Consider the following 144,179-nt stretch of genomic DNA (forward strand, 5'->3'; position numbering starts at 1 on the left):
CCTGTATTATAAAGGGCTGGTTCTGCCCTGAAAGTAGTACTAAATAGGGAAAACAGAGTTTATTACCTCATTCGGTATACATGAATGACTTACCATCTGGAAAGAATACTGTGATTGGGGGTGACTGTAAAAATAACCGAGGATGACAGATATTAGTGTCTAATCTTTATTTTTTCAATGTGGCGAGATGAACACCAGGACTCAATGCCCTCAATCAAGTTCAGCCCGATAGAACGGGGGGACAGAGAGGAAGGTGACTTGTAAAAATGTCAAAAATGTTGGGCAATGTAATTGAAGCAGCTATCTTAAAAGGAAAGGGATACTGATTGCAGTTTTTATCACAAATACCATTTTTCCAACGGATCTAGCTTTAACTTCAAGAGATTGCAATTTCCAGTGAGACTTGTGTTCTTAATCACGATCAACAAGGCACAAGGACAGTCTATTAAGTGCTGTGGAGTGGATTTGAGATTGTCATGTTTTTCCCACAGACAACTTTATGTTGCTTGCTCAAGGGTGGTTTCACACAAGAATTTATTTACTCTTGCTCCTGATGGTGAAACTAAAAATGTTGTTTACAATCAAGTTTTGTGTGAAAGTAGTATATATTATAGTTAATTTGTGAAAGATTTTACTTTATAATTTGTATACTGTACTGTATTTAAAAACCTATAAATAAAAATTCTTCGATATTACACTATTAATAGATCTGATTCCTTTTTCTGTCTAATGGAAAGTTGGGATAAATAAATATCCAGGTGTGTTCTACATTTTGGGCGTGTTCTATGCTTTCGGTGTATTCTATGGTCTGGGTGTGTTCTACACTTTGAGTTTTACCATGCAACACTGGGTACGTCAACTAGTAACAACATAAAAAGGAAAAGGGGCACAGTAAAATGTGGAAACTATCGAGGAATAGGACTGTTTGAGCAGACTATGAAAATACTGGCAAAAATGCTAGAAAAAAGACAGAGAAATGTTTCGTGCTCACTTTGAGCTTCATCTGGCACAGCTAAACCTTTGATTATCAGACACTCAGCAGCCTTGATGAGGCCTGATAGTTCTGTCTGGAGGACATTCACTTCTCCAACATACATGTACCTCAAAAGTGCTTCCAAGTCCTCATGTCTAATATCTTTTAACACAATCACCGGAGTTTTACACATAGGACGTGTCCTTTCAAAGATCTGTTCAAAATAATCACTATATGTGGCAAGTACTATCTTATGTACTGGGTAAAATTCCCCATCACAAGCAAAGGTTACATCACAGCATGACTCCTGAAATGGAAAATTTTAACTAAGTTTGTAAATGGGATAAAGCAAAACAAAGAAAACTTAATTACCTTGCACCCCAGCAATAAAGAATAAATAAAAAAAAACTTTACAAGCCAAAACAGAATTACAATATAAAACATTTCAAAGAATGACACTATGATGTCAATAAAAGATCTGTAAATATAAGGACATTTCCCATTTCACTGATCTTTTCATTTATTTAATACTATAACAGTTTGCACATAAAATTAAACTCAGTACTGCAATCCTTCTACATTACAACAACTCAAGCCCCCATTAAACTGTTTCAAAATCATCAATGTATAAATGTTAAACATGAATAAAAAGAAAATGTATAAAAATTAAACAAGAATAAAAAGACAAACTTATAAAAGAAAAAGTGTCCAAACAAGCATTAATACATAACATATACTGTGCACTACTTACAGGTAAGGAAAAATTCAAATTCTCAACTTGGAGATTATAAAGTTTTTTATTTTAAGCATTTAATACAATATCTGTTTCAGGGCAGGCTGCAACCATCAATTACCCAGATGAAATACTGTACTCTCTTCATAATCAAATAACAATAATCATCAAAGAAATTATATAATGAGGCAACATGAGACAAATTCCCCATATAATCCAAAAACAACTTGGGTTTTCTGCAATGCAAACTTTGACAGGCTAAGAAAAACTTGATAAAGCACCTGTCTATACTCTAGTGAATACCACATAGATAAACAGGTCACTTCTATTCTATTTAATCAAACAGGGCATGAGCTAATGCCTTACCTTTTTCCTAACAGTAGAGAGAACATGGAAAAACGTTGAGCGGTGATTGTTCCATTTAAGAGACAAAAGACCACCTTCCATGACAAAATCATTACACTTAGGCCATCAATCTGTGAAAGAATATTACATTTCAAAATGAATACATATAGACTAACAAATGGAATAATTTACATTATTTTTTCAAATAATAACATATATAGGCCATAAACCACAAAACCACAAATATTTCACAATAATGAAAACATCATAAAAATGATCTCAATAATAAAAACAAATATATAAAACAAGCCTGGTAATAACAAAAACAAATAAATATGGGTGACACTTTACAAGATGAAATGTGATCAAGCTGACAGAAAACTACGGACTGACAACACTGAGAGATTCATATTCATAATTTCCATATTCATAATCTGAAAATAAGTGATAAACTGTCAAAAAATAATTCGGTGTTCTAAAAAACCACTGCAATTACAACTCATTTGTTTGTTTCAGATTTGCTGAGTAAGGCTGACAAAGATGAAAAAAAAAAAGTACTATGCCAGTCTTTTTCTTTATGCCATAGTTATATTTTTACATTTACATACAGCAGTTATATTTTTACATTTTGTTAAAGTGGTGATCTTGATATGTTTACATATACTGTATAATAACTTAGTATATATTAGTATATATATTGACCAAATTTGAACTTCACATGTACAAATTTTACTGCTATTAATCTGTTACAGGCAGTCCCTGGTTTACGACGGTGGTTCCATTCTTATGTCACGTCGTAAGCCGAGACATCATCGGAAATCGTAAGAAAACCTTACTTTTAATCCTTCGGATGTCTTGAAAACGATGTAACCTGCATTTTTATTGAGTTTTTCATAAAAGAAACTCCGAATTTATATTATTCTGCCGTTTTGGAGCCATATTTCTTTTGTTGGATTAGCGTCGTAAGCTTTGTTCAGAGGGAACATGCGTCGTAAACCAGGAAATGATTTCTGATGAATATATTTGAAAAGCGTTGTAAGCTCGGAATGTCGTAAGCCAAACTAGACATAAACTGGAGACTACTTGTACTTAGTTCTTCTTGATTTTGGGTTAGAATGATGTGAATCTCATGAAGGGTTTACTGGCTGAGTTGTCATAAAAAGTAGATTTAGACAAGCAACACCTGATGTTTCATCTCAATGACAGTAAAAGTAATAAATGACCTTTATGAGGGTAAACTGTCAAGTATAGCACATGTGTCCTGGTAGTAAATAATGTAAAATCAGTGAATCCTGCTCATGTTTTGCAAAAGGTCTTTTCAGCTACGTAAAATAAGTTACAACTGCACTGCATTAAAAGATGAGTAATTCTAAGGAAGAGCTCAGCATGAAGGTATTGTTTATTGTTGAAACTTTACTAAATATAGAAAAGGGTGCACATAATATAGCACAAGAAAGATCATTTGAGAAATCAACCAAGATATTGAGAAATTTACCATCTTTTGCTTATATTTTTACTTTCATACTCAAGGGGCTGGTACTAAGCACAGTGTTCCACTGAGCTTCCACCATGTTTTGTACAAGCCCCTAAGAGATTAAAATAAAAAACATTGACAAAAGCATTAAATATTTCATTATCTGGGTATATTTCTCAGATTATTTGACCTTACTACTATATATACAACTTTTTATATATTATCCAATAAAAAATTTTTAAAAACAATAGACTACCTCCAAGCAGAGCTACTGTATTCCTTAGAATTACCAAAAGATGGTGTGCACCCTAATTAACAGCTACCATAATATAATAAGGTACAAATGTTTGAAACTCCAATATCAAAAATGGCATTACAGAAAAATAATAGTAAAGATCTCGTTATTTACCTTCAATGTTCTATGGTTGGCAGAAGGGCTCCCAAGCCAGGTCATAGCTCAGCATCCTACGTTAGGTTTGATTAAGGTTAGGATGGCATGTTTTCATGCACTACACCTACTATTGATGTTCATGAATGAGGCCTAAGCAGTTCCTTAACTGGTTTCCCTAAAGGTCCCCCAAAATTGTTGGATATGTGGAAAACAAAATCGAATGGGGGTAAAGCTGGTAATACCAGCCCATTGGGGATTAATGTAGAAAAAAAAAATAAACAAAAGAGTGCAAACATTACAAACACAAATAATAGGCATAAATATAATTAACAAAATAAGCAAATGGCAGTAAATATTACGGTTGCTGACTGGCAGGAACCACGCCGCAGTAGCCTAATTTGCCCTATGTTAGGTAAGGTTTGGGAAAGTAAGGTTAAGATGCATCATTATTCTTTATTATGTTTCCTGACTGAAATTGATTATAGATATGAACTATGTATTTTTATGACAGTTTTTCATCTTATTTAAGCATTTTAGAACATTCCTATTTGTGCTATTCACTACTTTTTGGTCTTCCCCACCATGAAATCCAAATTTTCCTATTTGGATCCCTCTTAATAATTATGTCACTTATAAAGTTTGAAAAAAAAAAAAAGGTGGGGTGTTTGCATAAACAAAGGGTCAGAAATGCAAAAAACCTCCGGATGATTAGCCAGAAATATATCTGGTTCCTCTATTTGGCAAGAAATTAAAGTACACTATAAATAAAACTGATATGTCTGAGTAGCTTACAGAAAAATTAACTCTAGTAGCCTAAGTTGCAAACTTGTTAGTTATATCAATCTCTGAAAGGCTAGGAGCGCCTATAGTTTAGTTAGCCAAGGCTTTCGTGTAGGTTCTGACTAGGAAACTGGCGGATGAATACAAACAAGACAAACTTTTCCTATGTTGCCAGGTCCTGACCTAACCAGATGTAACCAACCTAACCTAACGTAGGGCGGCATGCCCTAACCAGGCCCCCAGAAAGCGTGGGGTCGCCGGGTCGCGAGCAGGGTCGGGTTGTGGAGCTACTTACCTTGGTGGAGTGATTGTAGTCCAGGCAGAAGGTGTTGCGCGGCCTGGCCAACTAAACTGTAAACTACCCAAGGGATAATGCCCTCTGGTCAGGCCACTGTCTTAAGATGTCAGATGAGGTTAGGGAAATTTATAGCAAAGCTCAGGAGAACTCAAGGCCTAAATATGATATTAAATAAAGCAATCATCGGGTAAAGCCTCTATAAAGGTCACATATTGTAGGTTACTTCAGGATGCAGAGTATTAACTGCAATGTACATTTACAAGAGTTTTCAGTTTTCCTTTGGGAGGATTCATCGGGTGAGACCTGTCACAATCACAAAAAACCAGCAAGACGGCACTTCCTCCAAGACCATGGTCTAGTCTACCTCAACTATCTCAATCAAACATTACATAAAATGTTGAACAACAAAAATCACGTACCTACAAAGCAAATCAGGGCAGGTATATCAGTCAGATGTTAGGTCTCATTACCTGTTGAAACAATCACGACTAAAAATACAATAATTATTTGTTACATGAACACAAAAAGGTGGCCCGAGGTAAGCTTAAACTTGTATGTTTACGTTTTCCAAAGGCAAGAAAAAGCTCTTCCACAGTACTCACTTTATTGGCTACAATTAATACGGTTGTGAACAGAGGTGGAAATTCGTGGAATCTCAGTATCGCCACAGAGTTCTGTAGAGAAAGGTTCGCTATAATTCGTCAGCGTAAGGAAAGTAACCCATGCAAGTACCGCTTTCAAATTTTCATTATGTGCTTCCAAGATAATTCAGTGATCCATGGCTTATTGAGTGAATCGTCGGTTTTTGCTTTTAGTCGTATAATGAATTATCCAGAGGTTCCAAGTAAGAGGTAAGACGGTCCTACTGCTAGTTTTAAGGTGCCTGGGAATTCTTTCTAATTTCGAACACACCTAAACATGCATAGCTTATTGAGCTGGTTTTGTGCACCGTATGCCTTTTTTTCCTCATATGATCAGCCTTTAAAATGCAATTGTGCTGTGGCTGATTACTTACACAGACAACCTAAGGTATCATTGTATGGAAATGTCTGTGATTATTTGCTTATTATCGCATTGATTGTTAATGCTGCGTTGCATCCATTGTTTATCAGACTACCTTCGTCAGATTTTCCAAACTGGATCTGCATCCAGTTATCTCATCATTGTAATAGGTCTACTCACGAAGGTCTCATTAGTCTTATTAGAATATTTTGTTAGGCATTTAGTTTTATGACAAGTTTTGAGATAACAACTTCTTTCCTTAAAAGCTCAGTGCCTTGATAGTATATATATATATATATATATATATATATATATATATATATATATATATATATACACACACACACACACACACACACACACAGTAAAATCATTGTTAAGTCTAATGTGGGAATTATGACTTAGGCCCGTGCCTTTGGATGATAATAGGATGAGGTAAGAGGTGTCACAGCAACTGAAGCAAGAGAAATAGCATGCTATGTGCATAAGATAGTGAGGAAATTAAATGTCTGTGAGAGTCAAGGTTGGGTGCTGAATGCAAATAAAAGGAAGATTGTGGAAGCTGTAGGGATAATAGTTGTCAACACAGTATCTGTTATGAAAAGAACTAGAGTGGTGAGAAATGTGTATATATAGGCATGAGTAGTATAAGGGTAGGCACAGGTAAAAAAAAAAAATAAATCAGTGTGTTTTGAGGTAGTTAAAGAAGTGGAAGTGATGGATGATGAGATGCCAGTTAAAAAAGAATGTACAGTTTGGAAGTGTCAGGAGGAGGTGGGGGAAAGAGAGACCTAGATACATATGGATAGATAGAGTGAAAGATGTACTGAAACAGTTTAATGTTTATTATATATATATATATATATATATATATATATATATATATATATATATATATATATATGTATATATATATATATATATATATATATATATATATATATATATATATATATATATAGAGATAGAGAGAGAGAGAGAGAGAGAGAGAGAGAGAGAGAGAGAGAGAGAGAGAGAATATATATAACAGTTTAAATGTATCTTTACTCTGATGGAATGTACAATAGCTACTATTTTTAGTAGTTAATATGATCTCTGAAGCTATACAGGAGGTAAACACACACACACACTATACTTTAACAAAACAATTTATCATCCGAGAGCAGGTGTAATACATGCTCATTATTGGGTCTTACTGTTTCAGTATGTATGCATAATTTTAAAAAAATAGTGTTATAATATGTACTGAGATTTTCATGTAATTGTCATTTGTACTGTCATACTTTTGTCCTTTCGTTATTGCTTGTTATCATACTTAAGGTTTGTTTACTACATGGATTGGCGGAACCATCCACTCAGCACAGCAGGTAAGATTCCTCCCTTTTATTTGTGTATTAGACTGTACAGGAAGTGTATGTATAGGCTATTACCACTTTGTATATTTATAAGTTGCAAAGCCATGCACTTTTTGGGGGAAACAAGTCAATTTTATATATTTTGCAATAGTTTGAGCTGAATAAAGCTTGGGTAGCAGCAGCCAAGCCTTTTATTGTCACAACAAGTAGAAGTATATTTTTCATATAAAAGAGAAAAGACCATACTTTCCATTAAACTCGTCTTCCTTTATTATTCTATCCATTTGTCAAAACTTCAGCTTTTCAGCATTTCCCGTTAAGATATAAAAAGTAACTACTATATGGACTAAGCAACAATATATGAAAGAAATATGATAGTGTTTCTGACCTCCTAAACCCATACCACTTGATGCTGCCTTTCTTCTGTTAGGCCACTCGCCTTCAAATCATTCCAGATATGGTTCATCGGTCTCCCTTTCTTTCCTCTCCCCAGAACCTCTGTCTCCGTCATTCTCCTTCTAGAAAAGTCCCCATACATACTTGTAACATGATCATACCACTTCAGTCTTGCTTCCTTTACTTTTGCCTGACATTCCATAATTTTTGTTCGTCTCAGGCGTGTCCAACTTTTTTCCTCCTGTGATTTTTTAATCCCCTATTCTCTGCTTCTACCCCGTAGGGGGTTAATACCGTCATTGCACCTCACACGTGCACTTTAGGCATTACTTAAGGTTATTTTTAGCATCCCTTTGACCCCTAGCTGCAACCCCTTTCATCCCTTTTACTATAACTCTGTTCCTATTCCCTTTCTTTTATCTTTCTTTCCACCCTCTCCTAACGATTGTTTTATTGTGCAACTGCGAGGGTTTCCTCCTAAAGCTTTTTCACTCTTAATTTCCCTTTCAGCTCTGAATGACCTCATAGGTACCAGTGCTTGGCCTTCGGCCTAAATTTTATATTCGATTCCATTCACTGTCTCCAATTTTTACCACCTATCCGAACTCTGCATGGCGTTCCTGTACCTGATTCACAATAGTCTGTCAATGTTGATCAGAACTGTCTGGATTTATCTAAGCTCTCCAGCTTCTCTCTCTCACTCCAAAGCAAGTGTTCAGAGGTGATCACTGATGCAGTCCATTAACCTAGGAAAGCTTGTTTGTTGGGTCCACGCTACTCCTAAATGCATTTTTACTCCCTTGTGTATATTTTGATAATTCTCACACACCTTTCTAATATTCTCCGTTCTCTAGTGCATCTCTAGACCCCTTGGCAAGGTGTAACTCTCTAACTCTCTTACGCCTTTCCTTCATTCATCAGAGCCACATTTAACCCTCTGCTTCTTTTGACTTTACAATCATTCGTCCACATGCAAATATCTACTTTGTCCTTCATCTTCCCAAAGTAATACCAAATTGTTCGTCTCTTACAGTTTTTTTTTATGTGAGTTTTTTTTTATTCGAAACCTTTCCTTTTCTTCATTGCATGATAAAATTCATTTCATGCCTCTTGAATTTCCCCTTTTCTCCTAGCAAATGGGTAAATGGGTACACTGGGGCTACTTCTCCACTCTTTTGACATGTGCTCATGGACCTTTTGCATTTAACCCAACAGAATGTTTGTCACTTCATCAACTTGTGTCTTCTACCTCTGTTGAGATCCCCTTGAGGTAAATCACTTCCCAGTTAAGACTCATCAGTGCCATTTTTACCTCCATGCATTGTTGGTGTTATTTCATTCTTAGAACACAACCCTTGGAGTTTTGTCAATCAGCATTCATTCAAATTATACGAAATATGTGTTCCTTCTATTCCTTATCTTATCTCCGTCACCAGCTTGAGCAGAATGAAATCCCAAGTGATAGTAATAGCCTCTGGCTATTCTGTGTATCTTTCATCTTGTTTGTTTCTATTTATTTACATCCATAGTGTAATGCACATGCAATTGCTCTTGTTATGATTTCCTCCCCATTTTCATACTTACCTGATTTTTTTTCTCTTCTCTCCTTCTCTCGGGTTCCTTATTGCCTGTAAATCTTCGTAAATTGTATACAAGAACAATGCTCAGTGACCTGTAGTATCCTGTTTTCTTATGTAAACGCTGATCAAGAGGAGAAGCAGCACCACTGGCAGGATTACCAATAATACAAGTTACTTTTAATTCAGTCTTGTTTAAAAGTTACACATGGAATAAACAAAGCAGATTATCAGAAGCAACATTTCAAAGCCTCGATGATAGGGGAATATAAAGAAGTATAGCTAGAAACAAAACACAATAACTTTTTGCAACAGTTTTAACCATTAGAACATTGTCTACCCTCCAAGATAAGTCTGGAGTAACATTAACATCTATAATAAATTAAATAAACTTGAATTTCGTTTTTGTCAACAAGATATCAGAACTGGACTAGAAAACAATGTTATGGTCCTATATAGAATAGTTCCCCAGGATATTTTCATTGTAAGTTTGAATTTCATGTCTGTCAGTATAGCTATAATATTGTAGTTTATTCTTTTAACTTTGCTATTTGTCGTATACCAACATTATAAATAAGGGCTGAACATGAGTTTTGACTAAAATTTCTGTCGAAATACATTAATGTGGAGATTTTTCATTTTCGTTTTGCGCGCCACTGACAGTATTGCAAATGCTGCTATTTTTCTGGCTATATAACCGTGAGTAATGTTTGTATTGGCAAATATTAGCTATTTTCCGGGAAAACCTTCATTTAGCTCAGAAATCAGTCTTTTTTTTTTTTTTTGTTTAAATTGCGATCTTTAACTGAACAATGTTATCATAGGTATTTTAGTAAAGACTTGACATAGAGTAATGAATTAACTGAATAAGTAAGTAAAAGGCTTCTAGGTTATCAAGACATTTGTTGTATTCCTTATCTTCAGTGCTAACCAGTTTTATGCAGGGCCATGGAGTTGAGAAAAGTAACATAAAATATATCCATTCCATTGATTGATGGAAATATTCTGTCCAGTGGGATGAAGACAATATCCTTGCACGATTATGTGCACTTTGACAATTCAAAATAAATTATATGGGAGAAAAACATTCATAAATAGAGAACTCTTATATCTCTTGATAGAATAGGTTCGATATTATTTTAAGAACCTTATTTTTTTATAGGTTAAGGCTCTAGACTATTTCTGATCAATTATTTGTTTGCTAATTTTAAAAGTCGTGAATTTTAACGAAGTCCTTCGTTATACGTTTTCTGTAATTGTAATGGCCATGAATGAAAATGGAAATATTTCTAGAATTATGACATTTAGTAATCATTCGATATTCTGCAAAGAGTCGTTGTATCTTCGGGTAATTATCATTTGAATTTTTATATGCAAAGCAGATATGCATTACAATGATGAAAGAATGATAGCCTATAAATTAACAAACATTTGTTGCTAAATTTATATAATGTTGTTAGAAGACATTCATAGGTGTCTCCGTGGGCAAGTTATTTAACCAGGAGGTATCTATTCCACACTATCCACAGTCCTTGTTTGTCCAGGTTAGTTGTTGGTCTGGTTGCAAAGGTGAATAACGAACCTTTTGGCCTTTGCTGCAGCTAATCTTGATGGACCTGGTAAAGTGAGGTAGAAGGCAATGGAGTCTTTGTGTTGATTGTTATGGTAAATATTGTGTTTTGTGAATATTGTAAATGTATTTTTGGTGCTATAGAAATTGGGAATGGAAATTAAAGGTATACTTTTCAGAACACAGGAGGTGCCTGTTAGTTAGCCAACGCTTTTCATAGTAGGTTACCCTATTCCTTGTGTCGTTCCTTTTAATTAACATAGGCTATAATTTGTTAAGTTATCCCAGGTAACACAAGTTGTATTATTTTCTTCACAAGTGACAGTAATGTAGATCAGTGGTGTCTGATCATTCAGCAAACTCAAGTGTGCAGGCTTTAGCCAAGCTTACTTCAAAGCAGCCGGCAGATTCATCTAGGCTACTCCAAAGGCACTTAGGCCTTGCATATTGGTAAAGAATAGTTAACTTTGATAATAAATTCTTTTATTTTATTGTTTAGGTGCATAGCAAAGGCTGCTAAACAACATTGATGCATTTATTTTAAAGCAAAAATATCAAAATATTGCATTTAAAGTTAAGCAGACGTAGGCTAGGCTCAAAGCAGGCTAATCATACTTGGCCATTTTTGAGATCAAGGCCATAAGAGATGCGGTAGCCAGCTACAACATAGGTAAGCAACAGACTTGGAATATGCTATTGATAATTTAAATGTCCATCCTTTATCCAGTGGAATATGAACATGTATAGGCCTGAACATTAGTGAACTTCCTTTTAGGTGGAAATGTAATTATTTTGTAATTTAGGAGAAAACATTTACTTTGAATTGTAGAAATGCTTTTATGCTGTGTTGAGAGGACACATGCTTCAAATGATGGTAGTGGTTCATTCAAATGCATCGCTGGAAGTGTGATGGAGCGCGGCGGACTTTACGAGTCATCACCTAATTTCTTACGCTATGGGAAAATTGGATGTGTGATAATTAAATGAAAATGTATGTTAGATTTCATTTGGAATCAACTATTTTGATTTGTGATAGTGCGAGCTGGAAATGACCAATGAAAGTGGGTAAGAAGGTGGTTATTTACCAATAGGCTGGTAAGCTGAGCAAACCCTGACCCCACCCCCACCATTGGTTGGCTGAGGAAGGCTTTGCTGTGCAGTGACTGACAAAACTGAAACTAATCTTTTATTAAACATGCGTGGAAAAAAAGTTTAGCATGAGTTTTGAACATGAAAAGTGAACAACAAAGGTGTGAAGGACATAAGTGTTTGGCTTTATATAGGCTACTAGGTGGTAGTGTAACCAGTTTTGTTGTCCTGTGAGAAATGTGCTGTCTGGTCACCTTCACAGTGGAGAGGTTGGCAGAAGTGGATGAAGGCCTAATGATGATTGATGGTTACTTCAAATACTGCTGAATATTTTGGGTTCCTTCCTCCTGGAGTGTCCCATCTCCCCTACCATCTGTTTGTTCCCTTAAGGGAGGTCACACTCTTGTTCTCTGACAGTGCCAACTTGGGTGTGAGTGCCAAGCTTTCCCAGGTGGGACTGTGGCACATTTGTGGTTCATTTAACGTGTTGCTGTTGTACAAACCACAGGTTATCATGACTGTATGCATGTGATTTTGTTTACTCTCATTGTGTTCCTTGTTCTTTCAGAGCTTGAGATGGATGCATGTGCAATTCCTCAATCGTATGCATAATAATAATAATAATAATAATAATAATAATAATAATAATAATAATTGATGATTAATAAATAATAATGATTAATAATGATTCATGATTAAGAAATAATAATGATTAATAAATAATTATTAATGATTAATAAATAATAATGATTAATACTGATTAATGATTAATTAATGATAACTATAATAATAATAATAATAATAATAATAATAATGATAATAATAATAGCCTGGATTGTCCAGAGCACCCAGTACATGCCTGCATGATCCTCAGGTTGTGTTTAAACAGAGGATTTATGCATAATATTGCAGAGTATCTTGGTGAGCCAAGTGTACATGATCATGCAAGCACTGTGTGTTCTGGTTCATCCAAGATTTCTGATGTGTGCATACGCATTAGTGCACATGAGTTTGTTCCTGTTCTTTTCCAGTTTAGTTTCACCTGGAATGTGGACCACAATTTTGATCGGTTTGAAATCAACCTTGGCACAAGGTTTGGAGTGGATCTGCCAGGTCTGATAGTCATGGTCCTGAGAACACTTTTAACTAAGGCAGACTGGTGTTTGAGCCTCTCTTTTGGGAGAGGTTCCAATTATACTTTGGGGAATCTGTTAGGGTCATTCCTCTTCAGAGCCCCTTTGTTTAGGGCCAGGATGTTTTTTCAAGGAATTGTTGAACTCGTTTGTGAGCTTAATAATCTTGATAGCAATCACTGCTCTTTGTTACTTTTTTGCACATTTAAAGGTGTCTTTTTAATGGAAGGTCAAAAATATTCTAGACCCATTTACCATAAGATATTTGAGTTGGTCTTAGATTAAATTTGTTCACCACTTTAAAAAAAAATTGAATTACTGAGTAAAAGCTAATCTGGAGTCATTTGAGTTTTTGATGGGGGGGAGGTTAAAGGTGGTTTGGCAAGCAAAGCGAGCCTAATCACCTGGCGGTTTTTTGATTTTGAGCTATTTTATGTGCTTTTTGAAGCGCATAAAATAGAAAGATATAACCTAATGTGATGACACATTTGAATTTCAGTAGGAATAATGGAAAACCAGCTGCTGTTACTTCTTGAGGCTTCAAATTTGTTGCATCATTTAAAAGGCTGGGGGGATCTTGAGTCTTGGGGAGCAGTTTAAATGACACCCCTGTAATCTAGTAGGATAAATACAAAGACAGTATAATTGAACAATTTAATTTTTGTTCTAAATTATACAGTATGCTACCTGTTGGGTGATACCCAATTTAGTTATTGTTTTTACCTAGTTATATTTCAGGATACAGTATTCAAAACAGTATTGTATAAACATATCTTTGGACAGTTGAAGCTTGTTATTGAATGTTCTTTGTGGATTGATTAAACACATCAGGATTATCAGGTATGAATTATTTTAATGGCATCAGTGATTTTAATGGCATTTACAGGAAACTTAGTCATGTATCAGTGGGTTGGTGATATAGATAGTTATTCTGATGTTTTGTAGGGAGGATTATAATACAATTGTAACAAGGTGGGTTTGTCAAGAAAAGATTAATTTGCACACTGTGTGGAGTTATGTACTTCAAAAATACTAATTTTGAGCAGTAGTTGATTGTATGCATTATCAGAGAAAAGGAAAGTTTTAATGGTATACTGTATTTGGTTTAGATTGGAAGTCTCGTTGAAATTTGATGTTGTTAAAGTATTTTTATGTTTTTGTAGATAAAGCCTATTTGTATGTCTGCTCATAGAATGATCTCACATTTCTAAGTGTGTTTTTAAATAGTTAGTAATTGAACATCTCTTTTATTCCAGAATATGTTGGGGCAGTTGAAATGAAGTCCAGAATGTAGAGTTCATGAAGACAAGCTCCACTTGCCCAGCAAAATTGGCAAAATACATCTAGAATGGTGGATATTCTGGAGCTCCTGCCCATTGCAATAGGACTGAAGGCTTTGTGTTGCATTCATTAGTCAATGCTGATTTATATGGTAATAGCAGAACTGTAGCCATGAAGGGAACTTGTATTTATTTTAGTGTGATGTATAATACTCTTAACCCATGTAACTTAAGTAAGTTACTTTAATGGTAAATGTAAGTTGACCGTTGAATTGGCCATACCATATTAAGAGGGGATGCGTTTGCTTGAAATCAGAATAATAGATTATTAACCTTCAGAAAAGCATTAATGTATCAGAACTGAGCATTGTATGGAATTTGGTGCAAGTCTCGTGTTCTAAACCATGAATATCAGTTGGCCTTCTGGGAGGTTTAAGGGTCCAGAAATGTGAAGATGAAAATCTATAAACCCTTGTATCATGCACTGTACTGCAGCTCTGTACTGTATACCTTTAACAAAAGTTAAGCCATCACTAAATTGGTGTCCCTCAAGGGCAGCTGAACATTTGTTATATATCGGCTGTCATAAAGTAATCCTTTTCCACCCCTTTTTTTACATTTTATTTATTGGCTATTGTAAAGTCATCATTTTCCACTACCCTTTATTTTATATTCTTCAAGTTTTTTGCCTTTGCCTAATTTTTACTGTTTGCAATACACCATATAGTCTTATTGCTTTATTTTTGATGTTAGTGGGATCATGAGAGACTGAATCCTTGTTAAATATAAGTTTAGCAGCCATATCATTTTAATTCAAGCAGAATTTCGTCATGTTTGTGATGGGTATTTAATTACTCAATATTTTCTAGTTAGGCTAGTCAGTTTCTTGATATTGAGCATTGCATGTGAGACAGAGTACCGTTATGCCCATCAAAGTTAGTTCTTGGAAAAAAACAAATGCATATTTTTATATTATATGGCAATTCTAGACCTCAAAAACTTACTTATAGCTATATTTGATCATATTTGAGAAGGGGAACTCGAATGGGAATTTGGTCTTATATAAGAACTTAAACTTTTGCTTTTGTGTAGATGTGCTTCAGTACTAGCAGGTTTGGTCATTGAAGTTTTTAACGGTAATTTAGTAGTTTCAGGTAGGCAAAAGGTGTCACTTTCATCCTGGAGATCAGTTAATTTGTTTTCATTTGTCCATATTAAGGTTACTTAATTTGCTAATTGAACTTTCCTTTCATTCTAGAGTATACCGAATATTGATTTCACAAAGCTGCTGCTGTCCAGCAAATTGTTTGTATAAAGTCATCCATTGGTTGTGGATATTTGGGAGGTACTGCCAATTTCAAGAGGAGCCAAGCAGATTTTGCATCTATAGCATAGGTAATTTTTCATGGGAACAGCAAAGCTGTATTACATAAAAGGCATATGTGTAAGTATTTGTTATAATTGACATGACATGCTAGTTTAAAGATATTTTCAGTTCCCCCTCTTTATTACAATATATTGTAGTGCAGTAATTTACATATTTAATTATCAGTTCAAGAGTTTTAACTTTTAGATTGGCAAAGTTTGTTCCTGTGGGTTTACAAACTCAATACTTTTCATGTGTGGAGTATCCTGTAGTGCACATGGCCTTTTTATTTGAGGTAAATTTTGTTGTGGTTGTAATAAGTACCACTACATTTAAGTTTTTCATTAAAGCCAATTGGTTTCTTTGTTGTTTATAATGTTTACTCATACAAGCCATGTTCTGGCGTTTGCTGTATCTCCTGATGCCCTGCCAGAAGCCTAGGTTGCAACAGGCTGTTCTTTGTTTATACTACTGTATCTAAATTATTCTTGCATAACAGTTGGTTAGGCTAATTCATGCCTAACAGTAACTTGCATGGCCTTATTTTATTTAAACTTGTGAATGCAATGTTTTGAGCTGAGGCTGTTTTTATTTGTGCACTTATCCCCATCTGTTCTGGAAATATATATAAGCTCTGTGCTCCAGTTTTGGTTAGCATGGTTTAATTTGATAGTGTTATTTATGTTTAGATCTGTTTATTATTTACATTCTATGTGTCCATGTTTCTCCTTGTTTCATGTTTTGACCTGGATTGGTGATCCCAGCTGAGCTTTGACCCTTCATGTTTTAATCTCCACACTTTTAGTTCCATGCTAGCAATCGCTTGGAGATTGGGGTGAGAGAGATGGACCCAGGCATTATCACATTGTGTTTTTGTCGGCCTTGCTATATGTTTGATGCCGCCATCTGTTTGGCTGCTTTGACATGAATGTGGATCAACTTTGCCAAATTTGCTTATTAGAGCTGCTTTGTTGTTGAGTTAGCAAACCATACAACATTGTGACACTTATGAATTCTCTAAGGGTGCAAGATCTTTTTGGGCTACATCCAATCCATGTTATAAAGGCCACCAAGAAAATTGAGGACCCAAGCATTTCATGTTGCAAAGTTCCTCAAGCCAGTTTCCCTCACATCCCATGTTTGAAGGTAATGGTGTTCATGGCTGAAGTGAGCCAACTCTTGCATCTACTAAAGATAATGTGGGACAGTGGTCCATGGATTCCATCTTGGTGTAAGATAAGTCTTATCTGACTGGAGCTGACAGACACTCACTTCTTCTTCAGAGAGGACTAGAGAGTTTTTGCTCCCTGAAGATATAGTCTCTCTAATCATGTGGGGGCTACAGAGTACTCATTAGGGTTGTCAACCCCTCAACCTAAGCTGCCAGTGTTGGCTTTCTTATGGTAGTTGTTTTACCACCTGCGTGAATCCTGTAGTCTCTTTGCTAACATCTTCCTGTAGTGTTCTTGACCCTCCTAAGATTTCTTGACTTTTCAAATTGTCACTGAAGGGGAAGGTTGAGAACCATATACTGTACTGTACATAGTACAGACTTTCTCACCCTCTTTGACTGGGATAATTGGTGGTAAAAAAATTCGTTAAAAGTTATCACAGTAGGTTTTTGTTAAAATGCTGTTTGTTTGAGGATTATTTTTGTTTCCTTGTTTTCATCATACATGCTTTGAAGGACTGATTGTTAAACTTTCCTCACCATTATTATAAACATTAATTGTAATAACACATTGGTCTCCCTCATAAAATTACCCAAACATACCAGTGTTTAATGCAAATCTTCAGACTGTAGAACTTGTACTAACTTCGACTTACAAACATTTTGACAGCTTGCAGCTTTAGGGACAGTGTAACAGTGGTTAATATTCTTAGAATGGGAGGATCAGCTAGGTTGGCCATGCAGAATGATTTGACTGTCTGTAGCAATTTCTGAAGAGTGTTCATTTCCTTGTAGATATCCAGAATGGGAATGCAAAATTTACTTTCATTAAACATATCGTCAGCATAGAAGATCCCTTAAAAGCTGCTTGAAAAATTTATACCATTGGTCATTGATGGTGAGAATTGTAGATTCTACTTATTTTATTCCTTAAAGAAATACTGCACCTTCACTTTCTTTTTTTTTTTGACAGTGTAAGGCTGTATGTTTAGGTCAAGTGACATCCCCTCAGGCTTCACATGATTATTGGCCCTAGTAGTTATTTAGGCTTATAAGCTGGGCATTAAGTTGGTGAAGTATCTGAATAACCAGATGGTAGTGCCCTTGAGCATCCAAGCTTCAGAACCATCTTCACTAGGGTCAAGTTGAATCCACTTCTATCAAAGGCAGCCTGTTAATTGGGCAAGGAAGTAGATACAGGTACTTAACATCTTTAGCATGACCTACTTTGGACAGGATTCAGAGGTTTCGTGTCCCACACCAGTTTCTCACTAATCCAGTTCCTCGAGCAAAGTAGTCATTGGATCAGTAACCACCTATTTCATCACCAAAGAAATTAGCTCCTCTTTTTTGCATCCATCTGTCATTCCACCTCCAGTCAGTTGCCTGTTGGACAGTATCCAGGCATTGACAGGACACTTGGGAGGTCTCAAAAATTTCAAGCGATGGCAAGATGCAGCCAGTCCTCAAGTGAGGTGCTGCAGTGCCAATTGCTCTCAAGCAGTTATTATTTTCAGAGATGTACGTTGAAAGACGGCTGGGGCACCCATTCACAGCATTAGATCGAATTTACCTACAGTACTTTTGTTAGTGATCAGCAGAGGTATTGGAAAGCCATAACTTGTTAGGGTTGAAGTCAGACATCCTGGACCCTAAGGCAGGAATGGTAGTGAAGTGTAAGACAATTTACCACATTGGTATATCATTGTAATGGAGGCAGAAGGTCACCCCCCCCCAATGCATCAGTTGGCAAAGATCTAACTTCAGGGACAAGAGCAGTGACAATCCCGAGGTTTGTCTCAGGGATGCACAATGTACTATATTAGTAGACCCCCAGTCAGAGTAGGTAAGTTTTACCATAAGAGTGGTTCTACACCTTGAGGAGTGCTGGATGTATGTGATTATTTGGGACTTGTTTGTTGCTAACATGAACAATCATTTTTCAAGTTGCTGTCCAGCATCTTGTGCCCAGCAGCATGGAAGATGTCTCTTTATAGTGTTCTGAGACTTGGGACAACCTGGAGGCTTATACCTTTCTCTTACATTAGGCCAGCATTGGAGAGGTTGCAGCCAGCCAACAACGCAACCACAGCAAGCCTGGTTTCCCACCTGGGACTTATTCCATCAAAACTGCAGCTGCCCAGTTACACATGTAGAGGGTATGAAGCTCTGCCCATCCTCCATGGTAGGATGATCAGCTGAAGCTGCAGTAGTAATTACTATTCCAGGAGACTCTGAAAGCAACTTTTCCCAAGGTAGCAAGCTTTCTACCTAATTTGAGGCTGTTTTTATTGTTTGCATGGTTAAATTTAATTTCTTAAAAGCATTATTTCCTTTTTGCTGAGGAAAATAGATTGTAATTGCATAGTCATCCACCTTTTAAGTTTGAAGCATCCAAACTAAAGGTCAAGGGTCAGGAGGCCAGGGATATAGCAGTTTCAGCTTATTTTAAAAGTAAAATCTTGTGCAAATGCCATTCTTATCATGGTAACTTGTAAGTCCCCTTTTATATATTCTAGATTTTACTTCCTAACTCAAATTTCCTATCAAGTTGGTCCTGTGGTGGGAGCAGGGCAAATTTTGTCTAGATCTGAAGGAAGGGAAGCTGTATTCATTCTTGTAAAGCATACCTTGACCTCAAGTTATGGGTATTGTGGGTATCCACTACTACTAAAAAAATATTACACTTACCAACCATTAGCCAGCTGGGTTCATTAGGCCATTGCTGATGGAACTTGAGGTGTCCTGTGCACTCTATCTGACCTAGCTGTTTTTGCTTGCAACACTAGGCAGGCTGCTGCTGTAGTGTCATTTTCTAGCATTACATTTATTACTAAATTTGCTACAACTACAATGTGGAGTTTGCCTGGCACATTTGTGGGATCTTCTGATTACAAATATTTAAGTGAGGAGCAAGTTCATTTCTGCTCTCTTGCTGACATCTCCTGAATCTTGTGTGTATCAGTTTTATTTTCTATTCCTTCATGTTTGTTGATTTATCACATTTTCCTATAACTTGTTAATCTGCAGACTGATTTCCCTTTAGAGCCTCCTTGAGTTTATAGCCAGTTGGCTATCCATAAGGGTTTTCACCTGAAGATTTAAAGAAAGGTGGGGTGGACTTACAAAGTAACTGCTCAGGCCAATGTAAGGCAATGAGTTTCTACTGCAATTTTTCCAGTTAAGGGGCAGCTAGTTAGGACTACGGAGAACAATTTTTTTCATCTTTTAGAGATGCTAGGGATCTGGATGAATATTCATAATGAAACTTCTGGGATGTCTGGAGCAAAGACTGCTGACCTCACAGATTACAATAATCAGTGGGGGTGTATTTGAAAAATTACATATGACATCTCTTGAATTTTAATTTGAGCATGTCCACCTGTTGCATATCTATGTATTTGGAAAGGAGCTATTACTATTACTTGGTGTTCCTTGCATGTTTAAAAACCTTTAAAATATTGGGCTTTTATGTTTTAATCTTAGCACGGATTAAAAGTGTTGGCTACAATACTCTTATGTTTGCACAAGTGTATGTAGATTTCTTTTCTCAGGCAGAGCTGGGATCTCTATCTGTGCTGTGTACTTAATGTGGGCCTATCACTCATTTGTGTTTTATGGAATAAATTGTGTTCCTAGTCATTGATCTAGAAATTCTTGTTTTTATGACATCACTACAGTTTCAGTTTATTGTGTATGTCCTATTGCTGAGTTATGCCGTTAGATTTAAAGCTTAGGTGAAAGTTTGGGAGTCAGAAAAAGGCTGTATGTCAGGAAACATCGCAAGTGCTATGTTTGCCAAGTTCATGGCTTACCTTGTGACATTGGTGTTAGTGATACAGAGTTCATGGCTTACCTTGTGACATTGGTGTTAATGATACTGAAAAATATCTACTGTATTTACTCCATTTTAGATTATTCAAATATAAAGCTAATATATAGTCTTGCTTACAGTTTCATTCCCAATTTAATATAAAGTGGTTGCGTTAGAGTGTTATTGTTTGTATTGTGTGGAAGAGGGAGTTTCTTTGCTGGAATAAAATTAGCTAAGGGAACATTGTAAAATTTATTGATGGCTTTGATATTTTAAGTTGAACAAGTTTTTTGCGCCTTGTATAGTCATAGGCAGAAGCAGTTTGCAACATTGAACCAATTAGTTTCATCATTTGCATTGTTTTTTTTTTTTTCCCATTCAAAATGTAAAGTGTACTGTTTACAGAGAAAATTTTCAAGTCTTCAGTCATTGTTCCTTACTGAATTTTATCAATATTTTATTGAGCGAATACCAATATATTAGTTTCTATAATTATTACTTATATAATTTTCTATGAATAAGAACTATAGAACATGTTTAGTAATAGTTTATTTTTCTTTCTTTTTTGTACAAAGTTAAATTTTAACATTTTTTTGAAAATTCCCATCTGTGTCGTCATTCTTGAAGGTGCTCTGCGTTAACACCCCCTCATTTTCAGCTGAAAGAAAATAGTGAATTTACGAGTGAATAATTTGCAGGATATCAGCTAAATCTAATGATATAAGGCATAGTGTTTATATTAAAATTGCTGAAACATTCTTTCATGCAAAATCAAATGGCTTTGGATGGAAAATTTTGCTGGAGAGAAGAAAAATAATTGACACAGACAAGCAGTTTACCAATGGGGGTTTATTTTAGGACTAGAGGTGAAGATTTTAGGAACTGCAAAGTGTGTGTGAAAACAAGACTATACTATAAACTCAGAACACCCTTCACCACCACACAAAATGAAGAAACTTCCCTTGAAGACATATGAACAGGGGCACAGAAGCCAGTGAGTCTATAAGCAAAATAGTCTCCTTTCAATCCTGGCTTCTATCTTAATTTTCTTGAGGGCACTGAGGACTTATGATTCCTCCAGCATCCTGAAGCCTTTGGTACATGGAAGAGATTACAGCAGAGATCAATTAACAGCAGTACTTCTTCAATGACACTTCACCAACAAGGAGACCACCTCATTCAAGCAAGACCTGAATCTACTTAAAGATAAAGGAGAACCAAAGATGGCTGCACCAGTTCACAATATCTCATGGAGAGTACCATTAGCTAAAAATGTTGATCCTTCAAAAATTCCTGTTTATTATTGCAACAAGCTTAAAATTTCATTTATAAAACAAAGATCAAACAGCACGACACTAGCCTAATGGTAGGGATAGCTTTGGCAATAGCCTCCATGGTAAATAATGAGCTGTTGGGCTTGAGATAAACAATTCTGAATCTTGTAAAACTTACTTCGGACGCTTGTGTGATGATGAAAAGTGGTGGTTCTACAACTCTTCAGCCATAAATTTCAACACTGATTAAATATTTTAGTGTAAAGTAATAAAGGTCTTGCTCATAAAATGAAGATGTCTACTGTGCATATTTCAAATATTTCATCATGGTCTTCCACAAGTAACACAATCCTTCAAGAATTCTAACAAAGACATGCCATTTTAACAGCATGCAAATTTTCCCCAAGTCTCTCTTCCGAGTCTCCCACCAGCAACATAATTTTAAGTTAAATCTCAGCCCACTACCAGATCGAGGGATTCAGCTACCCACTTGTTACTGGTAGAGCCAATTGATAGTGAGGATCTCAGAAGCTGCCCACTTGTTACTCATGCAGAGACCAATACAGAGTTGAGGGTGGTGATGAACGGAAGGCGAGGTCTGACAGCAGATACAAATTTGTTTCTGCTAACAGCAGTCAGGTCTACCATCTTACCTGTTGAGGAAAATTAAGGACCAAAAGCTGCATTTGTGACTCAAGCAGAAGTTTCCATGTTTTTGACAAACAGCAAGTTACAGGAGATGGCAGTGAAAACGAAGGAGAAACTGGAACTGAGACAAAGTACATCATCTTTCTAACCAATAATAGATATAACTGCCCATAAAAAGAACTGAAGATGGGTAGAACAGCAACAACCTAGAAGAACTGATGGAGATTGATGAGAAAAAGAGTACAGACCCAACTGTTTGCATGTATCACCAATGTTAAAAGGATGAAAATTAATTACAAAAATAACACAACCTCAAACTTTTGGAAGAGCGACACCAGTTGGACCAGAGGTCCTAATAAGTTTGTGTGGGTTATAGAGTTGTGAAAAATTTTAAACAACCACTGTTTCAACCCATAAACTTCTGGAAAAAGACATTTGGCCCTGGAAAAACTAGTTTACGTCAAACAATGATATTCTTAGCAGGAAGTTGGATGTGATGACATGGAACAGGAAAGGATAAAACTTGCTGTATTAATCTGCCAAGTAAGAAGAAAGTTATTACCTAAATACCACCCTAGCGCTGTCAGTACCCCTGAGCAGCCTTCCCAAGCAAAACACTTTTTTTTTTTTTTTTTCATCACAGATGGTATACCTAAAGCAGATGGTCCATGTGTGGCCCTGCAGTTGGTTCATGATGTCCACAATCACACCACTATACTAGGATGACTCAATGTCAAAACATTTCCTGACAACTAATGGAACAGGCAGGAATCTGCCCCCTGTCAAAACATTTCCTAACATTGCCCAACATCGCTGACATTACAAACCAGCTAGAAGGTGCCCAAGTATTCACAAAGATTGACCTGCTGCATGGGTACCACCAAGTCCCAGTACCAAAGGAAGACACAGAAAAAACAGCTATCTTAACCCCCTTCGGGACATACACCTTCAACTACAACTGCTTTGTCCTTTGAAATGTTGGTGCAACCTTCCAACACCTCACAGATGAGTTTTCTGGGAGAACTGCCCTGCTGCATTATTAATGTCAATGATATCCCGATTGATGTTCAGCCCAACTATAAACAACACAAGGGAGGTAAGGCAAGTCTGGAGAAGCTTGGAAACAATGGGCTAGTAGTGCAGGAAGATGAATGTGAATGGGCAAAAAGTACAATAGAATTTCTTGGCCATCCAATAATCCCCAAGGGAGTCTAACCCCTCCCTACGAAGGTCCAAGCTATCACTGATTTCCCAAAACCAAACACCATCAAAGCGATCCAGAATCTGCAGGCATGATCAACTATTAACGCCAATTCATACCCAACCTAGCTGAAATCATGTCCCCTTTATATGAATGCTTAAAAAGAAAACCAAAATCTTAACCATCTGACAAACATGAGACAGCTTTTCAATTACCCAAAAAAGCCCTGAGTTCTGCAGCAACACTAATGTTTCCTCTATAACCCCATTTCCTCTATCCCAGGTCCCTAACCCTGACAACCGTTTTCTTTATCCCATAGGTCCCTAGCTCTGACAACTGTTTCCTCTATCCCACAGGTCCCTAACCCTGACAACTGATGCAAGTAACACAGCGATGGGCGTGATACTCAAGCAGGATACAGATGAAAGTTGTCAGCTGTTAGCACTCTTTAGAAAAAAGCTATCTCCAGCGGGACAGAAATACTTCACGTTCGACAGAGTTGCTGGCAGTCCACTGCACTATACATGCTCGAGGGACAGCAGTTCGTGGCGCAAAAGAACCAACCCTTGGTCCAAGCCTTCACCAAAAATGGAGACTGTTGGTCAGCATGACAGCAGTGTCACCTATCTGCGATATCCGAGTTCTCCTGTACCTGAAGGGGGGTTCCAACAACATTGCAGACACTTTCCAGAAATACCATCAATGCAATCTAGATAGTGATATCATGTCCTGATGTCGCAGCAACCCAGAAGGATGACCTGGACCTGCAGCGACTTTAGCAGGAAAGTCCTGCCCTTACATGGAGGGATTTCACCATAGATGACAGAGAGACGGCCATCACCTGCGAAACGAGTAACGGATGCCGTTGGTTTTAAGGAGGAAGGCTTTCAGTCTCACCCATGACCTGTCACACCCGTCCAGCCGTTCCAATGCCTGTATCCTGTTGAAACTATATATCTGGTGGGCCATGAAGTTGGACATCAAGAAATGTTTCCCCTGCCAAACATCCAAGGTCATGAGGCATGCAGAGTCAGGGATAGGACAATTCAATAAAACTGAACGACACCTTGCCCACATTCACATCAACATTGTGGGACCCCTATCCCCTCCGAGGGGTACAGGTACCTCAATTGTGATCCAATCATCGACTGGAATACCAGATGGCCTGACATTACCTGTACCTCTTAAACAGCATTGTTGTGCAAGGGTTTTACTAAACTGGGTCAGTCGGCACTGAGTCCCTCAGTACATCAATAGGGGGACTAACTCCCTTGCCACCAGCCTCGGGACAAAAATAAAACACATGGCAGCATACAACCCAGAAGCAAATGGTATGACAGAGTGGTTCCACCACTCCCTGGAAGCAGCACTCACCGCCAGATGTCCAAAAGGGAGGTGGAGAAACAAGTTACTGTGGATTTTATTAGGACCGTAGAGCAGTGCCCACACAGTATTTTAACATGTCGCCAGCAGAAGCACTCTACAGACAGTCACTAGCAATACCAGAAGTTTTCCAAAACCCACCAACGCCAGCCACTCCCTCTGATGACTGTAAAGCATTAAGACAAATCATGCCAGAAAAAAGAACATAAGACGCAGCCAGAAAAGCATATGCCCCAAAGAACTGGGCCTAACAAAATAGTATGCGTTTATCAGAAGTGACGCACACCAGTGCCCCCTCCCCCGTCTACTCTGGACCTCACCGAATCCTGCACTGCAGAGACAGAAGATTGTCCATCTCCAAGAGTTTCTGTTGGGGAGGGGGGGGGTTGAGTAATGTAGAGTCCTGCTTGGGCCCTCTGTCTGGGCATCCGCCATCCAAAACAACTAACTTGACCTAAAGTAGAACATTGAGTTTCCCTAGAAAACACCAATCAAAGATGGAAGGCTGAAGCAGTGATTTTCATGTACAGTATTTGCAGGAACTACAGTATCTCGCATGTAAAACCAAAACCATATGTAAATGTTGAACACTTCAATCTTTCAAACCATATGTAATGGAGAACTTTCCTTATTTTGTACAAAGAATTGTTAACTGTTCTCCAGGTGTGAAAAACACACCTGACCGTAAAATTATGCCCGTCTCACTTTTGTTAGATGCTACCTTTCCGTTTGCGGAGGTTCACGTCGTCAGAAATTTGTGACATTAAATCAGAAAGTACCCAGACACTGCCTCTTACTCACCTCATCCCCATAACTGGAAAGGAGCACAAAGACTTGTTATTGCTTTGGCAAGGATGGGGGGTCAATCACAGTATTCCTGCACTTATTGGAGGGTAAAGTTGGTAAATAACTGGATACTGCTGCTTCTACTGGGTGTTTGCCCCCCATTATGATACTTGGAACTAGAACAATGACTGCTCATGATTGCCTGTCATGCACAAGTGTACTGATCATGATTGCCTGTCATGCACAAGTGTACTGCTCATGATTGCCTGTCATGCACAAGTGTTTGAGATTCTGCTTGCCTACCCAATGAACAAGCACAGTTTCCTAACATAAAATGAAAACTCCACTATCCCTGAAATACAGCTTGCTAACCCAATGAGCAAGCACACTTTCCGAACATAAAATTAAAAACCCACTATCCCTGAAATACAATGGCCAAGGGGGTTCAAAAATTTCTAAGGACTGGAAAAAAATCCATACTGGGAATTGATGGCTTGAGGTAAATTTTCAAGCAATGGTAGAAGGAAAACAATGATTAAGGGGCTTTGTAAAAAAAAAAAAATATCCTACTACATTCAGTCAAGTTAATTTTCCTGTTCAAAATGGAAGTTGAAAACCAGCTATTGGTATAAAGCTTTGTAACCTAGTTGGTGATTAACAATGAAAAAAACTGACAAAAGGTGCAGGCATAAACAGTTCACCACAACTGACAAAGGTGGAGGCTTAAACAGTTCGAAACAACTGACAAAAGATGCAGGCATAAACAGTTCACCACAACTGATAAAAGGTGCAGGCATAAACAGTTCACCGCAACTGACAAAGGTGGAGGCTTAAACAGTTCGAACAACTGACAAAAGATGCAGGGGCATAAACAGTTCACCACAACTGATAAAAGGTGCAGGCTTAAACAGTTCACCACAACGGACAAAGATGGGCCTAAACAGTTCACCACAAATGATAAAAGGTGCGGGCTTAAACAGTTCACCACAACTGACAAAAGATGCAGGCTTACACAGTTCACCAAAACTGGTAACAGGTGCAGGCTTAAACAGTTCACCACAACTGACAAAAGGTGCAGGCTTAAACAGTTCACCACAACTGACAAAAGGTGCAGGCTTAAACAGTTCACCACAACTGACAAAGGTGCAGGCCAAACAGTTCACCACAACTGACAAAAGGTGCAGGCTTAAACAGTTTCACCACAACAGATAAAAGGTGCATTTTTTAAACATTTCACCACAACTGACAAAAGGTGTAATAGCTTCCAAACAGTTCACCACAACTGATAAAAGGTGCAAACAGCAAAAATGTTCACCACAACTGACAAAAGATGCAGGCTAAACAGTTCACCACAACTGATAAAAGAATGAAGCGGGCTTAAAAGAAAAAATTCACCACAACTGACAAAAGAAACATGGCTTACAGTAGTTCATTACACAACTGCTTGTAAAAGGTGCAGGCTTAAACAGTTCACCACAACTGACAAAAGGTGCAGGAAGAAAAAGTTTCACCACAACTGACAAAAGGTGCAGGCTTAAACAGTTCACCACAACTGACAAAAGATTCCAGGCTTACACAGTTCACCATGCCAACTGGTGACAGGTGCAGGCATAAAAAAACAGTTCACCACAACTGAAAAAGGTGCAGGCTTATTAACAGAAAACCACAACTGACAAATTTGGTGCAGGCTTAAACAGTTCACCACAACTGACAAAAGGTGCAGGCTTTAAACAGTTCACCACAACTGAAACAAATACCTTAGGCTCAACCAGTTATTTACACTTCATGCAAAACATTTTTGAAAATTTTAATAACCAAAATCCTGATATATGCTTAACCAAACTTACATTTCACCTAAAGTGCAAACAGCATGAAATGTACAGAGGAATTTGTGACTTTACAAAAAAGTACGTGATCTGTTAAATGTTAACCATTACATAAATAAAAAGAATGAAGCAAATAAGAATGATCTTCAGTTAAAGAAAAATTAGCCAACAAAGCAAACTCAACAAGCAAAAGCAAACATGCTAAAACAACTGCTCTTTCTAGTTACTTCCATTGGCAAAATTGCTTAAAATTATATAAAATCTTTTATCATGATAAATGTTTAATAACCTATTAATATCACACTCCTGATACATTACTGAATATAAAAGTTATACCCAATAATATAGCAAGATTGTACAATAAATTTATGACATATTATCCCGTAAATTACTAACCAAGGAAAAATATTTGTAAATATTTTCCTTCAAAATAAAAATAACCTATGCCAAATAATGAATAATATGACATTCCAGTATATATCATTATCAGACATAAAAAAACTAATTACCTGGGCCTTGGTTTCACAAAGTATATAAAATTTCTTCAGCTGCTTATTAATGAAAACTCATGCTGGTGGTAGGTAAGTATCTGTATACTTATTCTTTTGCTGGTTGCACAAAAACATGTACACAATATCCCTATATAGTCCTTTGGATTAATGATTTGGCATTCAATATATATATACAGTTTCTGAAATGAAGATGAATTTTTCAGATCTAGAAAAAGGAATCATGATTGTCAAGACTAATGACATCGTGAGACATTATACTTGTATGATAATGGAGTAGTGAATGCCACTAATTAGTGATAAATCATTTTAGGCAGGAACAATTTTCCCATAAATTTTACTCAACTTGCCAAAACATCTTAGTATAATAAATTAAATATGGAGCAATTTGTTTCAGTAAATACAAAACTAAAGTTTGTACATATCTTAAAATGTTCCAAAGGTCTAAATGACATGATAAATCTAGACAGACATTAACATGAATCTACATAATTTTACCAAATATCGTTATTGCTATATCATTTAGTTAAAGATCATTCTTTACATATAATTATCAATCCCTCAACTTCACCCATTTAACAACCTAGGGAAATAAATGTCTTAATAGTTAGATGGTCTATAAACAAAATTCACTTTAAAAAAATTATATATTACATATATATATATTATATATATATATATATATATATATATATATATATATATATATATATATATATATATATATATATATATATACACATATATATTACATATATACATATATTATATACATATATATTACATATGTATATATATATATACATATATACATACATATATATATATACCTGTATACATATATATATATATATATACATGTGTGTATGTATGTATAAGTATATATACAATGGTCAAGGAGGTTAAAAAAATCTTAGCTACTGATTAAGTCTTGCCATATATTATAGGACTGAAAAAATCCATACACTATAATTGATAGCTTGAGTTAATTCTCATATACAATGGTATAAGTACAACAATGATTAATAGGGCTTTGTAAAAAAAAATATCCTACTACATTCAGTCAAGTTAATTTTCCTGTTGAAAATGGAAGTTGGTAAAAAGACTAGCTATTAGTATAAATTTTTAACCTACTATAACTTGGTGATTAACAATGAAAACTGACAAAATGGGTGCAGGCTTTAAACAGTTATACAACTGAAAAAAAGATGCAGGCTTAAACAGTTCATACACAACTGACAGAAGGTGCAGGCTTAAACAGTTCATATAACTGACAAAAGGTGGGTTTAAACAGTTCATACAACTGATAAAAGTGCAGGCTTAAACAGTTCACCACAAATGACAAAAGGTACATATATAAACAGTTCACCACAACTGATAAAAGGTGCAGGTTTAAACAGTTATACCATATATAAAAATCTATTAGGCTCAACCAGTTATTTACACTTCATGCAAAACATTTTGAAAGTTTTAATAACCAAAATCCTTGCAATGCCTTAACCCAAACTTACATTTCACCTAAAGTGCAAACAGCATGAAATGTACAGATGAACCTGTGACTTACAAAGTACGTGATCTGTTACATTAACCATTACATAAATAAAAAGATATGAAGCAAAATAAGAATGATCTTCAGAAGAAAATTAATATAACAAAGCAACCACAAGCAAAAGCAAACATGCTAAAAACAACTGCTCTTTCAGTACTTCCATTGGCACTGCTGCTTGTAAAAAATCTTTTATCGCTGATAAATGTTTAACTAACATATTAATATCACATATATACATTACAGAAGAAAAAGTTATACCCAATAATATAGCAAGATTGTGTACAATAAATTTGATAATTATCCACATAAATTAATAACCAGGAAGAATATTTGTAAAACAATATTTTAACTTCTGAAAAATAAATAAAATAACCTATGCCACATAATGAATAACTGACTGACAGTGCTTCATTATCGGACATAAAAAACTAATTACCTGGGCCTTGAGTTTCCACAAAGTATGAGACTTCCTTCAGCTGCTTATTAACGAAAACTCATGCTGATGGTAGGTAATTGGTATTTGATATGCTACTTATTCTTTTGCTGGTTGCATAAAAACATGTACACCCCCAATATCCCTGTAGTCCTCTGGATTAACGTGATTTGTGCATTCAATGCACAGTTTCCCAAATGAAGATGAATTTTTCAGATCATGAAAAAGGCTTCTTCTTTGATTTAAGACTAATGACATCGTGAGACATTATACTTGTATGATAATGGAGTAGTGAATGCCACTAATAACAGTGATAAATCATTTTAGGCAGGAACAATTTTCCATAAATTTTACTCAGGCTTGTCAAAACATCTTGGTGCTAAGTAGCTATTAAAATATGAGCAATTTGTTTTAATAAATACAAACTAAACATTGGTCGGACGCCATTGACACCTTAATATCTTTAAAAGATTCCCAAGAAACGCTAAATGACATGATAAATCAAACGGGAACTGAACAAAAACATGAATGGTCAATCTAATAATTTTACCAGAAAGGTCTTTATTGCTGGTCATTTATGTTTTTGTAAAGATCATTCTTCCAATAATTATCAATCCTCAACTTCCACCATTTAACAAGTGCCAGGGAAATAAATGTCTTACTAGTTAGATGGGCCTTATAAAACAAAATTGGTATTACAGGAAAAAATTATATATATATATATATATATATATATATATATATATAAAATATATATATATATATTATATATATATATATATATATATAATATATATATATATATATATATATATATATATATATGTATATATATATATATATGTATATATATATATATATATATATATATATGTATATATATATATATGTATATGTATATGTATATGTATATGTATATATATATATATATATATATATATATATATATATATATATATATATATATATATATATATGTTATGCTCATTATTGAAAAAATTGCCCGATTATTGAAAATCGTATATATATAGAAATGTATATTATTGAGAATGTGCAATGCAATTTATTATTATATAAAATGAGCAATTTTTCTTGCCTATATATTACAAAATACATATATGGGGTTTCAAAATATATGCAATACCATATTGCCGAATATTGATAAATCGACTACTATACCATCTGTAATTAATGACACTATTTTTAACTTTTAATGTTTTATCCTATTCTAATCATTTGTTAATGGCAGTTTGGCCATTTTATAATATATGTTTTAGTAGCCTAATTCTATGTACTATCACCAACAATTGTTATCAACTTGTAAATAGGAATGAAGGTGTGAAGTGAAACATAATGTACTCATGATAATTCTATACAAATACGTAGATTAGTAACGGAATTCTTTTCATTCTTTACAACAGTTCTATATACTATATATATAATATATATATGGCTTCAGCGATGGAAGTAAAAGAAAATTTCGTATATAAGGTTATATGGACCATCGTTGAATAATAAGGAAGAAACACAAGACATCCTCCTTGAAAAAGTGAAAGATATTATATCAAGGTTATCAAAGGATCTATAAAGTGATGCTATCACTATGTGATTATAACTATCGTTCCAAGATATGAGATATTTAAGGTTGGTAAACGGAATGTTTGATAAAGAAAAAGAACAGATGGGGAAAGAACATTATAAATACGTATATGCAGTTTGAGGAAGTGTATGGTGCAATAGAAAAGGTATACATAAAGATGTTGGTCATGGTGGCAAGAAGAAACTTTATTTGAAGTTAAAAAGAAATGGTCTAATATAACTATGGAATATTGTAACCTGTTTATATAACTTGTATATCTCATTTAAAAGAATATATACAATATAAAAGGTAATATTGTATGAAACCAACTGGAAGCCACTCATTTTTATCGAGGTGCCAAACTGATCTAATAAATTTTCAGTCATATATACCTGACGGGATTATAAATACATCCTAACTTTACGTTAATCATTTTACCAAATTTTGTGTGTTAAGCCCCCTTAAATCTAAAAGAGCAGAAGAAAGTGTAGCTCAGACACTTCTACCTGTATTTTTAACATTCGGTGCCCTGCAGTACATATATACAAAGTGACAACGGTAGGAATTTGTGAATTCTGTGATAACCGAATTATCAACAATTTACACAATTGCAGCTAGTGACAGGTCGGCCAAGGCATCCATATAGCCAAGGAGCATATACATATACTCAATGGTGTAATCCAGGATAAATATGAAGCTATGGATGCGAGAGAATAATTCCAAGAAATGGAGTATTGGCTTAAATTTGTTCATATGCGGCAAGTAAATATCTCAAGCATGAGACAACGAAACATACACCATTTAAGGCCACCTTTGAAGAACCGCCAGTTGGTCTTTCTTCAACAAATCTTCCTGAATCAGTTTTGGATGGCAAATGCTATAGAAAGAAGATCTTGACAAGGTAAATATTAAATAATTTATTAAAAAAGATAAACTGATAATGCACTTTGAAACTGAATTTTTCATACACTATTCTAATGGAGGCACTTAATCTTCTTCCTTCTCATTTCTCAAAATCATAAGTTGAAAGACCTATATTACTGTATTAACAAGTCTTTACATATTTTGTAATATTTCCATTTACCTGGCTTCAGGTTTTGAAAGCATAGTAATACTAAATTCTTTAAGTCATATGCCTAGTTACAATCAGAAAAGTATATGAGCTAACGATACATATTATTTTCAGGTCCTTCATATAGGACATATATTATGGCGAAAGGGAATATGATGAAAGTAGGAAACAGAACAGCAACTTGAAGATGAAGAGGTTCCAGAGCAACCTGAAAGTGAATAGGGTTTGAACATGTATTGAAGAAAGGGTTAATGCCATCATAGCTATTATATGGGAAAATGTCGACATTAGTCAGGCTCAATCCGCATCAAAGATGATCCGTAGGGGTATGAGGATGAGGAATCCATACAGGTAGAAGACAACGCTACTCTAAGAATTCCAGACGTTGATAAGGGGTCCTTCAGACCCATTCAAAAACTTACTAATAGTTGTGCTGACCAAGGGAAAATGCAACCATGTATAACGTTGACAGAAGGTGACAAAAGGCACCTTAAATTCAGGTTTTGCTTCACCACAACTGATAGAGCTGATTTCACCACAAATGATAAAATTGGTGACAAACTACTTAAAGTGGCTAACAGATACAACTACAAAAATCATCCACGTTACATTTTGAAAGTTTTAATAATCAAAATCCTTGTAACTCGATCCCAAATACATTTCACTGTGCAAACAGCATGGTTACAGAGGAACTGTGACTTGCAAATTAGATTGTATTTCATTACATAAATAAAAAGATGTAGCAAATAAGAATGAGAAAGAAATGAAGTGTAACTCTAGGTGCCATCAAGCAAAGCAAACAGCTAAAAGAATGTTTCAGTTTTCCATTTGTTTCTTTATATAAAATATTTATAGATTAGTTAAATTTTTAACGTCGGTGAATTATTTGCCAATTATTTGGTGAATTGATAAGAAAAGTATTCTAATAATATTGTTTGTGTACAAAATAAATTGTATTATCTGTGTTTTCAGTGTTTATTTGAATTTTCCAAATTAATTGCTTATGAAGAAAAAAACAGATGTTATAATGAATTAAAAATAGATGATGGCTGTTACATAAAAAATGAGTGTATCACAAAGTAAACATTCTTTAACTGTTATTAATGAAAACTCATTATGGTCTACATTAGTTTGCTTAGAGCTTAGAATGGACCTTCCAGCTGTCAAAATTGAATACTGGTTGTTTGAAACACTTAAAGTTACAATATTTCTCAATATTCGCAACGTTATCAATTTATTCAGATAAGAACGTGTTGCCTAATAATAAATGAGCAATATTTTGCTCAATTATTGGAAAAAATTTTCACTCAACTTGCCAAAAACATCTTGCTGATTATTAAAATAGGCAATTTTTTCAGTATTTACAATAAATTGTGGCAATTTTCAATAAAGGTGTAAATGACATATATAGAACAGACATTATATATATATAGGTCTTTATTATATATATATATATATATTTATATATATATATATATCCACCATTTAACAATAGGGATATAAATGTCTTATAGCTATATGGCCTATAAACAAAACATGTATATATATATATATGTATATGTATATACATACATATATATATGTATATATATATATACACATATACATACATATTACATATATGTATATATATACATATATACATATATATTTATGTATGTATAAGTATATATACAATGGTCAGGAGGTTAAAAATCTTAGCTACTGATTAAGTCTTGTTGAATTATTAAGGACTGAAAAATCCATACTGGGAATTGATAGCTTGAGTAAATTCTGGCAATGGTAGAAGTAAAACAATGATTAAGGGGCTTTGTAAAAAAAAAAATATCCTACTACATTCAGTGAAGTTAATTTTCCTGTTGAAAATGGAAGTTGGTAAAGACTAGCTATTGGTATAAAGTTTTGTAACCTACTATACCTTGGTGATTAACAATGAAAAAACTGACAAAAGGTGCAGGCTTAAACAGTTCACCATAACTGACAGAAGGTGCAGGCTTAAACAGTTCACCACAACTGACAAAAGGTGCAGGCTTGCAAACAGTTCACCACAACTGATAAAGGTGCAGGCTTCACCACAAAACAAAGGTTCTTAAACTCACCACAACTGATAAAAGGTGCAGGCTTAAACAGTTCACCACAAATGACAAAAGGTGCAGGCTTAAACAGTTCACCACAACTGATAAAAGGTGCAGGCTTAAACAGTTCACCACAACTACAGAAATCTTAGGCTCAACCAGTTATTTGCACTTCATGCAAAACATTTTTGAAGGTTTTAATAACCAAAGTCCTTACAATGCCTTAACCCAAACTTACATTTCACCTAAAGTGCAAACAGCATGAAATGTACAGAGGAACCTGTGACTTACAAAGTACGTGATCTGTTATATTAACCATTACATAAATAAAAAGAATGAAGCAAATAAGAATGATCTTCAGAAGAAAATTAGCCAACAAAGCAACCACAAGAAAAGCAAACAAACTTGCTAAAACGACTGCTCTTTCAGTACTTCCATTGACACTGCTGTTTGTAAAAAATCTTTTATTGCTGATAAATGTTTAACTAACCTACAGTATTAACATCACACTTGATAATTACAGAAGAAAAGTTATACCCAATAATATAGCAAGATTGTGTACAATAAATTTAGGACAAGTATCCATGTAAATATTAACCAAGGAAAATATTTGTAAACAATATTTTAACTTCAAAATAAAATAACCTATGCCACATAATGAAAAATTGACTTCAGTGCTCCATTACCAGACAAAAAAACTAATTACCTGGGCCTTGAGTTTGCCAAAGTATGAGAATTCCTTCAGCTGCTTATTAATGAAAACTCATGCTGATGGTAGGTATGTATTCATGCTACTTACTCTTTTGCTGGTTGCATAAAAATATATACAATATCCCCTGTAGTCCTTTGATTAATGATTTGGCATTCAACTTGAACAGTTTCTGAAATGAAGATGAATTTTCAGATCACGAAAAGGAATCATGGATTCTCAAGACTAGTGACCTCGTGAGACATTATACTGTACTTGTATGATTATGGGGTAATGAATGCCACTAATTAGTGATAAATCATTTAGCAGGAACAATTTTCCATAAATTTTACTCAACTTGCTAAAATATCTTTGTGTAATAAATTAAAATATAAGCAATTTGTTTCAGTAAATACAAACTAAAGTTGTGTACATATCTTAAATGTTCCAAAGGTGTAATTACAGTTATGATAAATCTAGAACAGACATTAACAAGAATCTGATCATTTTATCAAAGGTCTTTATTGCTGCTCATTTAGTTAAAAAATCATTCTTTCAATTATCAACTCAACCTCACACCATTTAACAAACCCAGGAAATAAATGTCTTACTAGCTAGATGGGCTATAAAACAAATTCACTTGTATCCTTTATATATATATATATATATATATATATATATATATATATATATATATATATATATATATATTATATTATATATATATATATATATATTATATATATATATATTATATATATATGTTATATATATATATATATATATATATATATATATATATATATATATATATATATATATATATATATATATATATATATATATATATATATATATATAATGTACAATAACTGAAAATGACAGAAATCTCCAATATATTCTAACAAATTGCATTTTGAAAATTAAGTAAATTTTTAATCAATATGTATTTTTCCCACATACAGTTATGGTCTTTACTTAGGAAAATTCTCACAGCTGGAAACTGCTAAAAAATTCAACGTAATACGATATCAAGGTAGCTTGAAACAACAGAAGATACCATACGCATTGTAGATTTGATAGAGAAACATTAATCAAGGCAGAAGAGATTTGCCAATCGTCGAAGAAAGAGCATGTAAAGAAAGAACAAGTGCATTTCGACAGAGAAAGACAAGGATTTAGAATGAGCAAAAGATGAAGAGACTGGTTAAACAATCGACTAAATAAACATAACAGTATAAACAAAACTCGCCACACATATTTTTAATAAAACTGCCAACTGTATACCTATACAATTAGTCCTATTGGTGCTATGCTCATACTTCTAGGTGCCGATGCTGGCAGAAGTCGCATATGTAGCGAGGATTAACGTTTACCAAAACAATCTTTCAGTTAACGCATTATACGAGACTATGATCGTGAAAAATGGAGGCAGCTGACGGAGGGCACAGAACCACATTGCCCCAAGAACCGACCCAGCTCCCTGGCAGCAGAATCTTTCAACTGTTGTAGGGCAGTCCTAGTGCTGCTGAAACTGATTTTTGTGATGGGATATATTGTCCTGTAAGTGCTTTAATGTAATTGGTTAGTGTTGTAAGTGCTCTACATTTGGTATCTACATTTTCATCGTGAAAACCCTTGAAAATGTTTCCTGTGTAAGTATGATTTAGATACAATCATGCAGCATAAGTCATCCAATACTAAACAATATATAATTAACTCTTATTATGAGGACACATCTATGCAATACACTTGTTATCCTTGAAAAGTGAGCATCATTACTGGTTACATTGCAATTCCTTCTTCTACTATGACAAATTCATCTTACTGCAGTCATGTAGCAGAGATCATTTTTAGTCCTAACAGGCAGTGTTATTCTTCTGTACTTGTAACACAAACACTATGAGACAACTTAGACAATCCATGCTGTAAAATAAGTGATTTGCTAGATTATGTACCATTAAAAATAAACCTTTTCACAATGAATAAACAGTATGACACCTTACAGACACATAGCCTATGCCTTTTAATGCTAGAAGAATTAACTTGTTGCCCAACTCAAAATTAGTCAGCTTGATCAAATTCCTACATACTGTGAATATCTCTTACATACAGCTGTTACAGTTACACAGCTGCTGTACAGGTTTGCATTAATTTTATCATTTATGTTCTTGATGTAAGACAAACAGGAGGCTTGTCTTGAGCCAACCTGCTAATTAAACTGCTCCATACAAAAACTACTGCTACCAATAACTGGCTTCTGGGACATAAACCAGAAATCAACTACTTTTGACCCCTTGATGTATCTAGTAACATCAGAACTGTGCCACACACCAATACTGTATTACCTGCATTCTGATTACTGCAGCTCTTGGTTGCTTCCTATAGCTACAAGCCATCCATCCTCGCAGTTTCATGACATCGACTGTGTAGATTTGGATCTGGAGATGTTTTGTATCCAAATATTTACCCAATGTTGGCTTGCAACTTCATCTGCTTACATCTAAAATTGTACTTGTAATGCAATGAATACTGAAGAATTTCTTTCAAATGCATAACAGTTTCAAAACTATTAAAAAAGTCACACAATTCAAAAACGTTATCTTCATTAATAACAAAATTATCTTTGCCAATAAGAATCCAATAACAACGTTCATTTTAACAGTGGAGCAGTTAACCTGGGAGCCCTGGTGACCTAGGTTTGATTATGCTGAAACCTATTATTTCAATCTAAAGTTCCATAAGTTGGGCTAGGTGGTGGTCTAGGGAGCAAGGGCTCCAGGCTGTATAGGGCCCTGGTGCCCTTGGCTAGATCAGGGTTAGGTTAGGTTAGGTCAGGTCACAACCCTCTAATTTAAAGTGAGTGTCCCAGGACTGTTAGGTTAGGTGGGGGGGGTGGTTTAGGGGTGCAAATTTCCCCAGCTAGGTAAGGCCCCAGCAACCTAGGTTCAGTTAGGTTAGGCCTGGTTGCAACCTTATCATTTTTAACTTACAGTGTCTTAAGTTAGGCCTAGGTGGGGGGGGGGTCCAACACCATGGTCCCCAAAATTGTAAGATAATTGTACAACCACTTACCAGCTAATGAAATGAACATCACACTAAAGCAAACGAAAATCATAGTTTCAACTCCAAAATGCCGTAACAGTTTAAAAGTTAAATTTGCCCCCCCAAAAATGTCCAACTGCCTAGCCTATTTCATTTTGGAAACTAAAAGCTACATCTTGCACCAGAATCTATGGGAATCATTTGCATCGTAGCCGTGCATTTACCTTCTTTAAGGGGTAAACAATTTTGTGGATTTGCCTAATATAGTCCTATGCAATAGCATAAATTTGTTGAGTCTCACTCATCAAATGAAACACCGGCTAGCCTAGTGGCCTATTTAACTTTTATACGAACTTCGTTGTAACAAAAACAATGTCATACGCTACGCCTCACCTTGAAGCTGATTAGCCTATTTGAAGATTTCGGTCCCAAAATGGGTTTAACTTCGAGTATAAGTTACACTGCTTTGCACTGTCGTTCATTTAGTGCTGCGTAAGACAAGACAGCCATATTTTTTCTTCCTGCCTACGTAAAATCACTAATAGCCTAAGTCTATATTGTAATAGTTTACCTGACTCAATGATGGGTTCAAAATATCCAAGTCGTAATTTGAAACAAAAATTTCGAGACCTGCGAGTCCTCCATGATAAAACTTAAAGCTGTAATAAATGAGCTTCTTTCACGTCCTCAAAAATTGTAGTTACTCCAGCCAATCAGAACACTACATGTAACCTCAACTCCTCCTTCGAATATATATTTTGGTATATTTTTTTCAGTGAGCAATTCCATTAACTAAACGATGAACAAAATATATTTTCCTACGTGGGCAATTAAACATGGAGCGAAAACTTTCCAAAAGCACCTTTTGAAACGAAATCATAGATGTAGAAACAATGGCCTTTTCAGGTATCACAGTTTTAGTTTTTTTTATACTTATTACCCATAATCTACTGATTTGATGCCCTTGTAAAAGTGGATCCCATCTAATCATTGAATGATTTCATACTTATTCTCATTTTTATGTATATAAAGTGAAATTACGTTGAGGAAAAATTAAGGAAACTAAGTATGACTTGGTGGTCTTATTTATCAATTTTCGCTTACTCTCATCACTTTCGGACATTTATCCCTTATACATGAACCTTGTATAGTTCAGAAACTGATTACACAGATATACGGTAAGGCTTTGATCTGTTTAATATATAAGATGAGAGCAAAATATGTGAGAAACTGTAATACTTTTATTGTGTTACATGAACATATTTTCATTGTCAGTGTTTTCGGACATTCACGAACTTACACCAATACAAATGATATCTGAGGTCATATCCACTTCTTACCTGACAGCGTTTGCAACACTGCCAATTTTTCCCATAATTATAGCAAACATTTTATGCGAGAGAGGGCCCGTGCTGGCATAGGGCCAGCTTAATCCAAACATAAGTGTTGTATACACCCCAGCCTCTAAGGTCATGATAATTTATGTTTAATTTTATTATTCTCTTCAGTAAATGAACGAACATTAAGATCTATTCATATTTTATATTCAGTCATCTGTGACAGCAATAGTAAATCATAGGAACCATGACCTATTTCACTATTATAAAAGGGTTATTCTAAATATGAATATAAACACGCCTACTGTGTATATTAAAAAATAAACTTTCGAAATCAGAATGTTTTTTCTTAGTTCTTAAGCGTTAAAGTATTTTCTTTAAATGTGACTATCGTCCAATAACTGCCAAAGAAGTAAAGGTTCAGGAAAATCCTCGTGGTTTAATGAAGAAATAAGTCTAGTTAAGAGGAACAGGCGGCTGACAAGACAACTGGAGGGAAAGGGAAAATCTGCAACTGAGAATGGTGCTTAATAGACAGTAAGGAGGTAACTGACCTAAGTACGAGTGTGAGGACACAGCAGATAGAGAAAGTACTTATATGAAAATCATTATTATTGGCATAATTGTTTAAATAAATATCAAAATAAAAAACTTGAAGAGTTGGATAATCAGATAATGACTTAAATCAAATGTGTACAAATGTACACAAAAACAACTTATATGGTTAAAAGACGTACGGAAACCATGAAATCTTGATAATAATATCAAATCAAAGAAGTGATGATAAATGATAATGGGCAGATAATGTATGAAGTGAAAACTGGTAACTGCCTTCCTAGAAATGTGATTTTATAAAGTTATATCTGGATTTGGATATGTTATAATTCTTGTAACATAACCATGCAATCACAAATTGATTGTAATCCTAGTAAATTGCTTACTAAAGAGGTTATGAGGCTTATTTGAAAAAACCTGCCACATTGCTGGTAAAAAAAATCCATGCATAATACGATTATTTCCATCCTAATTTAGCTCCACTATCTACCCGTTTAAAAATAATCAAATACAGTATAAGAAGTGTTTTTACTTTTATCGCAAAAAAAGAAAGATATGAATGGAACATGTCTCCTTAGAGTTTTTCAAACTATGGTAATGGGTTGCAAAATAAGTAAAATGGGTCACAACAAACAGAAACAATCAACAAGAAAAATTAAACAAGTGAAAGAAACAATCTCATCGCAATCATTACTCATTTATCCATATAAAAACCAAAGATAGAAAGAAGCTAAACACACACCCAATATGCATATTGCATTTTCCTTCTTGTGGTCCAAACTGGAATCAACTGCTTATGAAAAACACACATCCTCCTCATAAAACGATCAAAGGTATTGTTCAGTGTGCCCTTTTTGCTAGGCTTTTATGCACAATGTATCATTTTATTTTCAATATTTTCCTCCTAAAAATAAACATATGCCATTAGCTGAATAGGTTCTATCCATAACTATGTAATTATTATGTGTCACTCATACATAAAGGAACATAATCCGTACATTGCGTCTGATATATTACACATAGGCATACTGGGTTGCAGTACGAAATGCAGTTCTTGCTGGGGGTTACAGGAAGAAAAGTTTGAAAAACGCTGCCTTAGACCATATAGCCTACTATCGCATTATACGTTGCAATCCGTACAGGAACATGGATGAACAACGGTTAAATTAATGTCAAAACAAGACTACTTAACTCACGGAGCTTAGCCTAAACCACACAACAAAAAGTATACCTTGGTTTTACCAGAACACTGAGCTGATTAACAGCTCACCACACAATAAGCTGCCCAAGATACTAGAATAACAGAGGAACTCAATGAAAATCTGGATCTCTAAGATAAAACTAAAAATATATCTACGTAAAAGAAGAATTATACAGAATAGGTATTCAAGGAAGATACAAACTACATGACAAACAAAAAGGAAAGAGCCTTTCTTACCGGTAACAAATCCCTTTAGAGCAATTCACAAAATTCTAAGAGATAATTCCTTTTTCATTCAGTCTTCATGACATGCTCGGAAGACAGGTAACTAAAACAAGTTCGGTCTCTTTTTCGCTATAAAAATAACGGAACTGCGATATTAAACGTCACCATTTACACCGAGGTCTGTGGTAATACTGAGTCTGACAGCTGTGGCTGTCATAGCCAATGCAAACTTTCCGGAAAGGTAAAGTTACTTCAGGTCATGTTTTAATGTTTACATTTAAAATAAACAAGAATTTTTTTTTATTCTCTCTCCAGTTAATAAACTGTTCATATGTGTACTGATATGTTTTCTGAGTTGTGTAAATGAAGTGCATTACCTGTGTCAGATAACTGCTCCTAAAGTGAGGCAGTAAACTGGGTTTAGATAGATTAAATGTAGGCAAATCATAAAGACTGGCTGTGATGGATTTACCGTAGATATCCTACTGTGGAAGACGGACATATTCATTGTGTGATGCTGCGATCCTAATAATGTGAAATGGTTAGCCCTGAAGTGAAGGAAGTTTTGAGATTCGTTTCTATCCATAGACTTAAAAAAAGCCAAAACTTTTTACACGATTAGACTGCTAAATTTTTTTGTTACCCAGAGGGTATCCTAAACTAGGCTAGGCTAGATCTGTTAAGACACTAAACTAACCTGATCTATACTGAGTACATTTCGTGGTTAATGCACTTGATTGAAATTGAGTAGTGTACAAAATAGTACGGTAACATGGTTGTTACGATATGAGTTGTAATTAATTCGTCAGACACAAAATTACATGTTTTTCCTCCCAGTTTGACTTTTAGACATGTACTTCATGTTCTGAACCTCTATCTCTCTGTCCAACTATTTTAGGTCCCTCTTTTCAGTGTCATACTGTTAAATGGCCAAAAGCATCCCAACTTTATACACAAGTTTCCTAGTAAATACAGTTGCCAGTCAGTTGGGAAGTATCTAATATGACAAAGGAGTTGCGCTGCAAGGGTGGGTATGACCTCAAACTGAGGGACTTCTTATCCCCGATCTCTGTCATAGGGTCAACTCTTTGCCAAGTAAAAGGCATCTTGCTGATTGGTCTCTGTACCATTAATTTTTTTTCCTCACTCTCTCTCTCTCTCTCATGTAACACAAAATTACTAGTTTTCACATCTTCATACTTACACTTTAAATCCTGTTAAGTTGGCATCATTTAAGAATATGGTTGAATATAGTATTTAGGTTAAAGGCCAAGCACTGGGACCTATAAGGTCATTCAGCGCTGAAACGGAAATTGACAGCACTGGTAAAAGGTTTGAAAGGTGTAACAAGAGGAAACCTTGGAGAAGGTGGAAAGTCAAATGGAAGACAGAGGATATGAAAAGTCGAAAATAAGGAATGAAAGGGGCTGCAGCTAGGGGCCGAAGGCACACTTCAAAGAACCTTAAGAAATGCCTACAGTGCACTGACGGCACTAGCCCGCCCCGCTATGGGGGCCATCATTTAAGAAAGAGTTCAGTTTAGTTCGTTTTTCACTTTTAGAGCTCCTTCACATTATTGTCTTAAAAGCAACCTGTCACTACTGTATTTTGGGATATCACATAAGGTGCTTGTAATAAAGTTTTTAATTTTATGTGCCACTTTTATTCAGATGTTTTTGTAGAATATTTTAAAATTTCGCCTTTGTTTTTAAGCTCTAAAACTTAATTTTCCAGCCTTACTACTACTTAGTCTTTGGAACTTACCCCAGAAGGCTTATACAATCACACTGTGCCCAGTGATTAGTCAGTCATTTTACAGGTTTTCCAATACTGTATTCAAATCCCCACTATCACAAATGGTTCTCTGTATTAGGTATTATTCAACACTTAGTAGTTTTTGCTTATACAGTACCTCTAAACAGGGCATATGCACCCAGGTCTGCCTTCGTATAAAATTATGCTCAACAGCCCTTTTATTATACACAAGTGTTTGAATCTTATTTTTCTAATCTATAATTTCTTATAATATAAAAGTACCTTCAATTTAGCATGTACCATCCCAGAAACCATAGATCAGGTATGAATATGGATATCCTATTCTAAATCTGAGCCTGCAAAAGACTGAATACTAGATAACCATGTGACATTGCCATTACTCTGCAACATGCACACTATGCAGGTTTTATTTCTTTGAGGTTGGAATAATTTTTGTGGGAGGGGTAAAATTAATTTTCCTTGTAAATTGTGAGTCTTACAATGTGAATTGCATGAAGAATAACAGTAGTGAAGAATAGAAAGCACAATACAGCAACTTGACTAGAAAATCTTACTTACACACTGGTCTTTGTAGTAATGAATTATTGCACTTGACAAAGGTTAACAAACTTGGTAACAAAGAAAGTACGTACAATCAAAATAAACTCAGGGTCCCAATTATATACCAATCACATGGTGTATGTTAGTAGAGGGGAGCCAGTCCAGTACTCTAGTGTCTTCCTGTTAAATGCAAACATATTGGGTAAACTTACTGAAAAAAAAGACATATTAACTGGTAGTTGATTATTTGGCACCAAGATAAGCCTGCTAAGTCTGCTTTAAAAGGTAATTTCATGATTAATTTGCCACATCAAAATATTCTACTTTATTTCATGTACATAATATAATATTTTACAATATGGTGGGGTGGGTACAGCAAATGGTAGACGATAAATGATTGTACAATACATGGCATAGACAAAATTCAGATGTTCAAAAAAATGGAACCTTTTATCAACAAAATGCAGCTAATGAGAGTTCTACAATGTACATACCTATGCCACACCTTCACCTAAAGATCTAACACTTGAAAAAGACAACAGCATACATCAAAAAGACTTCCCCCAGCTAAAGTGACTAGTTGTCTGAGTGAAAAAGATGAAGAAAAAATATATATATATACATCATTCACACATTCACATGAACTATGTCTCTGGTAAGCTAGGAAATCATACATCAAACTGTATTCAACCTCACAAAACACATTCTCAAAATGTGTGTATATAAAGTAGTCAACATGTATTCCTACTTGAGCTAGTATTGGAAGATGACACTTCACAAGTACTATCAATCTCATTCATACAAAAAACTATAGAGGGCTTAAACAGGAAAACTGATTATTGTAATACCATCGTAATGCTTTTATCTTATATAAAAATTTCTTTCCTTTCAGGTTAACAATAAGATTACCTTGAATAAAGCACCCTAGACCTGTTGCATCAACGGCACTGCAAAACATTTCATCGGTCAGTCACTGGTCTAACAACGATACGTCTTCACAGAATACATTATGTATCACAAATATATACAAAGATCAGTCATTGATCTAAAATATACAAGTGAAGTTAAAATGAATGTTTGGAAAGGACCAATGGCTAAAATTCAAGTATTGTACAAAACTTAAATGCTGTCACCAAAATTCATCTGAAGAACCCACATTGGTACCTACAACTGCTCTTCTCTCCTACATCTCTCAAACGGAAATGGAATAAAGTTAAGGTTCTAAGAGCACAGCACCCTTTCTTGACACATTAACTGCATTCAGATGTCAGATGTCTCTCCCCACCCCCCAAAAAAGCTGTATAAATTTTGCTTGATATTCTGGGGTTCATTTTACGGCATGAAACTTTCAAGTATCTCAACTTATTCAGAAAAATTAACGGAGTTCATAAAAAATGTAATAACTTTTCTGAGCAATGTAATTCCAACTTCAGTATGGATTATCAAAGGCTTCCTTATCTTCTTGTAACTACACAAGTATTGGGAGAGGTGGTCTTCTGAAAAGAATCAGGGTAGCGATGATGACTGAAAGAATGCCCATGAGGTAGATGTCCCAGTCGAGACCAAGCTGTACATTTATACTACCCTTGCCAAAATGAATCCAGTCAAACTGAAAAAAGAGAAAAAACATACAAACAATGAAATCATTTTAGAATATTTTATTTTATAAATTACAAATACAGTCATTACTTCCACAAACACTGAAAAGAAATATTCAGCAATTCAGCATACTATACTGAACAGTTTGTCTTAAGTCGCTGAATACATGACCTGGAGTTAGATAAAAGACTGTTGTCACTTGAAGAACAACGAAAAGCCACAGCTGCCCAATGTAACATGTGCCTAAGGATGAAAGTTGCACAAATGCTCTAACATTCTTTGTTAATTTTGTCATGATAAATGGTAATAATCAATTAGATTTTGTCTAATTTGTCCGTTACAGTAATATATATTTTTGTTTGATGCCTAAATCAATCTGCTCAATGTTCCCTTCTCTATGATTTGGCCTCCCTTCTAATCGGCATCCAGCCACCATTTACCATTCTTCTTACTGCTTCCCCATTTATTACCTGTTCAAATCACCTCAATCTATTTTTCTGCCATTGATAACTACATCTCTGCTCCACACAGAAACAAGAACTTTATTCATGCACCATACATTTTTCCTGAGGTTAAGTAACAACTTCCCACTTAGCAAGGCAGTTGCTACTCTTTATCTTAATTCCCCTTCAATAAAACAAGTTTTATTAGTAAAACATTTTTTTACAGACCCAACTGATCATTATACAGCCTGAACTTCGATTTAGGAGGGCAGATGAAGCACACAAAACCAAGATAGGAAGACACAGTTGTGAGGAAAGAATGATGGGAGTGACAAAGGGCAAGACCAAAAAGAGCACATTCATGAGTAATGAGTCTGGAATAGAAGAATCTCCTGATGATGGGCTCTTACATAAGTAATAAGTCTACAGTAAAAGAAGAATTCAAAGGACACCCACCAAGTACAAGGGGCATAAGGCAGGTGCTACAGGAAATACATGCCTCCACTGAGCCAAACAACCGAGGTATGAATCAATAGGATGAGGAAGATTGCTGATTCAAGCCCATTCCCACTGAAGATACACAGCCCACTGCAACAGTGGATCCCAACCAAGAAGATAAAAACAAGTAAAAGTGTTGAGGAGAATTGGATCCCAACCAAGAAGATAAAAACAAGTAAAAGTGTTGAGAAGAGTCAAATGTTGTACTCAGAATGTCTACTCTCCAGTAGAGTTCTCATCTCATACTACTCCTGCTGTCTGCCTTCATAACACCTAACAGTCCTCCTTCTCCTACTCCACCTGCTAATGCTGGACCTTCTTCATTCACTTATGCTTCTTGACTTGCAGATGGCTTCTTGTCAGGATTTGGCCTCAAATAGCATCTAATCCTGCAACCATCAACTTATGCCATTCCAGCTTACATGTCTGATCCCATGACCTTGTGCATAGCTGTAAACTTGACCTCTTCATTTACCATCAACTTTTGTGGCCATCCACCTTATGTCTGATCTTCTGAACAAAAGTAAATTCATATTCACAGCCTTACTTGTGCTTCCCCTTCCCATGCCACTGTATTCTGCATTTTTTCCCATAATGCCTGACTTCCTTCCTTCCATACACCTACAGGATGTGTACTTTTGTGTCACCATTTGTGCGCTCTCCTGGATATGTTTCTGCTTATTTGGTGAGGCTGCACATTACAATTCTGAGCCCTTCGTTTTGGCCTGTGTACTTCAGGATTCTTGCTACTGCAGTCTTTAAAGAGCAAATTTGGGATTGTGTTTCTATGGATCAATGGTTGAGTCTGCTTATTTGGAGGAGGAATTGCAGAATCACCAGTAACCTCTTACGCACTGGTGTAGTCCACTTTTCAGACTGCACTTCTTTGCTTCCTTTCTGGTCACTATACTAATGACTTTGTTCATACTTTCGATCCTCTCTTCTCCACTCTGTTCCACAACCTTTGTGTCATTAGCGCATGGCCATTTGCATAAAGTCTCAATGATTCTCACCAAAAATGCTTGTCCTATGCCAGTTCCCTCTGGTCATTGCAACATTCTGTATTCCATTTCTCTTTTCTTTTTTTTCATCTGTCTTTCTTCACCTACCCCTCCCATGCCTTACTACTGCAGTCCATCTGGCATATCCTGCACCAGTCTTCTTTACTGTAAATACAGTCCTATTCACTTCCATCTGTAAGTTTCACAAATCAGTCAAATGATTTCACTCCATTTAATTCTCTTATCCACTCACTGGTTAGTCTATCCTGCCACTTCATCCCTAATATTCTTCTCAAGACCATTCTCAAATGCTGATAAATTCCTATCCCATGAGCAGTACAGAAATTGTTTGTGACTGAAATGTATGTACTGCACATATATTTCTGGTTTTGTAAACAACATAATAAAAATGACATAGTGAAAAACTGGCATAGAGAAAGCCCTAATTCATTAGATAGTACAGCTCACAAAATTGCTGCAACACAAACCTTTCATACTTGTTACCATTTTATTAATACTTGTTACCATTAAATAAAAATACAAAATAAGCTATAACCATATAAGCACCTCTAAAAGTATCTATTTCATACCCAAGGGATTAAATATCAAAATGATATTAAAAGCTTGATTTATTTTTTTGGTGGGGAGGTGTAGGGGGAAATTTTTAGCAACGGGAGGCATGGGATTATTATCAAAAGACAAGGGCCACTGCTATTGTGCATATAGAGGAAGCATACATAATTTGTGCCTTTCAATATCCAATCATATGGAAGCCTATTTCTCAGTAATTTTTCTAAACTTTGTAACACTATCCTTTTCTGAAAAAATGATCTCATATTAGTCAGAGTTCGAAAAATGCATTTCTGGTTTACTAGAATTTTTACTTGAGACATGATTCACATCTTACAGTGAATCTTACATTCACTATGCAACTTATTAAATCTGTCCCCACTGCAATATAACAACTAAAATTTGGCTACAACACACTTTTCACAAGTATCCATCCCACTAATCTGAGGAACAGCAGATGACAAATGATCAGATCTGTTATACCTTCTGTTAAAAAACAAAATGTCCTTGATCCAATTTACCATAAAGATAAGGGTTGAAGGTGTACAAATAAATTAAGGAACCAAGAAGCTCAAAAGCTTAGCCAAGCATAAATTCAATCAGCCAGCACAGATGTTCTCCAAGAGTTTCAGAACTTCAAAAACAGTGACTTTAATGAAATTATGGATAGACAAGAATATGTGTTTATTACTACTATCAAAATGGATTGGTCTTGGGTAATCAGCAGTTGTGGCTCAGAACAGTCACTTGATTATACATGAAATATCTCCTCCACATTCAAATTCCAGGTAACCTATAAGTAATTCAAGTTTTAATGTTCCAAATAATGTCCATATACTCTGTTTACATGCAAGAATATACCTACACTGAATAGGAATCTGAAAATAAAAATTTAATGCAAACACGACATCTAAAGTCAGAGGGCTGTTTTAGCAGAGCATAACTACATAAGACAAAAATATTTCTTAACCTTACAATAATGAAAATAAGACATTTAATGTACTGTACCATTCTAAACTAAGATACATAAAACAATGATTTAAAACTTACTTCTTCAAAGTATTTGAAAGAAAGTGAAGAGTAAAGGCTTCAACTTTATGACTAACGCAACAGAACCCTGGGCATCAGGGCACAACTATGCATGTCATAAACATTTAGTAAATTGCATGTCCTGTCGGTAAGCAAGCAATTATTGTATATTTCAGTAATGGGTAATTACTAAGCAACATAAGTCTAAAAGAATTTTCTGTTGCAAACTGTGCAAAAAAAAAAAAAACTTCTTAATATAGGCTACAACATGTTCACTGTATGAGAGTAGGTTACTGCTTCAAGACATTTCAGAAAGGGGAGAGAAGAGCAGCCCAGGCTTAAAATATTAATGCCAACAACAAATAAACCCCGTGTGTATTCCTTTTAACACATTATAACCAATGTTACTAAGTGAGAGAGAAAACTTGGCTTTTCTATCACGATTAAACCTCCGACATACCTGTTTAAGACCTAAGCCTTGCTCATGCATGTATCCCAGGTTAAACATGGCTTGAGCATTATGCTGTTGCTCAGATGCTAGCCTGTAGTGAGCAGCTGCTGTCTCATAGTCAACGGAGGTTCCATAACCATAATAATGGTAATCTCCTAATTTAACTCTTGCCACTGCATACCCCTGTAAAGAAAAGCCATAATCTTAAAATGAACACTAAATAATAATATATATGGTTGAAATATGATAAAGACTATAATTAATCTAATTAAAGATTCCTGCAACTATATTACCAAATGTAAGATCTCTGGTGTACTCTACACCTATAGTCACACTTAAAAATATCTCAGTTGTCATCAAGTGTCAAGAGTGCTGGTAAAGTTCAACTTGAAAACAAATATAACCATATCCCTCACCTGTGATGCTGCTCTACCCCAGTACATGAGGGCACGGGCAAAACTTTCTCCTTGCTTGAAAAGTTCAGTTTCATGGCGATCAAGCAAAAAGGCTGCATTACTCTGGGCAACTTCATACCCTAATTCGGCTAAAAGCATATAGGTTATGAGGGCCTGTGTATGCCTTGAATCCCAATATGCTGCATGGGCTTCCATCAACATCTCGCCCCAGCGTCCTCGCTCCGCAACATTTTTGAAGAGCTGAAGTATACAAGACAGTCATATACACAAGAATAAAAGTTCAAACGTTAAGAAATATCAACACAACAGGCAAAGACAAAACCACAATATAAATAAAATATGAAACATCTGTAAACTGTAAACAAGAAATACAAAGAAAACTAATGAAGTTGAAAGATGCACATTTTACTTAACATGGAACCTAACACAAATTGAATGCTTATATTCTCAAGGTCTTTGGTCATATAAAGAATCATCGTCAACTAGGTATCCTCATATATTTCATTTCTCTACCATAATAGTCAACTTTCCTACCTCAACGCTGGTGTGACAAGATCGAACCATTCCAGTTCCTGAAGCCTGCATCTGGGCCAAATTATAAAATGCTAAAACGTGCCCCGACTGCGAGGCCAAATTAAAGTTTTTGATAGCCATCTTATAATCTCGCCTCACACCCATTCCACCTAAAAGAAATATAAAAAAAGGGGACAGAATTAAGAATGTACACACCAATATAAATTTTTCCCTGTAAAATATGAGGGTGAAAGTTAAACTATTTATATATGTTAAGTCAATAAGACCATCAAGTACCACTGGTAAACCTCTGTAAGACTTGACTGAGGGTTTGGTTCTTCAACAAGATGGGAAAGTTGGAGTGAAAGAGATTACTACATGACTGTATTATTAATTATTTAAATCAGACCACTTAGTCCCATTTGTTTTCTAACAGGCTTGCCTTAGTGAAAAGTTTGTTCATAAACTTTGGGTTGACGATGGAGCATGACAAAATGAAAGAAGTTAGACAGATATGTGGGAACAGGAAACACTAGAACAGATGAAAGGTAAAAAGCTAAAAGCAGCATAGCTGAAGATATGCTGTATTGAACTTTTGGCACTGCTTATAGTGCATTTACCAACACATCCATCTTCACTAAATGGGAAGAGATTAGAGGGAACAAATGAACTGTGGCAGTGTAGGACTCAAGGAACACATAACCTCAGCAGGCTAAGTATTATGGTCTCCATAAAATTTTCAAAAATTTATTCCCAAAATTTTTACTTTATTTTCTTTGCTCCTAACAGGTGACTATGTAACAAGATCTTTAATCTTCCAAAAATCCTGTCATCATCCTTATAAACCTTTTATGTTAGCTTGTACCTTCATGGAGTTGGATGTAGAATTAGTTCTCTCCACTTTCTTCTGTCTCGTACTCTTTCTGCCTGAACTACTATTAGGTCTAGGTATGCCTATCAAGCTTCAAACCATTACTTATCAAATTTTTCTATACTTGCACTACCTACATGGACAAGATTTGAAAAGATACATAACTGCAACCAACCTAATGTCAACTGGTAAAATACAAAATTCATGGCTATACCTGAGTGAACAAACTTCGTATTAATACTAATAATGCATCACTCTGAAACTTTTAAATCTCATAACTTCATCATAAATATATTAAAAAAATCTTATAATACGAAAGCTTAACAGATGTAAATTTGGAAAATTTGGCGGCAATACAAATGTAAGTAAAGTGCTACTCTTTCTTTCATGCAAATGTGGCTGAAAAAAAAAAAAAGCTTCCCAACATATTCTCATTTCCCTGTATATAAAACAACAAAAGCCACCATTTCAAGCATATACCACTCTCTCCTAGCTACTGTACCATATGATGCCACATTTTTCTTTTCCAACAATGTCCACAAATACATATATATACTGTTCATCTAATCACTACTTTACTTGTCTCCACAACACACCAAATTTCAAAGGAAAGAAAACCTGTAGGGAGGAAGGGGTGGTAAGGCTGCTGGATTGTATTTTCTACACTACTGTGCAAAATTTCTAAAAGCAATATGACCTGCTTTTCACATATATTGCACTCACTGGTTTTTGCCTTTTACTTTTTAATCCATTTCCTATGGTCTTTCCATTGAGCTGTCTAACATCTTCAACTTTACCTTGTTTAATTTTCACTTTTCAATTAGGAGAAAGCCCAAAGGGGAGAGTAATAATTATAACAGCATCTCAGATAAGAGATAGCAATGAGGAGAAATGAAATCAGAATAAACTGAACAAGAAATAGCTACTCACAACATGAAAGTTATCATGTGATCATTGTTAAATAAAAGATAAGTAAATAATCTGGGTATCAAAGAGAACAAGAGCTAGGCCAGGTCAAGTGGCTTAATTGAAGAGTTCACCAAACTGAGTTCCAGCCCTAATGTTACAGCTAGATTCAGATGCTTGGATGCAGTACTGTTCAAGGCTTTCTTTTCCCAGGATGCGTAGACTGATTAAATGCCCCCCCACCTAAAATTAAACATAAATAACTATCTTGGAAAACTTACTGAAGTACATATTGCCAAGCTGCAGCTGACCATCAACCCAACCTTGATCAGCAGCCATAGTAAAGTACTTGAGTGCCAACTTGTAGTCTTGAGGTACACCACGGCCATGCAGATACATTAGTCCAAGGCCACTCTGACCAACAGGGTTATTTTGATCTGCTGCACGTTTAAAGTATTTCAAAGCAGTTTCATTACTTTGCTTTACAACAGAGCTGCCTTCTAAGTACATCTGTTTTAGTAAAGAAATAATAAAGAATAACCTTATTAGTCCTCGCAGGAAGTAACCAAGTTTTTAGTTTCAAAGGCAAGTACAATATAAAAGTGCACCTACTACAGATAAGCATACTTTTACATTCAAAACAGGCAGACACAGTTACCTTGCCAAGAAATGCCATAGCATTTGTATTGCCAGCTTCTGCTGCTTGTACAAAATAGTTGAGAGCTCGCTGATGGTCCTGCTCAACTCCACGACCACCTTGGTAGTGCAGCTGTCCAAGGCCAACCTAGAGGTAAGTAAAAAAGTATTAAATATGTGACATTCAAATACTTAAAAGATATGTAAATAACAGCATATAGTTCTGTTCATAATTAAATATATATATGTACAGTATACAGTATTATGCTTAAGATTTTCTCTGTCTTCAGCAATTTCCAAAACTCTCAAGACTGCTTTGTCACATGACTATTGGGTCCACAACCTATCAGATTGTAACAAACATGGTTGGACTTCTAACTATAAGAGGCTCTGTCTCTCACTGGACAAAGTTTAAGTAATCCACCTTTATTTCATCTGTATCTGTCATTACCATCCACAGGTAAAAGAATATTAAAACAATCATGTCCAACAAGATCCATCATGTCTGAATTCCAGAAATGAGAGCAAACAGCAGCCACAGAGGACCTCATAATAAAAAGCAATACCACTGACAGCAACTCTGGCTCCAATGTGCACCATCTTAAAATGGAAAAGTCTTAGCCACTGATGACTCCCTTGTGATTAAGAATTTAATCCCATCTCGACGGAGACAAGGACCACCACTGCTATATTTTCTGAAGCACCATGAATTCTAACAAAGATTCATGAAACACACCACAACCCTATCATTCTTTGAAATCACTACACGCTTCACAAACGAGAACTAGGGATTGCAACAGGAGATAAACATGAGAAAACAACCACTTGAATTGAGAGTAATGTCAATTAGAGAACCAACCTCAAAACTTCAACTCCACTGGTTATTCCACTGAAACATACTGATCACACTTTTCTCATGGAACCCTACACTGTACTACAAGTTCCTGTGCATATCCTCCTACTTGAATTTAGCTTTCTTTCGTCCTCTGAAAACAAAACGCTCCTTGCAAGGAAATATCTGCCATCAGGTATTTATAAATCTATATAATGCAAAGGCAAAATCTATAACTTTATGGTAACTGATAATTTATGGATAAGTCTTTCCCAGGGTCTCAGAAAAAGAATGACAATTTCTTGAAAAATAGTTTTATTCACAGCATAAATGGCAACGGTAAAGAAGAAAAACCAATTTTCTCCAATTCATTTGATTTAAGGAGCAAATTACAAACCCAAATGACATTGACTGAAGTAGGAAGCATAAATCTGTAAATAATGGCTTCTACTCTTGTACCTGAATTAATATAAAAAAAAAGTACTGTACTGTACAGAGAATCTGAGAATAAAAATACTTCCATAAAATTAGAGACAATTCATGTACAGTCTAAAGAAAAGTTCAACTTGCAACATTTAATCACCTACATGAATGTTTATGGAATACTATAATAGATTCTAATGAGAAATGTACTCTGGGTCACTCAAAACATTTTAATACATCGCTGCCTGTGTTTGGGCAGGCACAACGAATTCAATTTCTTTACAAAGATTATAGTTAAAATAACAAAGGTCCAATATACTTACTTGAGCTTGTACATCACCCTTTTCTGCTAAAAACTGATAATACTGAATGAGGTCATCATCGAGAAGAGCTGATGATGATCCTGGATTGTCAACTTCATCTAACAAACGGACTCTCTGCACTGCTCGATTTCCTGACAAGGAAACTTCGTCTGCCACTGAAATGTCAGATATTGTAAGTCAATACAAAACTCCTACCCATTAATTTATCTGCTACTGATTCATGCAAACTGCCTATTCCTCTATAAACAAAGCAGCAATGTACTGTAAAAACTGACATTGGCTCATATGTGTTGAGAAGGGAATTTCTTATTTCATTATGAGAAAAGGCTTGCAATGGATAAGAACTGAAGAGGATGTACTGGAATAATTGAAAACTTTTGAAGTTCTTCACATATGTATGTAACTGAAAAACTCAACTTACCTGTATGGGAAACCTTTCTATAATATGTAAGAGCAGTTTCACAGTTGGAAGCAACACTGATACCAGACCAGTACCTGTATGCTAGAGCCATTTGGGCCCACTGGCTACCACCAAGAGCGCCAAATGTATAATGAACTAACGCTTTGGCCTGGCTTGAATTTTTTCCAATTCCAGTGGCATACATGAAGCCTAAACCCTGGCAGAAAGTAATTAGAAATCCTTATCAATCATAAGAACACTACACAGAACATTTACAGATCTGATTACACAAATAGTATATTATCAACTTTCTTCATAAAATCTAAAATAAGCTTTAATTCATAATTTACCTGCAAAAGTTTCACTATTGGTACTTCTAGTGTATAACTACCACAGTACAGTACTGTTATTTCATGGGACAATATCACACCAAAAGTAATGTGGATTCACAGGATATTAGAGCATCTGACATGAAGAAGTACTATCTGGTCTACAGTATACTTAAAATTTACCCTTACGATTAATCTCCCTAAATGAGGAAAAACAAAGTAGCTTTTACAAGAAATCATGAAATGCAAATTCCTTTAAAACACCAGATTCTTACCATTTGTGCTTCTGCATTTCCCTTCAGAGCAAGCACCTCAAAAATTTCAGCTGCCTGCGTAATGTTTTGCTTCAGGTGTTTCCCTAACAGTCGAGCCCAGGCCAATTTTTGCAAAGCTTCTGTATGCCCTAACTCGGCAGCAGATACCAGCAGCTCATATGCATGATGCTCATCTTGCTTTGTATGATTCAAAATGCTCATTGCAGTTTCGTATAGTTCGTTTGCTGGGAGAAAACAAATCTATATTATAAAACAGGAAGTACTATAATTAAAACTGTAATATTCTTTCTAGCTACCTTTTCATACAAAGAGTTACATGTGTATACCCATAACATATCATAAACAAAAAAAGACTGAAAAACAGAGAAGCAAAAACTGTATTCTCCTATCACCACAAACAACTCAAACCCATGACAACTACTAAATCATGCCATATTGTTAAGTTAAGTATACCTTAGTTTAACCAGACCACTGAGCTGATTAACAGCTCTTCTAGGGCTGGCCCGAAGGATTAGACTTATTTTACGTGGCTAAGGACCAACTGGTTACCTAGCAATGGAACCTACAGCTTATTGTGGAATCCAAACCACAGAGCACATGATATAAGAATTTAAGGTGCAAAGCATATAAATATGGTATCTTACATTACTCAGTGATCACAGTATAGGTACAGGTAATCCAATCTAATCTAACAAATCAAAATAAGTCAGGGGATGCTGAGCAGACCAACTACCCCGTTGGCACAACAGCAGTCCTTAACTCTTAAGTGTTCTTTAAACATCAGTAAATGCAGTGATCATTGCCAAGTACTTAGGTGCATCTAAAATTATCCTGTACAGTTCTAAAAAATTGTCAGATCAGATATGAACAGAACTTTACTTTCAATTTTTGGAAAAAAACAAGTGACAATATTTTCATTGGAAAGAACTGCATTTGGTATTTGGTGACAATACATAATGAAGTAGTACATCTGGATAGACAACAGTACTACAAAATAGCAAATTTGAAAAGTAATTTGTATTTTTCCTGACATACAAACCTAAAGTTCTTTTTTTTTCTTGCGAAAGCAAGCTGGAATGGCCATTAAACTTGTTGGACAAGGTAGTTAGTTATCGATACGCAAGGGGAAGCCCTGCTCACCATTCGGTCTGCACTCCATTTTGCTTTTTGGTCCGGTACCAGATAAGAAGGGTGGCCGAGGTGGGCCATCCATGCCAAGAGCTTCAGAGTTGTATATGTTGAAAAATACAAATTACATTTCATATTTGCTATTTCTTCTTACACAAATACAATCCTTCGTTTGAATGTTAAGATACTTACTCAGAGGTGGGAGGAAATCAGGGAACTCTGAACCGACTGGTAGGTTAGCCCAACACGGGATGACACCTTTCAAGTACAACAGGAGCAGAAGAGGGTACACTGCACCTCTAGCGTACTCCACATATGGGATGTGGCAGTTGCTAAACTTCTGAATAATGGGTTTGTCTGCAATTATTCAACCAGGCTGTAAGAACCCAGACAGAAGTGTCAAAGACAACAAATAGGCAAAAATTATCAATGTCTATCTTTTTCTTCCCCTTGCCAAGAGAGGGGAACCTGCATCAGTTTATCACCATAGAAAAGACTGGTGCCCAGTCAGATAGCCAACCTGCACTCTCATCCATCTTTTATCAGAGAAGAAAGGAAGATAGAGGGAGGAGAACCAGTCACTCTTATCCCATCTCCAGCCGACTGGATACCTAGACGAGGTGCTACCTGTCCCAAAAGGAGTGGCCTAACTATCTACACCATGAGCAGCCACCACAGGCACAAAGAAATCATGTAAGTCACGCCCACAAATCGACCCCTAGAGCCAGGAAGACCGAGAGTTTACAAACTCCTTTCCTTGACTCAAAGAACTTACTGAAGACACTTAACATTCAACTATGAAATGTCATGACCTCTTTGGATAGCATGCAGCACAGTTTATCTCTGAAAAGCCAGAAGGGAGGTGGATGAAATGGACTTGAACCTACTGACATGACACACAGCTGTGGGTCTCGATTGTAATTTGCGACAATTCCGAACAAAATAGATCTCCATCATACCAAGAGCTAATCATGCGAGAGCCAGATGACAAGCTTGTACCTGCACCAATGTCTGGGCTAACAGTAACACAGTCTTTGTGCTCAGATCCAGCCTGGCCTTTGCCAAGACTCATACAAACTAAGCAGGAGCCACAACCCCACAAGGTCTGAATCCTGAGAGAGAAACAACTGCTAGAGTTTTCGAGGAATATAAGATCTTACAAATGAAGATCTACTCCTAAGATCATACCTGGCATAGGACTGAACCGTCTTTCAAAGATCAGGGTGAAAAAACCTTCTCACACTGAAGGTAAGTAAAAAATCACAGCTCGGTACCTGAAGGAAGAGTAGCTCTGATCAGAGTTACCTTGTCTCCAACATTACCCAGAGATACCAAATTATAAGCTGCTGAATGCAATGGTTCACCGAAGAGGAATATAGCTTGGGACCTCAGACAACACAGCTGGCAGGTCTGAATATTACTCGGCATGGACACATGGAAGCTACCAGACTCCGCCTGAGAAAATATGAAATAAACCTGCCATTGATTACCTACTAAAAGGTGGAATGGAGAAAAAGACGTAAGATTTGAGAATGCTCTCCAGAAATGGAAGTCTCCCTTCATTTTATACTGATCCAAACATGGAGAAGAAAGAACCCCAAAACTATCTATTGTGCTCCTTGGCAGCCAGGTGTAAGCCACAGTGATTAGAAGAATAAGACTAAATAGCCCACTTTTTCCAAGCAAACACAGGACAGACGTGACAATAGGATTACTTTAATCAAAGAAACTAAACTCTCACGGAACTTCCAAGCAGCCAAGTCTTCTGTACCTGCAAGTAAATATATTACAGAATTATCTATACTGGAGCATGACAGCTGTTGTGAACACTACCAAAAGCTGCTGTCTCCAATGAAAAGTACACTGGTAAGGAAAACTAATCCCAATTCCTTGCAATAATGCTTATTTGATCCATGGGTCTGAATCATACCAATGAAAACACAGTCAAGAACCAAAATGGAAAGGGAATACTCAAGTTTAATCATCAAAAATTCGAACAGCTAAAGTTGGACAGAGTCCTGAACTCGACAGTACCCAAAAGTAAAATGGAGTGCAGACCGAGAGGTGGGCGGGGCTTCCCCCTACCTGTTGACAGTTAACTACCTTGTCAATAATAATTAAACAACCTTTCCAGCTCATGTTTGGAAGCAAAATCCAATATGTAAAGACCAAAGGTTTGAGTTGGAACAAATCAAATGTTCAATTCTTCAACAACTAAGTCCACAAAGCTTAACGGTACTCATTTTATTATCAAGATTCATGTAAATAAGAACACATCTGGTCTTGTACAACCAATCCAGGGTGTAACACAGATGAAATAAAATAAAATCAAAATGAAGAACATGCTTTCACTGACAAAACACACAAACCCCTCAACAAAAGAAATAAAGAAATGACACTATCTCCTGTCTCCTTCAATGGTGCACAATAGAGTATTACAGCATTCTTTTCTGGCACAGATTTTCCAGCATGACAAAAGAAATACTGTAGCTATCAAGCACATTTTTTGTAACATTACTAAGACATAACACCCATAATAGCATTATTAGATAAGCATCATTTTTTTTTATCAATGAAGGCTTATTATCAACATTTTCCTAAGTAAAAAAAATTTCATTGTTTTTATAACCAACCAATCTTTTGGGACATTAATGACTGACTTTCCTCACCTCCACCAAATCACCAACAGACTTCATATATAAAAAAAAAGCAGACATGCTATCGTAATCTATAATTACAGGTAATTAAACTTAAGAGAGACAAGTTCCTAACAAGACTTTGACACTAACCAGCTTGCATTTTCACCAAGCACAATGACTAAAATAATATCTCCAGGCTAGTGAGACCATTGACCTATGGACTCACCTCTTATCTCATTTGGGGACTGTTCCACTTTGGACTCTGTCTGACCTTCGGTGGTCTCAGAACTGTCGGCATTACTGGCTTCATCATGAGCTACATCAGGTGGAACGTCTTCACTTGAACTTGCTGCTACAACTTCCTCCTCCTGAGTCCCATCTACACTTTCTTCTCCCTCACTACCTTCATTATCAGCTTCCTAAAAAGATATTTGAACATTCCATGAAATCAGTATTATGGTGCTTCAGTTGGTATAGAGAATCCTCACAATAATAGTCAGTGCTATAGCTCAATTTTTAATGCATAAATTCACAGAGCCAGGCTCAGACCTACCTCGTCTGTTGAATGTGCCACAGTAAGTGATGAATACAAGATTAGTATTACTAACACCATCCACCATTTTCGTGGTCGCGTCATTTTAACAAAATCTGCAAATAAGAGATGATGTTAGTTCAGTTTATGAATTACCAGAATAAAATAAAGCACTAAATAATAAATTTTAAAAATACTGTAACAAATTTTTTCTCATTATACAAAACAAGACCCTTTAATGTATTGCTGTATTCCTCAGTGAGAGCTGGAATTAACTGGCGGTAGAAGGGCGGATAGGGGTCTTCTCCACTCACCTGCCATCACCCAGCACTTTTCCTTCAGCATCAGAGACTAGGCAGAGTGGTTGAGTTGGAATTATGATGAAATGCTCTGGTTTGTATCCCCAAGAAAAACACAAAGTACTCTGAAAATTATTTGTCCTCATGGGGATAAAAACCATCACCTTTTATGAAGACCATTCACTTCTTATGGAGGTTGTCTCTAAAGTGACTGGAGAGTTTAATCTCTTCCCTGGGAAGTCACAGTCCCAGGTACAATCATAAGCAGGAGAACCAAGGTGACATTTGTCTGAGATCTCACTCTGAAAGGAAACTTTAAGACAATAAAGTGTGACCACGTAGGGTAACACAAGTCAAAAGGTAGCTCAACCTAGCTAACAAGACCAATAAGTTTAGATTATAGCTCTACCACCCATTTGAAGGGAGGGTTGAGTCTCATTTTTATAGCTGAAGCTCTAAGAGTGGGTGCTTGATGATACCTATATCTGCACCCAATCCTGCACATACTTAGCCAAGCTGCTGCCCCAGAGGGAGGGACAAGAAACCAGTCATTCTACCAGTCACTATAGACTTGTGCCCTTCAAGTCCCCCCAAATATATATTCTGCTGAAAAGGAAATTGGGTAGCTGCATGTGTTAGGCAGTCACCAGGTCCCAAGGAGGTGTCCAAGGATTTATGGGCTAAGTCCCTCAAGTAGAACAAGGTAAAGGTGGTCTGACATTTCCATCAACCTGGCCTTTGCCACCTGTACTACCAAACGGTGCTTCAAAATGACAGAATGGTCCTACATCCCTGACTTCGTGAGCTTTCACCTGAACGATATGTGTATAAGAAAGGTGTAAACACTTACAAGGCAGTTACAAGCGCTCCATTTACTAGACCACATGAAGCCAAAAGGAAAGGGTATTCCAAGACACCTTCTCATGCTTGCCAGTACTAACAAAAAAGGTTCCAAACTGTGGCCGACGAGGTCAGCTCCACCTTGGATAGTACCTTAAATCTCACAATACGCACAAAGGTATCTTGCCTGAGTCATGACCAACAAAGTACCAGAGAATAGAACAGAATAGAATATGGAATAATTTAGACCAAAGGCCAAGCACTGGGACCTATGAGGTCACTCAGTGCTGGAAGGTTACTGGAAATATGCATCTCTCAAGCATTCCAAAAGTATGAACTTGCCTCTCTAACAGACACAAACTAAGAATGCAATGTCCATTGTGAATGATTTTTTGATAAACTAGTCCAGAGGAGAGAGACATGACCAGTCCTCAGCTGTCTTCTCCAATAGAAAGAGACAATTGTAGAAATGGTACTGTGCAACTTCCGACGCATCCTCCTCCACCAATCACTGTGCATGAGATCTGGACTGTCCTGAAGAGTATGAAAGACATGTAAACAGTCTGTGAAAAAAGGGAGAGTATTAGTCCTTGAAGGGAAGTTTGTAACCATCCTAAAGGACACCAACTAGTCAAGGCTCTGGTCCCTGTCACTATCACATTGCCCAATAACGTGGCAGACATACTCCCCACTGGCAGCAGCAGAAGAGGTCTGCTGACTTCAATATTCCCCTCCTTCTGCATCAAAGCTTGGTTGGAAGACTGAATAATCCCAAAAGACTCCTGACCCATTCCTGAGGATGAAGAAGGTGGGGAACCCAATCTGGTCTTTCTCATATCTCAATGTCAATAGTGCAGCTGCCCTGAAGGTTTGATTGCAGTGCCTTCTGCTGGTCCTTAAAGAACCTGCAAGGTGGATAATTGAATTCATCTCTAAATGCCCATCAACCTTTACTCTTGGAAAAGAGTCAAGTGGAAACCAAAACCAATCCATTTCGAGGAGTTATTTATCAGTTCTCAATGCCTACTGTTTTCTATTTATTTCTTCCAAGCTAGCAACAGTGTTTTCAAAGAATAATAGTAGAAGAAAAAAGCTACTGTTTTCGTGGTTAACTGAACACTTCAGTGTAATTTCATAGGCTGAAGAGTCTACGATATGCCTGACTGACAAAAGGAAATGAAGACATTTAGGCAATACTCTGATACTGTTGTGTTTAATAAAAGAAAAATAGCCAAATGACAGTTCATTTTTGGTGTTTTTTTTTTTCACAGGGAATAAGGTTAATGCTTCCCAATAAGATTACAAAGGGCTACATCATTTTACAAGTCCAGTATTTCTGTTTTTAAGGTGACCCATTTTTTAATTCTTTGATAATGAGAGGTAACAGGCACTTGTGGTGAATGTGTTATTTATGACTACTTATGAAATTTATTTTGTTACCTACCTTAAAATTTTGAAAGTTCTTACACTAAAGTATCCAGATCTTTCAGAATCTCCCCAGTTTCACAATAACATCTACAGTTTTGCAATGGCTACCTGTCTGAAAATAAAATAACGTCATCCACTAATAAAAGCCTCTCCTCCACCAAAACCACCTCTGCTGAACGAGTCAATAGCTGAGTATGGGAAATAATGATATGCGTACCTTACAGCTATGCAGCTTCAAAACTCAAGGTAAAGATTATGTTATGTGCAGTGGTAAGGTTAGGATCCTGTGTGCAAGGATATACTCAGATAAATTTGCACAATTTACTTTCATAATTATCTAGTCCTATAGAAAATGTTGGGAGAATGGAAAGGGGCGGGGGATAGAGTATGGGGAATGGAAAGGCGAGAGGGGATAGAGTATGGACACAGCGCCCTAACGAAGATTAGATTTTGTTTGGAAGCATCAAAGTATTTTACTCTCTGACTCTCATAGAGCTCTACATTACTTCAGGTAGGTGTGGGGATCACTGGGGGTGAGGCCCCCAGGAGGACAAGGGCCCACTGCCATAGACTAGTTTAAGTTTGGGAAGGCTAGTTAGGCTGTATCCCTGTAACTGTCCTTACTAAATTTTCATGCTTTAGGATTACACTGTGATTTATGTATTCTGTACCTTTCCAACTGGTGTACTGCACACATTTTTGGATTTCCCCTTACCCATAAACACTGGTTTCCTGCAATTGTTGGACTTGGGGGGAGCACAAAACAAAAACAAACGTTTACAAACCTTTAGAAATAGAGTAAACAAAACACTAAACAACCAGTTGGAAAAGTAAATGGTTAGTGTATCTGACTATGAATTGCAGTGTTACCAATCAGTATCCTACAACAAAACCAAATGGATTGCAGTTTCTTCCTGGTAGTTTTGCCTGCTTCACAGTGTGCTGGAAACACTTGAATGAAATTTGGCTCATAACTGGTTCTCCCTAGTCCTAGCTTGGGTGGAGAGGGGGAATGGGTGCTGGTCATGTGTTTTTGTTCAGTCTCTGGGCTAGAGCAGTGTGCGCCAATGCGACAGACTGTCCCCTCGCTCTACCACTCTTTATTAAACTTTAAACCAGGTAACTTAACTATCAGCACATACGTGACACTAATTACGAGTAGGCTTAGCATCAAGTAATTAAACTGCTCTAATTGCTGAATATAATTACCTTGGTGGGCCAGTTGAGAATAATGGACATAAGTTCTACCAACATAAATAAACCTAACCTTTTCTAGAGTACTGTGTCCTGACCTAACCAGACGTTGCATTCCTAACATGAGTTAGAGCTCTGTGCCCTGACCTGGTTGTGGACAAGGGGGGGGGGGAGTGGCTCTGCCCCTTGGACCCAACACGTGCTAACGTTAGCACGGTAGCATAGACTAGTTCTCCTGTAAGTATTGTCAGAGCCCGCTCCTGTCGTTCTACAGACTACAATGTTCCCAAAGATGAGGATACTTATGCAAGGTTATCTGGACTTGGGGTCAAAGGCTAGGCTAGATTTAGCCAATTTATCACAGGCTAATTAACCAGACAAACCGCGCTGCTGCAACAATCCTGTCAAGGAAAAGAGGCTCCCCATCACCCATCTGGTGCCTCTGCATGACTCCCCTTCTGACCGACATGATACAACTGACGTCTAAATTCTGACTCGAGAACACTAAGGTGGGACTGACTAAGGGGGTAGCCTGTGGTGAAACTTAGGCTACTACAATGGACCTGGTGGATGAATCTTAAGCAGTCCGGAAACGAGGAAGGATTTTCGGGCAAGTTTCCATTCCGACGTGACTTCGTCAACGAGAAAAGGTCGTATTTCGGTCGGCATTTCGTAGTCGTCTGCAGCCTACCCTAAGGACCCATCGTATGCAAGACCTCTGAACATTGGCTAATCTAGACTGGACACTTCGGTTAATTCACGACTTCAAAATGAAATTCCTCGTTTCCCTTTCGGCCAAATCCAGAGCAGACAGTTCGGCGCATCAGCGCCATACTCACACAGATTACATTCTTCCTCCTCTCGTAATAATTTCACAAATTATAATCAATCATCTGAAGCCACGTAATGTTTTCCTTCGCGTATTATCAGGATGTCAAAGGTACGCCTCCTCTTCCACCGCCCTCAATCAGATGCTACCCTGCGAGTAATGGTTCTCTCTCACTCTGCTTGGTGTCATGCACTTCCTTAACGCTTACGTGTATCGTCAGGTCAGGATGGATGATCTTGCGCTATATACCGGCTTGACTGTAAAAATATCACCGCATGCCTTTAAAAACTTGAGAAATTGCTATGGTTACGCGTGTTTATGGCATAGTTGTTAACATCTTCAGGATTTTGTCTCACCTGAGAATACCTATTACGTCAGACCATTTTTTTTTCGTCTGCTTTGTTTACCTTCTTCACTATGCCCTCCCACACTCCAGTTAATCATCTTGCATGGCACAGATTTTCAGTTTTTCCACGGAACACATTTGTTTTCGAAAACATCGAAATGTTTAAACATCGAGATGCTTAAAGCATATCACAAATCGGAAAACCGATTCAAAACTGCTGTGCCTCACTTTTTAATGTTTCCCTTTTCCTTGCGTAATGCCAGTCTTCATCATTCTTTCGCATGATTAACAATAGCATTTTGGTCTTCGTCAGAGGTTGAATCGTTATTTACTTAAATTCCCGATTGCTGATGTTGTCTTTTCTAAATGTGAAATTGCAAATTCCATTGCATCAAGCCAACAGCTCTCTGGTCACCTTCTCCTTCTCCCCAAATCATCCAAATAATAATATACACACTTTTACCAGCTTGCGGGTTCTCCATTCTCTGTTTATAAAAAAAAAAGCACCTCTGCATTTCGCACAACTTTAAATCTTTCTCGCTTCACATATACTAAGTACACTCTCCATTTCAACAGCATTCAATAAAGTTGGTCCAAAAATCACTTCAGTCATTCTAATTTTGTCTTTTCAGAGATACTTCTTTTGTAGTTCAAATCTCTTGTACAGTATAAGCACATATGTTCTCCCTGTTCATCCATTCCTATACTGTGACTCACTTCTCATACCTTCCCATCAGTCATTACATTTACTCCACACACACACACACACACACACACACACATATATATATATATATATATATATATATATATATATAGACTGGGACATTTTTACATTTACAGGTATATATAAATTTCTGTTTAATATCAGTCACTATAACTCGGGAATAACATACAGTCATGGAGAATTAATGTGATAAATGCTTCATCACCAGTGGGATTCGAACTGCCGCCTGGTTGGGAAATAACGAAAATGGAGTGCCTAAGACCATTGAGCCGTCAGAGCAGTATGGATAAATGTCGACTTTGCTGTATTTAGATTAACCACTTCAATTCTACCGTCACCATGGTTACCTTCGGTTTCATGGATTAACTAGCTAATAAACGGTAGTTTTCAAGTAAAATGTTTAAGAGATATGATTTTGTATTTAGTTTCTTATACAGTCTCTTTTGTTCAAAAGCATCATCTTAGTTCTGAGGGTAATCTTGATTGACTGACAGCAACCTACGAAACTTAATGCCAAAAAAAGAATTTAAATGAACAAATAAATAAATTAAAATTTTTGTACCTAAAATAGGTATCCACAAAAGGACCTGTTGGGTAGGCTATTTGCCTTGTTGGACTTTGAATCGTTCTTTCTCATAAGTATGCACTCAAACCTTGTAGGTGAGTCAGTTTTGTCTACTTCAAGTGACTGCTAAAGCATCTAACATTATTATTACAGACCTCAAGCACTGTATATTTCTCATGGCTATCTCTGATACCTGACTACTTTTGTCAGAAGTGGCACTTTATTTTGAAAAACCTATTATTCCCTTTTCTTATTTGACTGGACATTCAATTCCTCGAAACTAGCCTCGTGATAACAGCTTTCTTTATTTCTGGGAACCCCACTTTCAGCTGGAATTGATTGCAGGAGCACAGGGAAGTGGAAGCGCAGGACAAGGATCTTAAAAACAGGGTGTGTTTGCACTTTCCATTTCACACAGTTATCATACACCCGTAATGTGGCCAAAATAAACAGCTGCTTGCCTTGTCAACAATTGTGGCCATTTTGGTGAAATCTCTTAAGATTTGTTTAGAAAGTCCGACAGTGAAAGAAAATTTATAGTAATTGGAACTTATGGGTGCAGGTACGCAAACTTACATGATCCTTTGTAGATTCTTCCGATTAGCTCATGTGGCGGTGTTGGGAGATAAAGATTAGGCCTATGTTGTAATGGTATTACAAATTAACAACACATGAGAGGCTTAGAGCATAGGCCTACCTATGTTTGTTTGAAGAGACGTAGAGCATATATTGTTATCTGTCAGTAATGAGTTTGAATTACTCATAGGTTAAGCCTTGTGTTTAGGGAAAATAGTCATTGCTTTTCCCTTAACCATGGGTGTAACAATTTTGAGGCCTGTTTGAGTAAAAAAAAAAAAAGTAGGAGAATAACCTGTAAGATTCGGATGTGTCAGTCATATTGAGAGAGAGAGAGAGAGAGAGAGAGAGAGAGAGAGAGAGAGAGAGAGAGAGAGAGAGAGAGAGAGAGAGAGAGACTGGTAGCCTAATAAAAATGGATACTTTCAAAGAATGGGGTTCTTTGCCCCTCCTTTGGATGATCCCGATCCTTGCTTAACCTGGCAGGAAAAGTGTGGCCAGAACACTAAAGGGGTTATAATCTAACCAAAGCAGGGGCACAGCTTCCTACCAAAACTCACTTCGCTAAGTTCTTGCTTATCTTGTGTTTGGGAGAATGAAGGTGGTTGTTCCCCAATACCAAGAAGGTGATGTATCATCAAGTTTGAGTGGTTAGACATGTGATAGAATATTATTCTTGGCTGCTCTAAGCTATAAATGGGGCAAAAACATTAATAATTTCTTGGGAAGATGCCCTATGCCACCAAAAGCCAGTGCATCCAACAAAGGGCCAATAAGGCTGCAGTATTATTTTAGTCCCAAAAACTTGGACCTAATGCACTGACAATAGTGGCTGGTAGATGTCAAAAGACAAGAGTACTTTATAGTGTATAATTGATGAAACTGGATGATAAAATGTGAGTAGGAAGTAAGCTAATCATGAACAATGGAGGCAGTACGGTATTTTGAAAACAGTAAAGTGAATGCAAAAGAGCCTGAAATAATAGAACCAGTGGATCCCATATTTATACCCTAATAGGGTATGCCCATAGATTTGTTCTTGTGTGAGGCCAAAATTGGAGCAAGGTAAAAGTTACATTAGTTGGAAAACCTCATAAAAAGAAATGGAAGGGGGGAGGGGATGAATGAAAGTAAAAGTAGTGAGTGATGCATGGGGCTTAGGTGAAGTAGAAAAGACAAAGTGCCCGTCTACAGTGTGCCATCTAAGCATATTGTAAGTGGTACCTCCCTGGAGGCAACAGAGGGTATTGACATGACAAAGGGGCCAATTGAGAATGCTGCCAAAAACAACTGGAAAACCATTCTTTGAAGAGATAAAATACAGTATATGAAACATATTCAAGGAAGAGATGGGACTAAAGTGAGATTAGATTACAGTGATAAGACAGTATAGAAAGGAGCAGGAAATGGATTATAGTTGAAAAAAGTTTAGATGAATACAATTACAGAAGCAACCAAAGGAAATTATTTACTTTCTACCAACTCACTTGGTACAAGCTGGGGGCAGGGGTTAAAATGCAGCAAAGCACCATGAGGATCATTTGTACAATGTATCATGCAAGGGATAGTGTAAATGGTATCCTCCTATAGGGGTGTAGCCATATGGATGCTTTGGAAGATGTGTGGGATTGAATGGTATACTAATGGAAGTCATTTAACAGGAGGTGCTTAGGTTTACAGAATATAATAAAAGTAGGTGTGAGGGAATTTTGATGCTTGAAATGTTTAAAATAAGCAAACACTGAAGAGTCCCTGAATTGCAGGGCTTGGGGCTAATGTAGAAATTCTTAGATTGGAATGAATTTTTTGTTCACCTATATGTTTGACTTGACCTCTAAAGTATGTCCAGTAATTAGTGAGCTCCCATCTTGATGATAGGGCAGTTCAAGAGGTTAAGCATGTTCATTAAATGTAGCCCACCCATCATGCCCCTTGGCTACATATAAAATTCCAAATTTCATGTCTATATACCCTAATAAGACTGGAATGTTTTATCAGAGAAGTTTAAAAAATTGCATCCCTACTGTACATTGATCAGAGGATTCATTTATGTAAAACCTGTATTGTTGCTTATGCTGTACTCACACTGATTGTGTACTTAATTTTATGTTAATTGTTCAATGTAAAAACTTAGCTTATTTCAGTTTCAGCTATTTGAGACTGCTCCAGGGAAGCAAAGGACAATGTCAGTGCATCGAGATGTTGATTATGCTAATCTTACACACAGTACTGAAATATGTGATGATGATGCAGCGGTTAGTACTGAAGCACCTCAGAAGGAGCAAGAAGCACTTCAGAACGGTCAAAGTCCTCACACAACTCAGTCTATACATTACCCACAAAATGGTCATGGCTCCAGCCCTGTTAACATTTCTCCTGTTCCCACTACCACGTTTTCCTATTTTGGCCAAATACCAGCCTATTCTGCAATACCAGATGGGTCGGTACCAAAGGATTCGGTTCCTAGCATGGGCAATTGTGTAACTTCTCCAGCGCATCTTGCCCCTCCATCCCCTTTCTTCCCATCATACTTCAGCAGGACGTTCGTCTCACTCGTGGCATCATAGTTCCTTCGGTTTGCATCCTTCATTAAGTGAAAGGTCAGCTCTTTTAGGGAAATCCGTCAGGTAAGCATGTTGTTAACGTTAATTAAAACTGTAAATTTCAATTATCAATTAAGCTTATACTAGAGAATGATTTTTGGTACAGTTTCCAACAGCATCAGGGCAGAAGACAGTTTCCTCATCAGATTATACCCTAAAAGAAATGAAACTGGAGCAGTGTACCTGGTATATGAAAGTGGTTGAGAAAGCAAGAAACTTAGAACATAGATTTTAATATCCTGGTAAGCTTTCTGTCTGGCCCAGTCATCTTGTTATGATCTGTTTCCTTTCACTAAGTTTAATTCTAAAGGAGCTGGCTCAGAAGTCATAGAATATTCCAGATGAGGTGGCTTTACTGTGTTTTTGGGTCCCTTCTTTTTTTGGGAGTAAGCTAACTTCTTATTCCCCAAATTGGAATGTTCTCCCAAAAGAGGTATTTTGCTCAGAGAATTATTAACTCCTACAGTTTTAGGAGTGAAACACCTTGAATCAGTTTCCCTTTCTATGCACAGAATTTATTTTATAATGTATACATGTGATGCCTATTCACCAGGTATGCCTTCAACTTCCATAGTGCCATTTGCCTCTTTCCTATAGGTGTATACTGTACTTCAGTGCAGATGGAGATGTTCTACAGGAGGGTTATTTGTTGAGTTCTCAAACCTTTGGGTAACATGGGGACTGAATTGTTCTTCCTTAAGCATGTCAGCAGTTTTGATTATTTAAAAATTTGGTCTCTGTATAAATTGCGAGAAATGTGTTTTATGGATAATTTGAGTAAATGTAATTCTGAAAGTAACAAAAGTATTTAATCAGCTTAATTTGGTACTTCTAATAAGGATTTCATCATACATTATACATTAAATTAATTGTTTGTTTGAGGTGTTAACGTTTGGACAAATAGATTTAATTTTTTCAGGTCAGGATCAACTTTTGTATGCAGTGCAATTCCTTCCAATGTCTTACCACATGATGCAACCAATAGGGCTGGTGGTTTCAGCAGGAAACAGCTGTTAACCCTGGCTTCAATGCTACTGATAGACTTTTCGTCCTTTGCCTCAATGTCTGTGTTAGCTCCATTTTTTCCAAAGCAGGTTTGTATTAGTGTACAGTATGTTGTAACACTATTTAGTTCACAGCATTATTCGTTGCCTCTGTAGTGACAGATTTTTATAGTACAATATTTTTCAAATAATTCTGAGATCAGTAATACAATACATATTAGGATCCACAGTGTACTTAGAGGGTTTTTAGATCAAGGTGTTTGTACAATTCTTAGGCTTATGCCCAAAAAATTAGAAGTCTAGGGTGCATGTTTAAGGCTTCTTACACTTTATTGATTCCAAATTTGATGAAAAATGTTGTGATGATGAAATGTGTGCGCCAAAGTGTAGCATATTTATGACTGAGCAGATGGTTTAAAATACTGAGGCCAAGTTACCTGAGTAACTGACTAGTTCTAAGGGAAACAAAAAGGTACAGTGGATGATGGTTATTCATTAAAATTTTGGTGCAGTTATTAATATAAGGATGGGTAAACATTCTGATGCCTCATAGTCTCTGCTAGGAAAGGTTCTGCTCCTGCTGCCATTTTAATTTTCTTGACTCATAATTTCCTAACATCACTGCTTAATTTTTCACAGTCTCAGTGAAAGGCTTGCTGGATGTTGCTGTAGATCCTACCACTACTCCCTGCAGATCCTCTGCCACAGCCCTTTACTAGGCAAAGTGGGCTGAACTCATGAATTGGTGTGACAAATAGGGTTCTCCTCCACTAGAGTTATTGCTAGTCTGCATTCAGCTTAGACTTAGGAAATGACAACAACATTTCCAACCATACCTCAAGTTTCAGTGAAACCTCCAAATTGGGACTTGATCTTGGTGCTGCTAAGTTTTAAGTCTCCATACAAGCTTCTGTTTGGCTCTTTTAAGATTCGATGCTCAAGACTGTTTTTTTATCATCTTAGCCACCTGAAATCATGACAGTGAGCTCCACAACCTTTCAGGAGAAGTATCACATTCAAGCTGCTGGTCTTTGGTCACTGTCTTGTTTGCTCTGGAGTTCGTAACCTGTGCTCTGTAGTTTATCAGGGACAGGTCTTTGTTTGATTCCTCTGCTGTCTCAGTTGTGCTTCCTTCTGCTGAAAAGAAAATCCCATAAAGGCTCTTATGTCTTGTTGTCAGTTAAAGAAATCCTCAGTCTCTCTTGTTCCTGTAAATGAGTCATCAGGATTGGTTGGTGTTTAAGAACTTTGTTTCTTATTGACTGTGACAAGTCATTTTCCAAGCTACACTCTGGATCAAGGCTTACAAGGTGTGGGCCTCTGCATTCCTAGAGTGGGCACTTGCTGTTATCGCAATACCTTGGTATGTTTTTCCTTGAGGTGTCCTTTATAAAACCCTTGATGCATTCTTTGTGGAACAAATTGTGACAGTGACAGTGATTTATCCCTCCTGTGTTTGGCACTGGAGGCATGTGTATCCTGGAATACAGTACCAGCTGTTACACCACTTTTGCTTGGAGAGAATACTTCCTTGGTTTCAGTTCATTTGTAAAACCATTTCCTTTGGACAGAAGTCATCTAAGTATAATGTAGAATTACACATATCTGCTTATGTTAGCTTCGACATACTTTTATTGCTTCCTGAAGACAGTATGCTACTTTGACTGACTTTGAAATGACTTAGGAGCACGAACAGGACAGTGAGTCGCAACTTGTCTTGTCTTTGTTACGAACTATTTAAGAATATCTTTTGGTAATCATCATTGCAAGTACTACCTCGAGAACTAGTGTGACTGGTATTGTATGTTGGTCATCATCACATGATTCAGCCCTCTCTGTTGTAATTTTTGAATGACCAGGTTATTCTAATTAAGACATAGGTTAATTGATTTCATTTGTAATTTCCTTCATAACCTTTTTCTGATTTTACCTTTAGTCTGCATGCTATAGTCAAATTTTAATGAAATATGTAGGTTTTCGCGTGGAATAATATCCAGTATACCTGTATTGCATTTTTCAGGTTCTGTATTAGATCATTTTTATCTCTTTATATTCCAGGCCCGAAGTTTGAATTTAGGCACTACATTTGATGGAGTAGTTTTCAGTGTTTATGCTTTTGTAATTTTCATAGCATCTCCAGTAATTGGGAAATTTGTAAGTATTTAAGGGACTACTTTAACAGTTCATAGCAAGTCATGGTTAAGACTATGGAACACTATTGTAAATATGAATTTTTGATAAATGAGAACAGAACTTTAAAAATATCTAATTTCCATTTTAGTTACCTTTGATGAATTCCCGTAAAGTCTACTTAGTAGGGATCATGATTGCGGGAGTGTTTGACATTTTCTTTGGGTAAGTATGTGAAGACTTTCTGAAGCAGTGTGTACTTTAAATGTAATTGTTCTAGTGAATTTTAGCAGAATCATAAAGAAGTTACTTTTAAATTAACAAGTATTTATCAACCTTTGGATAAAAATAGGAGTTGCACACACTGGCATGAAGGAGGCAAGAAGGAACAGACCTGTAGGTATTTTAGTGGAAATGACATTACTTATAGTGAAGGACCACCTTTGGTCACAAAATTTTGAGGGTCTAATATTCCCTCTCAGTTGTGAAACATGAAGTTTGGACCAATAAGGTGGAGTCATGTTAATGACCAGGTGAAATAGCAGTATTGAATATACGCTCTTAATCTCATAAGCTTTCCTTAGGCTTAGTATCCCATTTTTGCATACAGTATAATTATATGTACAGTACAGTGGAAGAGTAAAATTATACTGATAGAAACGATGAATGCGATGTTAGGTCAGTAGGCTGTAATGGAAACAATAGTATTAGAATAAATGCAAGTGACAGTTTTCAGAGGAGAGATGTCTTAATGGAATTATGAAATAGTGACAAGGGAAATGCTGCAGTAGTAGTTGAGCAGTCTTAAGAGACTTGGCCTCCGGTATAGCTTAATTATTTCTGGTCATAAAAGAGGGAAGTTTTTTGTAGAGTCCCTCATGTAGGAAATTTTTTTGTGTACAACAATTTTAAGACGGGTTGTAAGCAACTGGAAGCAGTTGAGTTTTTGGCTCAGGATCCAAGCACTGCCTAAATTATTGCCTCAGGACCACATATATTAGAAAATGATAGCTAATAGTTCTTTCATTTTTCTAGACTTCATAACAAGACCCAGCAGCCTGAGCATGTAGCTGATTGCTTAAGGACCATTTGCCATACCTTTCATTTCAAGACATAGTGGCCCATGGTAGACAAGTGCTTTTTTTTCTTGGTAAAGTCAGAAAAATTACATTCCTGATAGTAGGTAGTGTCGTAAGACCTTGCTGCCAGTGCTTATTTTGCAAGTCCTGCTTTTCATCACCCAGTCTCAAAGAGTTCAGTAGACTTGGCTAAAAACCCACCAAATAAAGGGTCAGGCCTGTGCTCTTGGGACTAAGAAGTCTCAAACTACATTAATTTAAAATTGTGTGTAGGAAAAAATATGACAAAATTAAATTACCATTGGAGGAGTATTGAGTACTTTAAACATGTTAGCTGTAGTTATTGTTTTTGTGCTAAGATAATGAACTTTTTTTTCATTATTAATGACCAAGACTGCTATAGAATGCATCATCATTTCAGGATGACATACTGGGTACGGTCCCCAGAGGTTTTCGTGGTAATAACCATTACTCTGCGAATAATTACAGCCCTTGGCACAGCTGCTTTCTTGACAGTTATATATGCTGTGGTTCCAGTATTATTTCCTGGTGAGTCTTGCCTTTTTTGGTAACATTAAGGACAAATCGTAGATATGAAGCATGGTTCTTACTTGATGATACTGTATAGGGAGTATGCACTGTAAACCACACGAAGAAATACAGTATAGTATTTCATATTTTTAAATTATTTCTCAAAGAAGCAAACTTAAATTGTATGATTGTAAGGGGACTAAAATTTGGTTTTGTCTTGTAACCATGGTTGATACCTTGACTCCAGTAAATGTAAGTCCTTAGAGTGGAAAGCACTGGTATATACATGAGTAGATTTTCGTAAGTGTAAAATCACTATCTGTTGGTAATTTTAGATTTCTGTTGTTGAAATGAGTCCAAGCACACTGGACAAATCAATGTACATTAATTTTATAAGGGTTGTACATATCAGAGCCCTCTTCAAAAGGCAGCACTATGGAATTGCTTCGAGATTACCCTTGAATTAATAGTACTAGCGTAAATGATCCCCATAGGGGGTTAGCGCAGTCAGTGCACCTCATGTGGTGCACTGTAGGCATCACTTAAGGTTCTTTGCAGCGTACCTTTGGCCCTAGCTGCTGTCCCTTTTCATTCCTTTTACTGTACCTCCTTTCATATTCTCTTTCGTCCATCTACTTTCTATCTTCATCCAACAGTCGATTCATAGTGCAACTGCTTTGAGGTTTCCTCTTGTTACATCTTTCAAACCTTTCTATGTCAGTTTCCGTTTCAGCGCTGAATGACCTCGTCAGTTCCAGTCCTTGGCCTTTGGCCTAAATTCTATGTTCAGTTCAGTTCAGTTCAGTTCAGTTGTAAATGATGACAATAACCATTACAGTGCTAAAAGAATACTAATAACCTGTATGTTACAATATCAACCTAATAATATTGATGATTTGTTTATATTACCATTCGTAATCTGTAATGTTTTAGGATTCAAGGGTACTGTGAATATACAGTATTTACTTTGATGTATGCCAGACAGCTGTTGGGAGGGTATGAGATTTGCATATGCATAATGGAAACTGGAATTTATTGTAACAAGAAATTTTTTTTGCAAAAAAGTTAATTTTCTTTGACACAGTGTGCCACCTATCATCATAGGTGGAACTACAATACAGTAGTTAGATGAAAATAAATTTTTTTTTTCCAGATTAAATGTTGTTACTGTTTAAGAAGTAAAATTCCAGTAAAACACTGTTATTAATAAGTAACCTACTTTTGGAAATGAAGAAACTACAATTTTGGATGATTCAGATTTTGAAATTTTTAGGAGCCGTTTCACTAGCATGCAATGCTACATTGTTAACTAAAGTTTTTCTTTTCAGAGGATATGAACATGGTAAATGGAATGCTGGAGACAGCTGTTGGAATTGGGATGTGTGTTGGTCCTGCAGTTGGAGTTTGGCTATATTCAGTGAGCTTCAGTTTTTTATTGATTGTTTATGCCTGAAATTTGGGAAAACTGATTGTGTATATACTCATCTAAAGTTTTCATATCTGGTCATTAATGTGACTGACTCTGCAAGTACATAACACATTTTAAAACTGCTGAGATAGTAGGAAGGGTTGAAGCATTTCTGGTGTGATTCTCTAAACCATCAGTTCGTGCACGTGTTTCGAACCTATTCTTGCAATCTTTTCTTAAAGAGCAGTACATAGTTATATCATCCACCTTTGAAACTAGACATAATTAGCTGTAAATTTATTCAGTTTTAGTCTGCATGCTGTTTTATCCATGTAATTGTTATCCTCCTTTAATATGACATTTTAAATCAGTTTGTATTTTTCACAACTAACAGGTTAGGCACAAAGTCATTTAGCCTTTGGAGGGAAAGCATTTTGATCCAGATACTGTATACAGTATATAGTATCTGATGATTTTAAACATTTGCCTGAGATGTATGCAGTCATAAGTCCTTCAGTGATTAATGTTCCATATGGTTGTCTGCTAACACTTGTGCCAACCTTCTTAGAAGCATAAAGTTTCTCAGGTTTTCCAGTTACATTAAATATTTAAAACTTATGAGAATAATCTTTTTTTACCAACTCTTTGAGTTATAATATCAGGGAAGGCTGTATTATAATTTACATGAAAGTGCATGAGTACAGAAAAACATTACAGTACTGTATTGGTGTTGCTGATGTAAAAATTGAGATGGTTTGGACAGAGATAGGAAAGATTGAGGAACAGTTTTTTCTTTGGCAATGTAGTACTGTAGATACCAAAGTAGTGGACTGAAGACCTGTAGAAAGGCCAAGGCAGTCATAGAAAAAGGGCCAAGGTGAAGACCTAGACTAATTGGGAATTCTGGTGGAAAATGTACGAGACAGAAGAGGGTGGAGAGAACTTACTTCACGCGTAACCTCATAAAAGGGGAAAGCTGTCATAATAATGTAGATGGTGATAATAGCACTGCTTGAAAATGTGAAATTAAGGGAATCATTACAATACTAAAGGATCATGATTTTGCAATTTGACTGAAGATTGGCGAGAGTTTGGATGTACTGTACCTCTTTGACCACTGGGGTTAACAAGGTTGTCACCTTGGTAAATCGCATATGGTCTTTATGAATACTGTACCTAACTACAATATTAGGCTTTAGTATGGTAGGGGTTTGTACTTTACATGAACATATTTATATTGAGTAAATCTACTACTGTACAGTATTGTTAATCTTACGAATTATTAAGTAACATTAATTATACAGATTTTACTCAGGGAATTATGGATGGTCAGTAAAAATTTTTTGGTTTATTCTTGATTTACAGATCGGTGGATTTGGTCTTCCATTCTATGGACTAGGAGGGTTTCGTGTTCTATGCGCTTTCATCAGTTATTTTACTTATCCATCTTACGGTATGTTATTTCAGTTGTGTTATTTTCGCATAGACCTCACGCAGCACTCGAATATGTAACCCTAGTTGTAGCCCTTGAACCTAAATGGCACTAATGAAGATCCCATCAAAAAAAGGCGTAGCTCATGGGCTGTTAGGTTGGGGAACCTGGCTGATGTAATACCTGAAAGACTATGTCAAGGCTGTTCTTAGTCTCCTGCACCAACTGAAGTTGTACTGTTTGGTGTATTTGTCTTGTGTCTTGTTGTTTGTGGCAATTTTATTTTATCATTGTCATGTTTTGATGATTTTGCTAATTTCATCATTTAATACTTGTCTGCTTTGTGTGGCTTCATGATAATGAGCAAAGAATTATGGAAATTGATGCTGATTCTATTAATGTTGTTAATGAGGTTATTAGATGAAATTGGCCTCTTTGAAGCCTTAGTCTATGGCTGTCAGCTAATAAATCAAAATGTTAAATTTATTATTATTTATAAATAGAGACAAGGTCCTTAATTTTTTGCAAGTTTTCGTTGCTTAATGTTACTCCTACATTTGTACCACTTTTTTCCTCCGTTTTTAATGCTGGCAGTATTTTTTATTACTTTTCAGATGTACTGAACTGTTCACTGTTGGTATATTACAATATGCTTTAATACATTTAGCATGCTCAAGAGTAATTGCTTGTAAGTTCTTGGAAACTCGCCTAACTATCATAAAAAAACTCAAAAAGTAAGGATATCATTTTTAAAACTGAGTGCTAGATTTTGTAGGCAGCAGATAACAATGAAAATGACAGGAGCTGGGTGCTACAGTGTGTGATGGGTCACTCACTTGAGCTAAAAAGGAACTCATGTTTGACAGGGTTAGACAGGCCAGTGTCAGCTGCATTAATTTCAGCATCCACTGTGCCTTGTGCATTTGCCTGAATTTTTCCATTATTTATATCCAAGTTTTCTTCTTTAGACATCTTACTCATCAGAACTTCAGAGAAGCTGAAGTCAGTACTGTGCTTACTGCAGTAGCAGTAGGGACGCCCTTGTTTAATCTTCAACTCTCAACAGTGTATGAACCTTAAAGCTGCATATTTGAGACTGAAATTATCTAGTACAGTAGGGCCATGTTACTGTGTCAGTTATCAGTTTTTGTAATTTATTGAAATGTGATGTTTTTGGTTAAATACATTTTTCTAGGAATCCAGTAATCATAAATGGCATTAGTCTCTGTGAAACAGACCCAGACACACCACTTCAATCGACAATGAAAGATATTATTTGAACACTGTTCCACAAGGTGATGCTTCTTTTCTGTGTGACTTTGAAGCTACTTACGTTGACGTACTAAGCCAGTTGTGTTTATGTGCTTTCTAGGATTAACACTATTCTGTTACACTGCACATGGTTCTAGATTTTTTCACTAGTTTTACTGTATTTAGATTTTTTGAAGAGTGCCAGCATAAAGGAATGGTCTTATTTGTGCATGCTGATACTGTAATGGTATCAATAGTACAGTAATAGTAATTTCTCCAGAGCCATTTATAGTGTGCACCAAAGCACCATCGGAATTTTAATTTATGAATATACATTGGTCCACCACTGGGTGATCTTTATTATTTTATTTTTCTTAGAAATTGACTTGCTGCCCCATAATGAGAGAGGCTTTGTGTTGAGAGTGCTGTGCCACACAGAAGCCATTTTGTCGCTTGTTATTCTGTGTGTAACAGCAACTTGTTTATCACTGCTCTACCCAATACTTCAACCCCACATGAGTAAGGTAAGTGACCTAATCGTTAAAAGTTACTTTATGTGACGTCTAATGTCAACAAATGAGGAAGGATTAGTTGCACAGACTTTTCCCTTTGAAGAATTTTTTGAAAATCTATCCAGTTACAGAGTTCTTAGAAATTGTCATCTATATGGTACATTATGATTATGAATAAAAACAAAATCTATGCCTGCCCCTTGGGTGTAAAGAATTTAAATAATAATAAAGGGAAGAGTACATATTTTAATTTAAATGTTTTAAATGTCTTGTTATTATTGTAAATCACAAGATACAAGTCTTTAGGAACAGCTTATGTTGCCAAAATATTGGTATTTTGTCTTTTGTCATTGTAATACATTTTAATTTTTCATAGCTAGGTGTTTCTGTAGAAGGAGTTGGTCTGGTTTATTTGCTCATGTCTGCTGCCTACGCATTATCTTCACCTTTAGTGGGTCTTGCAACTGACCGTTTTCAGTGTCCTTGGGGATTCATGTCATCTGGATTATTAATCATGGCAGTTGCACTTGTTCTGCTTGGTAATTCACCACTCCTGCCATATTTATCTCATAATGAGTAAGTCTAATGTTCACTGTTGTCTTGTATATACAGTATTCGAAGTAAAGGGGACCGATGTTTTGTAAGAAATGTTGTCCCAGTGAATATAAGTAATTTTATTTTCATTTATAATTTTCAGACAACAGTCTGTCACCACAAAGTCTGTGTGGTAAGTCAGTCTGCCTCCCAAATACAACTGAATATAAATCCAAGGAAAAGTGTACTGTAGATCCAAAATGATAACTAGTGTTGCATTTGTTTAAGTTGACATGTAAATGAATAGCTGCAAGGTAATAAGCGGGAAGGAAAAGGACCTTAGGACTTATGGTATTATTGCCATATCCAAATTTATAAGTTGAATAATCTCTGTTGTTAAGTCTCAGGCATGGCATTTGGTGAAAAATTGGAAGGCTGAGTCCTCGGATCCATGTTACTGTCTACAGAGGAAGATGAGTTTCTAGTTTGAATTTGGCTTTGATCAAATTCCATTAATCTGTATAAACAATACAGTAGTTATCAACACCATTTAGCTGTCGTGTCTTAAGTTCTCTGTCCCATTGAATTTCTATAATTTTCTCTGGACCTGTTAAAGAGACCAACCCTTCAAATCTGAAAGTCTAAATTGCTCTGGGCATTGAATTCCATTTCAAGTAATAAACTGATTTAGCATTGTTGTTGTTAGTAGGTGGTTTAACCAGGCTTCTGATATTGCTTTAAGGAAAAGTATTAGCTGGGGGGCTTGTCTGAGCAAAATTGATCTATTTTAATAGACTAACAATGTTTAATTCTACATGAAAATTCTTTTTCTTTTCAGACTCTACATTCCAGATGTTATTGCCATTGTATTTTTTGGCCTTTCCTCTGCAATGAGCATTGTACCGACATATGGTGCTATTCTAGAAGCAGCTAACAGGTAGTGTCTTCCATTGTACTATTATTATTATTATTACTCAAAAGCCTCTGAATAACAACCTAAATGGAGTTGAGGTCAAGTTTTTTTATGAAAAAGTTTGTAGCAAATTTTATTTCACCCCCAATAAATCCTTGTTATTTCCACCATTTTACCTTTGATTTTCTTGCATATTCATACTAAGTAAAGATTAGAACATAATAATAATAATCTGTTTATCAGTCTGTCATTGCCTGAATGCTTGGCTTTACAGCCAGATTTTTATAAATCCAGCTAGTCTAAGTTGGTCACACTTATCTGACCCATGGATATTTGATTATTAACAGAATTCAGGTCAACACAGACAAGATAAACATGTTTGTTAGTCTTTCAGCTAACAGAGACTGCTAAGTCTTAGAAACCATTCTCTCCAAGAAGTATTGTCAGTCTTAAATTGTCATTTTACCCACCCCATTAAAAATTTTTAACACAGATTAAGTGAGAGCAGAAATGAGAATTTTGAATCAGTGGTCATTTATCCAAGAAACTCCTTTACAGGTTATGAAGAATCTTTAGTTATGAAGTTTATCTTTAGCTATGAAGTTTTAAAAGTTCTGCGTTTTTAATTACTGTATTTCTTTGAACTGATTATTTTTCCACAGAGACGGCAACGTGGACATGGCCACATACGCAGTGGTGGGTGGATTGTGGTCGTCATCTTACTCTCTTGGGTAAGTGTATGTAATGGTTATTCTTTAGTGATTGTAAAATGGGCATTGGAATTTTGGATGATACTGCAAGGTGAGACAATAGTTGCAGAAGAGATGAGTTATTGTTGAGGTAGAAACACTGTTGTTTTGGGAGCATTCCCATCTAAAATGTTCATCTTTTGTTGAGGAGGAACACAGTTGTTTAAGCCTGTTAATTTCCCCTTTGCAAATTATTTTTGTTTTAAGGTTACTTTTCCAGTACAGTAATTACAATTATTTGGAAGGGAAGCCCATACCCTTCAGTTATCACATCCTTGTCCTTCCCCTTTTCAAAGTTTACCACCTTTGATAATCCACATAATTACTTGCCTTCATATAGTGGCAAAGGTCATATGTTTACCTCCTAACACTATCTGCTACTGTTGTGGGATTGTGAGGCTACTTCCTCCATCAAAGTCCTTATTCTTCAATTTATTTTGGATCTAGCCATCCTGACTATGCACTGAACCTATGCTAAACCCAGGTGAATTTCTTAAAGGCTTGAACACTTTTCTTTAACAATTGTCTCTACAGGAAGTCACTCTAGCATACAGTAAGAGGTATCCCCAACAGGTTTTCTTCAAGATGTGTTACTTCCTCGCTTCAGTATGAGAATGCTGGAAAATATGTGTCAGTGTCAAACCAGCGAATATTTTTGAAAAGTAATTTGATTGTAATACAGTAGCAGTTGTAATTTTGTCCATAAGCCTGTTATTGAGCTCAGAATAATGGATTCAAATTTTTAAAGTCTCCCACCTTGTATGTTACTGGGCATGTCATTTTTTTCTTCCAGAGAGGTGCTGGGTCCTTTACTGGCTGGGTTTTTATCAGAGTATATTAGTTTTTCATTGTCTACTTCAGTAATGGCTATCCTTCCTGGAGCTCTGGTAAGAAATATATAGTTCATGCATTGCAATACAGTTTTTTCTGAGTAGACAGATGTAAAGTGTGATTGCCCAATTAGCTTTTCTTAATCACATTTTCTTTCATGGCAGGCAATTTTATGTGGAGCCTTCACGTGTGTTGAACGTCACAGAGCCCGCAGAATGTCCAGTGTTTTGGATACCACTTACTCTTATTCTTAGAAACACTTGGTCTCATTGTGATAATGAGAAGGATAATAGTAAGCATTCTAAACATATGTATTATTTCCAAACTGTAGTGGTGCATGTTATACCCAGTAGTTTCAAGAACTCTGCTGACATTTTAATGTATTAAGTCTCAAAATATTAATTTAAAAAATACTTTTGAATAGATCAGTTTTCCTTGAAAGAGTTAGTAGATTTTTACAACACTGTTTTAAAGTCATACCCAGGACAATTTTTTTGGTAGGAATGGGACTAGTAATTCATAATAGCCTCTGAGGTACAAAATATTAAAACAAATTATGCCTCAAGAGAGTTTTCCAAGGCTTTAACAAAGTATAAAGGTACTCTGTGGAAGAAGCTTTATAACCTGAGGATTCATTTTACCCTTCGTATTTGACCTAGAACTTTGATCAGGAAAATGAGCCATCTTTGGTCACTAGTGTGAAAGAAGCATAGCCTCTTGAGTGTGATTTGTTTCAAGATTTCACTTAAAAAACTGGAAGGAAGTCTTAGAGAAAGGGATTAGGAGCATAAGCATATAAATGATGACTCTAGTAATGGAAGGAAAGCTTAGTACAGTAGTTGTCCAGGTACTGGATGTGAGAGGAAACACTTGTGTCTGATGCAGGCAATGTCACAGACCAAGGAACTTGCTCACTGGTTATGAAAGCTTGAAAGAAACACTATTGCTATGGCCAAAGCAGCAGTAATTCTCCTTCAAGCAGTAGTGCTTATGTTGTGCAGGCAGCTTGCAGCATCTAACTCATTTGCCCACACATCATCTAAAACATTTGTCCACACATCACAGCAGCCATTTCTGACCCTCTGTGAATAGGTATTGAAATGTGCAATAATAAAATTTAAAGCAAGCAATTCATTTATCAATTGACGGACGATTATTAGTATTTTATAGGGTGCATAGAATACCTTTGGATGGGAGGTAAAGTTTTGTGATGTCTGCTAGGATTCCATCTTGGATAATTAACCCATGTAGGAAATATTTAAAAGTTGTCAACTGCAAGTGGATATTGCTAGGTCCAGGGCTGACACAGGACTCTTGAGATGTCCCTGTACCTTCATTCAACTGAGATTAATGAGGGTGTTTGGATTCATTCTTCCTTGTACTTCACAGCCGTCATCCAAGGTCTGTGGTTATTGCAGGAGTTGAGATTCAAAAACAGGTGAAATATATCAAGATGCAAAAACTTTTTTTGTTTGCTTTAAGCACCAACAAACCATTCAGGCGATTTGGCCTAGCATACTCAATTGATTCCAATTAATAACATTATCACATCTGGGATCCAGACATCATGAGTGTTCTCCCACTCTTTGTCTTTTGGATGTTCTGCCTGAATTCTACATCTTCACTTATGTCTTGGGCATTACCCTCTGGCCATTGCTACTGGTTGGTCATGTGCAACTTCTAAATGTTTGTTTTTTCAACAGACTCCTCCAAACAGACTCCTCCTCTTCTCATCATGTGCTGGAACCATCTCGATAAGTGAGATCTCAATCAAATGTGTCATCATTAGGATACCATCTAAGCAGAACAATCAGCAAAGTATTTTGGCCTTTTGAAGTCACATTTTTTTTTGCATGTGCATATCTCCAATACATCGATAGCCACATGAAGTGTCTTCCACTGTACATAAATTTTTGCTATTAGTAAAAAAAGTTTAAATAGTTTTACTTTGAAGAATGCTGAGGCTTTTCAAGATTTAAAATTGTAACCTAAATGCAGTTGATTACATTAAAATGTAAAACGGACTTATCAGTTATGATGGATCCATGAAAGGCATTTATAGCTTCGTTTTATTGTCGAGTGATATAAAAAAAAAAGTGTAGCTAACTGAATGTGGTGCAAACAAAACAAAGGGGATTTTACTAAGCTTTGATAATACCATTGTGACATATTTCAGTTTTGTAGTTGAAACTGTGTATTAGTTACATATCTGCATCAGAAGCATATCACAGTTATTTTGCATGAAGTTTATCACATAGGAAGATTACAAATGCATTATATCTTGCACGCACCACAGCTGTGAAACTACGATACAATGGTAATTTTAGCCCTAGGAAAAACCTCTGCGACATGTTTCCTGAAACTGATACTTATAACTAGGAACAGATGTCAGTGTAAAGTTCTCTTAACATCGTAGTGCCATCTACTGAATGCTTTGAAATATGAAATTAAAATTAGTGGAAAAGTTTTGAAGTATTACAAAACATATATCACAGTCAATTTACATAAAAGTAATCCATCAGTAAAGACTATAAAATAATATTTTGGGCCTTCAATCTCCCACCATAACAGATTAACAGTAATAAATTCTAAAAAGCAAAAGTCATACAACTAGAATTTTAGTTTATATTTCCTATATAAAGATCCTCTTATTACCATTTGGAACTTAAAAACTGCAATCATTTTCAACCAACCAGTTGGCTCTCGTAATTCATGCATGCAAGCAATGCAAGCTTAACTGGACGGGTGCGTTCTCTTGCACAGATGCAAACCAACTAATTGTTAACAAGCCACCTCTTGGTTCCTTGAAAGAAAGTGGAACGTATTAACAACAGCTGGTCAGGTTTTGTGATCAGGAACTTATTTTTTCCTCGGCTGAGGAACGGGAATGTCGATCAGCTCACACAAACGATTTCTTTGTCTTCTAGCTTCCTCCATGTTGTCCATCCATTCTGTTTCTTCTAAAATATTTGTGATTTCCTCTACGTGGTTTTCAGGGACAATTTCTTTATCACTGTAGTCTTGAAGAGCAGTTAAGAAACTAGTTGCCGTTACTGCTCGTACCTTTGGATACTGTAGGAGGAATAATAGTTTCTTTTAAACCAGGACTAGATAAAGGTGCTCAGTTAAGTATCCACTATATGACAGCAAAGTTATGATTGTGGAACTTGGAGTTAATCTGAAAAATGTTAAAAATTATACTCTGCACAAGAAATTCAAGTCTCAAATTGTTTTGCTCTTTTTTGAGAGGAAACTGGCTGACTACTACAAGTCTTCCAAACAAGATTATTTCTTAATAATCTCTCCAACTATTACCATTCCTTAAAATTTTTAAGCATCCAATCGGTTTGGTTCTCCTTTGGTCCTTTTCTTCATGCATTCTCCAAAACTCAAATGATCACTGCTGCTGTCATTCATATGAATCACTTAACCTCATCAGGCTAACCTCATAAAGCTACCATGGGTATATATTTGGATGGCAGCACAAGAATTAAATCTATGTAAATGAAAACTCCACTTCCAGTCCACAGAACTTGAATGTACACTGGCAAGAAAAGTGAAGATAGTTTTTTTAGCTGTTTATCGAATTTTAATTTTTTCTTGCAGAAAACACATAACTGTAAATTTACTTTAGAATATGAAAATACAATGCAAACTATATCATATATGTTAAATCTGCAAACAAAACTCAGATACTTAAATCACCATGCATGTGGTAATCAGAATTTCAGATGATGAGAGATCTAAAAATAGTGTGTGGATATCTCGGTGTAGTGCTGTTTATCAGAACGGCAATATTTGCTCTTGAACAGGCTTATTATTGCATCATCATACGAAAGTTAATGATAATTTCTTTAAATTTACACATTCATATTTGATAAAGGTCAGCTGGAATTAAAGTAAATTAGGCAGGTTGACCTAATCTATTTAAACTGGCAAAGCGTTTCTTATGATAGTACTAATACTTCCATGGAAAAACACAAGTAACTGGATGTTTCTTAATGTTGCCATAGTCTCTCTCTCTCTCTCCATTTAAAAAAACATACTGTACATCGTCAATCTCTAAAAGAAAAAAAATAATGAAATGAGTAGCCTCACATGTAGGCTCAGGGCTTACACAACAGCAACTCTCTCTCTCTCTCTCTCTCTCTCACTCTAACCTTTCTCTCATCCATAACATTGCATTCATTCCTTTATTGTTCAAGTTTTTGGACATAGCTCAAATTTAACTTTGATTTCATTATGAAGAGAAGATTATGTGCAAGCATTCCTTCATTGTGGTGTCATAAATTTATGTGCAAGGTTACTCAGAGGTTATGGGGAAAATGTTTATTTTGCTCAGAGCTGTCGCTGCAAATTACAACTTGAACGAATACATGCTTACTACTGCATATAAGTATCAATGATTTCAGAACCATAGAATATGATAGAATGTTATAGGAGGTCAACAAAAACACGCACAATAAGACTGAAGCTCCTCCCTTCTAAACTCAGATGTCTCATTATTTAGCAATATATGTCCGAAGATTTAAGAAAACTTTTTATCCTTTTTTTTGCCGAGTGTACATAGGAGCTAAATTGCACACTGACTATTGTTCCTGGCACCATGCAATATTTGGAATCTTCATGGAATGTGGTGGTACGTGTTACTCTTGAACTAGTGGCACCCTGATGTCAGCAAGACTACAATCTGTGAAACATATAACTAATACTTAAGTACAATATCGGGTTCAATTGCTCCTGATTCTTGGTCATCAAGTTAAAACTAGAGGCCACATCAGTCACTCCTAACCTTTATCATGCTGCCACATGTGCCTCTTAAAACTCAACTTCAGAGAAGAAAGTTTGAATGAGTTTTCATGAACTAAGGAATCATTAATAACCCTGCTCTCCAATAAATTTAATGTTCTTTGCCAATAAAGTGAAATTCTCTAAATCCCCCCCCTTTTTTTTTTATATGTTCCAACCCAATGTAATTATTTTTGATATAATTGCACACATCCTTTCCGAACTCCTCTGATTTTAGTCAGTTTTCATTTATGGCTGCTTCTGGTCATTATCATATATCCCTTGTTGGGGCAGGGGTAGTGCCATCAGTGCACGTCATGCAGTGCATCCGTTCCTTTTACTGTACCTCTGTTCATATTCTCTTTCTTCCCTCTTACTTTCCAACCTCTCCTAACAATTTTTTCATAGTGCAACTATGAGGTTTTCCTCCTGTTACACCTTCAAAACTTTTTCATATTCAATTTCCCTTTCAGCACTTAATGACCTCATACTAGATGATAATGGCATTATAAGAAATGTTAATTCAATGATTTTCCAAATTACAAAATCACAGTATTGATCTTAAGTCTTCACATACCTTTTTAAAGACTTTTACTCAGCATACAGTGTTTTTGGCTGGGAAGGACAATATGTGATGGCGCAGAACATTATTTACATGTGAATTTTAAGCAGCTTAGCTCAAGCAGATACGAAGTCAGTACCAAATGGATCACAGATTAAATACTATACCCAATTTCCTTCAGTACAAATATGTTCACACAATTCAAAAGAACTCTGGATAACAAAGTGTTCTAAATCTTCAAGTATATACCCAACAATTTATTACTTTAGTCATTACTTTAATGAGACCACTAAGCCACATTTCTAGACCCTTACCGGACCCACACGATGATTTGATCTTAAATGTGATGTCAAAACTTGAAAGTTGGACAGCCAGGTATGAAGAGACCTAATGGAACAGGTGCTAAGTAAAAGGTAGAAAGCAAAGCAAGTGGTGCCTAAGAGGACATTGCCATGAACCTTACTAACCCTTGCTTATTTTAAGGGCCAGCCGAATCTCGACTCACAAATTAGAATCTTTAATCATGTTATGAAAATGAGCATTAAGCTCTCCATAATGGAGGACACAGTAAATACTCAAGGTACTTCAGATTCATCTAGAAAAGTTCATATATTTCATATATAATTAAACCTTTAAAAAAAAAAACCAGGTCCTAAGTTTTCTTCAACCCTGATCACAGTGCTTCACACTGCCCGTTTTTGGTCAATGTTAAAACACCAATTAATACTAATAAAACTATAAATCATCATCTTACCTGATACCCCAAAAAGAGTGACAGCTGAGTAAGGCATGGTTTGATAGAAGGGCCTTCTATTCTTAGTAATTCACAAAACACAGCCACAACACCAACTAATTTATGGTAGTCTGCTGACCGGAAACATTCTTTTTTGAGTAGTGTTATGATTCTCGACGTAAATGCATTATTTTGTTCCAGTACCTGTGATGGAGAATGAGAGTAAAATGAAATAAAATCTGTGCTTTTTGTAATATGTTACTATGAATTCCTACCATCTACCTACTTTAACATACATTTTTTTTATTACCAGAAGGTGGACCATCCACAATTACCTTAACTGAGAAGTTACTGGAGTGAGGGTGCTCTACCCCTAAGAGAGTCACTAGCTACCAGTCAGCTAGATAGTGATTATTTTGGTAGAGTAACTCATTCTTCAATGCATAAATCTGCAATTTACAGATTTAAGTATTCAGAGATATTAAAATTGACAAAGCTTGTGTTCACACACAAGAGCCTTTTTACAGCAAGAGAAGAAATTGACAAAGCTTGTGTTCATACACACAAGAGCTTTTTTTTTTTCACAGTACCAGAAGAAATTTACAAAGATTGTGTTCACACACATAAGAGCCTTTTTTACATGTGATAGCATATTGAGAAGATGGACATGACATTTTCTTCCAAAATGATGGATAACAATCTCTATAATTTGTATATCAGCAAGATATAGCTGGAATATCATTAGTGGTGTATGGGAACTAATGGTATGCTGAATTTTGAGGACTTTTGATATAACGTTGCTAGGTAAACGATAACAACTAGGGCTTGGTACACAGTGTCAACACTGAAGGTCACTAGTATCTATTTAATGCATGATTTTGCTCATTTTATGTGGGTTCCAACATTCAGTAATGAGCTTCCCCATGCAATAGGAAGAGTCACAAGGAGGGTCACTACTTGCTAAAACTGACGAATACATTGTACAAAAAAAGTACCACAATGGTTCCAAATGTGATAATGTTTCAAGAAGAAAAACAAACTGATAACTGAAGTTGTACTTTCATAATTACCTGCCTTTGCTACAGCAGAAACAATTACAAAGTATGAAGTTACATTGGGGGAAATACCCCTGAAATAAAAGGCAAAGAAAAATTGCCAGAACAGAGTCCACTGCTAGACTTGCAAATATGCAAAGGCTAATTTTGAAACTTTACAGTGTTGTCATATTTTATACTTGAAGCCAAATTGGGCTCTGAAGAGGTTATCTAAGAAGAATAGGAACCTGACATGATGCCTCTGTTCACATATATACAGGCTCATTATCACAATGATGACCTCAAGAAGCTGGACTGCCTACAACCAGCAAAATACAGTTTTCTCCATTGGTGTTAATGCCCAGTTCTCTGCTCCATTTTTTGTTGCCTATCTCCCAACCCTCCATAAAAATAAAAACATAAACAGCAGCACCTAAGGAACCCCTGCTAGAAGAATGGGGTTTTTCCAGCAGCAAAGATCATCTTGATGCTGCTGCATTGTACAGAATCAAAACGGCATTAAAGGCATACTAAAGCACACTTGAAACTCCTTAGTGAATTGCATACAGTAAACGAAGTTAGAGCAAAGGCAACTGACATTCTGCTCTGGAAAGGAATTTGTGTCTTGCTGTACAGCTGCACCAGCATGGAAGTCAGACTCCCAACATACACCAAGTAACCACCCTGGTAGCCACCTGGTATAAGTTCAGTTTTAAATGGTCTACCTCGTCATACAACGTTAAAATAGAACTTGCACAAAACGAAGATTTTTAGTTGCAGAAGAGCATGCTAAATTTTAATCTGATGAAATGGAAAAGTTGAGAAATATTGACATGATCCTGAAAAAATTATATTAGTATTTTTATATATTTTTTCTATTACATTTGCAGATATTTGGTCCAGCATTATCAATTCTGTAAGAGTTATTGAAGAATAATATTTTTAACTAAAAATGTAAATAAAATACTTTTCCTTTGTGAAATGGCACTCTTTCTTATAAAGCGAAATTAAAAAAATGATTGTAGTTGACATAGAACGTTTAAACTTTTCAAACAAGTTTGTCAAAAAAATACTTGCATGAAATGCAATAACTTTACTTACTGTATCTAAAACAACAGAGGAGCTGAGCAAATCTCCAAGCATCTTAATAAGAGGTAATGTTATTCGGTCTACTTTTTGGTGATTGGCAAATATTTGCAGGAGTGTTTCCAGGAAGGCAGACAGGGCTTCTATGCTTTCTGCACGGGCATTTAAATACATGTGTATTGCTTCACTTGTGAACCTTGACTGAAAATAAAAAATGAAGTTATTCCAAAAGCATGCTGTGGGACTAAATTATCAACAACAATATACAGTAATTATGAAGGTTATGCTTGAAAACATTATGGATTTTTTTTTATTATTAAAAATCATTTTCCCTTCATCATTTTGCATTGCTTTATGAAGCTGAATACTCCAGCAACTGACTGAATACATGGCAGTTTAATTAAAGTTTATTTAGTTACCATTACGTGAACCATAAGCTTCTCATCATGAAAGTTTATGAAAATGGTACTTGAATATCATAACCACCATGTCACAGGTAAGATATGTATGAATTCATGTACATTACAAAGATGCATGTCCAGTTGAAATTTCCCATTCAATGTACTAATTTCTAACCATATTTTATTTGCCTTGATAATGCTTAAACATTAAAAAAAAAAAAGGTGGAGAGAAATCTCTAGAAGCAGGTATACATAAGGCAGAAAATGTCCACTGAGAGATGATGGTGATACTTTATACAAAACTGAATAACAATAATTATATTTTTATGGAAATTAAACTGATTACAGTACTGATTAAAATACATCAACAAAAAAATAACGGATTGTGGTAGAGTGTATCCTGAAAGCTGAAACTCATTCCCATGACTATAAAAGGCCACGGCACAGAGTTTATGGCATGGCTAAAAGTGTCTGTAAACTGGTTAAATGGTCACCATCCAGTGAAACAGAATGTGTACCAGAAGAAATAATTAAACAAATTATAATAGAAGTTGAGCAACCATTTCTGTTTCAAAACAGTTTAACCATGCCATCAAGTTATTTCTTAACTCTCATACGGCTGGACCAAGACTTTCGTTCTTATATGTGATGTGATGTGAAAATGGGAATAAAACACTAAGTCAGAAGAGACTAAAGAGAATGGATGAGAAGTTAGGGACAAAACGCAAAGCAGCTGATACCTTACGAACAGACCCAGCAATAAAGATTTACTATAACTTTTTTTTTTTTTTACTAAAGTAGTAACCATAACACAGCCAATACTGTACTTCCAAAGTTCAGGCTGTAACATAGCTTTCAAAGGTTTTGGGTTGCTGTACTTGTTTGCGGGTTTATCTTTCTTATTTAAGTCTACCTGTTAAATGAACATATTCGATATCACATTCTCTTACATACTAATTTTGCATGATGTTTTATTAATTATTTGTCAGCTATACATATTTATTATATATATTATATACATGTATATAAACTTTCCACCCTTTCCTCTTCTTGTTTTCCCATGAAGATTCTATTCTGGGGAAGCTTTTGTACAAAGCTATAACCCTTTGGTTTGTCCTACAAGATTGGGACTTGAGTAACCTAAGTATACCTTAGTTTTACCAGACCACTGAGCTGATTAACAGCTCTCCTAGGGTTGGCCCGAAGGATTAGACTTATTTTACGTGGCTAAGAACCAATTGGTTACTGAGCAACGGACCTACAGTTTATTGTGGAATCCGAACCACATTATAGTGAGAAATGAATTTCTATCTCCAGAAATAAATTCTGTAACTCTTTCATCAGCCGGGTTGGGAATCAAACTCGCCCAGCGAAAAGCTAGTCCGCAGCTCTACCAACTCTCCAACGAAGAGAGCTAAGGTTACTTGAGTTTAACAGAACTTGATAACAATAATAATAATAATACAGTAATTGTTATTACTGATTATAAATAATAATGATGTTTCTAAATGCAACAAATACACATATTACTGGAAATGAAAATATTCCAGTTCATGACTTTGTTTGAAACAAAAAAAAAATCTTATGGTCTGTAACATACGTACTATACAGAACTCTTTAACAGATTCTGGAGGCAAAAAAAACTCAAGTTCATACAGGAACATACCAAATTGGCTGAAATTCCTCCTGCAGAGTAAGTTACTCCAAGAAGTACCCTAAATCGGTAGGCAGGAAGGTCAACAAGCTCAATGAACAACCTGAATGTGGTCCGCTCCGCTGCCCAGTTCATGTTGACGCATTCTTCCTTTGGAAAAATCTTTTCCAACTCAATGCAGTTTGGAATATGAGGAAGTTTTGGAGAGCTGAAAAGAGAATTGTAAACAAACATTTAGTTGCCAGATATGAATTGGTCAAATAGTATAAATATAGAAACCATTAGCAAAACATCTGACATAACTGTTATGAAAAATAAAGTATGGATGTTCAGTGTTTTGAATGATAATTTATTTGTAACAAAAAATAAGGATGGGATGAAGAACCTTGAAAACTTCCGACTCAAATTTTGTGCCATGATTTTGACAAAATAAGTAATTCTCCCTAAAAGTTATATCTCAGAAGTACATATATTGTATATAAAAACACGTTCTAAGTTATATATTTCAAAAACCAATCTACCTGAATTAGTTTTATGCAGTGAAAATGGATGACTAATCTAGCCTCTTAAGTTTTGGTTGCCAATGTAAATATACAAGAATACTGTAATGTCAGTGTACTAACTGCAGACTTGTATCCTGATGAGCTGCAACTAACTTAGCTAAGGGAAAAATTGAAACATTTCATGCCCCTGTGAGCAGCAGCAGGCTGACGGGGCTTTCCAAATGCTTGTATGGAAGACGATGAATCATGGTATGAAACCCATCAGTCAATGGGGCTGTGTCCTGCAGTTTCATCTTGCCCCTGGTGCAGCTTGTCTAGCAACTATGGGAGAGGGCATGCTGAATGTCTAGGTGCTGTCTGATGAACTCCACTCTTAAACAGACAGGGGAAGGAAGGCGAGGCTAGGGAACAGTCGCACATCAATGAGTCAGATGTTTCTTGAGCTTGACGTTTTTTAATCCTCTTCTGCATACAGTGTACCACTGATCTAAATCCAATTCTTTATGCCCTTTGCAAGTCTGCTTGGATGAAAACTGCTGCTTATGGTAGGTAGGGCATACAAGGTGGGGATCTTTGTCCAACACTGCCACCCAGAAGCCTTAAGAAAGCCAACTCCACTGCTACTCTCTCTCACACTTGTTACTCTTGCTACCTCTCAAAAAAGTGTAAAAGCAATAGCAACATAACTTGTCTGCCACAAACAATTCTTATTTATTAACTCTCCTTACAATATGCATGTGAAACCAAAGAATGAAATTAATGAATGCAAATGAATACCTGACGTCAAGAGTATTTTACAAAGAAAGTGAAGTTAGTGCATATTTGCACTACTCCTTATTAACCCCCCAACAAAAATGCCTACCATAAAAAAATTTAGGAAGATAAGTAACTCACAAAGAGGTCTTCCTTAACAGAAGCTTAGGCTATGGTTACTGACTCTAATCCTCTGGACTGAGACTTTGGAATTTCCATTTCCTTCACACATGTACAATAAAGAAAAAGAGAATACAGAAATAGGAGAAGTACGGAAACCAAAGCAGGGATGAATTTAACCATGACCAAGGATGGAACAATGCTGAACTCAAAAGGGGCAAATTAGGAGAGTGGCACTGCTGAGATGCTGAACAGGAGCCACCCAACATGAGAACTGATATGAAGAGTGGGAGGAGGGTACTACCTGGAACAGTAGGAACATGTTGTTCAACTGAAGCATATTGGTGTAACAGGATAACTGCATGGAATAAGACATTAGATGATTATTAGGCTGTAATGGAATGGAATGGAATAAAGTACAGTATAGAGTTCAAGCCAACGGCCAAGTGCTGGGACCTATGAGGTCATTCAGCACTGAAAGGAAAATGAGAGTAATAAGTTACAAAGGTGTAACAGGAGGAAAACCTCGCAGTTGCACCGTGAAATAATCGTTGGGAGAGGGTGGATAGCAAGGTGGAAGAAAGAGAATATGAATGGAGATACAGTAAAAGGAATGAAAGAGGATTGCAGCCAGGAGTTGAAGGGATGCTTTAAAGAACCTTAAGTAATGCCTACAGTGTACTGTGTGAGGTGCACATTAGGCTGTAATGAACTAAGAGTTATTACTTGTAAAAAGCATATACTGTACAAACTTTTGTTGCAAAATTTATCTTATCTGTTTCACATACTGCATGTAGAATTTTCTTCAATTGTATCTTACACAGGCTCTGTATCATTTACTTCACCCATATTAACTCAAAGTGACTCAGTAATGAGAAAAATAACAATGACCCTAAGAAGAACAGCAGTACATTCACCCCTGAAGGATTCACATAGGAACAATGCCCCATGTCCCTTCTGAGCCAGTGGAATGCTACTTGGGCATGTGCTGTGGGTCCTTTCTCCTTGCAAAATCTTACAAGCTGATGTAAATGGAGCAATGTCACAAGGAAAAATGCTATTTTATCATTAGTGGGTTTGTAAGAACAAGCGGTTTTGGATGAGGCATTACACCTACTGTTTTTCTAATACCTGCTAGCAATGGTCAAAACCAATGTAAACATACTACTTTCTAATTACCTGTACAATAGTGAGGCAAAGGCAGTTCCAGCTACCTTCCTAGTCCTATCTATCCTCTCTACAGCCTGCTGACAAATTCGAGCCATCATCTCACAAACTATATCTTCCTTCAAGAGTGCAGGATCCTTCTTAATTACAGCCATTGTCAGATGCTGTAAATAAAGTGGCAATTTTTATTACAGAACTAATAACAGAAATTTGGATTTTTAACGCAATTTCTGTTTTGCAGCATACAAACCAGTGTCACATGATACCTTAATTGCTATGGACTGATTGCAACTGACTGCAGAAACCAATTCACTCTTATACATGGTTACAAATTTAATATATGAAATCAAAATCAACATGAAAATTTATTCTAAGGAACATAGAACAATGAATACATAATATAACATGACACAAGAGCATTAATTATCTATCCTTCATTTTCCAACAGAGTACTACTTCTCTATCATTCATATTCTAAATGCTAACATGGTCTCTGAAACCTTGATGGTACAAACAGAAGTCTAAAATGCAAAGACAATCTACCTCTTAAGAAACAGCTAAACAACTTCCTAATTAAACTAAAAACTAAAACACATAACTGACTACAAGAGAAAAACAGTTTCTTACCTGAAGACATGACATGGAAGCTTCTCGGACCCAAGCACCAATGTCACCCCTTCTGTCCATGGTGTAATCATCCAGACATTTCAGCAGACACTGATATATACTCAACAGGTTTCCTTCACAAACATGATCACAAACTGTAAAAATAAACTGTTGATGACTGGGGATATCACAATAACTTCGTGAACCAACAGATCTCTCTTTAGCTGGTGACTAATTGATCTTTAAAAGTATTATCTCTACAACATTATAAGATTCTTACTTGGTGAGATAACAACAAGACATTTTATATAAATCTTGATTTACTATAATCTTTAAAAAGCAATATTTTGATTTCACTCATAACGAAATAAGAATGAATCGTGAAATTTAGGCTACACAGCTTAGTACTGCTGGGGCACTTCTATAACATTTCCACCTGAGACAGCAAAATGAGCGATTGTGATATATGGCAGCAGATACCAAGATACAGCAAAAAAAAAAAAAAAAAAAAAATAAACACAAGATCTATTTGTGAAACTGTGAGATAATCCCACAGTTGCAGGTGCTTGGTCTTCAAGACCTAAATTTCATGATCAATCAATACACAGAAGTAACAGCTGGAGGCTGGACAGTGAAATGGAAAAAAATAAAGTGTGAATGGAGGTCAAGTAAAAGGCTTAAAGTGAGTACAGTTAGGGGTTGAGAGTAAGAATGGAGGTCAATTAAAAGGCTCAGAGTGAGTGCAGTTAGGGGCTGAAATGCTGCCAACACACTCTAGAATTACCTATGGTGCACCACATGAGATATGCTAACAGCACTACCTCCCAACAAGGCTCAGATCTTTTTGGAAGCAGGTTCAAATGCAATGCAAGAAATTTTGCTGCTATCTTACCTTTGCCCTTTGGTTCGATACCCACTGTGTCAACCAAATGCTCTATTCCAACAATTGCTTCCTTCCTGGTTTGTGCCCAGCCAGCTGTGCTTGAAGTGATGTCTGTAGCCTTTATTAATGCTGGTAAAACAATGTCAAACTTTCCAGTTACTAGAGAATGAGGTAGACAACCTGAAAATAATCACAAAGTTACCCCCTGAAGAATCATTTACATAATTTTCAGGAAAGAAGCTCCTCCCTTCTTTTATTTCTGAAAAGCAATGGACTTTAAAAAAACAGCAGCTTTTATCAAATTAAATTAAATTTTTTTCATACATACACAGCCTCAATTTATAGTGTTGAATTCCCCAGACATAAAACTTCTGATTTCTTGCGGATGGAACCAGCCACTGCACTAAAACTAAGCACTGAAAGATCGTATGCACAAGTGCACCTTTGACACATCAAAATTAAGTAGAGCCCATCTCATTCTTTTGTGTATAACGTGTAATGCAGCCAAAAAGAAGGCAATGGGAGACAGGCACCCCATATGACTGATGTGTGTTTTATGAACAATCTTTTATCTCATAAAAGCTGTACAGGCAGTCCCCGGTTATCAGTGGGGGTTCTGTTCTGAGGGTGTGATGATAACCGAAATCGCCACTAACCGAAATCAGCGATTTATGTTTATTGGCGCCAAAGTGCCGATTTATCGGGCGCCTTTGTTAATGTATCAGCCAAATATCAAAAGCGGATATCAAGGCATAAAAATTGACGATTTTTGTCGGACAAGTAAAACCAGGGTTAACTAGGCCGTTAACGGGACTGCTTTGTATTGTATCATCCAATTATAATTAGTGAATCAATATTACGTGAGGAGGACTACAAAGCATATGATGGGTCTAGAATGTCTCCAGGATGAATGATGGATAAATACCATAACACTTCTCCTGTTGGAGATAAAAGTCCTGCACAAACTAACAGTACTTATGAGTACACCTAAAGCTTCACGAATAACACCATGTCCTTGCTCTTAGGATAGTTAAAATATCATTCTTTCCTAAATACCCCAGAATAGATTTGAAAAATAACCTGCTGAAGCCTGTATGAGACTGTATTCTTTCAGACAAAAACTCCTCTGCTGATTTGAAGAAAAAGACCTTGTAATTGTTCAATCAAAGATAATTCTTTCCTACATACCCCAGAATAGATTTGAAAAATAACCTGCTGAAGCCTGTATGAGACTGTATTCTTTCAGACAAAAACTCCTCTGCTGATTTGAAGATAAAGACCTTGTAATTGTTCAATCAAAGATTTAAAATTTTTTTTCGGATAGTGTTGAACAACCCTACCTAGGAAAAAAGGCTCCCCAGCATTTCTAGTGGCCAATGTAGGTACAGTAAAAGTGTCAGTAAGATAACCATAAGAGTATGATGATTGTGCCTTTACAATAAAATCAGGAAAGAATGGAAGGCCAATAGATTACCAGTATCTGGTATGAGTGACACTGCCTGAAAGAGCATGCAATCAATCACTCATCTGGAAGAAGTGAAAGCCAGTAAAAAAAGCTGTTATCATGGGATGAAATTGTAAGCATTCAAAGAGAGCTTTATAAGGGAATGGAGAACTACGGAAAGATCCCACTTCGTTGGCTGAATGTGTGTACAAGGAGCTGCCGTTACAATATGTTGAAATAATATTTAAGGGCCCTGGAACCAGTTACATCAATACCATCAAGTTTGAGAACTTGTACAATACTTACTACTCAACTGCAGAACAAACAGTTTCTTCCACAAAGATGAAGAAAGAAAACTGCAATTCAGGGTACAGAGGCAGAGATGGAATTCACGCCTTTTAGAGCAGACTTACTAAAGAACTTTTCCCACTTTGAGAGGGTTTACATGATTAAGCAGCTGCTGCAGCTAACATAAAGTCTTTTCTTTTCCTCACTTGGTAGTCTCCACATGTGAAGTTAGAGAATTTCTGGACTGTCCTCCTGGAATTTGTAAAGGCAAGGCTGCTCCACAAGCTTCATCTTGACTGGTCAAAGGTACTCATAAATGTACTGTGACTCAGTGCTTGGCCTTCTAGCTATTCTTGTTCTTGAATCTTCATTAAGAAGTTAAGTGCCTGGGGAATTTGTTACTGCAAATTAGCAAACCATTTTGGATGACCTGTAGTATTGCAAGCTTCACTTGGGCATGTAAAAAAGCGATGCTCAGTATATTCTTGCATCAAACCACCTCTGAATGAAATTTAACACCTTGCATTCACTAACTTTATTTTTAAACATCAAAAATTATTCACTGAACCCATATTTGTATAGAATGGTCAGGGTAAACGTCAGTCAACCATCAGATATCCCCTCTAAGACAAGCCCAACTGGCTTCTCCAACACTGGAAATCCTTATATGCACTTCAATTTAGTGGCCTGATTAAACTAAAATAACAACAACAACAATACCTACCTAATGCAGAAACATAACCCAAGCTTTGCATTTCTTTCTCTGTGTTGAGACCTTCTGTGTAATGATTAATGAGATTATTTCTCCATTTGATGTTCTCTTCAGTGGTTGGCTTGAAGTAAGTGACCCAAAATGGCGGTAAGGCAGTAAGTGCTGTATTCCTGAGGTTCTCATCTACCCGAACGATGCAGTCTTCCAAGAGTTCATACCACTTTTCTGAAATTCATAATCCTGGAATAAATCTAAGCCAATTGCCAATGTGAGCGTAGACTACTAGGGATATTCATTGTAATTGTTCTGCTTGAACCTGTTTGTCCTGCCGAATCATTTTCTGTCCTTGGAATTTATCTTCATGAAAAAGGAAATGGCCTTGTGCAATGATAAAGTTAATTTTTTTATGTGTGCAAAACAGGCTATTTCAAGGGCTCCCAACTAGTGGACTGTATTTATATTCACTGTTACATATTTACTTTATCTTTTTAAGTGATGATAAAAAAATTATGAAAACAAGGTCCTTAAAATGAAGCCAAGACAAAAATTTCTACAATCTTTAACTCTTAGGAGGATAACATTGACAGTGTGACTTGGATAATACAACAAACAGTACTGAAGGTGGCCACTTGCTGTGTCCTCTTCATCCCTGGCTTTATTGTTTCTGTTTTTTCCTTTATACCTGTTCCTTTCAGTGTATTTCTACCTGGCTGCCTAACTTCTTTGCCTACATGTGCTCCAAATTTTCAGCCCTTATTTGAGACCAATTTCTTCAGGCGAAGGCAAGTCTAAATGCAAATCAAGATCTTCACATACTGAACCCACAGCTTATTTCTCTTTGTCTGATCTTTTTGACAATGGAATAACACAGAATTGCCTTAAAACGTAAAAGAGCAATGGATATTTACAGCAATTATTTCCTGTACGGATTCACAATAGATAACAAAAGTTCTTTACTTCATCCCCAGCTGCAACGCTTCATGTCTTTTACTTTTATCGATTCCCTTTGGTCTTTTTGTACCAAGCTGTCCAGCTTCTTGAACTTTACCTTGCCTCAATTTCCCCCCTTAATTTTAAACAAGTCCTCTCAGGCACTTTTTGCAAGCATGGGTGTGACTCAGTGGCTTTGTTAAAATAATAGTGTACTGTATTATGTTTAAGCAACAAGGTTTGTAACACCTGTCTTATTTTGGATAATCCCATCTAACAAAACTGAGTGCTTTATTAAGCATTCTTACCGAGGATGTCCTGTCCATGAAAAGGCAGTTTAGCAAGCGATGCTTTTTCTATTAATATTGCAGTGGCATGTTTCATGTACTCTCCACCCATACCACGATAGAGTTTCCTCTCCTCCAAGGTTGGGACTATCTGTCTGATACCTTCTAGGACATCATTATCTGTAGAATATTCCTTGATATTAGTATTTCAGGTCTTGATTAAGAAGGATCTGCATAAGCAAATAGACTGCAACTGTGGTATAAAATTGTATAACTTCATACCCAATGCATTTTGTCTCCGAATATGCAGCTGCACACTTTTGGTCTTCACCAGCTACAGGTAAATATCATTTAGCCTTAAAAAAGTTACATTTTCATAACTGTATCCAAAATAACATGGGATAACCATCCAACAAAATACTAAAATGAGCAAAATGTAGTATGTAAAATTAATAAAGGAATAAACATCTTTCTTACCCATATAATGTTCTATATTTTTGCCATTCTTCTCTGCTACAAGGGCAAGCGCATGTGTTATATATGCCAGGGCCATGATGGCACCATGTCTTGCCACAAGAACAGGACCTGTTGACTCTTGTAGTAACTTTCGTGCTATGGTTTTATTCATGTAATCTGGAGCTAGTGCAGTTAAATTGTGAAGGGCCTGAAAAATTGCAATACACTGAAGGAACACTCTATAGTGTATTTCATTTTTTCATAGTTTAGTATCTAAAGTTAGCTGGTATTATATAAAACTCCGATTTGATCTCTTTGAATTTACAATCATGCAAAACTCATGAGATTAAATAACAAACATGAATTTGTGGATTAATTTTTTAATACACAAGGCAAACTGCACTGACTATCGACAAAATAACACAAAGAAATTTTAAACCAAGAAATGCTCAAGAAAATTATAAAAAATGACTAACATTTACTCATCTAAAATAAAATACTTCTCCAACAACAACCAAAATTCTTTTATGTCAATCTTTCCCTTCAGAGGGTTAGATGTGTAATGAATTCTCTAGCATCTTCTACCTCAAATTTTTCTGTGCCTGGCTATGGTTCTCCATTGCGCTGCTTCTGTATCTGCTACTTTAGTGATTACCTGTTACTCAGTTTAAAATACTGAATAACCTATAAACAATTTATACTCTTAAAGTTGGTATATTTGTAATGCTTAATATCTCAATAATTAGGAGGTTCATTTCAGGGCTTTTTTAGTATGGCATGACTGCAACATTCTGTTCAATCTGTGCTCTTCCTGAAAGGGGGTTGGCACTCGCAGTGGGCCCTCCACAGCACTCTACAAACAGAATCAAATGTTCTCTACAGTGTCCCTTTGGCCAGCATCTTCACTGCTTTCTGCCTTAAACATTTCATGTTTCTTTTGATCTAATCCTACGCAATTATCCAGTTTTCCCATTTGATTTTAATCCAAGTCTTTCAAGCAAGCCTTATTCAAGTCCCAAAATATGACTCATTAGGCATATAAAATTACATTCAAATAATAAATAAGGGCCATCATAAATGAAAGGTAATCCATTTGCTGTAATCCTTCATAAAATTACTTGAAAGCCATTCATGTATGAAATAGGTCGATGTGACCCAATTTTTACTTGGACCTGCCTGCCTATTCAAGATGCGCCCATAACCAAGGTCTAATCATGACAAATGAGAAGAACTAAATGCTATACCCCCCACCAGCCCCAGCAATTCTGTTGGTAGAGGAGATAGAAAAATCTTTACACTCATAAAAGCTTTTCAATACTGTATAAAGTAAAAAGACATGTTAATAAATTCCCATTTATTTACTGAGAAAGCTCAAACCTTACCTTTGCTGCAAGTTCCCTGATTGCAGAATCCCAGTGATTGACTTTCCTCTCTACTAAGTGATCTATTAATGCCTGGGTGTATTCAGGATATCTATAAGAGGAAATTTTAATTGAGTTAGATTTAACTGAATTATTCAGAGTTTGATTTTCAAAAGTAAAATGAGGTAGTATATTAGACTAATCCATTTACTTTTCATAACACTATGTCTTCCATGGGTTAAATGGATTTAAAAAGCCAAGTATTTACAATGTGTTGGTAAAATTGACAACAAAAGTTTCTGGAAGCTTCAATTTCCTCCTTCACACAAAATGGAACATAGGAAGTGATGTATCAGGTACTATGGTAAATACAACGACAAAACATACACTATTCACGAGGGACCTGAGCAAGGAAAAATATGAAGGTCCATTCGCTGTAATAAAACAGCCCGAAATGTATGCATGGGTCTATAAAAACATTAACTATGGAAAACTAAATATTTTTGGTGTTCCACTAGCCATAAAAACTGGTTAACATTTTTTATTGGTCTCTATATTCAAAGATCAAGATATTTTTATATAGTCTATTACCAGATATAGGTAAAAATATTAAATACGAAACCTCAAACTTACTTGCCAACCTCCACACCCAAATTCAGAAAAGCATTTGACCGATTACCAACCGCGAAATAGTCAACAGTTGTAAGAATTTCAATTCCATGAGGGAAAGTACCTTGACGCCCTACATGCTCTTGGAATGCAGCCGAGCCTGCTCTTCTGCATGGGATCTACGAAAACACAAGAGAAAGAAATAAAATACATAAGCCAAATGCTTACAAAGTCCACACCAATTTTCGATAACACTATAGTGTGATCCCAAATGCTCTTTGAACTCACAGCTTACAAGTGAATCACAATATAGTAGCTTGTAAGCCAGTAGAAGCCAGTAGCTTACAAGCTACTGGTCAAAAAAATTTGATGTAAATGAGCTAACAGACTAAATTTATTGTTTACATTTTTACTTAAATATTTCATGAATTCTGATTACATATACCAAATAATTAACAGCTTGAAAGACAACCAAGTAAATACTTCTTCTTAGCTATTAACTAAAAATTTGCCACATTTATTTATTAACAATTTATAATGTATTGTCAACATCATTATCACTGATTAACACCTCAACCAGACCACTGAGTTAACATTCTCAACTCTCATAGGACAGGTACAAGGGGTTTGTTCTAAATTAATACATTGGATATTATTCAATGTAACACAACTGTTTGAAATCTTATGATTTGATAAACTGGAATATTGATGATTCTGACAAAATTTCTTTCATGGATTTGTTTCCTAATTCTGATACTGTACCTGCTTTCAGCTGAAACAAGAACAATCACATAAAATATGTTTGTAAATGTTCTTCTGCACAGTTTGCATTCTGGCAGTGTCATCTGGGTTATTCAAGTGCCCATGGGCCAAACAAGAATGACAAATTTGAAGGCAGGGTATTACTTCCATGTGGCATTCTTTAATATTGAGATTACTGTTAGATAGTTTTAAGAATATTCTTTAACAATATCCACTGATCATCTCATATGCATACTGATACATCTGAAGATTCCCTGAATACAGAAAAGGGTTGATGAAAGCTTTATCAACCAGTAACTGTGAGCAATTTTCTTGGATAATGCTCTGTTGAGAACTGCTTAATCCAGTCCCACACAAACATGAATTATTTACTTTCCTATCAATAAGGCCACAATAGCAAAGAAATGCTAAATGAAATCCCACAGAGAGCTAAGAATAGTCAACTCCCTATCAAATATGGCTACAATAACTAAGAATTTCTGTATGAAATCTGACAGAGAGCAGATAATGTTTACCTCTCTATCAAATAAGGCCACAATAAGAAGTCCAGTTGCAATCTGTTTGACGTAAGGCAGCATCTGGTCAGGATGATAAGCCCTGGCAAATGCCCAACACAAATAACAAGCAGCATCTCTGAAAAAAAAAATATGCATGTCAGCAAATCCTTTTATCAGCAAGGTACTACAGAGTTGTTCATATAGGACACCTAAGCAATTTTTTACAAAGAATTATCAGAATTTAATCTTGGTTACTTTTAAAAATAGTTCAACCAATGCACTCCACACTAAGAAAATACAATAGATAAAAAAGATGATTCTGACATTTGATGAAAAAAAATATTGTGGCTAAGTTGAGTAGATGGGAGAGAAATACTGTTTGAGAAAATTGCAAATTCAAGATAATTTGAATTTTTCCTAGATATGCAACTTATATGGATAAACCTCAGCAAAAGCAACTGAGGATCCAAGCTAAACATAAGACCCCCCATGGAAGAGATCTAGACCATGGGCAAGACTTTTTGAAGAGAATTTCCATTTCACCCAAAGGCTGAATGAAGTAGCTCCAGCAATAACCCAAAAACAGCAGAACAGAATCATCAGTTGGAGCACGGGTCCAAATACCAGAACCAGAAAAGGAGCACAGAAGCTCCCCTGCTCTCCTGGCACCTCTCAATCATTTGCTGGAACTAGGGAGCGTTCAGAGAGAAGAGTCCTTCAGATGGCCAACAGGATTAAGACAAACCCACATGCTTGCAACAGTCATTACACATCTTTCATCCTCCCTGATCATCGTATCATCTCCAAGTATGATGGGGGAACTACAGCCCATATTGGATGGCCCTGAAGAACAGTCAAGGATGAAACTTAACCTCTTATGGAAGTTCTGCTGAAGGTTGTTCATGAACTTTTGTGACTAACCTACAACTTCTCCTGGGGTTCAGTCACTAAGGAGGGATCAAAGAATGGCATCTCTCTAAGGGAGAAAAGCTTACTTGTTTTATTCTAAAAAAACAGGCATCTCATATTCCACCAAAGACTACCACGCTATTCTTTAACCTTACTGGCAATCAAATTTCTATTAACAAAAAAGGCATGCTAATTAAAACCATTCAAGTAAGACGTGCTTACAAAACACAATATCACGCATGCTTACAAAACACATCACACTCACAAATCTCAAAGACTCACAGATACCCTGATTATGCATCACTGAAAAAAAAACCAACTCTCCACTGTAGAAATGTGCAAATCGATGAATAAATAAATTTATATTTCCTACCTAATATTTGATCCTACAGAGCACTGCCCACGCAATTCATCATACACCAAAGCTCTTTCAAGAATTGGTGCTATGGCAGGCAGTCTTTCAGGCAACAGCAATCCTCGACGAGCTGAAACACAAAACTTTCTTGAGAAAAAAGTCATTTACATTCATGAACCATATAGTGAGGTACCACTCCTACAAAAGCTTTAGGTAAAATAAGTTGTTAGTCTTTCCTGTGTTAGCTCAATGATATTGAGTGAGAAAACATTAATTTTTCAATATGAACTTTCCAGACTGAATATTTTAGGTTTTCAAAATACATCACTGTGTCCAACTCTTGAAGACCTTTATTGATTTCCTATCCCTGATAGCACAAACCTTGAAAGAATTACTATTATAATATATAATATTAAAAAATCAGTTCTATACAGGATTCATAAAGCAAAACAGTGATTCACTGTCAGAATTTACTGCAGTATACATTAATATAAAATACTCTACTAATACAATTTAGAAGCTCATTCTTACCATTCTAACCTTCTTATTTTCCATTCCACAAAGAAGGTAATTCATTTTGCAATGTTTTAACAACGTTTAGTAAAGATTAAAGCAGTTCTTTAATCATTCTTTTGTAAAAGGAAAAAATTATAAGACATGAATGTCACGTATTCAAAAAACACTAAGAAATTTCATACTAAAAGGCCTTACCTAGCTCTGCTAATGCTAAACATCCCCCATGCCATGCTTTGTCTGATTCCCTTGTTGAAAAGAGTTCTAAAATTGCTCCAACAACCTCATCTGCAAATTCTTGAGGTAAGCGTCCTGTTACACGTCCAATTCCTTTAGCTGCTGACCACCTGGAAGAATGCCAAACATTGAAATTACCTTTCAAAAATTAAAAAAATTGGCATTATTTTGTAATCACTTACCTATGACTATTTTAATCATACTGTATTTACAATTGCAAAGAATCACTAACTCAATAGGGGAGACTATTTAATCACAAGATAGATTATCTTAGTGATGTCAATACTTAGTCAAGAGGGAACATCTCTATAGGATGTTTATACCTAATATATTTCAACTGAATTCAAAGGAACCAACAGAAATCTAACATAATCCATGAACCTGGACTGATGCACAGTTTCTGACAAGAGCAATATTTATCTGGTTTTTCACATTACTTATTAAAACCCCAGGAAGTACTGGCTCTCTCCTGCCGATTTCAATCCAAGGCACCAAATGCTACCCACTGTTCAAAAGTCACATCAAACCATAGGTTTTCCACTTACTTTTTTAATTCTTGGTCTTCTGTTAGAATAGCTCATAAATATTTTTAAACCTATCCCTGATTTTGTTTCATGCATTAGTTAACTCTAAACCAAGCAGCAAAATCAGCAAGAAGTACAACTATATCTAAACGACAAATTTCTATGACAATAATTATCAACACTGAAGTTGCAGTTTGTGGAATAATGAAACAAAGTTTTATACTTCAATGTGCTCGGGCTGCTAGATTAAACGTACATTAGGCACTTGCCAGTCATCAATAAATAAAAAAGGACAGAATGTTGAAAGGAAAACTTAAGTATACAAAATACAAGGAAAATTCAAACAACAAACTGATAAAATATAGACTTCCTGCATGTGTGATAAACTCAAAGTATCTGATAAAAGTGTGAAACTCTCTTTATATAATGGATAGTATATCCAATAAGCAATTTATTCTACCTTTGTGCAAATATACTGTAAAAACTGCACTACACAACAGAGTTCCAAAGAAAACCTCAATTCACGAAAAAGCTCAAAACTACTCAGATGCAGTACTCTTAATAAAATGAAAATGGATACAAGTATTTGCATTATCCTAACAGAACCTTGAAGAGAAAATGAAATGATGAAATACTGACCTAACAATAGTGTCCTTGTCCTTTAATCCTTGTAATAGGCAGTCAATAACTTCTTCAACCTCTCCAGCAACTTCATCGTCATCATCATCATCGTGCTCCTTGAGTTCAAGATCCTTCTTCCACTGGTCCTGAGATGTGGCACCTTGAATGTTGATGGATAAACTTCTGCTACCCATCTGATAACGCCAGGTGGCAACTTTGGGCTTCAAGAATGTTAGACCTTGGCAATAAAAGTAAACAGAATCATTAGAATTAAAAAAAAAAAACAAAAAATATTTCAACAAAAACTGTTTCAAGTTTTTATTAAAAATTAACTTTTCATATATTGTACCAGTAATCCAACTGTAAACTATGAATGAAAGACTTACCAATGCGTTGAATAAGCTTCATTGCAAGTTTTCGTACAGGAGTATCGATACAAGTGGTTGACTTGCTCTCGATAATACGCATCAGGGCTTCTTTTGAGTATGGAAGCATTTCTTCTCTTTTTCCATGTTTGAATATCAAACCAAGAGCTCGCAAAACTCCAAGCTTGTGAAAAATATTATGTATGTCTGGATCCTGATCATTACACAAAATCTGTGTAAAAGACAACAGTACAAAACATCAGTGGGTTGTATTTATTTGTACACATTGTGTTACAATAAAAAATATTTGCAGGTTAAAATGAAAAGAGGATACTAGAAATGCAGTTAAAACTTCAACTTTACAAAGATATGAATCTAGCAATAGAGGTATGTTGACTTCTATATAAAAGGAATCACTAATCCTAAAAAACTAATACTATATCCAAATGCTAGTACAGTACATGGTGTTTAATAAATTATGAGCAGCATAACTCTTAGCCACGAAAATTATGACAAGTAGACCTAGTTTTACGTAAGGTTTTCGACTGATTTGCACATACTGTCTTAATATCAAACTTGCAATATTTCTAAAACTATAAAAATTCTTTGGGCTTTAAAGATGAAAATTTTTCTTCATTCTAGAAAAACTGATATAACAGGCACTTTCTATAATTTTTTAAAACATCCACAGCACTTACATCAAAACAATAACTGAAAAATTCAGGTACATATTTCTCCTTCAAATCAGGTCTTGTTATAAATTTTGATGCAACGTAGGCAGCCATCTCACGTGACTGCTGGGAAGACTTCAGATGTGTCTTGATTACACTCATAAGCCTGTACAAATGCATTAGAATCAATTCAAGGTACGATGAACCTCCAGAAGATCTGGCAATGCCATCATGTCTATTACACAGAAATTTGGGTACAAAAGTCCACAACCAAAATGTTTGTTTGCAGTTCTTGTCTTGCACAGGTCACAATACCCTGGAATTACTCTAAGTATAAATATGGAAGAGGCAAATGACACCAATAATATAATAGCAATGAAATATTAAAGGAAGAATGAGAAAATTTATTAAAGCGTGCACCACATTTTTCATTCAGCTGGATAACGACATGTAAAATGAGTTGTAATAGTGCCAAATATCCTCCTTATTAACAAGGTTACTATTAATCTTCATAATTACAACTGAAATTTTTGCAGATGTAGTAATAGATATGCATTAATCTCTGGCACTCTGAACCAACCGTACATTAACTAGACTTGATGCAAATATCAATATGAAACTGACATATTTTCTTTTTACTTATTATGTCACTACACATCATGTCTATCTTTGACCAAGAGACAAAGCTTGATTTGAACCATCATTTTATCTACAAATCATTGGAAAACATGCTACAGTATTAGAGTTACCATGAAATTATCTTGAATAATAATACAAATAATTTCTATTGCATTTAAATACAGTTTGGTAATTAAAAAAATGTCAAAACAGACACAAGTTACGTTGTACCACCCATCCTATCCTGAGAAACTATAACTACAGAGTTCCCTAACCAAAAAATCAATACTATATGTACAAATATAAACCTATTAGAAACAGACCTTTCTACCACCGTAGGAGATGCTGACTGAGCAGGTGATTTCTTGACTGTAGCATCAAAGCCCATCATGTTGAATGGCATATAAACAATAATTGAAAGCCACAGAAGGAGAACAAAACACCGATAGAAATCTTTGGCTCCTTCTTCACATTCCATCATCTCCAACACGGGAATGAGATCATTTACCTAATAATGGGAGAGAAAAATAACTCTGGGACAAAAACCAAATACTGTATGGCACATTATTTTGGTATTTCAAGTGGCAAGCATCAAGAATTTAAGTGACATGCAATGACTTTCACTTCAATGCAAAAGTGTTATGTGCATGGATCTGTTGCATTGACAACCAACTGGCATCCAAGAGGAAATTCCAGAAGTGGAAATATGAACAAGAAGGTAAGTTGAGGCCAGAGGAATCAACTGATGGGAAAGGGTGAGAAAGTGAAAGTGTGTTCCATAAGATGAAAAGCTCTCAACTCACCCCCAACAAAGTAATATGTCCTCATATTTTGTATGAGAACACATACACTACTCCATAGTAATGTGTGCATCATGTGGTTGGGAAAAAGAGTAACTCACCTCGTGGGGGAGCTTCCGTGAGACATTCTTGTAACCACGAACTTTAATTATCAACCAGAGGTACTTAAATGCTTGTGAGGTAACCTTGCTTGGGGCATCTGGGGTGCTGGAAATCTTTATCAGCTCAGTTAGCATTTGTTCTAAATGGGGATCCAACAAATGGGGTTGCTCCTAGAAAATAAACACATCTAGATGTCAGATTTTGGCTTAAAAAATTTTTTTCGCTATGGAAAGAAATCAAAGCTTAAAAATATTCCACTATGAAAGTACAGTACATTTCAAGAAAGTACCTAATAAACACTACTGCAATTGCTTGCCCAATATTTAAAGACACATTTTCATATTTCCATTATTACCATTTCTGCTTTTGCTCCTCGAGAGCCAGACAGAAATGAGCTATAGAGTACATAAAAAATAGAGTTCAGGAACTCAACTCGATATAACACAAAATATGAAAAGTCACAAATGGATTGAGAGATATAAAGCCAATACTGTACATCATAAAACCATATAAATTTGGTACTTTTACTTAAGAGCCCTAATATATGAGGTAAGGGAAATGAACACTGAAGGCCACAGAGATCTAACAAAGCAGATTATATAACTCATATTGAAATGAGCACCAGTATGGACTGTACGCATGAACAAAAATACTCTTCTTTCTTATATCTACTATCTTTCTGATAAGAAAGCATACTGCATCAGACCTTGACAAGTAATGTCAATTATTTTTCTTGTGAAAACCATCAATACCAAGATACTCACCTGATATGAGTCCAAAATTTTAGTGAGGTCTTCGAAAAGCTTTCTCTGCACCCAGGTCTGTCTCAACTGCTTGCTCAATAGATGTCAGCATTTGCTTTCACTCTTCGTGCTCGCGGAACATGTCAAGGGTGCAGGATATCCCCACGTCTTCATCTATCCTGGCCATGTCATCTTTGCCCTCGGCCACATCAATGTCATCGTCATGCGCCATCACACTTTTCTTGAATATACTGAAATCGTTGTTTCCACAACTTAAAATACTGTACACAGCTCTTTGCATAGTAAAGCTGCACATACATATAATGCATATGCAACTTGTACTAGAATACCAAAACTGTATTCTTTATAACATCTTAATCTCGCTGATCTAAAATATTACATGAGATCACTGATTATGTGCAATACATGCTATAACTTTTACACCTTTACACCTACTTTAGGACTGATACCATGATGTCCCAATCCTGTGTTTAAATCCAAGGCAGAGGAATTCAACATTCATAAATGCAAGGATCTTATCCTGTATAAAGGCACGGAATGGAATGCAGATCCTTTACTAATTACAGTAACTTACAAATACATTGTATTCCTAGCAAATGACATAAAAAATTCCTGTTCATTTCAATTATTCCTGACTTCAAAAGGAAAGTAAGGTCTTCCAAAGAGCTTTACTGTAATCATTAATGCATGATAAGCACCTCTCCCCTATGGTTGAATCTGAAAACATATTGCAGAGCACCATACTATACAGACCATAAAATACAGTATAATCTATGTTTTTTACATCTGGAACTTCATCAAACATGTCAAACTGGCCTAAGTGAAAAATATTGTCTGTCTGGAAACTTCAATGGGCTGCACGAGACATGTCATAAAGGACAAAGGCACATGTTCTTCGTGAAGATTAAAAGTACTGTTTCACACCTCTTAGACTTTAGCTAAGCTACTTCAACTTTGGAAGCATGATGGAGTACTGGCATAGGTCTATCCAAACTGCATTTCCATAGGTCTATCCCTGTAACTGCCACTGTCACATCATGTTATATAATTTCTTTGTAAATGCTAATGATTACAGGCATGAAAAATATATCTTTCCACACTGCTTATCCGGTGATTTAAGTATTTTTTTACCATTTTTGTTGGCACAGTTCACTAGTTTGTGATGCACTGTACATCATTATTGCCTGAAATACTATGGGACGCAGAGGGCGTCAAGCACAAAAACCTGGTTCCCCACTGGGGATATCCCACAATAGTTAGACAGATTACACACTGCAAACATCAGAGCAGTAAGCTTGCACAATAATTACAGTAAAAGATTGATTACATAAAAAACATGACAGGGCGATATAACCATAAAAATGGCCTACATTGTTCATGTTTCTGGCTTGAAATTTGGGTAATTTACCAAGCATTTTCCTAGTCAAGGATCATCTAGCACTGTTAGTCTGTTACATAAACTAAGCTAATCTAAGTTGGACTATTGCATTCTCTATGTAGGCTAGCCTATTTGATAAAAATCCTAAACTAGGGTAGGATAATGGTTAATTTTTACTTTAGCACCACAGCCATTCCCACAACAGCTGTTACAATACCCACTCCAAGGGAATGTAAGTTAATACATAAAAAAAAGACGGTAAATAGCTTATCTGAGTAACAGTATATTTGCAGTAGATTTTGGTACACAATTTGTATTAAGTATATTAATAAGACTTCAGAGCGCAGCATAATACCTTCCAACTGAGTTGTGTAATAAAATAATATGGTAAAACTTTACTTTAGTTGCGCGGCCTGATTCCCGCCAGCTGTCGACCAGGACAGGTTCCTCATACATAGACAGACATAACCTTTCCTATAATGCTAGGTCCTGACCTAACCATACCTTACCTATCTAACCTAACTTAAGGCGACGTGCCCTGACCTGGCCAGGGGGGCGTGGGCCCCCCCAAAAAAGGCAGTAACCTGTCCTGGTTAGTGACAGGCGGGAATCAGGCCTCGCAACTAAAGTAAAGTTTTACAAATAATATAACACAGTAACTATAATCACTGGCCCTACCGTAGGCTAACCACTGCCTGGTAACAAAAAAAAAAGGCTAGTCCTAAATGGGGTAGTCTGGACGACCGAGGGACGCGCCCTTAACTCATTAACCCGCGGTCATTCACAGGCTCCTAACTTTGACCTCGGTTCCCCTAAACAAGGCCCAGGATAGAAAAAAATGACTAAATCTGACGTAGCAGACGTAGGCTACGGCTGCCTAAGCTCAAGTTCGATACCCTAGCCTAGCCTAGTCTTCCACTCGCTCAAGACCGACTGTCCCAACCTAACGATGGCATTACCAAAAAAATAAAGACATGCGGATCAATGTCTAGGGTAAAATGGTGCAACGAGTGAGTAACGGCCCCACGATACGAGCAACTTACTACTACAGGTAAACAATGAGTCACGCTTCCCAACTGGACTGACGACCGATGACATGCCTGCCGTATTTCAGTCCGTTCGACACCTGCCTTAAATGACACCGTTATTACATTAAATAAAGTCGTATTTCGACACACAGGAGCAGAATATTACCTTCGGCTTTACAAAAAAATAAAAACGGGAGATGGAGGTGAGGTAATCGTCACTTCAGCGCATGAAATTAAAAAGGGATGTCCCTTCTTCAGGAGGTTCGTCCTTTTGTAAACAACCGAGGATGTTTTTGACAAGCGGGAGCGGAATGTCACCCAATGTTGAGTAACACTTAAGTAAATAAAGTACGATCATAGAAAATTGGAAGCTCTTTATAGGATTATAATGATAAAGTAAAGTAACGCTGCTCAGAGTAAACAAAGTATGATCATAGAAAATTGGAAGCTCTTTACAGAATTATAATGATAAAGTGACTGCTCAGAGTAAACAAAGTATGATCATAGAAAATTGGAAGCTCTTTACAGAATTATAATGATAAAGTAACACTGCTCAGAGTAAACAAAGTATGATCATAGAAAATTGGAAGCTCTTTACAGAATTAAGTAATGAAAGTTAAGTAACATTGCTCTGAGTAAACAAGTATGAGGACAGAAAACTGAAGCTATTACCAGAATTAATTAACCAGTTAAGTAACATTTAAGTAAACAAAGTATGGTTATAAAAAAATTGAAGCTATTTACGGAGTAAATAAAGTATGGGGATAGAAAATTGGAAGCTCTTTACAAAATTTAGTAATCAAAGTTAAGTAACATTGCTCATATATATAGTAATCAAAGTATGGTCATAGAAAATTGGAAGCTCTTCGCAGAATTAATTAGGTAAAGTTAATTGACACGGCTCAAAGTAAATAGTAGTATGGTCATATGAACTGAATATTAGGTTATAAAAAGAGAAAAGGTTTTAATGGGGGTTGCTATCAAATACACACACATACACACACACATATATATGTATAACTGAATCACGAAAATATGGAACGCATGAATATATAAATAAAGATAAAATCCACGAAGGAAACGGAAACAGAGGCCTTTCGACGGTATGTCCTTTACTTAGCAGACTTTATCTTTATTTACACACACACACACACACACACACACACACACACACACACACACACACACATATATATATATATATATATATATATATATATATATATATATATATATATAATACACACACATATATATATGTATATATATATATATATATATATATATATATATATATATATATATATATATATATATATATATATATATATATATATAGTTCAGATGTGTCATTTTAGGATAAACAAGTAGGCCTACACATTAGTTACTGTTGGCCCAAATGTGAATCTCTCTCTCTCTCTCTCTCTCTCTCTCTCTCTCTCTCTCAGGTATTAACGTAATTGTCATTAATTTTATGTTAGTCTCAGCCTTGTGATTTTCTTTAATTATTGATTTATTTAAGGTTAAGTTTGGTTTTGCTTGTGACAAGGCTATGTTGCTAAAGACATTTGGTGGCCTCCTCCCGGCATTGGAGTGTGTAAAAGTTACTCCTAACTCCCTCTATTGTTTCTTTTTGATGTGGGTGAGAGCTGCCATGGACTCTGGAGTGTTGACTGGCAGTTGCGTCTCGTGTTTTTACGGTGGTCGTCCTTGGAGACAAAAGTTTTCTTCGGAGGGTATGATTCCTCCCCTAGTCAGTACGGGCCTGACTTGCATGCCTCCCACACATTTAAGCCACTTATTGGATCGCTTGGATTACCTTTTGCGCTGTGGGCTCAGTTCCTGTGCCACCCACGGCTTTCTGAGCTATTGTAGCCTACCCTAGGCTAGTGTTTGTGCGTGGTGTGGACTTCCTGCGGGCTCAGGACGACGCAAGGAATTATTCCCGGCCGAGTGGACGCAGGAAGGGCGCCTCTGCATCCTCCAGGACGTCTTCTTCATCAGTGCGGCAGTTGTGGGGGCATTGTGGCCCGAGGAGGAACGTAGGGAGTCTGTGAACAGGTATTGTCCTCTTGGTATTTATTTCAGGTGTCACTACCAGTAGTATACCCTGTTGCTACCCTGCTCCAGAACTCCTCCGATAGCTGTGACCTGTTGAGTGACGCCGTCCCTGGTTGCTTGTTGTGAGACCGTGTCAGAGTTCCCCGGTGCTATGACCCTCAGCCTAGCACCACTAGACGCCAATAAGTGTGGGTGTAACCCTTTGTTCCCCCTATAAACTGTGAGGAGCTATTCCTTAGTTTTGGTTTTTTCTCAATATTATTATTATTACTATTATTACTGTTATTATTATTAATGTTAAAGTTTAGTTTTATAATATTAGGTAGGAATTTAAGTGTTTTCTTTCTGTATGTCTCCTCCTTCCTTCCTAACCTTATTTAGTTATAGGTATGTTATTTGGGCCCTTATTTGATACTGATTATGTGCTATTTTCTACTGTCTTAGGGATTTAGTTTTAGAGATTAGGTAATCCTACTGGATTTATTTAAGGACTGCATATTTTGTCCTGTAGTCACAAGGCTGACTGTTTATTTTTTTTTTTTGTGTAATAAATATTGTTAAGTTTTCTCTCGTGTTTTCGTCTCCATTGACCTTTATTTATTGGACACTGTATTACTGCCCTCTCTTTTACTGGTGCTTTAAGAACTCGGACTTCGGCCCTCACAAGGGTCGTAATAATTGTGATGTGACATTCTCTGGGGTGAGACGTGTCGTTCATGGTCTGGATAATCTACCCGATAATCGCTGCGTCTTACATACAATTAGCGAATGAAATATAGCTAAAAGTGTTCGTGAACTATCGGTGATTAGCTTAATATCAGATTAGAGAAAAAACCGTCTAATAAGTTGTCTACGAGTGAATTAATAAAATCAGAAAATCATGGAGAATCAGCCAACAGTGGCAAAAGGTGGCGAAATCTAGCTTGCATCGGTGATATTCAATACGATGAAACAGGAAGGGAACTTGGTTTGCTGATCATGGAGATTAATTGCAGCATTGACCAAAAGATGTGAAATCATTCACAGACATATTGAAAGGATACGATCCTTCAAGCTGGAGCAAATCTGTAGAAAATATAATGAAAATAATAGAAGAGATACCAATGAAAGTTCAAGTTATCAAAAGACTTATAAAGAAAATCTACAAAAATCAACACATTCCATCAAAGAAAATAAGTAAGGTGGAATTAGTGAATATATTGATTGATGCAATAGGCAAAACGGATGCCTAAAGCATGTAAACTATGTGAGAGTGTGGTATAGCATTGTAAATCCATAAAACCTGATTAGGAAATGCTATGCTTACACAAAATCGACACACACCGTCATGTGCTGAAGTTGAGCAAAATAGAAATAAGGACACAAAAATATTTTGCTCAACATGTCTTAGTATGGATAGACAAGGTCATTAAATCAAGACTTAATGTACAGATTGTGGAGGATGAAGAAGATGAAGAAGATGAAGAAGATGAAGAAGAGGAAAATAGAGAAGAAAATAAGACTGAAGAGAGAGAAAAGATTAATGAAACAAAGAACAGGATAGTATGGATGCAGAGAAACTCATAGATTCTACATATGAAGCAATACAGCAACATACATATGAAGAAATAAATTATGACCTGATAAATCAAAATAAAATCCCAAAGAGAGGTTGTACCGGATCTCCATACTGAGGGGAATGAACAAGAAAAAGAAAAGAAAAGAAAGACACAGTATGCACCCTTTTGAAAAGAGGAATTGCAGGTTTAGTGAAAGATGTTATTACAAACATCCCAAGATATGTCACAATTATGAGATCTATGGCAAATGTGCATATCTAGATGGCTATGAAGAGGAATGCAGAGATCTACATCCAAAAATATGTAGAAACTGGGAAGAAGGAAATGGATGTAGGTTTAATAAGAAATGTAGGTACATGCATCCTGTAGCCATGAAAGACCAAAATCAAAATCAAAAAAATAAAATACATATAAAAAACCAAGGAAAAAATGAAACAAATAAAGAAAAGAACAAAGATCATGTGATGAAGGCAAAAAAGCAAGCCAACAACACATTATGAAAAGTCAGCACCACGATATGAGCCATCAGCACCTAGATATAGCACAAGGAACAAGCAATGTATCTATGATGCAAGGGATGGTGCAGATATGGAGATAAGTGCAGGTTTATGCACAAAGTGAATAAATATGAAGCTGGAAGAACAAATATAATGGAAAAGTTGGATTTTTAATGTACGAATTTCTGGAAATGAAAAAAGATCAACATATCAGAACAGGAAAGAGACATGGGAAAATCCTTATTATTACCCATATTAGATAATGGAGATAATATGCAAACAATCATAGTGATGAATGCAGGGTCTAGTTTGAGTAACTCAAAAAGAAAGATAGAGTTCTTAGAAGAACTAACCCAAAATGAAAAATAGAAATATTGAATATAAGTGAAACCTGGTATTCCCAAGAGACTGGTAATGATGACCAGATAAAGGGTTTCCAAACTTATAGATCAGATAGAAAATAGAAATCAAGGGGAACCACGATATATGGGAGAGATGCCAATCAAGGAAAAAAATCTGTGAGAAATATAGTAACACAGAATGTGAATTAATAGCGGTAGAATTTGAATCTGAAAAATTAGTGAACATTGTAATATATAGACCCCTAATACTAAAGAGTTTGACATAATAATTGAAAAACTGGATGAAATATGTAGAAATCACAAGGACTGGACTATACTCCCAACCGGGAGACTTTGCTTTCCTTTGTAGAATGGAAAGAACGAATAGGAGACTGTGGTTGTATTTATACATATAAAAAAGAGAGCAATAGTAGTGCAGAAGATAAGAGGCAATTTGAAAAGCTATTAGATATGCTACTAGAACATAACATTCAGCAAATAAATCACCTACCAACAAGAAAGGATAATATTTTAGACCTAGTATTTGTGAATGAGGTGAACTATGTTAAAGAAATAATAGTATATAACACGAGTATTTCGGACCATAATGTCATAGAATTAACAGTCCGTTCCAGAACATACGAAAACAAAGAAAAGCAAGAGACGAAAAAATGGGAAGGATATGGAAAATACAATTTCTATAGTAAGAATATAAATTGTCAAAATAAATGAAGAATTAAACAAAGAATGGAAAACATATTTGTAAGTGATGATATACAGGTAAAATACCGATATATTATATAAAATATTAGAGGAAATAGTGGAAAATATATACCTGAAGAAAAAAAAAGTAAGCATCAGTCACGAATTCCAAGAGACAGAAGGATCTTGTTCAGAAAATTAGAAAGTGGAAAAAGCTCTTGCAAAAGAAAAGAATGCATGGAAAGTGATGGAACTAAAAAGTAAGATAGAAAAATGCAGAACAAAGATTATACAATCAAAAGAAATGAAAATGGAACCTAGAAGAAATGACACTACAAAATATCAAGAAAAAATCCTAAAATTTTTTTATTCATATGCAAAAAAGATGAATAAAATAAGAGTAGAAATAGGCCCTCTAAGAATTGAAGGGCGATTAACGAATGAAAAAGGAAATATGTAACATATTAGCAGAAAGATATAAGAGTGAATTTACACCTAGAATTGACAATAAAGATAATGATACAGAAATAAGAGATGAAAATACTGAATACTTATCAGATATAGATATTACAGAAGCCGATATTTGCAGGCTATTAATGAAATTAAAATGGATCAGCAGCAGGACCAGATGGAGTACCTGCCATATTGTTAAAGAAAGTGGTTCATTCAATCGCAAAGCCGCTAGCAATATTATTAAGGCAAAGTATAGATACAGGCAAGATTTATGATGAGCATAAATTAGCATATATTACCTACTTTCAAAAGTGGTTCAAGACTAGAGGCAATTATTATAGGCCTGTGAGTCTGACATCTCATATTATGAAAGTATATGAAAGGGTAATGAAAAAAAATATAATGAAACATTTAATGAAAAATAGATTGTTCAATATAGGACAACATGGTTTTGTACCTGAAAAGTACACAAACCCAACTGTTAGTCCACCATGAAAGCATATATAAAAAAATATGATAAATGAAAAGATACAGATGTGGTTTACCTAGACTTTGCAAAAGCTTTTGACAAGGTAGATCATAATATATTAAGCGAAAAAATTAGAAAAACATAACATTGTTGACAAAGTAGGAAGATGGATAAAAGAATTTTGCAAAATAGAAAACAGATAGTGATTGCAAACGATGAGAAATCGGATGAAGCATGGTAATATCCGGTGTACCACAGGGGTACGGTGTTAGCTGCATTGCTGTTTGTGATTATGATTGCAGACATAGACAGTAATGTTAAGGACTCAGTAGTAAGAAGTTTCGCAGATGACACAAGAATAAGTAGAGAAATTGCTTGTGATGAAGATAGAACTCGCTACAAAGAGACCTAAACAAAATATAAATGGGCAGAGATAAATAGGATGGTATTTAACTCTGATAAATTTGAATCAATGAACTATGGTGATAAAGTAGGAATGCTATATGCATATAAAGGACCTAATAATGAGACAATCACAAACAAGGAAGCAGTTAAAGACCTTGGTGTGATGTTGAATAGGAATATGTTATGCAATGATCAAATAGCAATTTTATTGGCAAAATGCAAAGCAAAAAATGGGAATGTTGTTCCGGCACTTCAAAACTAGAAAAGCTGAACACATGATTATGCTTATAAAACGTAACGTACGTAGTCCACTTGAATATTGCAATATAATATGGTACCCACACTACCAAAAAGGATATTGCACAAATAGAGAGTGTACAAAGGTCATTTACAGCTAGAATAGAAGAAGTTAAGGACCTTGACTACTGGGAAAGACTACAATTCTTAAATTTATATAGTCTTAAAAGGAGAAGAGAACGATACATGGTAATTCAAGCATGGAAACAGATAGAAGGAATTACCGAAACATCATGGAACTAAAATTATCAAAAGAGCAAGCAGAGGTAGATTAATAGTGCCAAAACTATACCAGGAAAATTATGAAAGCACACAGGACATTAATCCACCACGCACCAGCATCGATAATGCAGCGTCTATTCAATGCGCCTACCAGCTCATCTGAGGAACATAACAGGAGTGAGCGTAGATGTGTTTAAGAATAAGCTCGACAAATATCTAAGATGCATCCCAGACCATCCAAGACTGGAAGATGCAAAATATACCGGAAGATGCGTTAGCAACTCTCTGGTAGACATCAAAGGTGCTCACACTGAGGGACCTGGGCAACCCTGAACGAATTGTAAGGTCTGTAAGGTCTGTAAGGTCTCTCTCTCTCTCTCTCTCTCTCTCTCTATATATATATATATATATATATATATATATATATATAAATAAACATTTTTACTTTCATAGATGTCAACGGTTGCTGCATGATTTATTATTATTATTATTATTATTATTATTATTATTATTATTATTATTATTATTATTATTATTATTGCCACTTACACCAGTCTTCCAAGATCTTACTCCACAACGAGTTTTCACCTTTTGCAATAGGGGTCATCAGAGAAGGTCATGAATACAGAGACCCAATATCACTTTTATTCAACTCTTTCGTTTGTGGCTAAGGTGAGATTCATCCTTGCTAACGTACAGTAGGCGTCTTGTCTGGTCCTACCCTCACTGGAAGGTAGTCTTTTGGGGGAGGAATGAAGGACCTTAGGTTCATTTTTTGTTTTCACCACATTGCAGAGAAATGATAAGAAACACACGACACATTCCATATTCCAAATAGAATTCCCATTATCATGACATTCAGGAAAGAGTGGTCTTTATTTTTTCTTGAAAGACTTGATATCCTCAGACCTCCCGAAATCAAGTGTGAGCTTATTGTTCACCCTGGGGGCTACATATCTGAAGTCTCTAAAACGTACATTCGAGGGATATGTCGACTCAGATAACTTGAAGCCATCGATAGGTAGTTTAGTGTTGTCTTCGTCCATTTAGCTGTATCATACACAGGAAATCTTTAAAATATTTTGGACGCCCAATCTTGATACCTTGATAAGTCGTAACACACGTTAAACATTATTCTAACGTTGATAGGAAGCCATTGGAACTCATACTATACAGGGGTAAACCTACACAGAGGTGCGGACCCTTTAATAAGCTTGTCGCTCTATTCATTATTCTATAGCTTCCTGATTTGTACGGGTGGCAGATTACAATAGACAGCGCTGCAGTAGTTTACTTAGTTAATAACACATTAATCACAAGTTCCTTAATTAACAGAACACTCATCGAAGGCAATGTTTCTAAGGTGGAGGTCCAATAACCTTTGCAACATTATTGATCTGAGCACCAAGGGACAAATTTCAGAGCACGCCTGAGTCACGAACTTGATCAGCAATGTAGACCGGTTTACTATTAATAGTCAAATGAATGTCCCCAAGGCTCCTTATTTTTCTGACTCACCAGCGTAAATTCAGTTTTATTGTCATTTAGTTACAGTTGCTTAAAAGCCACCCATTACTGAACACTGGTAAGGAAGAACCTTACCCAGGTTCTCATTTGTATCCTCGACGTCGCTTATAGCGTATAAAATCCCTGTGGGCGTAGGGGATAGTGCCTTCAATGCGCCTCATGCATAAGGTTCTTGGTAGCATCCTTTCTGCCCCTAGTTGCAACCCCTTTCATTCCTTTTACTGTACGTCCGTTCATATCCTCTTTCTTCCATCTTACTTTCCACCCTCACCTGACTATTGTTTCAACATTTTCAGCGCTGGATGGCTTCAAAGATCCCAGCTCTTGACCTTTGGATTAAACTTTATATTCCTATTCCAGTCAGGAAATAACTTAAACTCCACTTCACGTCTCTGTAGTAAATTTGACAATCCAGTCGTACATATACGAATCAGAACTAAATCTAACACTATTCTTTGAGATACTCAACTTCGATATTTCAAATCTGAGCACAGTACACTCTGCCATGCAAGCAGTCTTCCGAACACTTAAAGGCTTCACAACAACGACCACGTCTCGTAAATCACGGAGGAGTAGTTATCAAAGAGGTTTATCAAAAGCTGCACTGAAATCGCAAGACCATACGCCACGTTTGCTCTCGTCCATCATGTCCAATAGATTAATAACAACGGGGCAAACACCAGTCTCTTTAGAATATAATTGCCTATAAGATGACCGATTACCCGGCAAAGCGTTTGCCCTTTCCAGGTGAATACAGTAATGAACTGTTCGAGAATTCCATAATCTATCTTTTTAGACGTGAATAACAGAATCGAAACAGGGCTGCATGACCTTCATTTCTGACAATCTGAGTGCACCTTTCGAAACAGGTTGAATAATAGCCAACTTTTTTCAGATATAAGAAACTTGGACACTGAAATATGACTGAAAAAAAGGAAGACAAATGACAGAAGGATTTATGTGGGAAGACACGTGTTGGTTTATCAAAGAAGGTGTGTGAATCACGCGTGCGAGAAGTCTCAAAGTACAGGGAAAGAGTTGTTTGTGGCTTACAAGCACCAAGATGAAGCTCGTGGCTGAAATGATAAAGATGCAATGTGGCGGACTGATTTAGAGGACTAGTTTAGTTGATAAGATGTTCAAAATGAGGAAACGGTTCTCGTGATGGAAGAACTGTTTGTGTTAGAATTTGTAGGAGTCTGTGACTGGTTTGGCGTGAAAATGAACCTGAGACAAGGTTGTTATGTCTTAATGTCTTCTTGATATGATTGTAGATGAAGTGTTACAAGACGTCAGAGAAAGGACAATAGTGATGTAAACGAATGTTCGAAAATTCAGGATATGGAAAACGCGATATGAACAACGGGTCGTGAATGGAGTATGGAATAGTTAATGCTTGGGGATAGCTAAGAAAAACTGCAAAGGCTACTGAAAGAATCGGAAGTATTTCCTTGAGGAGAAAGGTGAAAATGAGAACAAGTTAAGGCTAAGAGGGCAAATGAAATTCAGGAAGATGGAGTAATGATCGCCACAACAGACTGTGGTAGAATAGAATCAGCACATTCTTGAAAGTATTTAGGAGAAGCCAAGGTTGGAATGTAGAGCCAGTCCTCTTCTGAGGAAGTGAATTGTGGATGTTAAATGAGAATGAAAAGAAAAAGATGGCAAATGTGGATAACAATTTTAGATTATGGCATGAGAAGATTTTGAAAGCTGAGAAATACAAAGGCTGTAGTACAAAGGTTCATTTGGGTGCGGCCTGAGGTGGTCTAGTCGTGTGGAGAGAATAGAGGATGATAAGTTGATGAAAAGAGTGTGTAACTAGAAACATTGGGAACAAGGAGAGAGAGAGAGAGAGAGAGAGAGAGACTTAAAAATGGATGGATAAATGGAGTGAAAGAGTTATTGGAAGTAAAGGGCCTTAGCATCCAAGAGGCAAGAGAGTGCATACATGATAGAGGTGAGTGGCACAGTGTATGTAGAGGGTTTAGACATGCTGCTGATGTGCCATCTGTGTGTTGCAAGGAAGTGGCTATTTTCGTGGAAGTTTACTGCAAAGGTGGTTCATCCATGATTCGACAGTTTACAGTGGCAGTACTGTGAAGTTCTTCAGGTACCACCCTATTAGGAATAATCTTCTCTCTATATACATATATATATATATATATATATATATATATATATATATATATATATATATATATATATATATATATATATGTACATGTACACACTGAACATTTAAATCAGACCTAAGCGTAAAAACATCTATCGCCTTGTATTATTCCATTACTGTCAAGCAATTTATGGCCCTGTTTTTCTCAAAACCAATTCTGGCCGCAAGATAATATTATCCATTTGTCCTCATTGCAAGCAAAGTCCTCCTCTGACCTTGGATTGCAAGGACCTTATTTGAAAAAAGACGAAAGCAGCACATAACTCTCATACGTGAGTGTATCTGAATGATCTTTCATAATCACGCACTTTCAGAGAGTATGAAATATGTGGAGCATCCGTCAGCCATTATTATTATTATTATTATATATTATTATTATTATTATTATTATTATTATTATTATTATCATTTGCAGTAGTATTAGTAGTAGTAGCAGCAGTCGTAGCAGTATCCTTATCTAATAAGAAACTCGTCGTGTCAGAGATGTGAATTTCCGTTTCTGATCCAATGCCTGGAACGTGAACCCGAATGGCAACGCACCCTGTATCTCACTCTCTGATTGAGTGAACGAGTGTGTGACAATTGCCAGTTTATCACCAAACAACTCACACGTCTGAAAACCTCCTGAGCTTAACACTCCACTAATGGGGAGCATTAATCTCCCAAAAGGTTCCGGAGGAATTCTGCGTGGACGTTAGTTGAGACAGCGCTGCTGCTCTAGACCAACGCCTCTTTACTTTGCTCTAGACATCGCATAGCACGCTCTGATCCAGACGCGTCGCGGCTGTCATCGGCATAGCATGGCCGGCGGGAGCTCTAGGAGAGGAGGTGGCCGTTGGGGCTTGGCTTCGACGGTTTTCGTCTTCTTCGGTAAGCGCAGAGACAGGAAGTTTAGGTTAATACTTATAAAGAGAACCACTATATATCTAGATTAAGCCAGAGACACTATCTGTCTAGATTAAGCCAGAGACACTATCTGTCTAGATTAAGCCAGAGACACTGTCTAGATTAAGCCAGAGACACTTTCTAGATTAGCCAGAGACACTAACTATATTAAGCCAGAGACACTATCTATCTAGATTAAGAGCCGGCACGGGCTCTTGCTCTTCAGCAGCACGCTAAAAAGATAGAGCCACGCATCTGAAAATCTAGGGAGAGCTGGAAAATGAGAAGCCATTTAGGCCTATTTCCTTGGATATCCACTGACTATTGACCTCTGCAGTGAACGAGAAGACTTGTCAATCGAACTTGCATGCAGAAAATAAGGTGGAAAGGGATATGGGACTAGCCAAGGTCTACAGTATTCTTTAGATCAGTGGTTCTTAACCTTTTTCAGTGCCGGTACCCATTGACATCTCAGAAAATTTTCTCGTACCCCCATCCAATGTAAATGCAATACAAACATATGATAAATATACAGTAAATATACAGTACCATTGTACTGGCTACCATGTCTCGTACCCCCAGGTATAAGGTTTCTACAGGTGCCCAAGGTTAAGATACACTACTTTAGATCTTGGTACTTGCAACCTCATTCTTTAACACAACTGAAAAACGGAAGGCGAAAGCCTTCTGAGGGCAAAATAGCAGCTTCATACGCTAAAGACAACGCAAAACTCCTCAAGCAATACAACTTATTTGTCAAGTACAGTACTCCATTCGCCACAAGAGTCTAATGTGTGTTGAAAAGTATCTCGTTAAATGAAGTGGCCAATGTTCATCAGAAATATTCCGTATCCCGTAGATTTTTAGGTGACACCAGTGGCCAACGAAAATAGAGGTCTTCATGAAAAAACTGGACAAATACAAGAACAAAAGATGACAGTTTTTGGAAAAATTCAAATCAGCCTCAGAACAGAACTTTCCTTACACTTATGACCTCAACAATACGCAAAAATAATATCCCGCTACGATAGCCTACATTCCTTTAATCTGGCGCCTTTTAGGTTTAAAATTCCCTTTATAAAATTATGAAATCTTAACATGGATTCTCAGTTAAAAAAAAAGGTGACTATAACTTCACTCGTAAAACGAACAGCTCAGTAAGCCCTGTCCTAACTAATCTGTATAATGGGGATCAGTGAGAAAGTAAAACTAAACCACACTAGGCCTAAAGATATGGCTTTGAATGGCGCAAGAGAACGAGTATATTCACATTTCGGAATCCGATCAGGGGAGACATCAGTACTTTCTTTACCAAACTTAATATCCTTGTTTCAAACATGACAAGTTCACTGTATACAGAAAACCCATTTTCACGATATCTTACGTATATTTCTATAGATACCATAATTCAGTCAAGGTTTGACTGGCCCTCAACTTTATTCTTACGCTCCGAAATTACTTGTTCACTCGAGCACAAGAAAGCGTCATTTGAGATATTTCATGACTTCACTGAAAAAGCTGTGAATTGAGAGACTGTTTCTTTCGTTCCTCTTGTAAAAGGTCTAAAGAAACCTTCGAGTTAAAGTGCCATTACTAGACAGCATCAAGAACTTGCATGTAATTCTCGAAACGTGGTTATTTAGCTGAATTCTTTATCTAATTACTTTTGTCAGAGTGAAAAAAAGCGCATAGGCAGAGGTATCGTAGATTTTCTTAATATAGTGTTTACTGTAAGATGCAATTTACTTAAACTTTTATCTACCTGTTTGTTACTTTGCTAGTTTATTTTTCTTTACCAATGACTGATCTCTTCTTTTTTGTATTCCCTATTACTTTTTTTTTTTTTAATGAACACCATATTCTTTGGAAGCTTCAATTACAAGTCAGTGGCCACTGTGGTGGGCTTGTTTCTTATGGATAGGCTTCGTATTCTGAATAATAATAATAATAATAATAATAATAATAATAATAATAATAATAATAATAATAATAATAATAATAATAATAATAATAATAATAATTTCTACGCATTCTGCAATCCAGAAAAGATAGGCTATCGTCAATTTCCATTTCCAACGTGGATTTTATCGATAGTAATAATTCGTATAATTGACCAGAGAGAGTATATATGTTTTTGTTCTCTGGTCAAATATATATTATGTAATTGACATATTTAATCCATATTTCATTGCTTGGAATGATTTTGCTTAATATTCTCCTTTCAAGAGCTTCCATTTGAATTCTGGTTGAAACTGGAGATAGAGAATTACCTGGAGCCACGTCAAAATTTTACTTACGTTTTAATTCAATTCCATTAAGGTCTGAGGGAATGGTATACCCACCCGCCTGCTCTCGAAGTTGTCAGACAAAAATTCTCTTAGTTCATTAGTTGGTACTTTGGTGAATAACGATACCACATCAAGACCACGACCTTTGACTGGTCGTTAATCTGTACATTATTTAATTATATTTATCAAGTCCTTTATATCTGTAAAATAAAACGTTAAACTAGGTACCAACCAAAAACCTAAATTAATTCACACACGTACTAGAAAGTTGCCGAGATCACGCAAAAGGTTTTAAACCAAATTTTCATTGACCATCTTTAGTTCCTTAACTTCTCAGCTGAAAGTGCTGTTCAGACCATTCCCAAAGTAGTGAGGATTAGTAAGGCCTTATTTTTAAAGATCTCCAACGTAAACGTGAAAACAGAATGACTTTGCTGATTTCTGGAACACCAACACCGATCGAGACAAGACTTGTGTCCTTGGCTGCGGGTTAAATTTCGCTTCGTGTTCTGGTTCAGAAATAACTAAAGGACTGATTATTATTATTATTATTATTATTATTATTATTATTATTATTATTATTATTATTATTATTATTATTATTATTCAGAAGATGAGCTCAATTTATATGGAACAAGCCCACCAAAGGGGCCGTTGACTTGAAATTCAAGCTTCCGATGAATATTATAGTGGGCCGTTGACTTGAAATTCAATCTTTCGAAGAGTATTACAGTGTTCTTAAGGAAGAAGTAAAAGAAGGTGCAGAGAAAAAACGGAAAGAAATCTCACTCATTAAAGGGAAAAAATAAAGTAACGAATAAACAAATAGAAATATATTAAAACGCAAAGAGAATAGCATTAGGGTAGTAATGCATTGCATCTTCGCTTGAATTTTTGAAATTCCAATTCTCGACTTCCTCAGTAGGGAGACTGTTAGGAGTACAGTGGCATTTCCTGTGGAGACGAGGATCTCGTCAAGGGAGCTTTCGAGGCAAACGTGAAAAAGCCAGACGCTGCGTTAGTTAAAATCCTCCTGGGCCTCTGTAGACTCATAGGGCAGGCGCTGATCTCCTGTTTCTTAGGCCGACGGCCAGTGGGGGGATGATTTACACGACGAAAGTTGACAAATATGGTTTACCAGTAACTCTAAGTAAAATTGGTTACGTAGAGAATGGACAAGCTTTTTGAGAGATGAAAAACAAGTAAAAAATGTGCTGAAGTTTCTTCGGCGCAATCGAGTTTTCTTTACAGCTGCTACAGTGTTTAATCAAGGCCACCGAAAATAGATCTATCTTTCGGTGGTCTCGGTATAATGCTGTATGAGCGGCGCCCCATGAAACTTCAACCACGGTCTGGTGGTGGCCTATCCTATACCGTTGCCAGAAGCACGATTATGGCTAAATTTAATCTTAAATAAAATAAAAACTGCTGAGGCTAGAGGGCTGCAATTTGGTATGTTTGATGATTGGAGGGTGGATGATCAACAAACTAACTTGCAGCCCTCTAGCCTCAGTAGGTTTTAAGATCTGAGGGCGGACAGAAAAAGTGCGGACGGACAGACAAAGCCGGCACAATCATTTTCTTTTACAGAAAAATAAAACTAGACACGCTTTTAGAACGATGAAAATACATAAAAAGAATTGAATAAAAAAACACACACACATAGGCGACGTAGACAGTCATTTCAATAAAAGAAGTCAACGAACTACTAAATGAAAACTGAAACTTGATAAAACTGTTTTGTGTGACCTCGCAAACTTTACCATACTTACAAGAAGTACTGAAAACGCAAAAAATTGAATTTGCCTTTCAGACCAATCACTAGCTTTATTAAAATTATATATAAAGTAAGGGTTAATACTGAATCCAGGCTTGCGAGTTCTGATATATTGTTTACAAAAAGTACCTATTGATGGTCTGTTAGGTTTTTCTAAGACCCTAACAGAATTGATCCAAGACACGGGTATAAGAATGTAAATTTGAATTGACATTCTTATACTCGTGTGACTATTGGAAATCATCCATCTCCAGTTTTAATAATAATTTTTTAAATTATTTTGAAGGCAGATTATTAAACAAAATGGTGAAGACTGAATGATTTATAGATTCGAGGCATACGTGCCAAGCACTGGGGACCTAAGGTCATTCAGCGCTGAAACGGAAATTGACCGTGAAAAGGTTTGAAAGGCGTAACAGGAGGAAAGCCTCGCAGTTGCACTATGAATCAACTGTTAGGAGAGGGTGGACAGTAAAATGGAAGAAAGAGAATATGAACGGAGGTACAGTAAAAGGAATGAAAGCAGTTGCAGCTAGGAGCCAAAGGGACGCTGCAAAGACCTTAAGTAATGCCTACATTGCACAGCGTGAGGTGCTCTGACGGCGCAACCCCTACGAAGGTAATGTAATATGGTCAGCATAAATCTACCAGCCACTTTTTACCAGATAGGTATGTGGTATTTGTTGGCCACAATGTCCCCTTAACTTCTCAGTTTCTTCACATTTTGGAAACGCTTGTCAGTACTAAGCCTAGATCCCAACCAACAAATAAGCGAAGGTATTCTGATGCCCGGCAAAAACTCGACTTTACATGAATTTGGCCAAGGAAAGAAAATGTATAAATTCACTAACAAAATGGTAACTGGAGGTAGCCTGCCATTGTTGGGTTGCCTAAGAAACAGGAGTGATATTGTCTTGAAATGTTGAGGTTACAGAAAACCTTGCAATAAGTCTGCCAGTGTAAAGATTAATTGTGGCCAAGGCAATAAATTAGATAAATTACTTTTCTAATTCATGTTTTATCAAAGTATTTCATATATATATATATACACACATTTTCACACAAACACACATATATATTTGTACATATACAAACATACATATATATATATATATATTATATATATATATATATATATATATATATATATGCACTATATATATGTACACACACACACACACACACATATATATATATATATATATATATATATATATATATATATATATATGCATGCATACATGCAGACGTACCACATAAAATAAATGAACACAAAGTCCAAACTCCGAATCCTAACAGACTCTGTCCTTCAGTTTCCCAGAACTTCTCCAAGAGGACTGGAACACAGTGGTAGAAACTTACATAATGAATACCATGGCAGCAGTGCAAACAAGCGAATAAACACGGACTGTTTGACAAAATATTTACCCCTTGATTGGAAAATGAGGTGGGCAGTAACTTCATTTCCGACCGAGGTCAATACGCAGTCAACAAATCTGGTTTTTCCTTGTGGGTGGGCCTAAGCCTCTGCTATTAGGCCTAAGTAAACTAAATTCCTTAAAGTCAGTACATTCTACAGATTATTATTATTATTATTATTATTATTATTATTATTATTATTATTATTATATTATTATTATTAATAAATGGTTGCATTTTTTATGAAATTGATTTCACCGAGTTTTCTCAGTCCTTCCAATACTCGGTTTTTCTGCATTATCAATATTAGTCAATAACTAATTAATGTGGATGAAACAGCTTATTTCTTACAACAGAAATTCTTTGTTTTAAATTATTACAGCAGGTTACTGAAACATGGGATGTAAATCCGTAGATTTTCATTAATGATATTATTGGTGATATTTCTTCGAAAATACCGTCCGTGAAAATCTACGGATTTACATCCCAGGTTTCAGTAACCTGCTCTAATGCTTTAAAATAAAGAATTTCTGCTGTAAGAAATACGCTGTTTCATCCATCGAAATATGAACATTGGCCAGTTATTGACTAATATTGTTGTGCAGGAAAACCGAATTATTAGAAGAATTGACAAAACTCAGTATAAAATCAATTCGCAAAATGCAGCCATTTTATTCAACAAGACTTGATCAAAGAGGGTCTTCTTCCTTCGTATATTATTATTATTATTATTATTATTATTATTATTATTATTATTATTATTATTATTATTATTATTATTATTATTATTATTATTCCTGTATGGTTAATTATGCAGACATATATAGGTTTATAAGTAATGTTGCTATTGCATTGCATGTAAAATGTATCAAGTACATCAAGGTTTAGACCAGTGCTGTCAAACCTGGGGGAATTCCCCAGATCTGGGGGAAATGGGGATCGTCTGGGGGAATTTGGCAAAAATTGTTGATAATCTGGGGGAATTAAGCAATATGATGAATATATCGCTTAAATTACGTTATTTTTAAGAGATAGCCTACAGTTTTGAAATGGATGATAAATCATTTAAATATAAAATTCTCAACGAAGAATGGTACATACTATTTAGGAAATGAATGCAACTTCCCTAATTTAGCACCGCCAGCTCAAGTGAATGAAGTTGACGACCAGTGAAGTTATCGGCTCACAGCTAAACAGTTACATATCGCAAGTGACAACATACCACAATACTGGTATAATTTATGTTCCATCAAAGATGGCATGGGCAATTCAAGTTTGCACTAATTTCTGAATTTATGACAAATCTATCGTGTTTACCACATTCCTCAGCGTGTGTAGAGCACATATTTTCACAAGTGAACGACATTAAAACTAGGAAAACTAATTCATTAAAAGCACAAACAGTAGCTGATAGAATTTTGGCCAAACAATCAATCACGAAAAACAATTCAAACTGTACTAATTGGGACCCAAGCAAGGCATTAATTAGTGATGTAGAAAAGGGAATAACAATGCCAAGTACATTAAACGTATGAAAGAAAATAACATAATGAATTTTGAGGCAGAAGAAGAGCAGGAATAGCACTTGGGCTAACCATTGATATGTAGGCCTAAACCTGATTAAAATGTACTTCATTTAACTAAATGTTATTTTTATTATGAATTTAGAGGTAAAAGAAGAGCAGGAATAACACTTGGATTAACCACTGATATGTAAACTTGATTAAAATATACTTCACTTAACTAGATGTTAGTTTTATTACAATCCGGGGGATTTTAGTTGAATCTGGGGGAATTTTCACTGAGGTCCTGGGGGAATCTGAAAAATTTCATTGGCAGCACTGGTCTAGACTCTAGAGGAGATTTTATATTTTGTTGGTTGAATATACATACACTCTTCTCTTTCGACATTTCAAATTAATAAATGATTTGTAGCTCTTTGTCGTTGGCTGACATATAATTTGTTCCTTTGACATAACTTTAATCAAGAAATACAATGATTTATTGCTGCACAATATTTTATCATAAAATGTAGTAGAAATAAACTCCAGATGTATTAAAACATTGTGCAGCAATAAATCATTGTATTTCTTGATTAAAGTTTATTGCTGCACAATATTTTATCATAAAATATAGTAGAAATAAACTCCAGATTTTAATGAATCGCTCAGCGTAGTCGAAGTGGAGAGGCTGAAGTGACGTCATGCATCGCACTCTCCAACAACGAAACCTCTCGTCTCTACCTGCGCATGGAGACGGTCCTGGTCGTTTCGGCCTTAAGACGTCATGTTTATGGTATTTACCGTTGCGTTTACGGTATTTGCCGCCATTATTTTATGTTTTACGTACATCCGCAAGGGGCTGGTACTAAACACAGCGCCAATTTTTGCACGTAATTGTGCTATACGGCCTAAATGACTTATCCGAAACGACCCGAACTCCACGGGGAGACCGTTTAATCTCTAGACCTATTGGTGCCTTTCCTTCTCTTGTTCAAATTAACTATTACTTATATTAAGACTGATTTTTGTGTCTTGTCGTATCATTAACTAATAAAGATTGACCGTCTACCATTTCAAATCTACCATTTTTTCTGTAGTTTTACGTGTCTCTTTTCTTGCAGTGAGTTTAGACGAATGACCTTCCAGAGCTATAAAAAAGCTTTGAGAAGGTACATGATGAGTCTAAAGGTAAACACGGACGCTCAGACGTGACAATTTTCCTAATAAAAAAGAAGTGACGTGGAGATGGTACTATAATCTCGAACATTTCTTTTCCTTCCTTACTGATGGATAAGAATTCTTGCTCGAAAAATTTAAGATGTGATCATTTTCCTCATGACCAATAAATGATTTGGAGATGATTGTGCAATCTCGAACATTTGTTGTCCTTCCTTATTGTTAAAGAAGTAGTTTTGTTTAAGAAATTCAATAGCGAAATGTGAGACTATTTTGAAATGGTTCGGTCACGTGACAAGAACTTAGGCCTATTGAATTCCGTTTGCGGAGGTTGTTCATCCGCCATTCAGCATTCAAAGAGTGAATGTGACTAACTAACTCTACACTTACAGTCACCCTAGGGGGGTAGCGCCGTCAGTGCACTTCACGCTGTGCACTGTAGGCATTACTTAAGGTTCTTTGCAGCGCAGCTGCAACCTCTTTCATTCCTTTTACTGTACCTCCATTCACATTTTCTCTCTTCCATCTTGCTATCCACCATCTCCTAACACTTGTTTCTTAGTGCAACTGCGAGGTTTTCCTCCTGTTACACCTTTCAAAACCTTTCTCCTCTCAGTTTTCGTTTCATCGCTGAATGACCTCATAGACCCCAGTGCTTGGCCTTTGGCCTAAATCCTATATTCCATTCCATTCCAGTCCGTTACAATCACGTTCATTCATTTCAACGGTGAATGGGGAACGAACTTCCTTCTTAAACTGCATTCAATAGGCCTATAAGTTCTTGTCACCCGACCGAATTATTTCAAAATACTCCCTAATATTTCGCTATTTAAGTTCTTCAGCAAGATTCGTTATTTTACAATAAGGAAGGATAAAAAATGTTCAAGATTACAGCAGCATCTACAAATCATATCTTCGTTATTACGATAATATCGCCACGTCTTTTTTTGCCCGTAGACTTTTAGACTCATCATACCCCTTCATTGTATTACTTTTTTTCTTAATCTTTAGTTTCTATTCCTTACAAATATTTTTAGCCTTGAGAAGTCACTCACAGCATTTTAACTTTATTTCTTTATTTTAACTTTTTGAAAAAAAAAGAGCGTGGTTTGATAAGAAATGGATGTGTTTTCGCAAAAATCTTTGTTCCACTGATCCGTTTCATTCGGTAATCAGTTTTAACGATCAAAACGAATGAACCTGTATCCAACAACACAACGAGACTACAGTAACTGACCACATGATTTCAAATGAGCTCAATAATATCCTCTGAATATCGGAATTATCACGACCTTGGCTCTAAATTAAGCAACCCTCTATAACGGCTCTGTTTGGCCCACACGGTAATTATATTAAATTCATGACCTGCGTTAACACCGGAGGAAAGCTACTGCCAATCATTATTTATATACTTTCTAGCCGAGTTCCCAAGTGGTTCAACTAAGCGATCAATTGGCGTTAATGGCCCAGCTGGACGGCGTCGAGATCATAATTATAGTTCTTGCAGGAGGAATGCATTTTAATTCACAACTGAAAATAAAAATTATTCCTTTCCCACAATCTCTCCGTCCGTTATGCTGCGTGTCGCTCTAGACTCTTAGCGGCCTTGGGTTCTAGAGGATTATCGACCTTTCGACAGTTAGCAGCGTTAATGCGTTTCGCGAGCAAACATCTTGAATATATAAAGAGCTTTACGCCATTAATGAGTACGAAATGAGTCAGAATACTTTTATGTCGAGATAGCATATTAGGCACGAAAGCTTTTTGCCGTAATTATCCGAGATGTAGCATCTCGTGTGATAAGCAGAAAATATGAACAGTCAGGCAATATATATCATGTAAGCCTAAATACACGCACATGAAGATGGCCATATAAAAAATGTAAATAGTAATTACAAGAGCTATTGTTATACGCAATCTCATCTAAATTTTTATAGAATACAGTTGCAAGATGCTACTGAAATCTAGACAGGAACGTTCCAGTAATGTTAGCGCCAAAGATAGAAATCGTACTCTCTCTCTCTCTCCATACTTGACTTTCCGGCAGCCGATAACATCAGATTAGAGAGGGCTGAGAAAATGAACGCTGTTAACACGCAGTAAATGGTGCTATGACTATGTAGTTAAATCTTGGATTTACTCGAGCTGAATTTCATTACCCGCCGTCTATTGCACACTGTGTATTGCTTCACTCTAAATCTCTTTTAAAGCCGAGAGCTTCTTCATTTTGTATTAGTGAATAAGTGTATTCTGCGGTGTAACACCAGAGTACATGATAAACACAGAAAGACAGGTCTAGCTAGCTAAACACACCATTTCTGCTGCCAGATGCTTGAAGTTGCTTTGCAGATAAAGTGTGAATCCAAGGACGGTGGTTCCAGTTTCCCATAAATTGCAATGGATTCTTTTATGCAGATTTTTTTTTTATCTAAACTATTAGCATTGCTATGAAAAAAATATTCTGAGCAAGCCTGTAAATACTATACCCACCAGGTCAAGCAATGGTCTATTGCCCCTACGGTTAAAATTCCTCTTAATGTCTGATTCCACGTTTCAAAGGTGATGAACTGGAATTTCAGACTTAGAATAACAGTATGTCCAAGTTAGTGATAGAACATAATCCTTTCTTCCCTTCTCTCCCCAGCTGCTATATTGGTACCTGTGGAAGCAAATTGCACATTAAGTGAGCCTAAACTGGCAAGCAATGTCATTGCCTGCAACTCGGACGACCCTCTGGTACGGCTCCTGTGCTGCAAGAAGCCGTTGGAGGAAGCGTTTGAGAATGGGAAACGAGTCATTGTGTCCGAATGCGTGAACGGCGATTGGACGAACGAGAAAAAGAACTGCTCTGCGCCAGTTGGAAATGGTAGGTTGTATTTTGATTGTTTCCCTGAGGTGTATATGGCTCAGAATTTGCATGTTGAAATCATTTTTCTCTCGTAATGCCGCTTTCCTTCCCTGAATCCTCGCTCTCCAAGCAATCCTCGACTAAGCCTAGATCAAGGTCTAAAGAATAGACCTTGGCCTAGATCATCATCACAATCTCTATCATTGCCTCCAAAGACGCATGGTGCAATTGGCCTCCTCATCCATGGTGGATTCATTAACTAAATACACCAAAGGATAGGCAGCTCCTGGCTATGGCCAATGACCCGTCGCCATATCCTAGTACTTTTTAACAGAGGCCATTCGCCATGCGTCTAGGGTTGAAGCCGAAGAGACAACGCATTCAACACTAACTCTATCCACCATGGTATAATATGTTACCATCTAGGCCAACTGGAAATAGCATTCACCGAGAGGCATGGTTACGTAGCTTCATAGAATAAAGTATTTCCTCAAATGTATTGCAATATCTTATGCCCGTTCGTCAACGTTAAACACAAAAGTAAGCCTGCTTTCATGAATGTAATCTCTCCCTCTCTCTCTCTTTCAAATCCAGAGAAATACACACACCTGATTGCGATAAATTTTGTTAATTTTTTCCATAATCTCTCTTCCTGACAATTATGATCTACTTCGAGACTACGAAAGCCCTTTTGTTCCTCAGTCTTGATTCAGAATGATTCTAAATTTTTGCAGTCATTTACTAAAGAAAAACACAAGTCTGATTATCAGGTGTAAACCAGGACAGTATAGCCTGCATTTATTCTTTTCCACCTTTTCCAAATGCATTCACGTTCCCACTACTCGCATGCAAATGCATGAACACAATGATATACGCAAGTTACACATGAGCACGCATATACAATCATCATATATATTATATGCATGCACACCATCATATGTATATATTTGTGTGTGTAAAACATTGCATCGGTTTCGAAGTATACATTTGCACCCTAAAGAATTTCTAATTTGAATAATTCTCTAGCTCTAACTTTTTTCAAACGCTTTGTGCCTATATCTGAAATATCTACAGCCTTTCTTGTTAATACTCTTTTGAAATTAATACTCTACAGTTCACTGAAGAAAGGCTGCCAACAATCTCTGCCAAACGAATGAGTGTAATCACTGCATCCGGATGCATGAGAAATTGTGCACTACGAGAACGTTGTAAAGTTTAATATTTCAGAATCGTGCCAAGAGCTCCTCAAAACCAGTTCAGGCGTGCACATAATTCAAGCAGGATGTATATTTTTTTTAAATAAAATGAGCAAACACTTTCTTAGCAAGTATATTACTTGCCCACTTTGCCTTATCTTATGTCATCAAGGTGATCTCTCTGGAGGCGAGAATTTGTGCGTGAACTTAATGCGCTCTGAGCTTATCGTGCTGTTTATATATAGGCCTATCTTTTTTATTGTGATTTATTGCGTTTATGTAATTGGCTGCAGACAGCAGAAGTCGTGTTTATTTTAAGCCAAGCGCAATTTTTAATATCTTCCTGGTCCTCTGGTTTTCATAAATGCATCGCTTTGCTTATTGACGATGTGGCCCTACTTTGCGCTCTCTGAGAGAATTCTGGGCATTATGAACACGGGAGTATTCTGTTTTGTATATCTGTTGATGTCTGGTGTTCGGATTCTTCGTGACATGAAAGGAGTTTGCTAGGAACATTTTTTTAATGGAATATAGGCCTAATTGTAACAAGGGCTTGGAAACTTCCTTATTTCCTGAAAAGAAATGGAGTAATATACACTCCTTACTCGGTAAGATGATTGTAGAATCTCGCCTGGTTAGACCACTAACTTGTCTACCAGCCGGCATGGGTTTGAATCCCACCCGTGATAGTTTTTCGACTCATTTCCTTCCAGATTTGAAGGCTTTTAGACTGCTAAGCATTCCCGAAACTAATATGAGGAGACAGGGCAGTTAAGAGGCCATAGTGGCTATTATATTACAACATTAGTGGTAGAGATGACACATATGATTTACAGGATAAGCCTAGCAAGCGTTGACGGCAAAGGGTCTATATGAAAACGCCTTGGAACCGTATTTGTCTATTTTGTAAATAATGCATAGCAATTCCATAAATAAAAGCCGTTTCGGAGACACTATTACTACTTATGGAAACTTCTTTTATTCATATTATGTGTAAATATTAGTTGTCACGCTAAGCTGTAAGCAGTAAATATTGAATGGGTGTCTTAAATTACAGCTTTTAGTGGTTGAATGCGCGAATCCATTACAGTCCAGCGAGTCCTCCAAAAGAGCTAATCTGTAATCGATAATATTCCGCTGAATTCCCTCGCCTTCATATTTCGCACGCTTAGAAGAGATATTGCGCCTTTTATTCAAACTAATTGAAGTATTGTTGGAGGTAAATATCGAAATCTTTTGTGCCGCAAACGCATTTTTTCTCGGATTTGACAAAAGAAACGAAACCCGGCTGAGCTTAGAACAGTCTGCGATTGCCAAGGCTTTGTTGGAATATTATTGGAACTGGTCTCTTTCTTTTCTGATATGTTGGATGTTTTCTTTTTCTTTTGTATTGAAGATTAAGCTACACACATAAACATTCTTTGTTATGTGCTGAATGAATCTAAACCCTGCTGGAAAAGTTGCCATGTCGTAAAAATAGCTCACAACCACTGAACCAACGTATGATTTTGAGCTGGGCGAGGGAAAGGCCTTATGGACGCGTATACCACACTTTTGAAATGTACACGGAAAAGGGTGTCTGGAAACACAGAAGGTTTGAATACTGTGGACTGGCTTTTGAAGACAGATGTTACAACAACAACTGGAAATCATTTATATATATATAGTCCATGTTAAAGAAGCTTCCGTAAAATATTCAGCTTCTCTAAACATCAGAAATAAGCCTATGCTTAAATTTTTTTTATTTTGTAAATGCTCATCAACAAAAGCAAATACGCCACTCAGTTTATTCACATACTCCCTGAGAACGGAAGAAAGAAGTAAGTTACCTTCCTCATCCTATTACTCGGAGATAAGTCTATTCGAGGAAGTATCGCACAAAGTATTCCTTAGTTTTACCAGACCACTGAGCTGATTAACAGCTCTCCTAGGGCTGGCCCGAAGGATTAGACTTATTTTACGTGGCTAAGAACCAACTGGTTACTTAGCAACGGGACCTACAGCTTATTGTGGAATCCGAACCACATTATAGCGAGAAGTGAATTTCTATCACCAGAAATAAATTCCTCTAACTCTTCATCAGCCGGCCGGGGAATTGAACTCCGGCCCATCGAGTGACAGTCCGCAGCTCTACCGACTCGCCCAACGAAGCGCTAGTGTCACACAAAACTTGCCTCGTCATCAGAATGGTAGGCCTAAAGGCAATCAAAATATGGGAACATTTCTTGGATACAAAAATAGTATGGTTGCTTTATATGGGAAATGAACAGCTCAGCCTAAGTTCAAGTTTTATAATGGTGACGGTTATTCCTGTTTTAATTTTCTGTGGAAGAAAACTGTTGTGCCGGCTTTGTCTGTCCGTCCGCACCTTTTCTGTCCTCACTTTTTTTAGTCCACACTTTTTCTGTCCGCCCTCAGATCTTAAAAACTACTGAGGCTAGAGGGCTGCAAATTGGTATGTTGATCATCTACCCTCCAGTCATCAAACGCAACAAATTGCAGCCTTCTGGTCTCAGCAGTTTTTCGGTGGCCTTGATTATACGCTGTAGCGGCTGTACAGAAAACTCGATTGAGCCAAAGAAACTTCGGTGCATTTTGTACTTGTTTACTCTTGAAGGTAATGGAGTTTTGTAATTATTATTATTTTTATTATTATTCTTCAAGATGAACCACTTTCATATGGAACAAGCCCACACTGAAATGCATTCTTAAACCTATAGATTTACTTTATTAAAACACAAGACAATAACATCCAGAACTTATTACAGTGAAGGAGCGACATAACTAGATTATTTCGGTTGCAGAGGTATTAATATTATCAATAAAATAAGGACATATTAACAAATTCATATACAGTTGTTATCTGCTGGGATGCGCAGGAATGCGAATGGCATTAGTATTAGTAGTACTACTGATAGAGAACTGTCCATGAAACGGCTCCAGCCAGTTTCATGCCAATTCAGTTACATGATGAGTGGGAATTGGAAATGATAAATTCTTGCTTGCAGAGTTCTCCATCCAAAACTGCAGCCCCTACACGTTCCCGGCCCCAACCGGCTCAACACTGAGCTACAACCTGACGGAGACGACGACGAAGACGCAATACGCCGTCGTCCACAAATGCACCAGCCAGAAGACCTGGATCTCCGGGAAGACTATGGGCGGCCTGGCTCAGTGCATCAACGGAACGTGGACTCTCATCACCGACTCGTGCATGGAAGGTAACCTAGTCTCATTGTTTCTTTGAATAAATGAATTAATGACTTTTGTCGCACTGCATCTGTAGTAAGTGACCTATTGATCCTCCTTTTTTTCACAGACTGTAAGCCTGTAGTACGAGACTGCTCCGAGATTGTCCAGTACAGCAACGTATCAGGCTTCTTCTCAGTCGCTCCCGATGGAAGCGCTACGTCAAACTGTGTGCTGGTAAGTGGACTCTCCCGTCCAACTCTTCTTCTTCTTCCTTATTCTTCCAATTGCGCCTGGGCTATAAAAGAGGTCGGCCTTCGTATTAGCTCTTCTTCTTAAAAAAAAATTAGTAACCTTGTCACAATTACTTGTAAAATTAAAGTTCCGCATGTTGTTGGAATGGTTGCAGAAAGCACAAGGGCACAGAGTAATTGATTGCTTGATTTAGCATTACAACTGGAAGAACAACGTCAACTGATAATATACCGGCTTGCATAAAAGTTATACTTTGGCATGACAACTTCGATGGTCAGTGCGTCTAAGATGGATTTTGAAAGATATAATACAACACACTTAAAAATGTGTATATTCATATACATACATATATATATATATATATATATATATATATATATATATATATATATATATATATATATATATATATATATATATATATTATATTAAAAGTTGAACCCGTTAGAATGTTTGCAGAGAGTTAATGATATATATTTCGAGAACAAAAGCCTTCCTGACAGCAGTATGAATGAAATAAGAATCACAGAAAAGCGGTATTCATACCAAGAGTTCCACTTTTCTGCAAATTCTTATTTCATTCATACTTGCCTGTCGAGGGAGACATTTGTTCTCCGAAATATATAGCATTAACTTTCTACCTTTTGCCGTTTTTTGGGCTCCTTCCATTAGATGGAACTCTGTTTCAGCAGAAGATATTTCACAGTCATACACACACACATATATAAATGTATGTACATGTGTATGTTCCAGGATAACTCTGAAATGCACTGAGCAATTTCAACCAAACTTGGTATACATATGACTTACTACGTGGAAAAGAATACTGTGGGGGGTAAGACATCACTAGCACCAAAGGGCAATTAAAGGGGGGGTGGGGGCGGGAAGGGCTTCCTGAAATGGGGATATTATATAAATATATATATATATATATATATATATATATATATATATATATATATATATATATATATATATATATATATATATACATACACTGATCTTGCCATCAGTTGTGCGCAGAAATCATCTATGATAAATTTCTGTAATAATGAACACCAGAGATTTAAAAAAAAAAAAAAATAGTCGGAATTTCTGTAATAGTGAACACCAGAGATTTGCAAAAAAAAAGAGTCTTGAATTCTGTACAGTGAACACCAGAGATTTTCCAAAAAAAAAAAGAGTCGGAATTTCTGTAATAGTTAACACCAGTGATTAAAAAAAAAAAAAAGGGGGTCGTGTCTCTTGAAAAAAGAAAAAATAATAAAAAGCTTGATTCATTCAAAACCCCTTCACCATCTCTGTCTCATTTCCGAAAAAGGTGTGGTGTGACCTGGCAGACAGCAAGTACCGGGTGGCGGCGGGTGGACGCTGCTGATGAAGGCGGTGGCTGGAAACACGGTGTTCCAGGATCTTCCAGCCGAAAACTACAGCGGACCCATAAACGGGCCGGAGGACGACAACTATTTCTTGGGTAAATTTATCAACTTATCTTTTATTTTTAATGAGTGAGATATCTTCTTTCTATATTTCCTTTTACCTTCTCTTACTTCCTAAGGGGCCGTTCAAAAATTTCGTAACACTTTTTTTTTTTGGTAATTTTTTACCACCCGCTGTCACGCTCCATAACGTATGTCTAGACACCCCCTAGAAAATTATGTAACATCGGCTAGTAACCCCGCCCCCGAATTAGGATGTTTCTCTTTCTTTAATGCAGTAATATATTAAAGTCTAGCCTAACACCTGGAAATTATGACCTTTGGGCTTTTATGAATATTTCTATGTTATGATATTAAAGAATCACAGATAAATTTGAAAATTAAAATGTTCTGTTGTGCCATGTTTAGAAGAGGATTAATTTCATTTGTGATATTTTTCTAAGTTATATTTACGCAATAAGGTAGAGAATGTCGGAGGTCAGAAAAGGGCAGAGTTTGTGATATTATTATATGTCATGTAATACATGTAATAGAAAAGGTTCAAGTACAAACAAGGGTTGAGTTTGTAATATTTTTTAATCAGATAATTATGCAAAAAAAATAAAAAATAAAAATAAAATAAATGCTATATTCTCAATGTCACTAAAATATACTAAAAGTCTATTGCATAAACTTTACAATCTGTCATTTGTTCTTCTGCATTTATATCTTTTCAAAAGAAGCAAAGGAAAAAAATCTGAAAATGTTATGTTACTTGTGGCTGCTACCCCCTCGCCCCCCCAACGTCACACTCAAGCATTACGTAATTTTTAAACGGCTCCCTAATGAGCGCCTTAATATTCTTTGGAAGCTTGAATTTCAAGTCAGTGGCCCTTTGCGGGCTTTTTCCATATAAATGGGGTTCATCTTCTGAGTACACACACACACACACATAATAATAATAATAACATAATAAAGCTACACGTCTTCTGTGGATTCGCAAGGTCTCTTCCACGCTGCTGGCAACCAGTCTGAATGAGCAGGATGCGAATAGTACTAGTAATAGTATTAGTAGTGGGAATTTTCCTTTAAAACGGCTCCAGTCCAGTTAATTTTAGTTCTGTTTCATTATCTTTCACTGTACAATCAAGCGATGGTAAGCGTGCGTGACAGTCTTTATATTTAGCATTTATTCATTTATACTTACTGTAAAACCCTACAGGTTTCAACACGCTGCTCGAAATGAACTGGAACGGAAGTAACATCCAAAGACCCCTAGTACTACAGGTAAGTGTGCACTGGTCTGGTCGCTGGTTCTTAGTTCCTTTGCGCTCACTCCACTAAAGGCCGCCCTAACGTTCAGTTATACCTGCGCAGATAAATGTCTGTGCAGGCAAAACTGAACGTTAGTGGGTTCAGTGTTGCCTGCACAGGCCGACTATGCAAGCATAACTGGGCAGGTATAACCGAACGTTAGTGGCGGCCTTAACACAGTTGCGAGTACACCATACTCTGGATTTTTCTTCCTCCTGTGTCTGTTGTCCATGGCTCGACAACCTTGCGTATACCTGTATGTCATATGCACAGTTTAACATCTTTCTGATGTAGGTCTACTCCTTTCCAGATCATTTTAACTAGGGGGGGCTACCTGTACGAAGCCTCTTACGACAATTTCGTCATTAACCCCGATTTCTCTCTACTGAGTGTTGGGCAAAAATACGGAGCCGCTTGTATGTATCTATAGGCCTAGTCTTCAGAGGTTTTTTTTTGGTATCTATAGACCTACTCTTCAGAGAAGTTTTATTTTTTGCTAAATGAGTTGAAACATATAATGTCTGGAGATAAACAAACTTTTACCTTTAATGAGGAAACATATTTTCTTTATTTTTATCTTTAGGGAGCTACCTGGACGAGCACGTTGGCTATCCATTTCGAAAACCCGCGAACAAAAGCGCCTGGTGGGCGCCTACCGACCCGGTTCTTCTCGAAAGCGCCTATGCCAGCTGGGTATGTGACTTAGAAAGCTCTTCTCTCTCTCTCTCTCTCTCGTTTAAAACCTTTCATCCTCGTAAAGACACTTTATCGGGTCTTCCATACTGACAAAACTTCTTGATTACTTGCACGGTATGCTATGATATATACATACATGCATACAGACATAATACATATATTTATATAATTGCAATTTTTTCATTCTTCTCATTTTCTACCTGTTATGAAATGATATAATAAAGCAAGTATATAAAATATGCGCCGAAGTTTCTTCCGCGCAATCTAGTTTTCTGTACAGATTATAGTCAAGGTCACCGAAAATAGGTCTATCTTTCGGTGGTCTCGGTATAATGCTGTATGAGCCGCGTCCCATGAAACTTTAACTACGGGACGGTGGTGGCCTGTCCTATATCGTTGTCAGAGGCACGATTATGGCTAAATTTAACCTTAATAAGTTCGTAAAATCCATTGAGGCTAGAGGGCTACAATTTAGTATGTTTGATGATTGGAGGGTGGATGATCAACATAGCAATTTGAAGCCCTCTAACCTCAGTGGTTTTTAAAATCTGAGGGCGGACAGAAAAAGTGTGGACGAACAAAGCCGGCACAATAGCTTTCTTTTACAGAAAACTAATAAAAGGGGCTTTGATTAAAAAGTAACGTAAAAACAATGAAAAACTAGTAAATCGTTCAGATGAAAATTAAAGGGAGATCTTTCATAGTCTCTGAAGAGATCTGTTCTGACAGCGTCCGTCTTCTTCTTCATATTCTCCCACATGAAGACTTGGCTCACTGACCCGGGTCTTCGCTGGAGGTTCTGGAACAACGAGACAACCACCAGCGTGATGATAAGATTCAGGCCTCTCTCCTACGACAGAGGTTAGTGTACAGCTGACAGCTTTATCATAATTAGGACAGTTTCATCTTATCCGTTGTTCATATTCTGTCATCTTGATTATT

General features: G+C 36.3%; 4 protein-coding genes and 2 long non-coding RNA genes across 13 annotated transcripts in view; 3 read left to right on the forward strand and 3 right to left on the reverse strand.

Annotated features, from left to right (window-relative positions):
- Positions 1 to 1,149: 1,149 nt before the first annotated feature.
- Positions 1,150 to 5,544, reverse strand: LOC136844987 (uncharacterized). The gene is made up of 3 exons (XR_010855026.1): positions 5,414 to 5,544; positions 2,073 to 2,182; positions 1,150 to 1,280 (listed from the first exon to the last, which is right to left on the reverse strand). It is a non-coding gene; the product is annotated as an uncharacterized lncRNA (long non-coding RNA).
- A 5,300-nt stretch (positions 5,545 to 10,844) lies between these two features.
- Positions 10,845 to 26,037, forward strand: LOC136844988 (uncharacterized). 2 transcript variants are annotated; one of them, XR_010855028.1, is made up of 4 exons: positions 10,845 to 10,989; positions 14,373 to 14,548; positions 15,655 to 15,791; positions 24,227 to 26,037. It is a non-coding gene; the product is annotated as an uncharacterized lncRNA (long non-coding RNA). The 2 variants fall into 2 exon arrangements; XR_010855027.1 differs by lacking the exon at positions 24,227 to 26,037 and having other exon boundaries at positions 15,655 to 20,587.
- Positions 26,038 to 49,610: 23,573 nt separating this feature from the next.
- Hrd3 (HMG-coA reductase degradation 3) lies at positions 49,611 to 65,021 on the reverse strand. 4 transcript variants are annotated; one of them, XM_067114492.1, is made up of 12 exons: positions 64,864 to 65,021; positions 60,285 to 60,379; positions 59,958 to 60,150; positions 55,965 to 56,188; positions 55,382 to 55,577; positions 54,961 to 55,115; positions 53,405 to 53,530; positions 53,028 to 53,256; positions 50,991 to 51,139; positions 50,457 to 50,696; positions 50,050 to 50,223; positions 49,611 to 49,731 (listed from the first exon to the last, which is right to left on the reverse strand). In XM_067114492.1, the coding sequence occupies exons 2-12, from the start codon at positions 60,366 to 60,368 to the stop codon at positions 49,705 to 49,707; spliced, it is 1,797 nt and encodes a 598-aa protein (XP_066970593.1). In that variant the 5' UTR covers positions 60,369 to 60,379; positions 64,864 to 65,021; the 3' UTR covers positions 49,611 to 49,704. The 4 variants fall into 4 exon arrangements, with proteins under 4 accessions (XP_066970593.1, XP_066970592.1, XP_066970591.1 ...); XM_067114491.1 differs by lacking the exon at positions 64,864 to 65,021 and adding an exon at positions 60,578 to 60,599; XM_067114490.1 differs by lacking the exon at positions 49,611 to 49,731 and having other exon boundaries at positions 49,921 to 50,223.
- A 1,523-nt stretch (positions 65,022 to 66,544) lies between these two features.
- LOC136844991 (MFS-type transporter SLC18B1-like) lies at positions 66,545 to 83,885 on the forward strand. 3 transcript variants are annotated; one of them, XM_067114495.1, is made up of 15 exons: positions 66,812 to 67,053; positions 69,212 to 69,694; positions 70,590 to 70,764; positions 72,733 to 72,828; positions 72,956 to 73,029; positions 74,305 to 74,432; positions 75,743 to 75,831; positions 77,188 to 77,275; positions 78,884 to 79,029; positions 79,394 to 79,593; positions 80,390 to 80,488; positions 81,127 to 81,195; positions 82,007 to 82,100; positions 82,209 to 82,336; positions 83,748 to 83,885. In XM_067114495.1, exons 3-14 carry the CDS (start codon positions 70,699 to 70,701, stop codon positions 82,296 to 82,298), a joined length of 1,239 nt encoding a protein of 412 aa, XP_066970596.1. In that variant the 5' UTR covers positions 66,812 to 67,053; positions 69,212 to 69,694; positions 70,590 to 70,698; the 3' UTR covers positions 82,299 to 82,336; positions 83,748 to 83,885. The 3 variants fall into 3 exon arrangements, with proteins under 3 accessions (XP_066970597.1, XP_066970598.1, XP_066970596.1); XM_067114496.1 differs by lacking the exons at positions 66,812 to 67,053; positions 83,748 to 83,885 and adding an exon at positions 66,545 to 66,586 and having other exon boundaries at positions 82,209 to 82,459; XM_067114497.1 differs by lacking the exon at positions 83,748 to 83,885 and having other exon boundaries at positions 66,572 to 66,881; positions 82,209 to 82,459.
- Positions 83,886 to 84,099: 214 nt separating this feature from the next.
- On the reverse strand, positions 84,100 to 112,906 carry TBCD (tubulin folding cofactor D). 2 transcript variants are annotated; one of them, XM_067114493.1, is made up of 22 exons: positions 112,732 to 112,906; positions 110,160 to 110,389; positions 109,395 to 109,565; positions 108,817 to 109,001; positions 107,903 to 108,041; positions 107,226 to 107,436; positions 106,858 to 107,077; positions 105,656 to 105,804; positions 104,963 to 105,074; positions 103,699 to 103,816; positions 102,446 to 102,600; positions 101,834 to 101,924; positions 100,473 to 100,659; positions 100,017 to 100,175; positions 98,791 to 99,003; positions 96,344 to 96,514; positions 95,473 to 95,606; positions 94,858 to 95,009; positions 92,315 to 92,510; positions 90,263 to 90,448; positions 88,149 to 88,331; positions 84,100 to 85,116 (listed from the first exon to the last, which is right to left on the reverse strand). In XM_067114493.1, the coding sequence occupies exons 3-22, from the start codon at positions 109,527 to 109,529 to the stop codon at positions 84,904 to 84,906; spliced, it is 3,309 nt and encodes a 1,102-aa protein (XP_066970594.1). In that variant the 5' UTR covers positions 109,530 to 109,565; positions 110,160 to 110,389; positions 112,732 to 112,906; the 3' UTR covers positions 84,100 to 84,903. The 2 variants fall into 2 exon arrangements, with proteins under 2 accessions (XP_066970594.1, XP_066970595.1); XM_067114494.1 differs by having other exon boundaries at positions 112,581 to 112,840.
- A 22,059-nt stretch (positions 112,907 to 134,965) lies between these two features.
- The window catches only part of LOC136844993 (uncharacterized), a 10,271-nt gene continuing 1,057 nt past the window's right edge, over positions 134,966 to 144,179 (forward strand). Inside the window, exons 1-8 of the mRNA XM_067114498.1 lie at positions 134,966 to 135,187; positions 139,374 to 139,586; positions 139,685 to 139,791; positions 141,131 to 141,283; positions 142,450 to 142,514; positions 142,852 to 142,957; positions 143,125 to 143,234; positions 144,002 to 144,098. Of these exons, the coding sequence (XP_066970599.1) occupies positions 141,187 to 141,283; positions 142,450 to 142,514; positions 142,852 to 142,957; positions 143,125 to 143,234; positions 144,002 to 144,098 (475 nt within the window). The 5' untranslated portion in view covers positions 134,966 to 135,187; positions 139,374 to 139,586; positions 139,685 to 139,791; positions 141,131 to 141,186. The remainder of the gene's footprint in view (positions 135,188 to 139,373; positions 139,587 to 139,684; positions 139,792 to 141,130; positions 141,284 to 142,449; positions 142,515 to 142,851; positions 142,958 to 143,124; positions 143,235 to 144,001; positions 144,099 to 144,179) is intronic.

Source organism: Macrobrachium rosenbergii, chromosome 13, assembly GCF_040412425.1.
Source record: "Macrobrachium rosenbergii isolate ZJJX-2024 chromosome 13, ASM4041242v1, whole genome shotgun sequence".
NCBI classification, from domain to species: Eukaryota; Metazoa; Arthropoda; class Malacostraca; order Decapoda; family Palaemonidae; genus Macrobrachium; species Macrobrachium rosenbergii.

Excerpts from the sequence above, each read along its gene's own strand:
- TBCD (XM_067114493.1), bottom strand. The coding sequence starts at position 109,529 with ATGCTAACTGAGCTGATAAAGATTTCCAGCACCCCAGATGCCCCAAGC. Across the intron at positions 109,002-109,394 it reads CACGGAAGCTCCCCCACGAG|GTAAATGATCTCATTCCCGT; the intron begins GTGAGTTACTCT and ends TCCCATTATTAG. Across the intron at positions 100,660-101,833 it reads TCAGGGAACTTGCAGCAAAG|GCCCTTCACAATTTAACTGC; the intron begins GTAAGGTTTGAG and ends GCAATTTTTCAG.
- LOC136844991 (XM_067114496.1), top strand. The coding sequence starts at position 70,699 with ATGCTACTGATAGACTTTTCGTCCTTTGCCTCAATGTCTGTGTTAGCT. Across the intron at positions 79,594-80,389 it reads CCATATTTATCTCATAATGA|ACTCTACATTCCAGATGTTA; the intron begins GTAAGTCTAATG and ends TTTTCTTTTCAG. Across the intron at positions 80,489-81,126 it reads ATTCTAGAAGCAGCTAACAG|AGACGGCAACGTGGACATGG; the intron begins GTAGTGTCTTCC and ends ATTTTTCCACAG.
- Hrd3 (XM_067114489.1), bottom strand. Across the intron at positions 55,578-55,964 it reads GAAATGCAGAAGCACAAATG|GGTTTAGGCTTCATGTATGC; the intron begins GTAAGAATCTGG and ends ACTTTCTGCCAG. Across the intron at positions 55,116-55,381 it reads TAGAAAGGTTTCCCATACAG|TGGCAGACGAAGTTTCCTTG; the intron begins GTAAGTTGAGTT and ends CTGACATTTCAG.